The following is a 144,179-nucleotide window of genomic DNA, read 5'->3' as shown; positions in this document are numbered from 1 at the left end:
CGCCACTTGTCCATAGCGCGAGTGGGATCCTGTCTGACATCGATAGTTTGCTTAAATGCCACATGCTGTTTTTTTTGTCATGCTTTTCAAAGTTTGGATGGCTGAAATTCTTTGACCCTACGCGCTGCTCTTATCAGCGATATTGGGATTCTCACGGCACATTTTGTACCGCATTTCCGTGCGAGCATCATTTGCTTCTAGCCATGGTACCTCCTTCAGCCACTTTTCAGCAAAAGTCCTTTTTTTCGGTAGCTCCGGTGACGTCTCTGTCGTCTGTCTGTCTTTTGACGGGGGTGGGGGAACACGGAAATAATTACTCAGTGGGGCCTGCCTCTTCGACATTTTGAGAAGTTATTTTCTCATGTCCGCCGCAAATACAGTGGTCAGCCATCGGTACGCAAAAGCCTATGGAAGCCATTGAGGGCCAGCGCGTTTGTCTATGTCCAGTACGCATGCGCGCATGCGGACCACTTATGTGCACCCCTGGATATTACTTATAACATAGCATTTTCATTCAAAAAAATAAATACATAAAACTTTACAATGGCAACAGATTGAAATTATGACCATAGTTTTTTGACAGTAAGGTGTATGTGACTATAAGCCGCACCCATCGATTTTGAAGATTAAACCGTATTTGTTTATATACTGTGTAAACCGCATTGGACTCTAAGCTGCAGGTGTCTACATTGTATTACAAGATATTTAAAAGGCTGGGAAAAAAAACATAAGTCACACTGGACTATAAACAACAGGGTTCAAAGTAGTGCTGCAATGATTAATTGATTAACTCCAGTAATTCGATTACAAAAAGATTCAAATTAAATTTTGCTGCTTCAAGTATTCGTTTAATGAAAGTGGCGTTATGATGGTTACACTGCCCTCTAGTGACAACAGTGAATATAACATAACTCATTTCACATGACTGAATCCAGCTGCTCCCAGTTAGGACCAACATAAGCTAAGTTTTTGTTTGAGCTGAAGGTTTTTTTTTTTTTTTTAAATGCCTTCGTAATTTAGTTTATAATTTAGTTCATGGGTATATTTAGCCTTTTTTGTGGGAAAATTTGTGTTTGAACCATTTGTTAAGAGCACTGGAAAAAAAAAAAAAAAAACTAGCATTTAATACCATATAAGCTAGCGGACTTTTGCGATGTAAGCTAGCCAATTGTTCTTTTGTTGTACTTAAATCCTCATTTATTTTTATTTTTTATACTGTTTGAGGCTCAGCTGAGGTATTTTGTTTTTTTTTTATGTTCCTTATCCGATTACTCAATTATTCAAACTAACTAGTTCATCGAGTAATCGACGACTAAAATAATCGATAGCTGCAGCCCTAGTTCAAGGCAGCCTGAAAAATACTTTATTTTCATTTTCAATTCTTGTGTTGGTCAGAAGTTGATTGGATTGGACCCTTACAGTTCCACAGTACCATATGCAATTTCCTTAAAGAGCATACGACAGGAGAAAAAATGTCTTAAATAGAATTATTATGTGAATCAGAATCATATTTTGAGACGATTCGACTATATACAACAATTTAGCAAAGCGCAGATGATGAGAAATTAGTCTTTTAATCTGCCGGTTAGCCACGCCTACCATTATAGGGCTCTAGCGTCCCAACAGGTGGATGACATCAGCGGGAGACTGGGCTCATCGGTTTTACTATTCAGCCCATTGAGGGGGAATTATTCAGAACGAGGAAAACGCGACGAAGAGAGCCGCAAAATGTCATTGTTTCAGCCTCTCTACTCCAATATTTTTACAGGATATTCTTTTTATCCAAGTATTTTCCCCAATTGCTAAATAAATGGCATGGTCATGACAAATAACAGTCTTGTGCTAAATGGAATAGGAAATTATAAAAATGCACTCATTCAGGACGACATGGCAAAATTACTCCATAATGGTCAAAACTGTCGACTTCACCTTTACTGTCGCACCTCCCGAACGATATTCTATGACACCTGAATCGGATATATGTCATTTCCCTTCCCCGGCTTTGGAGAATGTAAACAAACCAAGAGGCGTGACAGCTAGCCGACATGCTAACCCGAGCCGAGTGATTTTTCAAAGTCTTCGAAACGCAAAATCACACATAACTAGCCCGGATTATTTGACATGACGACTTGGTTGTCGATTGTCTTTGCGGATCGGCAAACCGCCCGGCGGAGAGCAATTTACAGCTCGTTCCCCGGAGGAGGGCGGCTGCAGTTGTTGTGCAGCTAACGTGCAGCTAATGTGCATGAGGAGAACTTTTTACCTGCCTATCAATGATCAAACGTAAGTAGTCCTCTATTTAAAGAAAGTTTGTAGTGTTTACTTTGTAATCCCTGTATTCGTATTTGACATAATACAAAACAATATGTTTACTCACTTCCTCGTAAGTCCAATGGTCCCACAGTAGTAGGGCTTGTTTTGGCCAATATCCACGGTGAATGGGAACCTTTTGAAACTCCAAAAAGGCGCACACGCCTCTCCCTCATGCAGCAAGATTTTTCTGCAGCCGTTTGGCTGGCGTGATGCGAAAAATAAACGTAATAATGCGCAAAATCAGATGAATCCTTAGTCCTCATACACAACAGTGCGGCCGTATAGTGAAGAGGACGACTTCATCCGTACACGTTACAGCGCCCTCCTTCTGAATGCAAGACCGAAGCCGGAAGTCACTCATTTTCATGGCGCGGGATTCAAAAAACTAAATAAATATAGGGATCGCTTCCACACACATCCAAGCGGTCCATATCATTCAGGAGCATAAAATACCGCGTGTATTATAAAATAAACATGCTTTTTCATGCCACATGCACTTTAATGTACTCTCATAAAGACCATCATTAAACGACTAGTCAGCAAAGATGTAATTGTTAGCAACGTCGTCTTTGTGGGGATCTTATTGTTAGCAACGTCATCTTTGTGTATGTTTGTGTGTGACAGCTGTTTCATTATGGCTTAATGTTTTTATCATTGTGCGCGTTTGATAATTGTCCATTGTTGACAGGCCTTTCATATTTCATTTTCAAAGGGATGACAGTAATAGTTGGCTTGATAGCAGTAATCTGCTATTGTTCCATGGTAATATCCATGACTTAATGTAGCTCACACACAGGGAGGAGGGGCGGTTGTGTATGATTGATCCAGTGATCCGTTCACTTGTCATGCCAGCTCTCGGATGAATCGGCGGGCACGTTATATAGTGTAGCGGCAATTGTGGTGAATCACATTTCTTGCAAAATGTGCTCTCACTTCCAGTAAAGATCCAGAATTATGCTCCCGCCTCTTCCCAGTGCCGATGACGCTTCCCAACAAGGAGTTAACTGCTGGATATAGCGGATGAATGATAGGGAAGGATGGTTTAGCCAGTAGTTGGGATCTGTATTTCATAAGCGTAAAAAGAAGGGGGTGGAGGGGGCAGGAGTGGTGACAGAAAAGAGTGCTGAGCTCAAGGTTGAGGAATCAGGAACTGTTCTTTACTCCCCGCCCCATGACGCCCACGGCAACATCGCCGCCGCAAAACAACCACCCACACCTCCACCCATGCACGCTCCATGCCTGCTCGACCTTCTGCTCGCTCCAACCGGAATGCTGACTTTCCAGGCCCACCCACTTCTAGGCTTATTCGTCCTTCCGATAAAGGGGAAGCCGTAGCAAACACAGAAAAAAAAATCAACTCCACCAGACTGGCTTCTTCCTTAGACAACTTGTGAGGAAGTGCCACTGTCGTAATAAAAATATCTCTCCATGTCTGCAGTATAGGGAAGTCTGGTTTCACGCCAGACTCCACTAACAAGCTGGAATCTCCTCTCTACTAAAAATATTCACACATTGTCTCATGAGCAATTTGTATTTTTTTTTTTTCCATGGAACTAAAAAAGACATTCTGACTGCTTTAAACCTCAGATGAGCAATGGATCGTCACAAGTTGCTGGGAAAAACGCGTGCATCACATGGGAAAATATATCAAGACACATTTATAAAATATGAGCATGGGAGTATCTGTATTTTCCCTCACCTTGACCATTAAAGTTGCTCTAAAGACAGTTTCCAATATTTTTAATTGTTTCATGCTTAAGATTGGTTGAAATTAGAGTGTGCCCCAGTTTAAGTTTGCTATCTCATTAGCTAGGCATATGCCGGTATGATATTCTGACGGTATGATAACCTTAAACCAAAATATCACGGTACTGCAATTACATCTCTTTCTTTCTCAATTTTTTTTCATTGAACAGGATTTTTATTTTTCAAAATATATTAGGAAATTAGGACATAAGTATAATGTTAAGTTAAAATTAAAAAATATATATTCTAGATAAAACTAAAATAATTGCAGTCCTTTAGGTGAGCCTAAACCCACAGCCACAGCTCAACATTATTACAAATAACATATAACACTACTACGGTATCACATGTCAAATCCGATGTAATCAGAATGTTAAAATTTTCCATTGTTAACTGTATGTATGTGTATGGGTGTGCTGTTTGACTGGGCCCCTACTAAAAGCTTTAAATAGCTTTTTCGGAGTGTCCCTTTCATGCATCTTATCAGATGAACTGCTTGTATATATGACCATGTTCCTGTGTGTACCATGATACGATGTACTTGCATATCCACTCAGTGGGTGGCAGTGGCGCTCTCATTTTCAAAGTGCACGCAGTATTTTTTAAGTGAGCAAGAGCACACGGAAGAGACTCATGAGGAGCTGGAGTCTGCTGTGCGCCGTTTTCGAAAGCCGTTTTCCGGCCGGACTCGCAGCGACCCACTGTCTTCTCCAGTTCTCACGTGTCCGCCCGAGAAGTGCCATTTTCGGCTTGGGATCGTAATGCGCTTTTTGCGGGCCGTTTGCCTTTTGGCTTTGACATTTAATACAGTGGTAGATGAGGAAAGACCACTGTTTACTGTGTCCAAAAATTATAGCGGACAGCCGGAAGCCAAATCAATTAAGACGCCACTTAAAGACATGAGACCCCAATCTCATTGATAAACCGCTTGGTTGTTTTTCAGCGAAAACGTGCCGAATATTGCCAACAATCGTCCCGCTTTGTTAGTGTTATATCAGTAAACCAGTGAGCACTGTTAGCATGCTCAGTGCAAAATAACCCCATACTATTGCAAACTGGAGGTGATACTGTGAGCAGCGAGCAGCGAAAATAAAAACCATCCTTCTGTCCAAAGACACTCTTTTTTTTTCTTTCTTCTATTCAGTTTTGTTTTTTCGGTCAAATTTTTGGGCATATTGTCCTCATGAGTTAATGTTTCTAATCAATTTGAATTTGTTATTATTTACTGATTTTATTTTTCAGTATCCAATGGTCAAAAATGTACCATGAGTGTATTTATACAGTTTGGATGTGACTTTTTTTTTTTTTTTTTAAATTCAGGCAAATTGATGCGCGTTAAGTCTTTTCTGTTACAAACAAAACAATGTTAATAAAGTTATATTTTATAAGTTGATCTCTGTTATTTTCTCTAATATAAAAAAAAAAAGGATACAATGTAAGACAGAGGCATACTTATAATAGTAATATTATAGACAAATGATACTATTTACAGTGGCGGTAGAGTTTGGGGGGGCGCGAAACATTTACGTGTTCCTTGGGGGGGTAACAGAAAATAACTGAGAAGCACTGCATTATACACGCACTCTCTTTCTCAACACAGACAGTTCCCCAATAGCAGGCAACTGAGTGCTGGACCCGGTCTCAGCTCGCCAGATCCGCATAGCAATAACGCCCGCTTAACGTCAGTGCCCCAGATTTTGCCCGGATCAGCACTATGACAGTCCAAATGATAGGCTACGCACTGTTCCAGGGCGGACTGTGCAGACCAGACGCGCTCAAAATCTGAAATTTAACGGTCGACGTGTGACGTCACTGTCAGCGCTCAGCTTAAAGGCAACTCAACAGAAGAGCACGCAGGAGTCACGACACATCAGCTGACGGCAAATTTGTATGGTAAGTGCTTTATTCAAAGTCATAATCGCGTTTTGAAGTAACTGCTTGACTGTTAAAAAAGTTATTTAACCGAGTGTTATTAAAGTGGCCGTTGTATTCAAGTGATCTGCCATGTCTGCAATTTAAGTAATTCAAAATTTGTTGCATAACAACATAAGAAGGTAGAAGGCATTTACTCCATGTTGATGTAAATGTTTCAATGTTTGAATACTATTATTCAAAGTGAGCCCATCCTCCTTGTTTTTGTGTATTTGTGTCACTGCCTTGATTGCACAGATGGGTGAGCCAGGGACCAGGTGCCGCCGATCATCGTCAGCAGCTTACTTAAACCGGTCCTTGGCCTCACATCATCGCCAGATCAACAACAGACCGACGTGATTTTCAGCAAACAAAGAATCTTGTAATCCTGATACTCTCACATTGGCCAGCCATAAGTGTCGCTGCAGTAGATGTGGGAAAACCCCTTCATGAAATCTTCGTTCGCGAAGCCAAGCCGAGATAGATTGTGAAATAGTGAAGCTTTGTGTAATTTTAAAGAAAATTGTAGTCCGCGTTTTCTTGATGTCACCACACACATTGCTAATGACCACGAGCTTCCCACCAACATGCACACCCACTCCACCGATGGCCAATCAGAGCAAAGAGTATGCACATTAGCTCTAGTAAACTAAATATTAATGAGACACAGGATTTTTCAGTGGGGCTCAGAAAAGGACCAACTAAAATGGCTTATAAAATGATTGTGCACTTTCAATGCAAAATATGCTAACTTAGTAAAATGGTGTTACATCAACAAAGACAAAATGTATAAAATACACAAATTGGCAAAATGTCCGATTTTGGTGGAATGTGAGACAGTCCCCCAAGTTCTTCCATTGTTGACATTCAATTAGAGACTTTGCATGGCCTTATCATTATTGCTTTGAATGACTCATATTGGTGCAGATGTTTGTTCATTAGAGATAAAAAGCTAGCGTGATAACAGATGTAATGTTGACGCAGTTGGAACTGTTGGAACAATTCTTGGAAGCTTAATTAAGATTGAACTCAGGAATCCAAGCCAAGCCTCAGTGATAAATTGATTGTTCCACAACATAATTCACTCAGACAAAATCTAAATAAATGTGCCAACTGGTCTCAAGTATTTGAAGCTTGTAGTGCATTGATATCCTCAATGACTATCATATCTAAACTGATTTCCCCATATATCAGATTTTCTCTTACAGCACAAAACAACAACAACAATGTAATGGCTCATAAGTCAACAACTCATACATATGGACACTTTTAAGGAAAGCTTCTATAGTGGGGTCTGTGGGTCTGCCAGGACATTTGTCATAGAGCTCCGGAGTAAATAGTGAGGAAACAAACTGCCATCTGGGCCAATTGATTTTTGTGTAAAAAGGCAAATACACCATTTCTGTTTGCCTTCCCGCTTAGTCGGCCTACTCACCAGGGGGTTTACCTTCGGACATCGCGTTGCTGTGATAACCTCTAACAGGAATAAAGGTCCAGCTTTCCTTTCGTTGCCTTTTTCAGACTTAAAAGACACCAGGACAGCATTGCTGAGGGCCTGGAAATGAAGGCTGAGCTACTCTTGTCCTTGTTTTTGTTTGTTTGTTTGTTTGGGTTTTTTTTCTCCCCTTTTTATGGAGTTGTCACTTTGAAAAATGGTGAAACATAACATACAACTAAAATAATAGTAACAAGTCCATTTTAGTGTGCAACAATGCAGAAATGCATTGTAAAAAGTTCTCTACAATACTTTCATTACTTCTGTCACGTTCTGCTGCTGGTTAGATTGTGTTTTGTTGCAGAGCTGATTGTGGGGGCGTTCCCGACGTCGCACCTGCAGCCGATGCAGGCTCATCAACACCACATTTAAGCACGGGAGATCTCAAAGACAGCTGCCGAGATATTTGCTTTGCTGATCGCTATTTGACATCTCGCGCTATAGTCTCTTGTCTTTATATTACGTATCCGCTGCCTAAGATTTTTGTTCGTCTGCTGCCTCCTTTTGAATCTCTACCTTGTGCAGGTATTCGAGTATTGTATTTTTTGCCTTTTTCGGCTCCGTACCTAATGTCTTAGTTTACCCTCGAGTTTGTATTTGAGCCTCGTCGACCTACCGTCACGGACCCTTTTTGTTTTTTCTACCGTTCCGCGATCGCGTGTTGTTTTTCGTTGTGCCTAATCAACCTTTGTACTAGTGATGTACGATAATACATTTTTCAACCGATATCAATAACCGATAATTTCCTGCCCCTTCCACCCGATAACCGATAATGTCACGCCGTTAATTCTATTCAAATATGTATGTAAAATTTTAAAGTATACAAAGATCAAATGTTACTGTGCAAAAATGTAATTTAGTGCTATTTTTTTCCACATCAAATGTGAACAAGTAGTAAATTCCAACATCTAAACAATGGCAATGAAATTGTGTAATGGTACGCTTTTGGCAACAATTACTTAGAGAGTAAACACCCAAGTTGCACAAAAATGCCTTTAAAAGTCAGCAATTCCTAACATATATCACATTACTAAACTGCAAAAACACCTCTTTGAAACTACCAGAATTGGACAAAACTGTTGATTGCGCACATTTGGAGGCTAAATCAAGTATATAATTATCGGATTGCATTATCGGTTGAATTTCGTTTTATATGGATTATCTGTGTGACGTCATAATTGCCATTATCGGCCGATAATTATCGGTGACCGATATTATCGCGCATCTCTACTTTGTACGCCATCCCCGCTTTTTGTCTGCTGCATGGTCCAACCTTACTTCCGCATTTGCGGACCTAACAACTTCAACGTTAATGGATTTACTGCCATGTCGATCATCTGAATTAACCCAGGCAATGGTTGCTAGGCAGGATGATCGTTTTTGCGCCCATGAAAAAAAACAAAAAAATCACACCCACTGGGATATATGAACAGCATTTATGCTCTGACGCAGAAAAAAAAAACAACAACAAGCACAATAGCTACATTGCACTTGAATATATTTCAAAGTGGTATCACTGTTATTTAGGCAAAATATTTTGGATATAAAAGTTGTAAATACTACTGGTCAAATTCTAGGTGTGTACTGCTTTTTCAAAAATAATGTTAACTGGGCACTGCTGCAAAACCAATGAAATTCCTCCGTAACTAATGACAATGAATGCATTCCAAAATGGAGTTACCTCTTTATTGACTTTAAAATGCATACTGTATTTGAAAAAAGGGGGAAAAGCACCCACGTAAGTGAAATTTCTCCAGTAAACACCACAAAAAACAAGACATCATAGCCATATACTGTAGTTCACAAGTGAACAAAGCTCTGTATTAAGTATAAATTCAACACACGAAAGTAGGGGAAAACCGTGCCATCTGGTGGGCCGCTGTCCCTAATGCAAAGTCTTCACCGGGTGGGAGAGAGCGCGAGCATCAGCTTTAATATCTCGTGTCACCGCCACCTGCCTCCTCTTATGAAATCTCTTCATGTTCCACCCACAGAGCTTCCAATGCTGCACTGTGCCCTTGAACACACTCGAATTCAACTAGCCAGTCTAATCCCAAATGTGAAGACTTGTAAATGTTTAGCATGAAAAGCAGTGAGGTATTCAGTGATTAGTTCTGAGGCTTGTAATAGCTTTTGATGACATCTGGCTAGGTAAAGTAAAGGTTCGTGGGAATGTAAGCTAACAAAGGGCGTTGAGTGCAGAGGCCTCTCTTGTTTGGCTTTGATCACTGTGGCATTTGGTCGCAGACACTTTTCCATATACACATGATGCAACCAAAATGTCATCCACTTTTTTTGCAGTCGCAACACAGGCGGGGGCTTTTCATTTACAATTGGAAACTGAATCACCTTTTTATAAGCAATCATGCCACGTTACACTGCAGAATTATGCATTTCATCTTCTAAGAAAGCAAATCGTAACAAGGTCCTCTGGGCTTTATAATGTCATATGACACAAGTGGTTTTTTTTCCCAGGGTTCACAAAAATAAGTTTATGCTACATTATACAGTGGGGCAAATAAGTATTTAGTCAACCACCAATTGTGCAAGTTCTCCTACTTGAAAAGATTAGAGAGGCCTGTAATTGTCAACATTGGTAAACCTCAACCATGAGAAATGGAATGTGGAAAAAAAAAACAGAAAATCACATTGTTTGATTTTTAAATAATTTATTTCCAAATTAGAGTGGAAAATAAGTATTTGGTCACTTCAAACAAGCAAGATTTCTGGCTGTTAAAGAGGTCTAACTTCTTCTAACGAGGTCTAATGAGGTCAAGGCTCCACTCGTTACCTATATTAATAGCACCTGTTTTAACTCATTATCGGTATAAAATACACATGTCCACAATCTCAGTCAGTCACACTCCAAACTCCATTATGGCCTCCATTATATAAAATGGAAGACATACAAGACCACTGATAATCTCCCTCGATCTGGGGCTCCATGCAAGATCTCACTCCGTGGCGTCAAAATGATAACAAGAACGGTGAGCAAAAATCCCAGAACCACACGGGGGGACCTAGTGAATGACCTACAGAGAGCTGGGACCACAGTAACAAAGGCTACTATCAGTAACACAATGCGCCACCAGAGACTCAAATCCTGCACTGCCAGATGTGTCCCCCTGCTGAAGAAAGTACACGTCCATGCCAGTCTGCGGTTCGCTAGAGAGCATTTGGATGATCCAGAAGACGACTGGGAGAATGTGTTATGGTCAGATGAAACCAAAATAGAACTTTTTGGTAGAAACACAGGTTCTCGTGTTTGGAGGAAAAAGAATACTAAATTGCATCCGAAGAACACCATACCCAAAGTGAAGCATGGGGGTGGAAACATCATGCTTTGGGGCTCTTTTTCTGCAAAGGGACCAGGACGACTGATCTGTGTAAAGGAAAGAATACATGGGGCCATGTCTCCTTCCATCAGCAAGGGCATTGAATATGAGACGTGGCTGGGTCTTTCAGCATGACAATGATCCCAAACACACAGCCAGGGCAACAAAGCAGTGGCTTCGTAAGAAGCATTTCAAGGTCCTGGAGAGGCCTAGCCAGTCTCCAGATCTTAACCCCATAGAAAATTTGTGGAGGGAGTTGAAAGTCCGTGTTGCCCAATGACAGCCCCAAAACATCACTGCTCTAGAGGAGATCTGCATGGAGGTATGGGCCAAAATACCAGCAACAGTGTGTGAAAAGCTTGTGAAGAGTTACAGAAAACGTTTGGCCTCCGTTATTGCCAACAAAGGGTACATAGCAAAGTATTGAGATGAACTTTTGGTATTGACCAAATACTTCTTTTCCACCATGATTTGCAAATAAATTCTTTAAAAATCAATCAATGTGATTTTCAGGTTGGTTTTTTTTCACATTTTGTCTCTCATGGTTGAAGTTTACCCATGTTGACAATTACAGGCGTCTCTAATATTTTCAAGCGGGAGAACTTGCTCACTTAGTGGTTGACTAAATACTTATTTGCCCCACTGTATCTACACTATGGTGTGTACAAAAGGTTAAAAGGTTAAATTAACAATTTTAGGGTAAAATAAAATGGGCAGACATGGATTATGTCATGAAGCATTCCACCAAAAGCAGACGCTTCTTACACAATGGATAGTAAAAATGTGGTATAAAATATGACACCCTCTATATGAAATGTGCATATTTAATGGGAACAACGGACAGAGAGACTTGTAGTTCTTAAAATATAAATGTAAGTATGATTTATAATAATTTGATTATTCAAACCCCTCTCAATGTTTTTGTTTTCATAAAATTTGAAAAATTAGATTAACTAGAAGGTCGCCATTGTTGTGGACGACGCAATGCCCTCCTGGCGATGACTGTACAGTGTCACTCGTTACCTACATAAAGATGTCGTCGGTTCTGCCCTTCCAATTTGAACCCGAGCAGAAAAGTGATGAGCAGGGCAGCACTGTCGATATTTCACAAATTGAGCAGCACAACCAATTAAATCAGTGCTTCTCAATTATTTTCTGTTACGCCCCCCAAGGAAGACGTAAATTTTTCGCGCCCCCCCAAACTCTGCCGCCACTGTAAATAGTATCATTTGTCTATAATATTACTATTATAAGTACGCCTCTGCCTCACATTGTTTCCTTTTTTTCTATTAGAGAAAATAACAGAGATCAACTTATAAAGTATAACTTTATTAACATTGTTTTGTTTGTAACAAAAAAGACTTAACGCGCATCATTTTGCCTGAATTAAAAAAAAAAGTCACATCCAAACTGTAAAAATACACTCAAGGTACATTTTTTACCATTTGATTCTGAAAAATAAAATCAGTAAATAATAACAAATTCAAATTGATTGGAAACATTAACTCATGAGGACAATATGCCAAAAAATTTGACCGAAAAAACAAAACTGAATAGAAGAAAAACTAGTGTCTTTGGACAGAAGGACAGTTTTTATTTTCGCTGCTCGCTGCTCACAAGATCACCTCCAGTTTGCAATGGTATGGGGTTATTTTGCACTGAGCATGCTAACAGTGCTCACTGGTTTACTGATATAACACTGACAAAGCGGGACGATTGTTAGCAATATTCGGCACGTTTTCGCTGAAAAACAACCAAGCTTCTTATCAATGAGATTGGGGTCTAATGTCTTTAAATGGCGTCTTAATTTATTTGGCTTCCGGCTGTCCGCTATAATCATTTTTAGACACAGTAAACAGTGGTCTTTCCTCATCTACCACTGTATTAAATGTCAAAGCCAGAAGGCAAATGGCCCGAAAAAAGCGCATTCCCGGCGGCCGAGGGAGAACCGCTGGTGAGGGCGGTCGTCGTGACGATCCCAAGCCGAAAATGGCACTTCTCGAGCAGACACGTGAGAACCGGAGAACAGTGGGTCGCTGCGTGAGTCCGGCCGGAAAACGGCTTTCGAAAACAGCACACAGCTCTCCAGCTCTTCATGAGTCTATCCCGTGTGCTCTTGCTTACTTCAAAAATACTGCGCGCACTTTGAAACTGAGAGCGCCACTGCCACCCACTGAGTGGATGTGCAAGTAAACTTTATTCTAGTACGGCAAAAAAAAAAAAAAGCATGTTCCCCGAGGTCACACGCGCCACCCCTGGCATCGCTCTGCGCCCCCCACTATATAAGAAGTACTGAATTAAATGAAGGTCTACAGCGAGATTCGAACCCATGTTTCCCATGCGACGGATGAGTGCCTAGAACACAGGACTATACTTCCACATGACATTGAAGTTGCTGAAACCCAGATGCGTTGTCTGGAAAAATAGTGCGCTTGGCTTGACCATGGAATTAGAAAATGCTGCTCACTTCAGACAGCAAGCAGACAACCATAACAGAAGGAATGCGTAAAAGGGTTTATTGAACACGCAAAAAAGCACGCGGTCGCTGAAAGGGAGTCACAATAAGGGTCAGTGACAGTAGGTCAGGATCAATAAAATAAAAAATAAAAAACATAAGGAAAACCATGGTGAGAGGCAGACAAAGAAAAAAACAAGGAAATGATGCAACTAGCAACGAAGGGATATTCGAACTGTCAAAAAGCACCAAGTAAATATCTCGGCAAGCCGCCTAGGATCGGTTTAAAGACACTGCTGATGAGCTGGAATTGGATGCAGGTACGACAGTGGGAATTCATCCCACAGCTCCGTAACCAAAAAAATCTGACCAGCAGCAGAATGTGACAAAATCATGCAGTCGTCATACTAGCTTCCCTTGATAGCTAGCACAGCTATTCTCCCAGTACAGGCCAATTGCGTCATCACTCCCAGAGTGCATTGCTTGCATAAAATATGGCGCCCTCCATAGGTCAAAACCTGCACTAAATATTATAGATTTTTAAATCAATGGCAATAATATTTGTTCCTAATAACATATTTTAGTAAAAGAGAACAATTGTGGCTAATTAGAGCCACTACAGAATTTAAGTGTGAGGTTCCCCTTAATAAAATAGTTATTTTGCAAACAAACCCTCACCTCAGAAACATTTACTTTGAGGTTTCCTTGTTTGAGCATACTTATGCATGCAGACCTATGACAAGCATTGAGGAAAAAAAAGCTTTTAAAAAAAAAATAAATAAATAAATAAATAAAATAAAAAAGAAAACAACTGTTTCGGAGAAGCTTTTACCATCATACAGATATTACCTGCTAAATGCAATACCCTGGTTACCAAAGCAGTGGCACCAATTTCCCATAAATTATCAAAATGAGCATCATCAAATTATTTTAATAAAATATGGTTAAAGTACTTCTGAAAGGCATCTGACCATTTTCTCACTTTTTAGGAAAGTGAATTTCCTCAAATTAAAAAAAAAAAAGAAAATTTGATTACTTTGCGCATTTGTCAGATTTCTAATAGCTTTGGAAAAACAGGAATTATATTGAGTTTGAATGGACACACAGGATTTAAATTGTGTGAATGTAAATAGACACTTGTTACATTACGTGTGCCTAAACAGGTTTCAGACTATTAGTGTCTGTGAATGGATAGGCAGGTGTTAGATTAGTGTATGTGTGTATTTGAGTTGACAGACAAGGATGAAATCATGCGCGTACACAAAGGCAGAGATGTTGAAAAAGCTCTTTATAATAAAAGTGGAACTTAGGTGGGGGCTTGCGTTTACAATTGGAAACAGCCTCGCCTTTTATCGGTGATGCCACAATTTTACACTGTGGAATTTTGCATTCAACCCTCATAAAGAATGACAAAACCAAACGAGCTCCTCCGGGTTTTTGTAATGTCACGTGACGCAAACAGGTGTTCATTTTTCAGTGTTGACACACGAGGAACAGCCATGCCTGCATAAACGCAATATATCACGTCAGACACACTCACGCCTTCGTCATTAGATAAAATCGCACAAAATTGTCATCGGCATGTTGTTTGTGCTGCCCTCCCTCATACATAAAAACCGGCCTGCACCAATATTTCAATGACAAGTTATGAAGCGCAGATGTCCTTGTACAGTTTTTATTGTCTCATATTACATTATGGGTATAGAATACTTGATGTGAAAGTACAGACATATTTTCATCCTGTTTTTCTTAAAAATAAACAAGGTTGGCATTATTTATGTGAATCTCACACATACTGTAGATGTTTACAGTAAGTGGATGGGAATTGCATTTTTTTCATGTGTGTTTGTGTTTGGAGGTACAAAGGCATGTAGCATCTAAATCAGTGGTTCGTAAACTTGGTTCGATCGAACCCCAGGGGTTCGGTAAGTTAGTCTACGGCAGGGGTCCCCAAACTTTTTCCTGTGAGGGCCACATAACTTTTCCCTTTTCTGATGAGGGGCCGGGTCAGTTTGTAACAGAAAAAGTGTGACGATTGCAGGAGTGCCTAAATGTAAAAATGTATTGTTTTTTAGAAAGCCACAATGAAATAACCCTTTCTGGATTCTTCACGGAACAAAAGTAAATAATATAATATAATATAACATAATATAATAATAAATAAATATAACGCTATTAATTAAATAAATAATACCCAAATATCCCTCTCTGGGTTCTTCACAGAAAAAAGCCAGGAAATATTGAAATAAACAAAAAGAAAAAAAATGTTCAGGGGGCCGGACCAAATGTGGAGGCAGGCCGTATCCGACCCGCGGGCCGTAGTTTGGGAAGCCCTGGTCTAAGGCATTTGGTGAAGATTAAGACACGCAGGTTCCTATTTTTGGACGCTGGCTAAATTCAAGCAAAGTGGCGTTTTAGACCAGGTTTTGGGCTGGTTAGTCCCCCATTTACACGCTTTATTCCAATTCTTTCAACTGCTAGTCCTGTAGAAACTGGCTTGCTCAGTGGAAGGTTGACTCACTTGGAAGTACAACAGACTGCATTTCCAACAAAAAAATCAACAACATTTACGTCACATTTTACGCCATGAAAATAGTATCTGAGGCAAGGATGTGATAGAATGAGAATCTCGACGTGAAAAAAAAAAAAAACAGTGTGAAATGAATCGAGTTTCATTTTCCAATGTGAAAAGCAAATCAAAAAGCAAAGATATTTGTTGTTAAATCAGACTGTTTATTGATTTGTGAGAGGATTTATGTTTTTTTTTTTTTTTTTTTTAACATAATGACATTGTTTACAAATTTGGCAGTCATTTTGTGCAGGGTTTTTCATTTAATTTGATATCATTTGAGATATAAACAAGACAGAAACTGCACAGTCAAGGTTAATGCAACCACCCAGGTTTAAACTGCCTGCAACAGCATAGAAAAAGTCTTTAATAGCGTTATAATGTGAATTACAATCATATTTTTAGAAGATTCAACTATATACAATTTGGCAAAGCGCGGGTGACAAGAAATTATTCTTTTAATCTGCCGTTTACCCCCTAATGTCGTCATAGCGCTCTAGCGTCCCCAGCTGGATGATGTCAGCAGGGTAGTGAGTTCATCTGATTTAGAATTCAGCCCACTGAGGGGGAAGATTCAGAACGAGGAAAATGGCACAGAGAGTAGTAAAATGTCATGATTGTTTCAATCTCTCTACTCCAATATTTTTACAGGATATTCTTTTTATCAAAGTATTTTCCCCAATTGCTAAATAAATTGTATGGTTATGACAAATAACAGTCTTGTGCTAAATTGAATATGAAAAATTAAAAATGCATCTATTCAGTACAACAGGGCAAAATTACTGCATAATGGTAAAAACTGCTGCCTTCTTCCTCTCCCCAACGCTATCTTATGCCACCGGAGTTAGTCCGGCTTTTGTTATTTCCCTGCCCGGCTTCGGAGATGGAGGCAAGAGCATAAAAAAAACAAGAGGCGTGAAAGCTAGCCAACATGCTAAACCGAACCGAGCAGCTTTTCCAAGTCTTATTCTCGCCTTTCGAAAACGAAAAATCACACAAAACTACCCCGACTCATGTCACACACGGCGCTGGGGTTGATTGTCTTCACCAATCGCCGAAGTTACAGCTCGTCATTCTGCTGCGGCTCCGGCAGGCAGGCAGACGGGGGGAGAGGGGAATGAACACCGAAAATAGCACATTCTCGGTGGACAAACCAGCCGACGTCGGAGCGAGAGGCTGCCCAAGCCTAGGATAGTAGTCTATTGGAGACCCCCATGAAAAGGACTGAGGAGGTGGAAGTGACCATGGTGTGTGACAAGCCGTAGGTCGTCGTCCGAGTGGCCTTCTCAGTGGACAGGGAGCATTGTCACCCACAAAATGCAAGCCACCGTCTTATTAAAACATGTAGCTTACTCACTTCCTCATCGGTCCAGTGGTCCCACAGTTGTCGGACTTGTTTTGGCCATTATCCGCGGTGATACGGAATTTTAGAAACCCCGAAATGCTCACACGCCTCTCCCTGGTGCAGCAACAAAAGCCTGCAGCACATTGGGATGGCGTGATGCGAAAAATAAACGAAATAATCCGCAAAATCAGCTGAATCCGGAGTCGTTCTGCATACTTTGGTATTGTCTGTATACTGAAGACTATTAGCCCGCTGACGTCACATTCGCATTCTACGTCAATCCAGGAAGTAATTAATTTTCATGGCGTGGGATTAAAAATATTGAATAAATATACCGATCGCTTCAACATACATTTAAGCGGTCCATTTCATTCAGGAGCATAAAATACCGCGTGAAATATGAAATGAACATGCTTTTTGTTGTCACAGGCACTTTAATGTTGAACAATATAAGATAGATTCCTCCAAAGATATGGTTTAGTGGTCTTATGATGCTGCAAGCAGTAAAGATAAAAACATTTTGGCATGTTTAAAAATATGCTGTCTAAATGAGAGGAAATTTGAATGGAAATACACTTGGGTTTTAGCTTGCTAGCTTAGATATATCAATTTTAAATTGAAAAGATTTTTCTAATTCCATAGGGTTCATTTAATGCACGTGTGAAACTCATGGGGTTCGGCACCTTTAGCAAGTTTAAGAACCGCTGATACATGTCTTCAAATTGCAATTTCTAATCAGATTTTAATTAACTGCAGTTTTGGAAAATGCATCAAAAGCTTAATAAGCAAAACAAACAAAAATTAATTTAGCTATTTTTTAACCAAGTGCCATAAGTAATCATGTTAATTTTTGACTTATTCAAATAAGATCATCATGATTTGGACAAATTTCTTTCCCACAAATATTTACTGTTAATCAGTCCCCGCGTGCTTACAAATTATAACGAATATAACGTTTTAAAAATTGTGTGCGGCACTTGACAATAGAACGTTAATGTCTCAATAACTGTAGCATTTTTGGGGGTCCCTAAGAAGTAATGATTTTGGAGTTGCAAGGTTTCCACCCGGCACCAGTGATATCTACTTTAAAAGCATCACCTCCCAGAAAGCAAACAAAAAAATAACGTCCAACACCCTAGAGTTTGACATCTCCTCTCCTCTCCATTAGTGCCCCCATCACTGCCTCTCGCAGACCCCACTGCTCCTCCCACTCTTCCCTCTTTGTGCATTCCTCTGTGAGTGGGTGGAAAGTTCAATGGGGATGTGGGAAACCCTGAAGGGCAGGGGTGGGTTGTCGGGGGAGATGGTTACCTCTTCCAAGAACAAGAGTATGTGTGAAAATCAAGGGGCCTCTTATGAGTCAGTCTCTCCCTGCATAGTTGCGACGTTGCATTCAAATGTGACCAAAATTTTAAATACAGCTGAAAGACTGCTCCTCCTCACTATTTTTTTTTTTTTTTTTTTTTTTTTTTTTTTTTTTTTTTTTGAGCATAGTTTCCCCCAGCTCAAATCCTTCCCACTTCAATGAAGGCTTCATAAAGAAGTAACATTTGGTGAGAGAAGGACCTCTGCTGGTAGTATTCTGCTTGTGCATACTTTTTGTTCTTGAGTCGGAGTCAGCAATTAAATGGAACTTGAACTTTGAAATATCCTCAAGAAAAGACAACGTGCATAAATGCAAATACACACTCTTGTACTGCCATAGTTTCTATAATCAAAAGCTCAATTGCATGTCTCAAACTCACTTCATAGTAGGCACATCATATATTTAAAAAATAATAGGGCTGTCAAACGATTACCATTTTTAATCGAGTTAATTACAGCTTAAAAATTAATTAATCGTAATTAATCGCAATTCAAACCATCTATAAAATATTTTTCTGTAAATTATTGTTGGAATGGAAAGATAAGACACAAGTCGAATATATACATTCAACATACGGTACATGAGTACTGTATTTGTTTATATAACAATAAATCTACAAGACATGGCATTAACATTATTAACATTCTGTTAAAGCGATCCATGGATAGAAATACTTGTAGTTCTAAAAAAAAAATGTTAGTACAAATTATGTAAATTTTATTTTAAAACCCCTCTTAATGTTTTCGTTTTTATAAAATGTGTACATTTTTCAATCAAAAAATAAACTAGTAGCTCGCCATTGTTGATGTCAATAATTACACAATGCTCATGTGGTGCTGAAACCCATAAAATCAGTCGCACCCAAGTGCCAGCAGAGGGCGAAAAAACACCAAAACACACAAGTAACAAGTGGACATTACACTGTGCTGTCATTTTAATCTGTTTGAGCGGGGCATGTGCGTCAAATGTGTCAAATATTTTAACGCGATAATTTTGACAGCCCTAAAAAATACTAAATATCAAGTGCAGTTTGTCAAGAAAACCATCTTCTCAATCATTTCTGATAGCAGTTCAGACCATTACTGGTTCTTCAGAACATGAACACAATACCAAGACGTATTTTCCTTCCACCAAGTGTCAAAGGTCAATATGGTTTACTTGTTGACAAATTTTTCACCCGCTTGTGTTACACTACACCATGGACATAGTATTGGTCTCAACATTGGTAGGGACGCTAAAACAGCATAACATGCATGTATACAGATTGGGTACATTTCTCAAAAATAGCTGATTCCTACGTAAAAATGAAATGAAAGTTACAGTGGTTGTGTTTTTTCTGTTTTTTTTGGGGGGGTGGGGGGTAAAAAAAATGTGCATTGGCTACAAATAAAAATATATTTTTTTAATGATGTAGAAAATACATACAATTAGGGAATAAATGCACAAAATGCACAGATGAGTCAAAGTTAACCATAGAAAAAGTACAGGAAGACTCGTCTCTAAGCAGCTTTCTACTCGAGTTTTTCAGGTTGGCAAGTTCACACAGTTTAATGTTATGCTAACTCTGATGCAGGTCTGACTTTCAGTTGCAAAATTAGTGGTGTGTTCCCCACCTTCGCAACTTTGACATCTTTTTACATTACTTAAAGTGGCTGCTGCTGGCCGGAAAAAAAACTTCTAATATCCCTCCTCTTCAAAGGGGGCGGAGGAGGCGGCATGCTGACATGTATTTCTGTCAGGATTGTGTGAATGTGGGGGTTTTATTCATCAGCCAATCAAACGTGCGTTTGAAGGGGAAAAAAAGGACCAGCACATTCAGCAAGTGAAAAGGGGTAAATGTAAGTCTGAACATAATGTAGGGTCAATTCTATCCTCACAACGTATGGGAAGACAATCTAAATGACCAAACCCGGCGGCATGGGCGGGCATTAGGGGGCCAGGCCCGCCCTGAGAGACTACTGTGCCCGCCCTTGCTCGATTAGACTGTACTGTGTAATTTTTTTTTTTTTTTTTTATCGTCCACAAAATACACACACACACACAGACACACACGGAGAGGATGAACCCTCTATTCATCCTATCTTGATCTGTCGTCATTTAATTCAACCAATGTGAGCTGCGAATAAAGGGAATTTTTAGCCAATCACAGATAAGGGGGGGCGGGCCGAGTAGCCGGCCATTGGGTGCTCATGTTTATCAGTGCATATATTATGTTTACGCTGAAGCACTTTAGTTGCATAAATGCACACAGAAATGCACCATTGTTTTTCGCATACCTGTCAAGTTGTATGGTTTCGGCGTAATTTGTACAAGTGAGCACTGGTTTTTAAATGTGTACACCGTACGTTCAATTCGAATATTGTCACCGTTTCGGCAACGAGACAATGTGTGTTACGATGCGTTACTACGTCAGTTGAATGACGCGAGAAAACTCAGAGACACTGAGAGTGACGCTGTAGTAAATGCGATGCTAGGCTAGGTGGCTCCAATATTTCCTGACTGTAGCCGACAGCCTACAATCTACGCCTAGGTATCAAATGCTTATAGAACTACATGCGAAATGACAGACGGTGGCGTTAATAAACAGCCGCCATTTTGAAGCAGTAGACTTCTCAGATAGGCTCTGCTGTCGTGAACCTTCCAAGCGAATTTAAGTAACTTTTTTATCTAAAATACTCCTAAATCGGCAAAATCTTGACTTTAAACTATATCTTTAAACATGAAAGGTAACACCAGTTACTTTGCCAAGTAACTAATTACTCTTACCTTCAGGTAACTGAGTTACTAACTCAGTTACTTTTTTGGGAGAAGTCATTTGTAACTAATTAATTACTTTTTAAAAGTAAGATTAACAACACTGGTCATAAAGATGAAGTCTGCAGAATGAAAAGCGACGAAAGCGGAGATTTCATTCTGCCAATCCGTTGCCGAACACAAAACTTGGACACACTAACGAACTACCTTCAAGTCAAACTGAATTGCGAGCTGAAGTGCCATGAAGTGCAGCCATCAAGACATGATAAAAATTGACAAAAGTGCTACATACAATTACAACAAAAGTCACTATTAAATTTTTGTAATCATGATGTAGCAGAAGATATTGATTGTTCTTTGATTGCACCAGGTTATGTTACAATATTACCAATAAATTCATATTATTATAAAAATTGAGTTTTATTTTTGTTTGAAATTGCACGCTATATATAACGTTGTAAGATTAGTCACCAATTTTTAAGAGCATACGTCACTACTTGTAAGATTGCCAACCGCCTCGGGTTGACAGGTATGCATTCAGCAAGTGAAAAGGGGTAAATGTAAGTCTGAACATAATGTAGGGTCAATTCTATCCTCATAACTTATGGGAAGACAATCTAAATGACCCATATAACTGAACTCATTATATAATGCAAATAAGGTTGCTTAAAAGCAGTGTTGTTAATAACGGCGTTACAATATAACGGCGTTACTAACGGCGTTATTTTTTTCAGTAGTGGGTAATCTAATTAATTACTTTTCTCATCTTGGCAACGCCGTTACCGTTACTGAGGACGGAAAGGCATGCGTTACTATGCGTTGCTATATTGGTCGAAAAGTCTGAGGGAGACGGACTCACCGAGACGACAGAGCAGAGCAGGAGTAGGGAGGAGGCAATAAAGTTGTGACGCCGAGCAAACGCGATGCTAGGTAGCTCCAATAATACATGTTGTAGCCGATAGCTAGTACAAACTACGCCCACATGTTATGGTAGATATGGTAGACATGGTAGATATCACATGTACTGTACATAGATATAACTAGATGCTAAATGACAGACATGGCACTAAATGAGTTAGTAAACAGCCGCCATCTTAAAGCAGTAGACTTTTTAGGACGGCTCTGTTGTAGAGAACCTTCCTAGCGAACCTAAGTAACTTTTTATCTAAAATACTTCTAAATCGGCAAAATCTTGACTTGAATCTATCTTTAAATGATGAAACAGTTTTAAAAGTTTCATATGTCGAAAGTAGAGAGAAGGGAACTAATGCAATAATGGGAGCAATTTTAACAACTTTTAACAGTTGATTCAGGGTAAAGGGTAAATTAGGGTAAAGAATTGGGCTCGGGCCAATTGTACCAAAAACCTTCACAAAAAACTTCACATAGTGTGGCCAATGTTTTGTTTTGTTTTTTTTTGAGGAAAAAAAAAAAAAAAGTAATTATCACCAATTACTTTGCCAAGTAACTAATTACTCTTACATTCAGGTAATTGAGTTACTAACGCAATTACTTTTTGGGAGAAGTAATTTGTAACTATAATTAATTACTTTTTTTCAGTAAGATTAACAACACTGCTTAAAAGTTGGTGGGGACAATTTGAGCATCCTTAAAAGTTGGTGGTGTTATGTCCCTATTGTCCCTATGCAAACCTACACCCTTGCACTACACCAGTGGTTTTCTTCATGTGTTTCTTGAGTGAAAATAACAAAAAAATTAAATACATACAAAGCATGTTTATGCACCCGTTATTATAAATATCACAGATTTGATGTCATGAGTCTGATATTTTCTCTATTGTGATTTTTTTTTTTTTATTGGTGCTGTATGACCCGCACCTGCACACTTGGCAGGTATAAAGATGGGCAGGGCCATGTGGGCAGCTCCGACAATAACATCACACTGTAAATTCAGCAAGTCCTTTTTTATTGATGCAGCTTGAAACCTTTTGTTTGCACTCTCTTAACTTCTTTTTTGTTTTGTTGTTAAGTAATCGCACAAGTTTTTTTTTCGACCATAGTTGGTGGGCTTGCAAGTGTGGGAGACATGCAGGAAGTGGTGGGCGACCAGTAAACTGTATTTCCCCTTCCTGTCTGTGTCTTTCTGTATGCCCTTTGGCTACTAATGCAGCTCAAATCTACCCACTACACACCCACGTGGTCACTGGGAGATGATGTACCCTTGCTTGGAATTTCAGGACAAGCAGTTTAAATAGAGGATTACTTTTCTAAACAAAAAGCCAGTGAAGTGTGTTTGGACCACAAGGGCAACATGAGTGTTATCTTACTCTTTTAATCTATGCTGGTAGGGCTGAGTTGCACAGTATTACTTGAACTCATCGTTAGCATGTGACTCTACATCAACTGATTTTGAGGATCTGCCGATACTGAGTTCTGATCCCATACCTTGGGAATGTATTAAGGATGATTAAAAAAAACATATAATTTAATTTTTTTTTAACAAAAATAAATAAATAACATAATATATAAGGATTAATGCAGCAGTAGTTAAGACTAGGGCTGAACGATATTGGAAAAAACTGACATTGTGATTTTTGGGGGGTTTACGATATATTGCGAGAATAAAACCAGAATTTTCCCCAGACTTGAATAGCTCTGTTTGGGAAGACTTTGGTAGACTCAGTATGACTCAGCATTGTATTCGGGTGAAAAAGATCGGGTTTTTAATTTTAAAATATATTTCTTATTTCTGCTTCATGCTTGTACAGCCTCTCACCCTCCCTCCTGAAAAGCAGTGCGACCAAACTGTTTTTCTTGGTCACCAGTGCAGCTGGCGTTTGATACGTAAAGTTAACGATGATTGACAGGTTTATAGCTTTGATCTGGCCAGAGATGCCTTGGTAGCTCTACGATCAAAGGCAAAAATGTGGTAATCATCGTTAAGCTTTGTACACAGTCTGAAGTGTGCTGTGGCAACTCATTTACTGTATATGCGTGAGGCTGTTCTCAGCAACGTGAACGTCAAAGCAAAACAAAAAAAAAACTTTTTTCGGTATCAGATCGGCAGATTCTCAGGTGACTTGGACTCGAGTGCAAAAATATGGCATACTCTTTGTGCCTATGACATCAAAAAGCATGTTCATATCATATTTCATGCAGTATTTTATGCTGCTAAATGAACAGAACCTGCTGGATGTGTGTGGAGGCGATCGATTTATGTATTCAATTTTTTGAATCAAAAAATGAGTGACTTCCTGGATTGAGGACGAATGCTAATGTGACGTCACCCGGGTCAGCATCTCACAATACAGCATTGCTTTCTCGCATGCAGATGGACTGCGGATTCAGCTGATTTTGCGGATTAATTCGTTTATTTTTTGCATCACAGGGTTTTGTTGCTGCACCAGGGAGAGGCGGGTGTGTCTTTCTGTGTTTCAAAACTTCCAGTTCACCGTGAAGATTGGCTAAAACAAGGATTGGAACAACATTGGAAAAAAGTGAGTATTATTTCGTGTTCTGTATTATTTCAAATACTGGGATCATGGCACACGTTTTAATACAGTGGTGGCTTGCATTTTGTGGGTGACAATGCTTCCTTGTCCACCGAAAAGGCCACTCGGCCGACGAACGTCAGCTTGTCGCACACCCCCCTCGGTCCTCTTCGTGTGCCCGCTGGGAGAGCGCTATACTCGGCTCCGTATCGTCCAGACTTCCATCCCCCTCTGCCCTATTCCTGTGCTCGCTATCTTCGGGTTGGGCTCAGGCAGCTACGCGCTCCTCTGACGTCGGCCGGTTTGTCCGGCGGTCATTCTCCAGCTGCTTCCCCGGCAAACGAGCTCTCCTGCCCTCAGCAGGGGAACGACGAGCTGCAACTTGCTTGCCGCCGGGGGAGTTGCCGATCGGTGAAGACAATCGACAACCCCGCCACCGTGTGAGATGTTCCGGGGTAGTTTTGTGTGATTTTTCGATTCGAAAGGCGAGAATAAGACTTGAAAATGCCGATCGTTTTGGGTTGGCATGTTGCCTAGCTGTCATGCCTCCTGGTTTGTTTACGCTCTCCAAAGCCGGGGCAGGGAAATGACAAAAGACGGACTAACTCCGGTGGCATAAGATATCGTTCGGGAGGTGCAAGAAGTGGACAATTTGATCACTAGGAGTAATTTTGCCATGCCGTACTAAATAAATGCTTTTTTCATATTTCATATTCCATTTAGCACAAGACTTTTATTTGTAATGACCATGCCATTTATTTAGCAATTGAGGAAATACTTAAAAAGAATATCCTGTAAAAATATTGGAGTAGAGGGATTGAAACAATGACATTTTGCTGCTCTCTTTGTCGCATTTTCCTTGTTCTGAATAAATTCCCCCACAATGGTCTGAAATCTAAATCAGATGAAATTGTGACCATGCAAACGTCATCTTCCAGCTGGGGATACTAGAGCTCTATAAGGACAGGTAGGGCTAAACGGCAGATTAAAAGACTAATTTCTCGTCATCCGCGCTTTGCCAAATTGTTGTATATGGTGAAATCGTCTCAAAATATGATTCTAATTCACATAATAATGCTATTTAAAAATTTTTTTATGCTGTCACGGGGACTTTAAAGGTCTGTGCAGAGTGATCATCACACACAAAATTTAACTCGTAGCGTTAGCATAAGATAATCGTTAGCATTGGGCTAATGCTAATGGCAAGTGTCCTCTTTAACTCTCGGACAACTTTTTTTACATACAGTTCGTGGCGTCCAGGTAGGTATAATTAATTGAATAGAATGTACTGTTTACCGGCCAGACTGCTTTCCCTGTATTTTTCAAACACCGGGAGAACAGTCTGGGACCCAGCTCCTCATCGGCTTCTCGAGCCCGAAAGAAAGTAACCGTGCAATCAGATTCGTTTATTTGCGTGACGTGTTCTTAGCGAGCAGCGTGACTCTTGCGCGTCGGAAGTCGTGTCCACAACAACACAGATGGCGAACAGGAGAGCCAAGAATATGTTCCAATACGCGGTAAATTCTGTTTTAAATGTGCTTCAAAATGTGCTCGTCTGTCTTGATTCGAAATATTTGGAAACCTTTATTTATTTATTTATTGGAGTATTTTTTTTTTTGTTTCACAGATGAAAACATTTTGAGTAAATGTCGAATAAAACTAGACTGAATTAGTCTTGATTTTTTTGTCAACAAAAAACAGATGACGAGAAACACTTTTTGAGATGACTAAAATATGACTAAGACTAATAAGTATAATAGTCCAAAAGACTAACACTAAAACGAAAATTAAAAGGGCTGCCAAAAACAACACTAAACGCCAGCCATCCAAGTTAAAATGGATTTGATGTCTGTTGCTGTCAATAGCAGTAAATGAGTTACAATTTGATACAAAATAAAAGTGGGGGTAAACGTTATTAGGCATTTGGAGTATTAGTTATTTTTTTATTGTTTCATAAAAAATCTAACAGGAATTCTGATATGAACAGGCAAAAACTGCATCTTTTGCACCATTTGGAACATTACAAACATTATAAACACACACTCACACACTAGAGTGATCATGTTCCCATGGCAATTTCTTACAAAGGAGTGAAAATTATACAAGTTGCATTGAATAGTGAAGAAAAACAGTTCTCAATATTGAACAAAGACAAATCTGCACACGCACAGTGACACACTGTGATGTACCCTTGCTGTTAGCTTTGACTATTCATGTGATATTCCTTCCTCTTTCAAGTAGCGGCTTGCTATGTCTATTTCTAAAAGTGAGCTGACAAATGTGGCACTTTGTCATGAGTCAGTACTCCATCGTTTCCTTTCTTTGTCCAATGTACCATTCGTACACGTGGCACATCCTTCACACACACACATGCCCGTGATCCATGTTCCCTTTGCTGTTGGCCCCTCACCCCCCCACACTCTTTGGTCATTCAGTTCATCAGTGCAAAAGAACAGAGAGAACACACAGTGAATCACAGTAATTCACGGGACCAGACGAGAGGTGTTGCGTTAACGTTCTATTTCTGATGTCCTGAGTGTGCACCTTCTCATTATAGGACGAAGAGGAGGCTGACAATAGACACACAGTAATGACTCCTTTTAAATGTCACAAGCAATGTATCCTCTCATCCACGTTTGGCATTTAGGCAGGGGGGGTTAGCGCTAATGGATGATGACAGTAACACTCACACTTGCTCACCTGACTGACTGTTAACTCATTGGCTGCCATTGAAAGCAATAGACATCTAATCTATTTGAATAGACAGTGATGGCTGACAGTGAATTATTACTACCAATCCTCCCAGTTAAGTTGGATTAGACATTTACACTATTGGCCAAAAGTATTGTCACCCATGCAATTCTGTCAGATAATGCTCAATTTCTCCCAGAAAATTATTGCAATTTCAAATGCTTTGGTAGTAATATCTTCATTTATTTTGTTTGAAATGAAAAACATAAAAAGGAATATAAAGAAAATTAAATCATTATCATTTTACACAAAACTCCAAAAATGGGCCAGACAAAAGTATTGGCACCCTCAGCCTATGCTTGGTAGCACAACCTTTAGACAAAATAACTGCGAACAACCGCTTCTGGTATCCATCAATGAGTTTCTGAGAATGCTCTGCTGGAATTGTAAACCATTCTTCTTTGGCCAACTACTCCAGGTCTCTGACATTTGATGGGTGCCTTCTCCAAACTGCTATTTTAAGATCTCTCCGCAGGTGTTTTATGGGATTCAGGTCTGGACTCATTGCTGGCCACTTTTGAAGTCTCCAGTGCTTTCTCCCAAACCATTTTCTAGTGATTTTTGAAGTGTTTTGGGTCATTGTCCTGCTGGAAGACCCATGACCACTGGGGGAGACCCAGCTTTCTCACATTGAGCCCTACATTATAATGCAAAATTTGTCGGTAGTCTTCAGACTTCATAATGCCATGCACACGGTCAAGCAGTCCAGCGCCAGAGGCAGCAGAGCAACCCCAAAACATCAGGGAACCTCCGCCATGTTTGACTGTGAGGACCGTGTTCTTTTCTTTGAAGGCCTCGTTTTTTTTTTTTTTCCTGTACACTATATGTTGATACCTTATTCCAAAAAGCTTTAATTTTCGTTTCATCTGACCAGAGAACATTCTTCCAAAACATTTTTGGCTTTTTCAGGTAAGTTTTGGCAAACTCCAGCCTGGCTTCATTTATCCCTCTGGGTCAGAAGTGGGGTCTTCCTGGGTATCATACCAGAGAGTCCCTTTTCGTTCGGACGCCGACAGATAGTACGGGTTGACACAGTTGTACCCTTGCTGCAGGATAGGACTTATTTGGATGTTAGTCGAGGTTCTTTATCCACCATCCGCACAATCTGAAACCTCTCGTCAATTTTTCTTTTCCGTCCACATCTAGGGAGGTTAGCCACAGTGCCATGGGCTTTACACTTATTGATGATACTATGCAGGGTAGACGCAGGAACATTCAGGTCTTTGGAGATGGACTTGTAGCCTTGAGATTGCCCATGCTTCCTCACAATTTTGCTTCTCAAGTCCTCAGACAGTTCTTTAGTCTTCTGTTTTTCTCCATGCTCAATGTGGTACACACAAGGACACAGTACAGATGATGAGTCAACTTTAATCCATTTTAACTGGCTGATATGGTGATTTAGTTCTTGCCACCACTTGTTATGTGCCACAGGTAAGTAACAGGTGCGGTTAATTACACAAATTAGAGAAGATTTTTCAAAGGGTGCCAATACTTTTGTACGGCCCATTTTTGGAGTTTTGTGTAAAATGAGTAATGATTGATAATTTAAAAAAAATATTTTGCATTATCTTTTGTGTTTTTTCATTGAAAGCAAAATAAATGAAGATATTACTATCAAAGCATTTGTAATTGCAATCATTTTCTGGGAGAAATTGAGCATTATCTGACAGAATTGCAGGGGTGCCGATTATTTTGGCCAGCAGTGTGTCATCGTCAATGGCAGGCAATGTTTTAACAATTCATCGATATTGTGGGGGAAAAAATGTGAGGCTTGAGTTGTGTATTTACTGTTTCATATGTAAAATTCTATATCCATGCCATTTATTACAGTATTTACCGTATTTTTTGGACTATAAGTCGCAGTTTTTTTCATAGTTTGGCTCGGGGTGCGACTTATACTCAGGAGCGACTTATGTGTGAAATTATTATCACATTATGATATCATTTCACATGTTATTTTGGTGTTTTGGAGTGACACTGGTGGTTTGGTAAACTTGTTAGCATGTTCTTTATGCTATAGTTATCTGAATAACTCTTAATAGCTATGGCCACGTTCGCGTTCTGCCTTTGGCAATATGTGTTCAAATATTGAAATTAGGGGTGTCAAATGATTGAAATTTTTAATCGAGTAAATAACAGCTTAAAAATTAATTAATCGTAATTAATTGCAATTCATCGCAATTCAAACCATCTAAAAAACATGCCATCTTTTTCTGTAAATTATTGTTGGAATGGAAAGATGAGACACAAGATGGATATATACATTCAACATACGGTACATAAGTACTGTATTTGTTTATTATAACAATAAATCAACAAGATGGCATTACCATTATTAACATTCTGTTAAAGCGATCCATGGATAGAAAGACTTGTAGTTCTTAAAAGATAAATGTTAGTACAAGTTATAGAAATTTTATATTAAAATCCCTCTTCATGTTTTCGTTTTAATAAAATTTGTAAAATTTTCAGTCAAAAAATAAATTAGTAGCCCACTATTGTTGATGCCAAATATTACTTACACAATGCTCATGGGTGCTGAAGCCTATAAAATCAGTCGCACCCAAGCGCCAGCAGAGGGCGACAAAACTCCGAAAAACACAACAAGTACACATTTCACTGTGCTGTCATTTTATTGTTTGAGCGGGGCATGTGCGTTAATTGCGTCAAATATTTTAACGTGATTAATTTTAAAAATTAATTACCGCCAGTTAACGCGATAATTTTGACAGCCCTAATTGAAATGCATGCTTTTAGTTTGTGGCGCTTTCACGCCCATGTGGGGGCTCGCTCGCACTTGTTTTCGCAAAAAATAGCGCTCCCGCGCCAGAAGAAGACCTACAGCTACACAGCTTTGAGTGAGTGGGCAAGTTAGCAAGAGAGAAACATGGCTGTGATCCTGTTTTCATTGTTTATGCTTGTAAAATATTTCTACAGAGGCAACGCCTGTGTGTATCATCATTTCTGTTGTTCTTGTGTGTTTTCCACCCGCAATCGGACACTTAGAGCCAGTTGTGTGGTTGTTTGAACGATGTGCCAATGCTAGCGAACGCATGGTAACCGTTTCTGTCATTGCTGTAATAGCACCTAATTATCATTTATTTACGTTGATGCGAACCTGTTTGTTATCGAGGACGAAACTGATTCAGCAAATTATACGGACGTCCAGCATCGTCTTTTGGGAGTTTAGCTCGCTGAATAGCCAGGACTGAGCCGTAGTGTCCTGGTGAGGACAGTATATTCACATTTTGTTGTTCATGCACTGTACACTTGTTCAGCATGTTGTTCACTATTGTATTTTTATATTAAATTGCCTTTCAAGATGACATATTTGTACCATGTGTTGGATTTTATCAAGTAAATTTCCCTAAAAAATGCGACTTATACTCCGGTGCAGCTCATATATGTTTTTTTCCTCTTCATTGGGCATTATATGGCTGGTGCGACTTATACTCAGGTGCGATTTGTAGTCCGAAAAATACGGTAATTAAAAGGGGAAATAGGGAATATAATAGCAAGAACCTGGGCAGGACAAATGATTTTGATGAAAAAAAAAAGGCTGTTTTTTGTGGTGATGGATGGATGGAAAATGGTAGGTATGCAGGATGGAGGGGTTGGTAGCCCAAAAAACTCTGAAACTTGTATGGGAACGTGGGCTTGTTGTGTTGGACAGACAGATACTCCAGATGGGTGGGTGGCCAGACAGGCATGACTGACAGATGAGAAAGTGGGTTCGTTGGCTAGGATAGATGCACAGGAAGACATTTCTATACTGCCCGTCTATGTAGGAGTAGGAGAAGGGAATGATTCACTGAGCCTCTATTTTCATGTGTTAGGTGTTCTCTCTCCTCAGTCCGCCTTTCAATCTTCCCAATTAGCTTCAATCACAACCCACAGCGTAAATAGAGTGGCAGAGGTACTTCGCTCTGCATCTTCGAGTACCCTTAATGAATTGATTTGAGGTGCTGTGTTTTGTAATTTGAAAAATAAAACAAGCAAAAATAAATGTTGAGACCTCAGCATTAGAACGACAAGGCGAACACTCCGTGGGCTTGACATGCGAGAGGGATAGGCGGCTGCAGCTGCTCTCCTCACATAATGACACACATTATTGGCTCCTTAATTGGCGGCTTAGTAGCCCTCCAGTGTGGAGCCCGCACAACATAACATTCTCCGAGAAACACAGCCCAACGGGATCAATGTCCGACTCCTTGAGCCGAGGCCTTAAAATATGCGGAGGACGTCCTGGATGCTCTTGGAGCTCCCTCGCTTGCTCTCCTCTCTCCGATCCATACTGGCCTCTAGAGACTCATAGGAGGAGACTCGTACAAACACACACACAACACACACCTTCTCCCTCCCCCACAACCACTATCTGTCCACCTCCACAGTCAGCTTGTGGACAAAGCCAGAGTAACAATGTGCTGCTCTTAAAGGCGTATCTCTGCACAGCACAAAACACATGCACCTATCTTACAGTACATATACTGTAGCAGTCATACACATTACACAACCGCACTATGTACTGTATGTCTGAGGTCAACTGACAGCTCACTCTGTCCGTAATTAATGTGCATTACAAATTATATAGGTCAGCATGTGTACTGTATCATGATATACAGTACATATTGGAAATTCTTGTTATTGGAGTTGGGTAACAGTTTTCAATGACTCATCATTACGGTTCGTGTACTTTGACTCATTTACTACCACCCAGAAAATGAAATTCTAAGAAGTGTGCTTAAATATTCAGGCAAAATGTCTCTAAATTTTAGATAAAAATGCCATTATATCTGAACATAAATTCAATGTTCTGTTTGGGAAAAACAACTAAATATCGTTTTTCTTAAAATACAGTAAATTACATAAACCTTAAAATATATTAACATTTAAGGGGGAAAAAATTAAGAAAAAATAGCAGTTTCATGGCATATTAAGCCCCCAAACTATTTTTAATTTGTCTGTTTTATCCTGGAGACCCCTGTTTACAGACACCACGCAACCGCTTTTGTTTCAATCCAGCCATAAAAAGTAAAAAAAAGTAAGTAATTATATTTATTACTTGAAATGTCTATCATTTTTAGCTCAGAATCATTCATTGATGTCTAACATTTAGTTTAAAAAAAAAAAAAAAAAAAAGACTTTGAAAACTTTTTCCCTCGCATATTTTAAACTTTTAAACAAATTAGCCTACGTCACAATGAAAATAATAGTGTCTGTAAATAGGTCACGAATATCTACCTCATATCGATCACTTAATTGTTTTTTTTGTTTTTGTTTTTTTTAAAAGAGATTTTACACTTTCCAATGATAAATCACACATGCATATAGGACAATTTTGAAACTTGGCCAATTTGGGGGTCTCAGAGCGGAACTTCAAGGAACCTGAGTGTTTTCCACCGTATATATGTGTATACATATATATATATATATATATATATATATATATATATATATATATATATATATATATATATATAATATTTTCCTTCAATTTCCCCCCATCTCTCCTGGTAGGATGTGTGGCTGTTCATCTCAAGATCAGGTCCTGCACAGTATTTTCCTAGAACTGCGCTCTTCTTGACTAAGATGTCTTATTATTTTCCAGGTATCTCCTATACCCACTTCTCAAATAAATGTATGGTGGAAAACACTCAGGTGACTTCTTCTCCGAGTTCTTCTCCAAGACCCCCAATTTGGCCAAATTTCAAAATTGTCCTATTTGCATGTGTGATACACCATTGGAAAGCTTAAAATCTTTCTTTCTTTTCTTTTTGACACCCATTCTAGTACATAATTAACGAACACGTCAAGATGATCCCCCTTTGTCTACTAAGTCTGATCATCAATATGCATGCACTAAGACATGTGGGTGGATGTACAATAATAAAGGAAATTGGTGTGTGAGTAAATGTAGTTTTAATTTAGCCTTGTGTTTTGTTTTATAAATAAACATGACTAAACAGGGAGTTAGCTGTATATGTAATGATAACTTTACTACATACAGTTTTTGATTTGGCTTGAATTTAATCTGTGCAGAGAAAAAAACATTTCCAGGAGAATTTTAGGGGTGTGGTGACCACTACCTTTTGACAGAATTCACCTTGGGAACGTACAGTATGTGGGGCATGTTGTGTTCCGGGGAGAAACTATATTTTGCCGTGCGCGTTTCCGGCACAGACACTGAAGAGCCGTGCGCGTTCCGGCTGAGTTAGCATAGTCACGAGTGGTCGAGCACGACACGAACGTCCACTCAACGACCAATTTAGAGACTCACAACATTCATCCGCTACAGGGGTTAAATTCCAATACCATAATCTTCAAATTTTTGCAGTGGGCTTTTAAAATATTTTTTCAATTATGATTAAAGATTGTGAATGCGAGATACTGAGAATAAAAGGCTCCATAGGCATAAAGGGAACATGTAAATGTGAGTACATAACACTATTTATTGTATTTAGCCTTGAAGCCTAGGACCTCGGCTTTATGATTTAAGCTTCTAATGTATCTAATACATCAATAGCATCCCATAATAAGCAATCAAAACGGCAACAAGGGTCGAAAAGATAATGGACAGCATTCTAGTCAGTTACCCTGCAGTGTCCATAATTCTCGCTCTAGCGTTCGACTGCAATGCATGTTTTTTGTTGGCTTTCCGGTAACTCAAGGTGAGAGCATGAGAGAGCATAATTAAAGACACTATGATTTTAAAGAGATATTATCGCGTACTTACCTTGTTTCGATCCAAAAACTCACATGTAACATGTAACCCCGTGTGTCAAGACACAGCTGTGAATGGCCACAGCTGGACTGTGGCAATTTTATGGGTGAAACATGGTAATATAACAAGTGTCGCGATGCAGAAGTCACAGACAACAAGGAGTGGTTAAGATTTTCTTTTTCAAATATTTACCCTATTAAACTTTTTGTTTGTTTGTTTGTTTTTCAATTTTCTTTGTTTGTATCGATTATTTTTTATCTAAAAATTATATCTAAAATGAATGCAACAGTAATAAAAAAAAATACAATTAAGCGAAAGCTATGAGGTAGACACCCGTGACCTATTCACAGACACTATTTTTTTTATTGGTTTTATTTTTTTTTTGTTATTTGTTTAAAATTTTAAAATATGCAAGTCAATAATTTGTTTAAGTAGTTTTTTTTAACTAAATATTAGACATCAATAAATGATTCTAAGCTAAAAATGATAGACATTCCAAATAATATAACTACCTTCTTTTTATGGCAAGGTTAAAACAAAAGCGGTTGCGCAGTGTCTGTAAACCGGGGTCTCCAGGGTAAAATTTGAAATAGTTCGGGGGCATAATGTGCCATGAAACTGCTATGACAGCATGTAGACATAATGTTCTATCAAACACACTTCTTTTGGCTTAAAATACAGCAGTTTATTTTAAAGAGGGCCGCAAGAGCAGAAACTGCTTTTTCAGTCTTGTGTGTTTTTCGGCGTATATTTATGTATACACTAGAGGTGCAACAATTAATCGATTATTCGAAAACTAATCGATTATTAAATTAATCGACAACTGTTTGAAAACCAATTATCCGTTTAGGACCTTCTTCTGTTGACATCCTAAATAACCATACACGTAAATATTCACATAATGATGACACCTAATATACTTAAATAAAACAGTAGAAATATTTTAACATAATTAAGTTGGGGAAAATATATATATTTATATATAGCTATAAATACCAATCATGTACAATTTTCTATTTGGTTTAATTTCAGAAATACGTGTAAATATTCAAATTTATATTAAAACCATACACTGAATAATGTTTAGAAAAATCAAAACTAATACATCGTAAATGTTGCTTTAAATATTACCACGTCGGGTAACAATTTGTAGACTTTGCATCCATATTCTAAAATAAAGATTACAATCCACGGATGTAATGTGAAACCTTTAAAATAAAACCATAGACATCATCATTATTGACGGGTCAGCTCGGCTATCCACTGCGCAACTCCTTCAAGCAGAGGGCCGCCCACATCAAGAGGAGCTCTTCACAAACGCACGCAGCGAATTAACGGTGGATTTCGATTTTAAAAATTCGAAAGCTGTTCCACGTACAAACAGGAAGGATTGTCTAGGAGTGATTTGTTCGAGGATTCAAGGAAATTATTATATTTTTGTACCATGCATGCGTTTTGAAACGTGAAAAAAATGGAGAAATTAGACGCTAAGGCATTGGCATCATAGTTCGCAATATTTAAGCAAAATAACTGCTACCTGCACGTTTTTTTTTTTTGCTTTTAACCACGAATCGAGACTGTTTACATTCATATCTATAAAAAATTCAGGGATTTAAGCATTTATTCACAAGAATTTCCACGTAAAAAGCTCTTTGTTGTGGTAAGGTGGCGCCACAGTGAACTTAAAGACGAGCCGCACATTTGACATATTTTTACGTAAAATAAATGCTACCTGCATGGTTTTTGCTTTTAATCAAGAATTGAGACTGTTTTACGTCCATATCTATAAAGAATTCAGGGATTTAAGCATTTATTCACAAGAATTTTCAACAAAAAAAGCTCTTTGTCTGTGATTCCACTCGGTCAGCTTTTGCTTTTAACCAAGAATCGAGACTGTTTTACGTCCATATCTATAAAGAATTCAGGGATTCAAGCATTTATTCAAAAGAATTTCAACGTAAAAAGGCTCTTTGTCTGCGATTCCACTCAGTCAGCTTTGACGGCCTCACCAACAATGCAGGCCCCCTATTTATCGGCCCCGTGCCCCGCGTCCCGTCAATTGCATAACGAAGTCTATGATAAAACATTCTAATATGACAGCTGTGTTTGTGACATTTATTCTTTTTACCTTTTTAAGTTTTAAATTTCAAAATTTCAAGCACAAAATGCCCAATTGTTATGTACCATCATTGATGTCTGGATTACAGCATTAAAGAAGTGGGAGGGTGGCAGGTGTCATTATTGTTAGTATTGTATTGTATGGCTTGATTGCATATATATAAACAGTACACATCTACACGCTATCTCTGTACACGGCCATATCTCTGACCAATGGGCTGCATGACAACAGCAAGCCTCTCTGCAAAGCTGCGGCTGCAGAATAACAATCAGCACATCACACGCACACACATTCACACATATACACTCAATGAACCTGACAGAAGGCTACCTTGCATGATAAAGGTTTTTTGTTTGCTTACAGTGCCCCCTTGCGTCGGAATCCGCTTCACTGCAATTCAAGAAAACCTGAACAAAAATGATCATGACAAAATACCAACCTTGATAATGTTGGCTTCATGTTGTATTTGTCTGATAAAAACGAGCATATCGTTTTTGTTGTTGTCAAAGTCCATTTATTAGTTAGTGGCTATTGTGCTGCAGCTTCTCACCTGCTTTACAGGCCAGGGTTAACCACAATGGAAAAGTAGAGCGCTACTGCAGGAAGTGCTGAGGGCGCGTGGGAGGCGCAAGTGTCGAGAAAAGAAGGCCAGTTCACACGTGAGGGCTTCTATTTTTAAATACCAGCCCTTTTGTTAAGTCTGTCGTCTCTTTGATCAAGTAACCGGTTCCTGCAAACCTCCACCATGGCCAAACAATCCTCTATTCGTGATGGGTCGATGAGCCATCATGTACCGCTTTGACACTTTGCAAAAAGTATCGATACTGTGTCAATACCAGGGGCGTAACCGGGGGACGGGGGGGGGGCAGTGCCCACCCAAAGAAAACTGGATGTAGTACTAACGGCCAGTGGCGGACTTAGCAATTTTGGGGCCAAATGCGAACATATCCAGGGGCCCTCTTCATGGGTCAGGGGTTAAAAAGGTGAGGAGGTTGTGGAGGAAATATGTTACAGTGCACTAGGGCTGTCCTAAACGATATATTTTCTCCTGATTAGTCAGCCGACTAGTTTTACGATTAGTCGACTAATCTAATAATTTTCTTTTTTTTTTTTTTTACTCATTTAGCAATGACATTTTTGTTGACGCTTATTAATTTACAAAACCATTTTGGAACACTTAAAATCTTTATTAAAGCACAAATAATCATGTAAATAACAATAATCACATATAAACAATGAGGTTAAATGCTGATAGCATTTACTAGTGCAAAAGAATGGGAAGTAAACAGATTCAGAACACTCACTTTGCCTTTCCAACATTATTCAAAAGAATTCTTAAAAAAAAAGATCTAGCATTATTATTATTATAGTATACTACTATATATAATAGTAGTATAATACTTATAACAATTATTCATTGCCAATCATATTTGTTATAAAGAGTGTCATTTGAAAGCTATTCTTAGTGTAGAATCTGTATTCTGTAGTATTTACTCTACATATTATAATATTAATTCTGAAGTATGTGGGATTTCCTCCAGAAATCTTTGATTATATAATGAACATGACGTGCTTTTATTTTGAAATGTTCAAGCTTTACACTCCGTAAAAAAGCATTCTTCGTCATTGCTTGTGGTGTCACTAATAGATTTTTTTTTTTTTTCGTTAGCAAATGCTGTTAACCAGCTGTTGAGTGATATTGTATGACTGAATGGAACTGTACTGCATTGTTTCGCCACAGGGTGTGCTGTCGTGTATTTTATGTTCAGTGTGAAGAAGAAGAAAGTTAAAAAGAGGCATTAGCGGCCTGTTCTCAACGTCTCCCTCACTGCACTTTGGCTCTCATGGAGAGCACATTCGCTCATGTGTTCGATATAAACGATAGCCGACATGCAAAGTAGCAAGTGAGCTGTAAAAATAATGAGCTTAGTGGCGTGAAAAACGCGGGAGAGCTAAGTGAAGCTAACGAACAGCTAAGCGGAGCTAAGCGATGTTAAACGGAGCTAAGCTAAGCTAAACGGCGCTAAATGAAGCTAAGCGACTGATACTCAGTCCGTTGTCGTGGAATAGTACATTGTAGTGCGTGTGTGTGGTGGAGAGATAATATAAATGCAGCATTCAAATGGCTTTCTTTTTTGTTTTGTTATTTGTTTGGTATGCTGACATAATTATACATGACGAATAGTTGGGGGTGCTGGTGGCTCCGGTGGCTCAAGCCCTTGCTCGTTGGGGCAAGGGCAGCGGGTTGGGGGCCCCTACTGGTTGGGGGCCTAAGGCGATCACCTACTTCGCCTGAATAGTAGATCCGCCTATGTTAACGGCAGTCTGAGCACCGCGCATGGTATCTCATTCATATAGTACTGATGCGTTCTAAGTTTTAACCTTTGCATTGTTACCTCCTCTTTCACCTTATAAAAAAAATGGAATGCAATGAAATGTTGATTTGTTTTGTTCCTAGGGGGCGCTACACACATTTACGCATATTTTGATTTTTTTTTTTTTTTTTTTTTTCATTTTCTCAAACTTTTCACCAGTGTTCGTTTGGCTGTTGAGTTTGGTGAGTTTTGAGCATTCTGAAGGGGTCAAAGTAGGGCTCTAAGCGTCGGCGGGACAAAGAATGACAGCTAGGGGTGCTACATTGGCTACGTTCATACTACAGGTCTTAATGCACGAATCCGATTTTTTCATGTTTTACGACTCGAGTGAGGCATTAACGTGACGGTCTGAAAGTGACAAGTCGCATAGAAGTGGACCATTTCAAATCCGATCTGTGTCACTTTCGTATGTGGTTTAAATCCGATCTGGGCCACATTTTTTCAGAACGTGACTGGTGGTCTGAACTGTTAAGACTCCCAAATCGGAATTCAGGCAGTAATTACCTCAGCAAAGCGCAAGAGGCACGTAGGACGGCAGCGATGTAGGCATTAGCGCCTAGCTTGAACTCAGCTTTTAAGCACGAATCCGGCTTGACCACAGTCATGAAAAAATAAAATGAAGAAAAGGATAAGCCTTACAATTTTCGGGACAAACTGACGCACCTACGTCATTTAACGCACACATGTCAAGGCTCATGTGTGCGTGTATGCGTTCTATCAGTCCATATAAACTTTGAATATAAGACTAAACGGGGATTATTAATGTCTGTTATTTCTGTCCTCTTTTTGGAAATCAAAATATGATCACCCTGGAATGACATACAGCTAGCATGTGTAATCTTTTTTATGCTTCTGCGCATGCGGGTCTCTTTGCTGAGTGCATCTCGGACTGCGAATTAGTTGCGCATGCGTGATACTTGAAAGGTCTCAATGGACAACAGGCCCGGATTTAGGTTTACCCACCAGAGTGGGCACTAAGAAATCTTGAGGGGGCACCCCCAATGCAGGCTTTTTTTTACCCTCTGCATTTCTCCGGGCTTGGGACCGGCGCAAGTAGGACAGTGGCTTTTGTCCCATTGAGGCTGCATTAATTTTGGTGAGTTTATTTGGTTGTTTTTTTTTTTTTTTTGGGGTCATTAATCTATCTACTTATACTCGCAGTCGGCGTGACGTCACGATGATGTAATCTCGCATAGCAATGTGTCGCTATTTTGAGATGGGGGCACGCACAGGTAAACATCCGTAGACAAACGTCTGAGATTCATATATTTCAGCTGTGTTTTGCGTCTTTTTTTCATAAAAATGTCTTAAACATGACTTATTATTATCACGAGTCACTGCCGACAGACGCGAGGAGGCGATACAACTTAAAATTAGCGTGTAATGGCCTGCAAATCTGCCCATACAAAGTCGCAGCTGATAGCTGGATAAACAATCCAAATGAATTGCCTGCAGTGGAGTTTGGAAACATCTACAACTACCTCATAAAGTAACCCAGTAAATTGACCTTTATCAATTACGTGGAATATGTACTGTGTGGAACTAAGAAAACTGGTAGTACATATGGAGTGATTATTTCTGCCGTAACCGGTAATTCACCTCCAAGCGTTAGTTAGCCATGAACACGTCACGGCAAAATAACCAATTCCCACCAGGCCAATAATATACCGATTGACCGATCAGAGCAGTTCACGGCAAAAGAGAATTAACGCTTTGCGAGTTGTCGGTTAAGGTAATAATAACCACTGCCTAGTCTATTGAATCCTAGCAGCAAATTGGGGCAAAGGAAATCGATAAAAGTTTACTCACCAGTAATAAAATATCGGCTGCAAACGTAAATGTAAACGTAAATGTGCCTGGATTTAGGTTCCCACTGGCGAGAATGGTCCACGGAACCATCTTCTTTTACTGTTCCTTGATTGATTGCCTTCAGACATTTGCTTGTCCTTTTCTTCTCACGAGGAAGAATGAAGAACTTCAAATGCGGCTCCGAACTCTTCCTTGTGTTACAACCCGCAACACGGCAAGTTTCAGTCATTCCGACGGAAAAAAAGACCGCAAATAGGACAAAAGTTCAACGCGTTTGTACTACAATGCACGAAAGAGCAACTGCTTGTGACTCGTGTTTTGCCCCCATTTCAATATGGCGACGCTTTGTTGTGGCTAGTGACGTCATTAATGCCCGGATGTCCGACTACGAGAATGTGTCTGGAGGAGAGAGAGGAAGCGCGCGGATAACAAACGAGGTTGGAAAACCGGCTTGTTTTGATGATTGCTTTTTCGGCGTGGTTGCGGCCAACAGTAACCGTTAATCCTGCAATAAAAAAGTAGGTGAGACCAACTCTCTGTGCGTTCTCTATATCCAGTGCGACGCTACAATAGATATTCGCGACATTTTGATTGGGTGGGCACGACACACATCTGGGTGGGCCGTGCCCACCCCGGCCACCCCATACATCCGACCCCGATGGACAAAGGCAGTCTGAACTGGCACGCCAAAAAAACAGATATGGCAAAAATACGGATTTGTGCATTAAGTAGTATGAACCTAGCCATAGTGTATTTGGAATTTCTCTTTACACTGTATCAAAGATTGCACCTGTCTTGACTTGCCTGCCGATTTAGGTGCATTTTGAAGCATTCTAAGGAGGTCAAATTGAGCTCAAAGGGGTTGCGGAACAAAGAATAGCTATAATAATAATAATAATAAAACCGAGGAACCAAAATAGGTTACCTAAAAAAACATTGTCACCTGCATGTCCATACTGTACAGTTATGGATGTGATATAAGTCAAATAAAATCAAATCAACTTATATTTGTTTAGACCAAATCACAACAACAGTTATCTCAGAAAACAAAACATGTTTTAAGGTGCAGTAGCCCTACGCTGGATTGAGCATTGTAGCTTTTTTTCCCCATACAGGTAACCTGGCTGACTTCACTTACAGTAATAATTCCGTGATCAATAATATATTTTAGGCCATTTCAATTACTCATTTATCAATCAATGCAAGATGATTCATTTAAATGTACTGTATAGTGTATATCGTTTCAATATATAATCACTAAATAATGTGACTTTATTCTCAGAATCCTCACTTCGGAATCATGACTTCTATCTTCGATCAATCAATCTATCGATCAATCAATCTCATCAGTCCATCTCAAGATACATCATCTCTTAACTATGGCAGCATTAACATATTTGTCCACCAGATGGGAGTGTCGCCTTTGCTGTCACGTCCAACAGGGCAAGCGAGTTTATTATTTTATCAGGTTAATTAGTTTTACTGTTAACTCATTGGCTGCCATTGACGGTGATTTACGTCCAATCCATTTGGACTCAGTTCAAGTGAATTGGACGTCTTTTGCTATCAGTGACAGTCTTCCTATTTGCAGCGACCTGAAATTACATCAGAAAAGCAAATATTGTACATTATCAGATGGTATTTCTACCGTTTCATATGATCTGTCTGATTTCCTTTCAACACAATCCTCTGTTAAACTGTTCTTGTTTTTGTTCGGTCGTTTGGTCAAATATTGTACATAAAATAGAAGCTTTTAGAACTCTCAAGAAAAAAACTGGACAGTAAAGTTGATCTAAGATTTCAAAATATCTTTATATGCTTTTTTATTGGCACAATGTTTAAAAACAGAGTTAACCTGGTTGAGGCAGACAGCAGCCCCTTCACCTTAAAAGACCCATAAAAAACAGTATAGTATTATTATGTACTTTGCAGATGCTTATTATTCAGGGATGAGCATGAACAGATCTCACTATACAAAACTTGAGTTATGGGGAAGATTTTTATGTAATTATTTCTTATAAATTCCATTAAATATATTGTACTTATACATAAAATATTGATGAGAAAATATAATTCCATTAAATGCATGAAGGCGCGCTTTAAAATAACTTCTGGCATCTTAAATATGAGGGAGACATAGTACTTACAGTGGTATGAAAAAGTATCTGAACCTTTTGGAATTTTACATTTCTGCATAAAATCACCATCAAATGTGATCTGATCTTTGTCAAAATCACACAGATGTAAAAACAGTGTGTGCTGTAACTAAAACCACCCAAACATTTATAGATTTTCATATTTTAATGAGGATAGCATGCAAACAATGACAGAAGGGGAGAAAATAAGTAAGTGAACCCTCTGTCTAAGGAGACTTAAAGAGCAATTGAAACCAATTTTTAACAAACAATTTAAGTTGGGTGTTTGGCCAATAACTGATGAGTGGTTTAAAGCTGCCCTGCTCATTATAAAACACACACCTGGTAAGAATTGTCTTGATGAGAAACATTTTCTGATGTGCATCATGGCTCGGTCAAAACAGCTGTCTGAAGACCTGCGATCAAGGATTGTTGATTTGTATAAAGCTGGGAAAGGATACAAAACCATCTCTAAAAGTCTGGATGTTCATCAATCGACAGTCAGAGAAGTTGTCTACAAATGGAGAGAGTTTGGCACTGTTGCTTCTCTCCCAAGGAATGGCCTTCCACCAAAGATGACGCCAAAATTTCAGCGCAGAATACTCAGAGAGATAAAAAGAACCCTACAGTGTCTGCTAAAGACTTCCAGAAATCACTGTCACAGTCCAATATCTTTGTGCACACATCAACTATATGTAAAACTATAGCCAAGAATGCTGTTCATGGGAGGAGGAAGCCACTGCTGTCTTAAAAAAAATATAGATTTGTTGCTCGTTTAACATTAGCAAAAAGACACTCGGACACCCCACAGAAGTTTTGGTAAAATATTTTGTAGACTGATGAAACCAGATTTGAATTGTTTGGGAGTAGCACACAACGTCATGTGAGGTGGAAAATGGAACAGCTCACCAACATCAACACCTCATCCCCACCGTGAAGCATGGTGGCGGGAGCATCATGAATTGGGGATGTTTTGCTGCGCCAGGTCCTGTACAACTTGCAATCATTAATGGAAGAATGAATTCAAATGATTGTCAGGATGTTTTGCTGGAAAACCCGAGGCCGTCTGTCAGACAGTTAAAGCTAAAAAGAGAATGAATGCTGCAACAAGACAATGATCCAAAACAGACGTAAATCAACTTCAGAATGGTTTCAGAAGAACAAAATACACATTCTGGAGTGTCAAAGTCCAGACCTGAACCCCATTGAGATGCTGTGGCATGACCTAAAGGCAACAATTCATGCCAGACATTCCAGGAATCTGACTGATATACAGCAGTTTTGTAGCGAAAAATGGGCCACAATTAGTGCTGATCGATGTGCCAGACTGATCTGCAGCTACAGGAAGTGTCTGGTATAAGTTATTGCTGTCAAAGGGGGGTCCACAAAAATGTGATATGATGGTTCACTTACTTATTTCCCCCCTTCTGTCATTGTTTGCATACAATCCTCATTAAAATATGAAAACCTAGAAATGTTTTGGGTGGTTTTAGTTAAAGCAGACACTTTTTTCATCTGTGTGATTTTGACAAAGATCAGATCACATTTGATGGTGAGTTTATGCAGAAATGTGAGAAATTCAAAAAGGTTCAGATACTTTTTCAAACCACTGTATTCTCATATAAAAGAAAGAATTTTGATGTGAACAGCATCTGTTTGTCATCCAAACAAGTCGAATCCATATAAAGAATAACTCATAATTCATTCATAATTAAAATAAGAAGACACTCAGGCATACTCCGTACCAAAAAGACAGTTGTAACCACACAAGAATTGACAAGAAAAGACATGTCAAATTCATGTCAACATTGCCACACAGACTTTACTGGGAGTCATTTCTGTGATTCAGAATAAAATAAATAGTTGAATAAAATTGAGACGCAGTTAGTCTGATTTTAGGGTTTACCTTCAAACATTGTCTATCACTTTATTTTATACCTGGTGAACAATCTTATGCTTTTTGCGTCATTTAACAATTTCAGTGTTTTTAATTTATTTTAAGTTGTGATTACCTCATCACAGCTACAATCTACTGACACATTTGCTGCTTGGATGAGGAATGCAACATTTTTCAGTACAATTGCCAATTTTCACTGTCCGTGTTTTCTTTTAGCAGCCAACTTGGAGCACACCATTTTCATATAATACTGTAAAGTCTCCAACAGCAGGCAAAATGTCAAAAATATGCCGTTAAGACTTGAGTTGCAGCGATGAACGCTTAGTGACCCGGTAATAGATGGTGGGGTGAATTATAGTCTGCCTAAAGCAAAGCTTTTCTAAAAAGTATAATACATTTGTCTTGCAGTATTAAAACTCCTTTCTAGGAATGGCAACTTTATTTGTGGAAAATTTTGATGCAAGTTTGTGTAAGAAGAAATTAAAAATAATAATAACATTACCGTATTTTTCAGACTATAAGTCAGTTTTTTTCATAGTTTGGCTGGGGGTGCGACTTACCAGTATATATGTTTTTTTCCTCTTCGTTGGGTTTTTTATGGCTGGTGCGATTTATACTCAGGTGAGACTTATAGTCCGAAAAATACGGTAAATTAACAATAAAATTGTATCATTTTAAAATAGATGTTTTCTTATTAAATCTCATGTTTCTCCCAAAGAATGTGACTTTATTCATCTGACATAATTGTATTATGTTAAGATTACAACAGTGCTCTCTAATGTAATACGTAATAAACTTTATTTTTCTAATATTACATCACTATTAATGTAAGACCTCTACAATATGATCCATCTCTTGATATTACACTAATTTTCTGCAACCCTTTGTTCTCAAGTATTTAGCACCTGATAGTTCCAATGAAGCCATGAAACCAATTACTATTTACTCCTTTTCACATACCATATTTCCTCAAACGCAACCTCACGTCATTACACATGCTGTGCCTATAATAGATGATTTAACGGAATGGATTTTACTATTTTCTTTTTTTACTAGACCACATTTGACTGTTACAAGGTCCAACACTTAGAACGTAAATGAGAACACGTGTAATGAACTGTGGTATAATTTGCAGGAAATGAAAGACATATTTTCAAGACCTCTCGCGCTACATTGTCATAATGTACGATATTATCACGTTGTAAAGGCGCTTCATTTGACTGAGAGCTGACCCGATCGAGCATTGCGGTTCAGTAAATAGGCCACTGCATTATACAGTAACATGAAAGTGAAATATTCCAAACATAGGGGGATTAAGTCCACTTTTTTTATGAGTAGTGGGTAATTGTGATGGAAAAAAAAAATCTTCATGGCTTGACTTTTCCATTTTGGCATAAATGAGGGAAAGTTTTACTTTTGGGGATAAAGTTCCTTATTTTGAAACACAAATTTTGGTCTTGAAATAATGACTAGAGAATCTTTTGGAAGTAGGTGATCAATTTTCTAGAGGGTTTGTCTTTGTGAGAGGCAAATGGGAACGTACGTTGAGGAGGAGGTGGGGGCGTGAAAGGAGGTGAGCTCCAGGAGTGCAGGGCAGTAATGGGAATCACAGGGCAAGGCAACGTTCTACTGAGCCTGGCAGAATGGGTCCCTTGACTATTTGTGAATACAGTATGCGGATTTGAAATTTAAAAGTGAAATACTCATTCATTTTATTTGAATCAATAATTATTGCTTGTTTTAGTTGAAATTTCAATTGAAAAATCTGTCAAGTATAAGTTGAAATAACTCCATACTCAAAAAAAAAAACAAAAGCAGGAGCCTTTTTAACTTCCCCTTGCACACACTCAACAAACAAACTTAATGTTCCTCAGGCAATCACAGATAGCATGCCATGTAAATGGTCTCTTAGCACGGAGGCTCAGTGGGCGACCTGAGACTCCCCCCCGGCCTGGCTGCCAAACAGAAGCACTTCCTGTTCGCACAAAGAACACGGCGAGTCTGGATTCCGAGACCGTAGCTCAGCGTCTGTGATGGCCACGCGTCATCTCCTTCGGGTGGAACGGGAGAACATTTCCCAGACTAAAGACAGCGAGTGGGCAGCTAGGGAACACGTGAACATATACGGACAACTGCTAAACAGCAGTCTCTCATTAGCCCAATAATGTGATGCTAAATGGCACCTGACCCAATTTTCAGGCATTGCTGTGTTGACCTTAATTTTTTTGTTCATGTGGGGTTAACACTGCCTGCTGTTTCGTTAGACTAAATGGTGTTTATTTAATTACCAACCGTGTTTAATGATTCATAGACAGCACATCAGTTTTCACAATGCTGCAGTTTTCCACATTTAATGTCATGGCCTTTTGTCAAATTGACCAATTTTTTTCCCCCCAAAAAAATGTCTGCTCACAACATCCCACCATTAAAATGTTAATTCATTTATTCATGGTTTTAAATTTATTTTAATTAAGATTTTTATTTAATCCAATGTACAGTGGGGCAAATAAGAATTTAGTCAACCACTAATTGTGCAAGTTCTCCCACTTGAAAATATTAGAGAGGCCTGTAATTGTCAACATGGGTAAAACTAATAATAACGGAGGCCAAACGTTTTCAGAAACTCTACACAAGCTTTTCACACACTGTTGTTGGTATTTTTGCCCATTCCTCCATGCAGATCTCCTCTAGAGCAGTGATGTTTTGGGGCTGTCGTTGGGCAACACTTTCAACTCCCTCCACAGATTTTCTATGGGGTTGAGATCTGGAGACTGGCTAGGCCACTCCAGGGCCTTGAAATGCTTCTTACGAAGCCACTCCTTTGTTGCCCTGGCTGTGTTTGGGACTATTGTCATGCTGAAAGACCCAGCCATGTCTCATCTTCAATGCCTTTGCTAAATGAGGGAGATTTTCACTTAAAATCTCTCGATACATGGCCCCATTCATTCTTTCCTTCACACAGATCAGTCGTCCTGGTCCCTTTGCAGAAAAACAGCCCCAAAGCATGATGTTTCCACCCCCATGCTTCACAGTGGGTATGGTGTTCTTCGCATGCATTTCAGTATTCTTTCTCCTCCAAACACGAGAACCTGTGTTTCTACCAAAAAGTTCTATTTTGGTTTCATCTGACCATAACACATTCTCCCAGTCCTCTTCTGGATCATCCAAATGCTCTCTAGCGAACAGCAGACGGGCCTGGACGTGTACTTTCTTCAGCAGGGGGACACGTCTGGCAGTGCAGGATTTGAGTCCCTGGCGGCGCATTGTGTTACTGATAGTAGCCTTTGTTACTGTGGTCCCAGCTCTCTGTAGGTCATTCACTCGGTCCCCCCATGTGGTTCTGGGATTTTTGCCAGGGATTTTTGTTATCATTTTGACGCCACGGGGTGAGATCTTGCATGGAGCCCCAGATCGAGGGAGATTATCAGTGGTCTTGTATGTCTTCCATTTTCTAATAATTGCTCTCGCAGTTGATTTCTTTACACCAAGTGTTTTACCTATTGCAGATTCAGTCTTCCCAGCTTGGTGCAGGTCTAAAATTTTGTCTCTGTTGTCCTTCGACAGCTCTTTGGTCTTGGTCATTGTGGAGTTTGATTGACTGAGGTTGTGGATAGGTGTCTTTTATTAGGGAACAACTTTGAATTATTTTAAGCCGCTGCTCACGGAGACTCATACATGCCTAGGGGTTGTGCCTGTTTTGGTTTTAGGTCGCTAGTGAATTTAGTTTTGAAAATATAAAAATTTTTAGAACGTCCCCCCGCTCCGTTTCCCGTCAACTGATAATGAAGTCTTTGCCGTCTCTCATCTTTACACTATGTGAGAAGCGCCTGGTTTCAGTGGAACGTCTCACAAATACAGTGCCACCACACATTTGGCACTCCTGTCTTTGCTAATTTGGAAGCATGCTAACTTCTGGTCACCAGCACAACACACATTGATTACAACAAGAGACCGTAATCTAGAAATGCAGAGACTTACCATAAGTGACGTACTACCTTTATAATTGCTACCTTCATCCCCAGTATCGACGAGATAAAAGGATCTAGATCTTCTTTAATGAGCCATACGCAGTTTTCCTGTACATGTAAGGTCGATGAGTACTTAGACTTGCATGGATTAATCTCTGATATACACAACTTCGGGTATCGAGGACTTTTAAACAATCGACTGTAATTGTTTCCATAAAGATTTCTTTGATTCAAAGTAGTCGTTATTAAGTGAATTCATGTGCTTAAAAACATAAAAATGCTGCATCTATTGTGATCGGAAGTCTGTAATAATAGAAACTTCTTGGCTAGTAAGGAAAATGATGCAGTCAGTCCTAGTGAAGCGGAACCATTTTTATCAAAGGTCTGAACATCTGTTAATCCTGACACTAAATGTGCGTGATTTAAGATTAATGTTCTTATCAATTATGAGGCCACGCAGCTGGAAAATTAATGGATATATTTGAATAATATAATAAACATATATATGTCGAGCCGCTACTCCTCCGCATTGAGAGGAGCCAGTTGAGGTGGCTCGGGCATCTGGTTCGGATGCCTCCTGGACGCCTCCCTGGAGAGGTGTTCCGGGCATGTCCCACCGGCAGGAGGCCCCGGGGTCGACCCAGGACACGCTGGAGAGACTATGTCGCTCGGCTGGCCTGGGAACGCCTTGGAATCCCGCCAGAGGAGCTGGCTGAAGTGGCTGGGGAGAGGGAAGTCTGGGCTTCCCTGCTAAAACTGCTGCCCCCGCGACCCGACCCCGGACTAAGCGGAAGATAATGGATGGATGGATGGATAATATATACATATATATATATATATATATATATATATATATATATATATATATATATATATATCTTAAGCCAGGGGTCCCCAAACTTTTTCCTGTGAGGGCCACATAACTTTTCCCTTCTCTGATGAGGGGCCAGGTCAGTTTGTAACAGAAAAAGTGTGACGATTGCAGGAGTGCCTAAATGTAAAAATTTATTGTTTTTCAGAAAGCCACAATCAAATAACCCTTTCTGGATTGTTCACGGAACAAAAGTAAATAAAATGAAAATAATATATTATAATTTCTGTAATATAATATAGTATAATATAATAATAACACTATTAATTAAATAGATAATAACTAGGGCTGTCAAACGATTAATTTTTTTAATCCAGTTAATCACAGTTTAAAAATTAATTAATCGTAATTAATCTCAATTCAAACCATCTCTTAAATATGCCATATTTTTCTGTAAATTATTGTTGGAATGGAAAGATAAGACAAGACGGATATATACATTCAACATACTGTACATAAGTACTGTATTTGTTTATTATAACAATAAATCCACAAGATGGCATTAACATTATTAACATTCTTTCTGTGAAAGGGATCCTCGGATAGAAAGACTTGTAACTCTTAAAGGATAAATGTGAGTTTGTATATTGTGACTAAATATTGCATTCTAGTGTATTTGTTGAGCTTTCAGTAAATGATACTGTAGCAACTTAACTGTTCTGCCCAAATGCATGATAGGAAGTGGAGCAACCATGACTGTGTGTGGTGGCTGCGTTGGGAGCAATACAAGGTGTTAAGAAAAAGTTCAACTCCTGTCAGTCTTCCCCACGTCACTTCCCACTATATTTATAGTTGTTGTGGGAGAGATGTCAAAGCTTTTGCCACTTAAAAGCACGGCCCCAATGAATGCTTGTAACACACCATTTACCATTTACTCCACTCACTTGACGCTGCCTCTTAGCTCTGTTTATAAGTAAACGGCGCCATTGCAGGCTGTTTGCAGCAATGCGTGAGTGGGTCGGTTTGCGCATGCGTTAATTGCGTTAAATATTTTGACGTGATAAATTTTTAAAAATAATTACCGCCCGTTAACGCGATAAATATGACAGCCCTAATAATAACCAAATAACCCTCTCTGGGTTCTTCACAGAAAAAAAAGCCAGGAAATAAATAACACTATTGGAAAAAAAAAATTGTTCAGGGGACCGCACCAAATGTGGAGGCGGGCCGTATCCGGCCCGCGGGCCGTAGTTTTGGTACTGAAGTCTTAAGCACTAATAATCTTCATAATATGTTTTAGCCACTTTGCTGAATTTGATGTAACAGATTTGGCAAAGCCCTGCCAGCATTCACTTCTAGAAGCCATAAAACATTTTCCACATGCAACCGGCGACACGGACCGTAACAAACTTGTATCTTTATTCCTATTCCGATTTTGACAAGACGACTTGGACCAACGCGGGGTTTTTGCGGCGAGGCGCAAAAAAACTGACGCGATCAGCGCTGACAATTTAATTGGTGGAGGAGAAGGCGCGAGGGCACATCTGCGCTTTCTTTTGGCCTCACGTGTAAAATGCGAACCTTATCGTCTCTGCTGCCAAAAAGTGACGGTTTGAAACAAACCATGTTTAGATGCTGACCACCATTTTCCATAACAGGTCGCTTGAAAAAGTTGCGCTGATACAAAATCATTCCTTTGTTGTTGAGGTTTTTTTTTTTTTTTTCAAAGGTTCCCGTTGCCATATTTTCACATCTGGAAAAGTGAGGCCGCTCAAATAGCGCTGGCTCTCGATGCTTGCAGAAATTGTGTATGCAGAGTGAACACATTCTCAGGTGCACCTGTGATTGCAATAAAACATGTCTGCTCCAAGTAAGGCCATAGACCGCGTAGACCAATTTAAGCTTGAATTTGTGCTTACTCTTTTCCAGTGACCTTCTACACACTTTGCATTGCGTACCTTGGCAAGAGACCAACAACGCGTCTTTTTCCTTCACATATAGTGAACCTGTCATTTATGGATTCGTCAGACGAAAGCTTAGACATGGCAAGTCAATATCCAGACTTTGAACCTATAGAGCATGGATTTTACTTGCTACAGTGGAGACTTAAGAACAAATTGCATGGACAGACAGACAAATGCATGAATATGATCAGGGGCACTGGAAGTCACTCACAACAGGGGGTGCTGGGGATCCTTTTTAGTTTTACCCATCCAAAAACAGCCTTTCGCTCCTAATTTGTCATGCTCGTGAGTTTTCTTCATACAAGGTGTGCACAATGGCAGCACACACGGTCTAAGTACTACTGCTAGGCTACTACAAAGACAGCATTCTATTTCAAGTACAGCGTGTTTTGGATTTTTTGTTTTGGAAATAAAAGCGCTAGACGGTGCAATGACACACGAACACATTTGAAAATGAAAAGGTCCAATAAGCCTTGGTTTAACACCCCCTTTTCACAACACTAAATTTCCACACGAACATCCAACAGCGTTCTGCATGGCGGCAGCCCAATAGCAACAACAAATAATATTTGGCTACAATAAAAGCATGTCTTACCTATGTGAAGACACCAAAAGTATATTTCTTTTGTGGACTCCACGGTCTAAATCTACAGCTAACTTTTCCTCGCTGGGCACTATTATAGAACTATCATCATAACCATCTTCATTTTCGACCTCGAATTGAATTTTAGAAAATTTCACTGTTTTTGTAAGGAAAAAAATCGCTAATTTGTTTTTGCGCCATGTTAACGTCTCCTCTGTCAACAGTTATATTTACTGTTCCAGTAGCACCTCAGTCAACGTGACCTGGTAGCAAGCAAGGTGTCAGGTGGTGACCATGTTATTCACCCAAAAATCTTTTTCAACATATATACTGTATCTATAATCCCCACAGTTAAATAAGCTATTGTTTCAATACGTTTTATATTTTTGTTTTGAACAAAACCAAATAAACAAACAAACAAAAGGAATGAAAAAAGAATCAACCAGCACTCCATGTCCCGCGCAACTGAATATGGGCAAGGGCATAAGTTTGCATAGGGACGGTAGGCAGAGGCGTAGCAAGGGTCCCCGGGGGCCCCAGGCAACAAGTAACATGGGGCCCTTTGAGCGTGTGCAAGTAAGGGAGACAGTTGGACTTGGAGCAACAGCATATTAAATAAAAGTATAATAACGCCTCGATCTCATAGAGCACTTATTAGGACACTCAAAGTGCCCGGCTTCTACTACATTAGGACATAAAACTACGGTAACATAGTACACTCACCGCTGTCTTGCTTCCTTTTATCCTCATCTGCTTTTTTCTTCTTTCTTTTGTCGCTTCCAGAAGGATAACTTCTCATCATTTTGGATATACGCCAATTAAAAAAAAGCAAAATCGCCGCTCAATCTCACTCCGAATCAAGTAAGGGGGTTGAGTGGAGAGCGAGTGAAGGGGCCCCTTCAGGAAACTCAGACACAAGGCTTTCACTGACACTGTCGCACTTGTCGCTGCGACAGTGCAGTAAAGCTGCATGTGCTAAATCTGTAGGCCCCTGCTGGCTGGGGGCCCTAGACAATTGCCTGGTTTGCCTAATGGGACGCGACGCCTCTGACGGTAGGGACATAACACTACCAACTTTTCAGGATGCTCAAATTGTCCCCACCAACTTTTAAGCAACCTTATTTGCATTACATAATGACTTCAGTTAAATAGGTCATTTAGGCTAGGTTCATACTGCAGGTCTTAATGCACAATTCCGATTTTTTTGTCATATCTATTTTTTTGGCGTGCCGAGTCAGACTGCCTTTGTCCATTGAGCCCGTTCAAGTATTACGCATGTGCACTAATTCGCAGTCTGAAATGTGCTGAGGAAACTGACCCGCATGCGCTAAAGCATCAAAACAAATAACTGTGTGTGCTGTTGCGTGCCGCTTCCGCTCTTTGCTGACGTAATTGCTGCATTTATTCCGATTTGGGAGACTTGACAGTTCAGACCGCCGCCACATTCTGGAAAAATACAAATGTGGCCCAGATCGAATTTGAAATGGTCGTCTTCTATGCAACTTGTCCCTTCCAGACCGTCAAGTTAATGCCTTACTGGAGTCGGAAATACACGAAAAATTTGGATTCGTGCATTGTGACCTGCAGTATGAACCTAGCCTAGGATAGGTCTGACCCTACCATTATTAAGTCAATTACAGTACTTTTATTATGTCCAGACTTACATTGACCCCTTTTCACTTGCTGAATGTGCCAGTCCATTTTCCCCCCTCAAACACACGTTTGATTGGCTGATGACTTGAACCCACACACACACACACCCCACACCCCTACACACACGCATTCTTAGCCCAGACAGAAATACAACATGCCGCCTCCTCTGCCCCCACAAGGGATATTAGAAGTTTTTTTCCCGCCAGCAGCAGGCACTGTAAAATGGCCAAGTCAGCGTAAAAAGACATCAGTGTTGTGAAGGTGGGGAACAAACCACTAATTTTGCTACTGAAAGTCCGACCTGCATCAGAGTTAGCATAACATCAATCTTTGTGAATTTCTCGAAATTTAGGAGGAAGCTGCTTTGAGAGAAATATCCTCCTGTATGTTTTGTACTGTTAATGATAATTAAACTGTAAGAAATGTAGTGAACCAAGGTTTACCCTCTCCCTCTCAGCTTTCATTTTTATATTCATTTATGTGGTCTAGAAGCAGCCCAAAGGAGCTTTCGTTTTTGGTTGAGTTTGGCTGTGCTTGTTGACAAAAGCAGTAGTGTTTTACCTGAAGGTAGGCTCCATTTTTATTTATTTATTTTTCACTTTTTTATTCACTTATTTGATAACTCTTTTGCAATCCACTTAAACCAAAGTGAAGTTTTTTTGTTTTCTTCTTTTCTTCTTGTTTAACTCTTTCGGTCCCCACAATAAGAAGGCCTGTCAACCAGAATCCAAACGTTCAGTTCCAATTACGGCATGCTAGTCAACTACCTTGTTTTAATAATTTCCTGCCATTGACAGTGATAGATGTCACATCCATTTTAATGCAAGAATTCTGTAGTTTCACCCGGTCCTATTGTTGGTACAGTTATAAAAGGATAAAGTCTCAGGCTGAGAATGAGAAGGACAATAATTGCCTAAAAGTAACAAAAATATCTGAGGTCGAACGAAATTAGACACATTGTTCAAACCTACTGCTGTTTTATTTCAAATCACACAACATTGACTAAATGAAAATGTTATGTCTGACAGCAAGCATCATATTAATAAAATGGATGCTTTCCTCAAGTAACAGAGCTAGAAAAATAATTTGAGCCTTGCACTACATAAATTAGCTCCACTCGTGTTTTTCTATCCCGCTCAATCCAAAAAACATATGCGTGTCTATCCGTTTTAGACATGGGATTCATTTTTGGGGATGTATCACGTTGAAACTGCCATAATAACATGCTGAAGGAGTGTTTTTCTTTCCCTGACAAAAAAAAAAAATTTTAGTGCGAAACGTGACACGAGCAACTAAAGGTTTCGCTCTTCAGCAGAAATATCAAGGGGGAATACGAAACAGAATAGAAGTAGCAAGACTTGCATGGTGGTCTACTTTAAGATGCAGTTGTCTATACACAACCTCAAAATTGATTGAAGATGTACAATTTTCATCAAATTGCTAAGGATCTCCACTGTAGTCCCCATGAAGCCAGTGGACAAAGTAGGATTTCGCTTGGAGACCCCACTAACCAGGCCATTAAAATTATTGTGTGTGCGTGCGTATCGAACATAACAGACAATGCAGTGATCAAGTAAAGGTTTGATGTGTTTCAAACTGATGTTTTTGTTGTTGTTGTTGTTGTTTTTTAATTTTTTGATCATCTCTGAGTGCTGTGGACATAGATGAAGCGTCCCTGGTTTTTGTAGCCAGAATATAAAGCAATACAAGAAAGTAAAGAGTCAAGGATAGAGAGGAGTAAAACTGCATATTACACAAGTGGCCATGCAACCTGCTTTGTTATCACTCAACTACGGTCAAGTATTTGTTTTGTGTGTTAAGATAACATTTATCAACGCCACACTGAAGATATTTTCAAAAACTATGGCCCGTACGGGGATCGAACCCGCGACCTTGGCGTTATTAGCACCACGCTCTAACCAACTGAGCTAACCGGCCACACTATGCAAGTAATTGAAAAGAGCAGAGTAATTCAAGGACAGTCTTCATGGTCGTGCAATACAATTGGTACTAAGATCGCGGTTCATTTATCACTGCCAATGCCAGTGCATGTAGAACTCTTTGAAAACAAGACCCAGTCAGAATTGCCAAACTAAGTGAGGCTCAAGTGACTAGCAAGCTCATCCACAGCTACCTTATTTTCACGTGGAGTTGTTTTAAAATTCCAACAGTTGAAAGTCAAGCGACGTCATAGAACAGATGGCATTCATTTTTGCACCTTCTGCAGTATTTTTCATCAAAACTGACCATTATTAGGTTTGTAAACACTGATACAAGTGCTTACTGGTTTGGTTTTGTTTTTTTTTGTTTTTTTTGTTAACCTCATTTTATTTCAAAGAGTATTTCCTCTGACTAAACAAATGGCTATGCAATAGCTTTTCCCTGTCTGTAAAGTCGCCATTGATTTATAACGTCTGCTTTACACCCACACATTTAACACTATCTGATTTAACAGCCTGTTTTGCTACTGTGGCCAAATGACACAGTAAAGAACCTTTTGTACACTCACATTTATCGACATAAGTTGTTATTGCCCCCTTTTTTTTTATTATTACTAGGAATGAATCTTCCCATTGCCCAATTCCCCCTGTTATTCACTCTATTGATTGCTCACTCCAGATTGAAAAAGCACAACTGGTATCTGTGGTATTTGGCAAGTGGGAAAAGCAGATATTTGAAGGATGGGTCAGACACAATAGAGAGTGTGTCTTTAAGTGACCCAAATAAAGATGGAGGAAAACTCAGACGCTCTGCAGTTGCCATTAATGAGTTTTTCAAGTGGGAAAACAGATGAGTGCTGATTCACGGATCGTTCCCGACAACGCCGATTACACATAAGGGAGCTGAGTGTTTTTATGTGAGGGTATTTTGGGACATCAAAGGTCTGTACATCAGTATATTTACATTAGTTTGCTGTATATTCGACACGCTAGCAACACTAATTTCTACTAAATCATTCATTATATAATAGAGAAATGTACTTTTTGAAAACTTGTAAACACAAGAAAACCATTCAATTCTTTTAACTGTTATTTTTGGTCAAAGAAGTCAAATTATGATTAGGGCTGTCAAAATTGTCGCGTTAACGGGCGGTAATTAATTTTTTAAAATTAATCACGTTAAAATATTTGAAGCAATTAACGCACATGCCCCGCTCAAACAGATTAAAACGACAGCACAGGGTCATATGCACTTGTTACTTGTGTTTTTGGGAGTTTTGTCGCCCTCTGCTGGCCCTTGGGTGCGACTGATTTTATGGGTTCAGCACCATGAGAATTGTGTAATTATTGACATCAACAATGGTGAGCTACTAGTTTATTTTTTGATTCAAAATTTTACAAATTGTATCAAAACCAAAACATTAAGAGGGGTTTTATTATAAAATTTCTATAACTTGTAGTAACATTTATCTTTTAAGAACTACAAGTCTGTCTATCCATGGATCGCTTTAACAGAATGTTAATGTTAATGCCATCTTGTTAATTTATTGTTATAATAAACAAATACAGTACTTATGTACAGTATGTTGAATGTATATATCCGTCTTGTGTCTTATCTTTCCATTCCAACAATAATTTACAGAAAAATATGGCATATTTTATAGATGGTTTGAATTGCGATTAATTACGATTAATTAATTTTTAAGCTGTAATTAACTCGATTAAAAATTTTAATCGTTTGACAGCCCTAATTATGATAAAAATGTTGTGTCTAATATTTTGTCAAACAAAAAATAGAATAACAAACATATACGATCTTCACTTCATCATACTCCGCGGGGTCGCCATTTTGTCCAAGTAGGCCCTCTACTGTCAACTGAAATTGACAACATAACATTCCTCAATCATGCGTGCAAATGTTTCGTGACCAAATCTGTGGTATGGATTTACCATCAACTTAATGGCATGATGGCTTGAACCCAAAATCAGCTAATTTTTTTCAAACGATCATGCCAGTAACCCATACTGAAAATGCGTTTTCTGGGCTTGGTCACGTGACATTTACATGCGTGCTATGTGGGCTGTTGTGACATTTATTTTGGTCTATAAGACAAAATGGCAACAAGCTGAGATAGGTGGATTGTTAAAAAAATTATGATTTCTGAGTAATATGTACTTTTTAAAACGCTAAAGGAATGCAACAATTATTACTGTAGGCTTCATCGTCATCATTTTAGACAAAGCCTTTGCAGTGGAACTGCATAGATTCTACAAACAGAGACTCTTAAAGCCTGTATTTTCTCTATCCTGGCCTGATGTCACCCACATTGTCAGACAATTTTTTCATCCCCCTCCTGCTGCTGACTGACCTGGCCCTGACTCTATCTGGCTGCTTAAAACAAACCAAAAAAAGCCATTGCAGCCATTTTGCCGTGAGGACACAAGGAAAGACGAGGGTGTCACTGCGAGGGAGCTTGAGAAGTCAATGAAGTGTAGCCTTCAGCTCAAGAAAAAAGATGATGGGGATGGCATTCCCATCAGTTCCCCATTGCGCACAAACTAAACTCATGTTATACAGTACGCATGAAAGCAAATAAACACACTTGGGGAGCGATGGTAGCTGTTGAAGTTAAAGTGTGTATACTTCAAGGAGGAGCTTTCAAGACGCATCGGTGACTACCATAACAAAAATTACTGTTTGAGATTTTAATTGTCCAAGAATCATCGGTGAAAATAAGTATATTAAATTAAGTGCAGTGATCCCTCGCTACTTTGCGCTTCAAACTCCGCGCCCTCAGTCCATCGCAGATTAAAAAAAAAAAAAAAAAAAAAAAAACATAAAGTAGGGCTGTCAAACGATTAAAATTTTTAATTGAGTTAATCACAGCTTAAAAATTAATTAATCGCAATTAATCGCAATTCAAACCATCAATAAAATATGCCATATTTTTCTGTAAATTATTGTTGGAATGGAAAGATAAGACAAGACGGATATATACATTCAACATACTGTACATAAGTATTGTATTTGTTTATTATAACAATAAATCAACAAGATGGCATTAACATTAACATTCTGTTAAAGCGATCCATGGATAGACAGACTTTTAGTTCTTAAAAGATAAATGTTAGCACAAGTTATAGAAATTATACATTAAAACCCCTCTTAATGTTTCGGTTTTAATAAAATTTGTAAAATTTTCAATCAAAAAATAAAGTACTAGCTCGCCATTTTTGATCTCAATAATTACACAATGCTCATGGTGCTGAAACCCTTAAAATCAGTCGCACCAAAGCGCCAGCAGAGGGCGAAAAAACTCCCAAAAACACAAGTAACAAGTGCATATGACCCAGTGCTGTCGTTTTAATCTGTTTGAGCGGGGCATGTGCGTTAATTAAGTCAAATATTGTAACGTGATTAATTTAAAAAATAATTACCGCCTGTTAACCCGATAATTTTGACAGCCCTTAAATAAATACAGATGAGCTGTCCGAGCCAATCTCGTATACTCACGCTCCCTCCCTCTCTTTTCCTGCTCTTTGTTGGTCAGGCAGTGCTCTGGAGTTGCTTATTAAAGTTAACGATGATTGACAGACACTTCAAAGCACAGCATGCGCCAGTCATCGTTTAACTTGTTAAACAATTGCTGTGGCAGCTCATTATGTAAAAGTGAGCAGCTTGAGCGGATTTGAGTGGACTCACTCAATGAAGCATTTAATAAAGCCAAGCATTTTTTAAAAAACTTTATTCTTGTTTAAAAATAATTTGGTGTTTATTAAATTATATTTAAAATATATTAGTGTGTATATATATGTATATATATGTTAAAAAAAAATATATATATACAGTATTTATATATATACACAGTATATGTATAATATATATGTGTGTGTGTGTACATATATGTATATATATATGTATATATATATATATGTATATATATATATATATGTGTATGTATATATATATATATGTATATATATATATGTATATGTATATATGTATATGTATATATATGTATATGTATATGTATATATGTATATGTATATATATGTATATGTATATATATGTATATATGTATATGTATATGTATATATATATATGTATATGTATATATGTATATATATATATATATATATATATATACAGTATAGGGTGTTGTTGTTTTTTTGACTCCACAATCCATCGAGCCAATCACCTAACTGACTCTGTCTTATGTATTTGATTGACAGCACATGCTTCTTTGTGCTGGAAAACGACATTATGGATTAAAAAGGCCACTGTGGAAAAAGACATAAATAAATAACTGTGAAAAATGCTTTCTACCTTGTAAAAGTGTGTCCTTGCGCTGAAAAATTACATTATGAAATAAAAAGACGACTATGGAAAAAGGGATTATGAGAAAAAATATACTTTGTGGAAACACTTTTTATTTTGTAAAATCTTTTTCATAATATTATTACTAGGGATGGGAATCGAAATCCGATTCCAATCCAGAACCGGTTCCTTGTGTTTCGAGGCCTCGACATCACTATGAAAAAGCCTGAACGATCCCTTTAACGATTCCTAAAGACACATATTGCGTTGTGACGTGTCTTGTTGTCCAGACGCATCAAACTAGCATGGCTCCAAGAACCACCCGATCCAAATTTTGGCTACATTTCACCAGGAAAGAGGGTGAAAATGAAAGGTTACGATGGTTTAGCACGAGCATTGCAGCCGTAAACATAACAATGACAGTACGTAGGTTCAAACGCTCGAAAGTGTGTCTTTACTTCACGAGGAAAAATTACAACAAAACGACTTGCAGTCTTGCAAGGTGGAGATAACTGCATCGGGAGGGAAGGTGGAGATAACTGCATCGGGAGGGAATAACACTGCATTGTCCTCACAGAGACGCTAAGGCTTAGTCCCGGCTATACAGCTAGCTAAACTCCCAAATGAAGATACAGAAGACGTTGGTATAATTTGCTGACTTTATTCAACCATCACTTGAAGAGTGAAACTAAAAATAGAAATGAAACAAATCAATTTCGTCCCCAATAACAAACAGGTTTGCATCAACGTAAATCAGCGATGATTAGCTGCTAATACGGTTAGCATGCGTTCGCTAGCATTAGCACATCGTTCAATCTACTACACAACTGGATTTAAGTGTCCGATCGCGAGTGGAAGCACACAACAACAACACAAAAGACGATACATACAGGTGTTGCCTCTGTAGATATTTTACAAACATTAAAAAAGAACATAGGCTCGTAGCAGTGTTTCCCCTCTCTCACTAACTCGCCCACTCGCTTGGATGCGGCATTTCTTCTTTGCGTGTAAGCGCGCTCTTCTTCACGTGAGGAAGCGCAAGGACACCCCCACTTGAGCGTGAAAGCGCCATAAAAACTAATGCATTTCAATATACTGGAAAAACACTTTAACAGGGGTCCCAAAACTACGGCCCGCGGGCCGGATGCGGCCCGCCCCCACATTTGGTCCGGCCCCTGAACAATACCAGAGAGCATTTTGAATTTTTTTTTTTTTTTTTTCGTAATAGTGTTATTTATTTTCTGGCCTTTTTCTGTGAAGAACTCAAATAGATAATAACCAAATAACCCTCTCTGATTAATAGTGTTATTATTATTTATTATTGTTATTATTATATTATATTATTATTTTTATTTTATTTACTTTTGTTCTGTAAAGAATCCAGAGAGGGTTATTTGATTGTGGCTTTCTGAAAAGCAATATTTTTTTACATTTCGGCACTCCTGCAATCGTCACACTTTTTCTGTGTTCTGTTCAAACTGACCCGGCCCCTCATCAGTTAAAAGTTATGTGGCCCTCACAGGAAAAAGGACCCCTGCTTTAACACATATTGCCAACGGCAGAACAACGACCTATATGCCAATATTCATTCATTCATTCATTTTCATATTTTTTATTTCTATTAGAAAAATGTTTCAGTAAAATGTTACACATTCTTGTGCATTTGCCACTTATTGCCACAGTTAATATTGAGGCTTTGGGCCTCTTTTGACCTCGTTGAGAGTTTGTAAGGTTGTGACTTCTGATTAAACTCGATGCCAATCAAAACAGTTGTTCTTCTTTTTCCCCAAATTAGAATCGATAAGAGAATCGATAAAGAATCGAATCGTTAAGCAATATCGATAATGGAATCGGAATCGTAAAAATCCTATCAATTCCCATCCCTAATTATTACCTTATTTTACAATTTACGGGCCATATTACACAATTTCTGTGATTCATCAAAGGGTATTTATTTCAAAATGTTATTTTTATTATTTATTTAATTTTGACCCTTTTGGGGTTCTATAGAGAAGTGGATTGCAGCACTATACTTTTTAAAAGCTCTGAAAAACGGATGCAACGGATGTGTTTGTTGTTACTGAGAAAACGCAGATCTTTCTTTAAAATCTTCCCGTTCTGTGGCCGCGCTGAAACCTGACACTACATTGTCTAGTGACGTCTAGGCTCGTTTACATACTAACAGTGATTAGATGTTTACTGGGGGCTGTGCACGCTCAACTGTGCGTGCGCGCTGACAATCCTGTAAATGCACACACATAGAAGGGAAAGAGAGATGAGAGAGAACTGATACTTTATCGTCTTCATATCCCCTTTTTGGCAGATTTTTTTCCACTACTGCTGATTTTTCTGTCAAATGTAATGTACTAATTTTGTGAGTATATTAAAATGTGATTTTCTCAAGACATTTATTTGAGGGAGCACTCCCCCCTCTTGCCCCTGCGTAGAGCCGGCGTCGAGCTGTCGTGAGGTTAATTGTTTTGCTGAGACCTGGCTCGTGTTTGGATCCCAACGCTAATGATGTCTAATCAACCAACTAAGACCTTCATTTTGCTTAACCATTCAAATTCTAAAGAGATGATTCATCTAATGACTTTAATGTACCATCGCTCATACAGGTAATGCACACCGCTCCATTAGTAAGTGTGCATTACTGAGAGCAACTTGACCAGCTTTAAGTACCATCATAGGTTCTCTTGGAAAAAACTGTTTTTGCACTGAACCACATGCTGAACTAAGCTCTGTCCTCACCACAATGATTCACGACACAAATGTCTCATGCAGGCTGCCCTTGACATTTTTGTCAAGGTTACACAGTAGTCATCGAATTACAGGTGACCTGGAAAATCACGTTGAGAAATAAAGCATCGGGTCAAATGCAAAAACTGTCATCTCAGAATCATAAATGAAAATGAAATGATTCATTTGTTATTCATAATTGTCCCAGTGATCGGGTTTCCCGTCTTACAAATGTGACATTATAGTGCTGTTATAACCTTTTGGAATACTGAAAGGAGAAAAGGCGAATTTAATGCCGTCGTAATATATTATGGCCCTGGTCAAATGACCTGTGGAAAAATAGAATATTCAGTTGTGGGGGTGGGGTTCAGTACAAAAAGAAAAGGTAATAGTACCTTTTTACAATTTAAGACATCCGCCCAATTCACACTGTAGGAAGTTGAAATATCTATTATACAACTTTATTACTGTCATTTAATTGAAGTTTATAATTGGAGCATACATTTTGGGTAGGCATCTACAGTAAGCATGGTGTTCGGTATATGTTCCGTAAAAACAGTTAACTGAAAATCAGGGTTCAGAGTGTAGACCAACTTAAGTCTTATGTCAGCTGGGATATGTCCCATCTCCCTGTAACACTGGACAAACGGATGATACAGTAGATGACTGGATATACAGTATGTTTTAGAGTAATAGGTTTATTCACTCAGAATGAGAAAGTTTGGTAGGTGTTCCAGCCACTGGGACAGTCAACAAACCAAGTGTTACCTCCGAATTGGAATTACAAGGAGAATCACATCCTTTAATTATAATGCATTCTTTCTTGGATTTTCATGGATGATGCGTGTTCAAGAAGCAGACTTGCAGAGATCACCTTCCCCTCACTTTTCCGACTTCCCTGGACAATTACTGGACCCACTTCCCCCTCCGGCCTGAGCCTGGAAAGACACGCCGCACCTCGTTAGCAGTCGAACTGTGGCTCCATTGCTGCTGACCTCGTGATTCGAAAGAAAGTCGGGAATGACACTGAGGATACCCTGAAGTATGCGCACCAGCTAGTTAGCATCAAGTGGGAGCTATCAAAGTTGGAAGTAGCAGACAAAACTTCCCAAGATGCAACACGACGTAGATGTCTACAGCAGATGACTGTTCTGATCTATTCTGTTAGTATTTGTGTCTCGTCACTGGACCGAAGTGGACACTTTCTATCGTTTGTGACTTCAATTTATATTAAAGTTCCAACCATCATCTCAGATTGTACTTTACTGAATTAGATAGATTTGACTTCATCTAGCCACAATCAAAAGTGTTTTTGTTATATGTTTTGTTCTTTTTACAAAGAATCCCAATCCGCAATTTTATTCTCAAACCATTGGCCAACGCGTGCGCAATTACCCAGAAGTAACGCCAGTTAAAGACACATTCTTTACTTCCAATATGCTTCCAATGGATTTTGGCCATTATTTCAACATTGTATAAATGAGTAAGTAAGTCATTTGGTATTTTGTGTTCGGCTTAGCCTCATTAGCAGGCTAAAGCTTCCATTGAAATACAGTGGTAACTCTACAAACGAAATTAATTTGTTTCAGGAGCTTGCAGCCCCACTCCATCCATCACATTCATATTGACTTTGCGTGGCCTTTCGAAAATCGAATGTTTCTGGTTGCTATCGATACCCATAGTAAGTAGCCAGAGGTAGCTATCATGAAATCAACCACATCAGAAAAGACAATTGAGATGTTAGGAGAGATGTTTAGCTGTTTCGGAGCCCCTGCACAACTCGTGTCAGACAACGGGCCCCAATTTGTGTCAAAAGAAATGGTTGAATTCCTGGAAGCCAATGTCGAGCAGGATTTTCCCATAGGAATACATTATAATTCCATAAATTCATTCTACAGCCCGAAAACATACACTAAATCCTTAATAAATACTGCTGGTACCATTACAAATGGCAATTGCACATAGCAAAACAAATAAATTATAAATAAAAATCGAGATAATAATTTAATAATAATAATAATTCCTGTAATAATGTAACGAATCGGGTTTTAGTGTGGCGGATGTGTTTTGCGTGCTGTACTTGAACGCACTGCGTGGCTGACGTGATAGTGAGATAGGTGTGGTAGAGATCTTACTTTCCCTTTTAATGTCCTGTTGTTGGTGTCAATTGCAACGGATATTAGGTGTGTTGTGTGGCAAAAGTTCTGAAATAAATGATTAAAAACCTGACGAAGAAACCTGGCGATGTTACCAAGATAATAATTGTCACCTTAATTTCTAAAGACTGGCGAACGGAGGTCGAAGGATGACCGTCGAGATCGTAGACATTCTATCGGGTTAACGAGCGGTAATTAGTTTTTTTAATTAATCACGTTACAATATTTGACGCAATTAACGCACATGTCCCGCTCAGACAGTATTCTGCCTTTTGGTAAGTTTTACAGCAAGGCTTTTTGTGCTGTCTAACAGCGAACTCTTGTGGTCGCTTTGCGACATGGTTTATTGTTTTCTTGCCAGTTTAATACGGCTGCACGACGTCTCGGGCTGACGCCTACGTTGGAATGTTGTGCTTATATGATCCTTGGACAAGATTTGTCCGTAAGTATGGTTGTTGTAAAGAATGTACATATTATGTTAGTAAGCGAAATGTTATATTTTTTGTATGAGACGCTTTTTGTTTATATTTAGTGAACCTGTATAGCGTGCTAAGCTAACGTTGTTGCTAATGTAATGCTTGTGTACTATTTTTTTGTAGTTTTACTACGGTCTAAAGAGGACAATGGTTTGAGGCCATTTTATTAATAAATCAGATGAAAAAGGAAGAAGTCTGATTATTAAGGCGTCGTTCACTAGCTGTCTAGCTTTGGAAAAAGTAGACGCTTCGGAGTGAGGACAGCATAGACAGATTTAAATGACAGTAGAGTGAAATGCCCACTACAGTCCTTATGTACCGTATGTTGAATGTATACATCCATCTTGTGTCTTATCTTTCCATTCCAACAATTTATTTTACAGAATATATATGTATTTTACAGAAAAATATGGCATATTTTATAGATGGTTTGAATTGTGATTAATTGCGATTAATTACGATTAATTCATTTTTAAGCTGTAATTAACTCGATTAAAAATTGTAATCGTTTGACAGCCCTAGTTTTAATACACAATTTCATAAATTATGGATCTTTGTCAGTCTTTTCTCTTTGAATATCGTTCAACAAGATTCAGTTGTTTGAATCGTGTGAAAAATGTTGACAGCGGAACTGGGAACTGAAAAAAAGGCCCAGTGTCTCTGAATCAGGATCAAACACATGATGCAAAATAAAGTTTTTTCTTTGCTTTACCAATGGACACAAATGACCTGAAGTACTGCTTTCACACTATTCACACTGTATGCTTTCTCTAGTCCAAGTCAAATGATGGCTTTTTAAATTACAGCATTATGTTTACATGGCACACAAACGGTCGAAGTGCTGCAAAGTGGTCAAACCGCTAAACTAATGAAGCAGCCAAATGGCTGTGCACACATGCTGCGTAGATGATGGAGGTGGCTGGCACCGAGGAAAAAATACAGAGTGGAAAGAGAAAGAGAGAAGGGCAGCTGCATTCATTCTTTCCACAATAGGACCTGGCAGTTATTTAGAATGTTTGTATGCGCTAAGTCCAGTAAAACCATTTTCACAAAACAGCCTGTGATTCCCATTGGTCGTATTTAAGCAGCCAAACTTATACATGTCTATGATTGACAACACTGATAACACTCGGACTGATATCTGACAGAAGCACAATAATAAAAGCTCTACAAAATATGTGTTAGACCCAAGTGAACCCCAAATCATTCGCTTTCCCAGACGGATGGATCCCCTCATTCCCATTAAGTCCCACACTGAGACGGCCTGGCTGGAGGGGCTGTGATGTGGTTGGACGCGGTGAGCCAGCGCAGATTCCATCTCTGCTTTCATGGAGTATCGTGTGTTCCTTTATAGACATGGCCTCTCTTCGCTCAAGTCCTTAAATTCAACGGGTCAAGCTCAAGCAAAAGTTATAATGAATAATGATGCCGAATGACGATTTCAACCTGAAATGCCACGGTCCCCTCGAGCGGAAATGTCACACAAGCTTGTAGCCTCCAAGGTATCGCCAATATTATTACCTGAGTCTAATAATAAAAAAAAGGACATGCCCAGATGAAATTTTTGTTTACCATGTCAGAAAGCCTCGGCTTTCTCGTGCCCTAGACTTTAATATTCTCTCATATTATGGATGGCCTTCCTTTGATACCAGAGCTCAGGAAGTACAGTTAAGAGCGCTGCTGTGGGAAAAATGCAGATTAGAAAGGCTTGAGGTATCTAAATAAGATTTACTGTAAACCAAGGATTGAAGCAGCAAAAAATCATTTTGCGTCGGCTCCTTTTGTGTTTCATCTACAGATAATCTCCTTTATTTCCAGAGCTTTAATTGAATTGATTTTGTAACGCTTGAATCACGTAAGCTGCATCTTTGGGTTGTTCTCTCTGCAGTAGATTTGTGTCTATGTGTTACGCACCGTCTTCACTTTATCCGGCCAAATTGCAAAATGTCACGCTCTGCTCGCAACAACATGATTAGTTGCATCACTGATGATGATGATTTACATGCCGGGATTGAAGTATTTCAAGGACTCTTCTTGTATTGCATGCTAGGTCTCCCTACATCTGTTAATATGCATGCAGCTTTTCCCAAAAATCATGACATTATGAATTTCAAAGCTATTTGTTCAAATCAGCCAATTTTCCTACTGCAATTTGGCAACAATGGTTCTCTAGAGGTTTACTAGGCTAATTGATCGATTGATTCGATGAAAATATCAACGCATTACAAAATATGAAAACAAAAATTGAAAGAAAGAAAACAATAATGAACATATGGCGTGTTTCAGTGCAATTTACATGTTCAAAGGAGTAGGATGAACAAGAACTAGACCTAGTCCAATCCCATATTACTCATGTTAACACTAGAAGGTTATTCATATTTAATAATCTATCAAAAGATAATGTTTACACAGATAATTTTAAGTATTAGCATAACTTGCAAGCAGGCGTGAAAGTGGCTAGAATTTCTTGCCGGAACTCCCTAACATAAAGTTCGCCAAAGAGCCCTTTTTTTTTTTTTTTTTTTTTTTTGTGTGTGCGTGGGGGGGGGGCTTAAACCTCCTAAAACCACCAAAATGCAAGAACTTTTGGCACAGTTATAAATATAACACACAATAAAACACAACAGGTTTCACAGTGGTTACCACGTTCCCCTCACAGTTCTGATACCAAGGGTTCAATCCCGGGCTCCGGCCTTCCAGTGTGGAGTTTGCATGTTCTCACCATGCCTGCGTTGGTTTTCTCCTGGTGTGTGTGAAAGCAGGACTATAAACATGGCAAGCTGGAAATGGCTAAATTAAACTGAAAACATAACGAAATTAAAATGTCAGTCATTACGTTCGGGTCGGGGTTCTCGCAAAATGTTTAAAATAAATATATATTTATATACGTATGCCAAAACGATGTATGGATGTTAAACAAAGGAATATTTATCAAATAAATAATTTGGATAAAAAATCTTTCTCCTCTGCGATGCAAAACCGCATCTGTCTATTTACATTTTACAAACTTCATTGTGCAAATGCATTTAAAATGATCATAAAAATATGTAGACTATTTAACCATTAAGAAAAGTTGCGTTTTTTTTCTGCCAAGTGAGAATTCGTTACAAAAGACAGGCTTTAATGCGCAGGCATTGTCACCAAATGTGATCACGCAAAACGCAACCAGTCCGTTTTTCCAAGCAGCAAGCAGTGATCTGTCCAGGTCTGACTGGAGCATCCCTTCGCTCTTCTCCTCATAAATAATACATAGAATTTTGGGGGGGGTTTCTCAGGCTTGGGCCTACAAATAAAATATAAAATTTCGGGGGGGGTTTTCCTGGCTCGGGCCTACAAATAAAACATAACATTTTGTTTTTTTGGGGGGGCCTGCAAATCAAGTTAATTGATCGGGCTCGGGCGGGTCGGGCATTAATACCAGCGGACCCGGGTCGGGTCGGGTCGGGCCGGGCTGGATTTTTTTTAGGCCCGATCTTACCTCTTGATGACCTTAAATTGGTTGCAGTTACACGTCGGGGAACGCTCCCTCCGGAACAAAACACGACAGGATTTGACCGACATTGTGACAATGCTGACCAAAAATGACGTAATGTCCAGGTTATAAAATCGCCCAGCAGCCTTCCACGCACAGAGAGTGCCAGTGGGCAACACAGGTCAAGTCTGTGAAAGCGTTCAACCGGCTTCATTCTTGGAATCTTTTCATGCACGAAAGCAATGACGAGAGTAAATCCTGCGTTACCTTATACGGGACATTCCCTGGTAATATGTGTGAAAAGGGCTACAGGCAATGCGACTTGTCAGATAGAGAGAAACGCTGGGGAGAACTACGTAGAATAAATGAATAATAAAAATCAGTGAAAACGGATTACGCTAAGCAAGCTCTTTATTAGGCTTGTATTGTTAACACTTGTGTATGTAAATCTGACATTAGTAGATTATTCTTGGAGATGCGTGTGTGGCAGCGTGGCAGGTTTTTTTATTTATTTATTTTTAAACATTGGGTTTTGACAGTTGCCGTCATATTTTCGGGATCAAAGCACCGTATGCCAGAACGGCGTTCCGCCATCGTATTTCTTGGCGGAACGCCGGCCCACTTTCACCCCTGACTTTAATATATTTAAAGTGTGCCCCCTCACTCTGGATGGGAAAATGCAGTTTGAAAATTAAAAAATTAAAAAAAAATAATAATAATAATGACTAAAATATAATATATATATATGAGACAGTCATGAAATTAGAATATTGTGTATTCTAATTTCCTGAGACAGTCCTGTATATATACACAGGACTGTCTCAAAAAATTAGAATATTGTGTATTCTAATTTCCTGAGACAGTCCAGTATAATGCAGACCCATGGAAATGTAGTCCAGTCAATACACATACACACAGTAGGCTATGTGCCAACTAAACATTTTTATAAATTACTATCACGACAGATGTCCTTGACAAATTGTTATTCCCATTCAATTGATATTCTCATTCAATGTTCTAGATTGCACACAAATAATAACTGAAGTAAACTGACAAACTATTCAACCAGCATGTTTCCAAACGTAGCAGTTCAAAACAACGTTTCCCATCATGTCTAGCATGGTTTAGCTCACTATTAGCTAGCTGAGGCAAAAATCAAACTTTGCTAAAAAAGTTTACAATCATCGGCAGCGCAACGATGCGACACCAAATGGGATTTTACAGTCAAAGCTCCGACAGAAGTCAACAGTTGCCATTATTTATGTATTTATCGTTAAAAACTTAACAACTGGGCAGGCGTTGTGGCCAAATTGTCAACCCAGTAGATGGCGGTAATGCCTCATGATAGGGGTAAACTGCCAACAAAAACAAGAAGAACTACTCCTTCCCTCCCTTCTAGTAGGAGCCATGTCAACTGCTGCCACCCAGCGGCCGGAGGGATTCTCTTCAAATTGGTCCCGTGAAAAATCATAAAAAAACGGACATTTTTATGAATTTATAAAACCCGCCCGGACGACGAGGGCACTACGTGAAAATAGGACTTGTCCGGGCAACAGAGGACGTTTGGTCACCCTATGCTAAATAGTCTTTGGTTGGTTGAGCTTCATCTGTGCTCCAAATATTAATTTAATATTTAAGGTCAAACTTTTAAATAATTGTGAGGATAGGTCGTTGTTTTCTAGAAACAAGCCGAAAAAGGATTTAGTTAACACTTTCAGATAGCAACAAGAACTAGCAATCCACCACAAGTATTTGGCGCGAAAGACGAAAGATTTTATCAGTTTTAAAAAAAAGTAGTGTTGTGGATGTTGTATTTAATGTCAATTTTTTACGATCATATCATGTTTTTTTCTTATAATGATTGGATACAGCTAAATTGTAGTGTAGATATTTTCAGATAATGTTGTCCAGGAAGATAAATAGTTTAAGAGTTTTGCTTGCTTTCCTAGCTTTAATCGTATTATGTGTAACGCAGCAATATGGCCCTTAGCACAATGGCCCATGACTAAAATGCAGAACCAGCTACTGGAATTTGTAGTTGGTTAATTTCAGTTTACACAGCGCTAATCCCATTTGATTACATCAGCAACATGGAAAAGAGTCATCCTGGATTCCACACTGAAAGGAAGTTTCTTTTCGCTTAATTTTTCATTGGCTATTTTCATCATTGGCCAAGTTTTTTTTTTTTTTTAATTCCATCGTTAAATGAGACTCTGAGACATGCGGTATGCCAATTTACTCACATCGTTAATGGATCATTCCAGGCTTCCTTTCAACTGTCTTCTTGTCGAAATTTTCAGATGTTGAGCTCCTGTGTGTGAGGAACAAGATGTATCGTGCTTGTGGACACAATCACAAAGAGGAATGTACTGCATGTAGCATCTGATGTCTATTGCAGACACAAATGTGGTGCAAGTTGCAGGCAAACGCCACCGGGACAATTTTATGTGTTTCCCGCTCAAATATTCAGTGGTTTAAGATGCGTGCAAGTCCAGTCAGCTGTACTTCACTCAGCAACACTACTTGGAAAATACATATGAATTTTGCACCCTGTATTGTCGTCTCATTGTGTGAGTAAAATACCCTCAAATTGGGCTGAACTACAAAACTCCAGTTGTATGACATTTCCAGATTGTTGCGGCCTTTCAACACGAATCTCTGCAGATCAGAAGTGGTAAGGATTGTTAAAATAGGGGAGAAAAAGACCGATATATGCTGACAAGTTGATTGGGCTGACTTGATGAAAAGGAAATGTAGAAGTGGATGTTTTTTGTAATGTTTGAAGGCAGGAATCCACACCATCTTCATCTCTTGTGGCTGACATATTTAGGTCACTGCAATCATCACATTCAAAATTACTCATCTTAGTACATTTTTGTAAGATGTCAGTGTAAGAAAATGTTTTTGCAAGGAAGTTGTTCATATAGTTGCCCTATTTTGATGTAATAATAAAGCATTCTTTGTATAATAGTGACATCACAAAGTTTTTCCTCTAGTGACTTGTAAGGAGCCTGACAACAAAGAACCAAAAAATATAAATTTCAAGTCAACCTATTTCAATGCATTTGCAATTTTTAATAATAAACATGAAAATGCAATTTATTGCCAAAAGCTCAAAATGTTGAAGGGATCCAAGGATAGAAACACTTGTAGTTCTAAAAAGATAAACATTATTATGAGTTAAAATAATTTGATATTAAAACCCCTCTTGATGTTTTCGTTTATACACAATTTGTAAAATTAGTTTAACTAGTAGGTCGCCATTGCGGTTGATGTCGCAGGGCGATGAGGTCACTGGGTTACGCTGCGGACTTCCAGAGTATGACTCAAGCAACATAAAAAAAATGTCATCTGTTCAACCCTGACAGCACTGTCAATATTTCACAAAACGAGCAGCAAAAGAAAAATGAACAGGAAAGACGGGATGAGACGAGACGAGAGTAGGGAAAAAAATGGTGTTCTGCCAAACTATGCTACACCTGCGAAACGTCTACAAGATGCAAATTTCACACCCAAAATACCACCATGTACTTTTAGCTTGTTTTGTTTAGATGCATACAGAGAAGATACTAAAGATGCCTTAAGAAAATACTTCAACGCAGTAATGTCAAATGAGGGTGATTTAAATATGCTATGAGGTCAACAGATCAACAATCTGCTTTATAGCTACCACAAGAAAACACACTGCTTAAAAGTATGAGAGGGAAGCACATGCAAAAAGTATTTTGAGGCAATGAAAATCTAATATAAGACTCAATAAAAACACAAATAGTAAGTACTTGCTGGTTTTAACTGATGTGTGCATGTGTTGGACGTCTCGCCGCGTAGAAGCAATTGCAGAACACCGGTAGTGTTCATCTAGTGACAGTGACAAACTACGTCATCACCCCGGGCATTCATTGTGCGCATAAAACATGGCGCCCTCCGTAGGTCAAAACATGTACTAAATATTATAGAGTTTTAAATCAATGGCAATATTTTATGTGTTTCTGATAACATATTTTAGTAAAAGCGAACAATTGTGGCTTATTGGAGCCTAAAGGTCTTTAGGTCCGAGCTTCCCTTTAAGTGAGAAGGTCTTGTGGTAAGTGGAGCTTAAAATTTTAAGTCAACAGAACTTAAGTACATACAAAGGTAAAACAAGTGGGATTCAAACTTACGCAATGCATAGTGAAGTGAGCTACAATGCCTAATTCATTAAGTTAATGCTAGCGCACTCTTTTAAAGGCATTATGAGTGAGATTCGGGCCAAATAAGTGCAATTTAAAATTTCAAGTTAGCAGTTTACTGTAAAGTTCTTTTTCCTTCAGAAGAACTTTTGTCCTAAAACTTCATCATTCAAGTAAACCCAACTGACTTTATGAAGTTATTTGGGAATACTCACAATAACAAGTTACTTACAAAACTTGACTTGTACTTACTTAACCCCTTCAGACCTGAACATGCTGCTGAAGGACATGACGTGTTCGCGTTTTTACATCAATAAATACACAGAATTTGGTTGGGTAACACTTTATAATACTTATCTATAATAACTAGTTAATTGATCATTAGTAAACTGTTAATAAATTATTTATTGTTGATTTGTGAAGTGTTTGTTAACAGTTTGTTAAGCATTTATAATGATGCCTTATAGATAGTTAATATGCCATAAATAAACTGATGGTTAATGAGTAATAAATGACTTGTAAGCCGTATGTCAATGATTTATACTTAAACCTTATAAATTAGTAATATACCATTAACAAGCTATTAGCAGCTTACTAACTAATGACTTATTAAGTATCAGTTCAGTATCAGTTAAGTATCAGTTCATAGTTTATTTATGTTATTGGGACATTATTCTTAATGTCATAAGTTACAATCTCAATTGTTAGTGAATGAAGAATAAATCCTACTTTATAATAAAATCCCAATAACATACGTAATCTTATAAGTATACTTTACAGATCAGTTGTTAATCGTTTGCTGACCATCTACTAAACTTTAAAGAACAGCAAATAGATTAAACAAGTTCAAAGTTAATACATTTCCTATAATATGTAAAATATCAAATTTTTGTACCTCAAGATTGTTCCACCCATAGGCCTTTCTCTGTGCTGTTCTTTACCAAACACCAAGATGAAATGTTGAACATTTTATATAAAGCATAGAAACACACACACTGACGTGGCAGAACAACAAAATACTAGTACAAACCCATGGGTTTGTGACACTTTTTGTGCTAAACACAGTATAAACTTATGAGGGGCATTTAACGTCCATACATCACAGCAAATTGTTAACAAACACTTACCAAGTCAACTATAAATCATTTATTAACAGTTTTGTAATGATGTAATAACTAGTTATAACAGATAGTTATTATAAAGTGTTACCTTTAGTTGCTATTGCCACTTCTGGGAGATGATTGGACGAAACTTTACCCATCAAAATCAAATCATGAGGTTCAGCATTCCCTCTTTGCTATTTTTGACTCTGAAAATGGCTGAGACAAAACGCAACTTAAAAAACGCAAACGTTAAGTGCTCATTTCTCATCAACATTACCATTAAAAATAACCAATAAAAGTATGAAATATCCCTGACAAAAAATTGCCCTTTGTTTTGGTATTTGAGAAGGGTAAAAATCAGCGAAGATTTTTTTTTTTGCCCAGCAGAAAAAAATGCGGGTCTGAAGGGGTTAAAAACTTAAGTTAGCACAACTTCTTGGAAGTTTTTTTTTTTTTAACGGTGTATAAACAAGCACATGCTCTTCTCTTTCTTTCTATCATTTGACCTTTTCAACTTTCCAAAGAAGCTTTCTAAAGGAATTTGATATTTGCTCATTTTCTTGAGCTTATGGGCTTATATTTTATACATTATATCATCAAGACCAGTGGTTTGCTCTAGGTAGATGTCCTGGGTTTTCAAAACATAAAACTGCTGTCAAACACTGATAGTCAATAAATATTGTTTCTTCAGACTCTCTGCGACTGCTGCACATAAAGTTACATGGTGCAGTCATGACGATAGAAACTAAAACTTAGAGAACAAAGAAGCTCACAGTGGGAATAAAAGTTCTTTTATTGCTCTGGGTTGCAGTATTAATAGATTTGATGTGACTTGAACTGTGTTCTTAAAAGTATACTGGACATAGTATACTGCCTTTTTTGCTACATCTTAGAAAATAACATTTTCTGATGATAACACATGATACTTTAGATTCCCTGTTTTAATTTCAATTGTTTGATATTGTTCTATATGTTTTAATAATGTTTCTTTCCCTTTAACTTTTTCACTGCCATTGACGGCAAAAGGCGTCCAATCGATTTGTGGATGTGTATGGACTAAACTATCTCTATCAATGGCAGTGGATGACCAGATCAGTCAAGCTTACAGTAACTAAGTGAAAGCCAATTAGCAGGAAAAAGCCTGGTCAACGTCCTATTAAGTACTAACCTTCCAAAACCTGGGATGCAATTTGGAGCTGCAGAAGACATTCTCATGTTTCACCAATTCCTCTTTACCCGAGTAACTTTTTTTGTTTGAGAGGGGAAAAAAGGAAAAGGAAACCTTTAGTTCAAGTCGGCTGCCACCAAAGCTTTAATATTGCGGCTGTGTGATGTTGTGAGCCGTCCTTGTCTACTGGAGTGTTTGATGGCTGCCGCTTGTGATCATTTCATAGGCAGAAAATGATTGCAAAGAGAACACACTTCTTACTATTTAATAGTGTTTTCTGACCTCTCTATGTGTAACGAACGCAAAAGATAAGACACCTAAGGACTTCTTGTTAATGAGGCACAGTATATATCTATGTTTTCAACTTTTGTCCTTTCACTTTTGTGGCTATCATCAATTGGCTTTTACATGAAACCTTTTTAGAGTGGTAATGGAAGAAGTAATTTTAGGCTTCTTTTGTTTTTTTTCTCAAGTTCCCGATGTACCAGTGGTTTAGCCCAAGCAAGTATCAAGTATACTCGCTGGTTTAGTCTGTGTGATGTGTATATATGCCCTATACTCGCCTGATATTTTTTCCCCCTATACATCCACTTGATGTGCGAGCACAAAACACATTGTTTTGTGACAGCTTTCACACATTGATTATTGCATACAATTAACCTTGACTGTTCACATGATTTTTGGAACTCTCCCCCTGATCTGTTGCCTCTGACAACAACAGCAACACATTTATTTACATTTACATAATGTTATATACAGTGGGGCAAATAAGTATTTAGTCAAACACCAATTGTGCAAGTTCTCCTACTTGAAAAGATAAGAGAGGCCCGTAATTGTCAACATGGGTAAACCTCAACCATGAGAGACAGAATGATCTAACTTCTTCTAACGAGGTCTAACGAGACTCCGCTCGTTACCTGTATTAATGGCACCTGTTATAACTCATTATCGGTATAAAAGACACCTGTGCACAACCTCAGTCAGTCACACTCCTCTCCTACAGAGAGCTGGGACCACAGTAACAAAGGCTACTATCAGTAACACAATGCGCCGCCAGGGACTCAAATCCTGCACTGTCAGACGTGTCCCCCTGCTGAAGAAAGTACACGTCCAGGCCCGTCTGCGGTTCGCTAAAGAGCATTTGGATGATCCAGAAGAGGACTGGGAGGATGTGTTATGGTCAGATGAAACCAAAATAGAACTTTTTGGTAGAAACACAGGTTCTCGTGTTTGGAGGAGAAAGAATACTGAATTGCATCCGAAGAACACCATACCCACTGTGAAGCATGGGGTTGGAAACATCATGCTTTGGGGCTGTTTTTCTGCAAAGGGACCAGGACGACTGATCTGTGTGAAGGAAAGAATGAATGGGGCCATGTATCGAGAGATTTTGGTTGAAAATCTCCTTCCATCAGCAAGGGCATTGAAGATGAGACGTGGCTGGGTCTTTCAGCATGCCAATGATCCCAAACACACAGCCAGGGCACAAAGCAGTGGCTTCGTAAGAAGCATTTCAAGGTCCTGGAGTGGTCGATCCAGTCTCCAGATCTCAACCCCATAGAAAATCAGTGGAGGGAGTTAAAAGTCCGTGTTGCCCAATGACAGCCCCAAAACATCACTGCGCTAGGGGAGATCTGCATGGAGGAATGGGCCAAAATACCAGCAACAGTGTGTGAAAAGCTTGTGAAGAGTTACAGAAAACGTTTGGCCTCCGTTATTGCCAACAAAGGGTACATAACAAAGTACAGTGATACCTCAGCTCACGAACATAATTGGTTCCCAGAAAGTGTGTGTAAGGCGAAAAGTTCATCTTCCGAACATTTATTTCCCATAAGAAACCATTAAAATGAGAATAATCCGTTCCCAGGTCCCCATAAAACATAATTTTCTACTAAATAAGCCTTAAAACTACACAAAAATATACCTTATTTTATGTATAATAAATGTGCTATTGTATTATAATTAAAGAAATAAACTGTACTGTATAATAAAGTCGTTTTATTTACCTTTGTGATGGTAGTTGATGGCTTGATGGAATGGAGTGGGAGGAGGAGGGAGGGAGGGAGTTACTGTTTGGAAGGAGAGTGTTACCGGCAAAGTGCGCAGTTAGCGTAGACTCCACTGCTGTGCCCCCCACATGCTTTTGGTTGTTAATAAAAGTGCCCACAAAAAGCCATCCGACGCCTCTGGGTGTTTGTATGCACGCCGCCTCCTTTCTGGAGAGGAAATCGGGCGAACCGAAGACAACCGACGACAACGAGCCAACGTGACTCGCCGGTCCACTTCTCACTACGGTGGGAAGCTGAAAGCACCGCCAATTACCAGTCGAGGGCGAATTGGTAACACGAGTCACCTTCCATAAGGACTGTAGGTAACTTTTTCGGTCCCATAATAGCAAAAGTACACTCAATATGGTCCAAAATGTCTATCAAACACAAACCATGTCCACACTCAACGAAAGTGAGGGGACGAACAGGGACGCCGTGAGCGTACGTCAGCTTCTCGTGGCGCTTTTCGACCGCGTGAATTGGTTCGTCCGCCGAAAACTAGTTCGTCAACAGAGACTATATGCTCGCGAATTTAATGTTCTTGAGGCGAAAAGTTCGTGAGCTTAAGCGTTCGTGAGCTGAGGTATCACTGTATTGAGATGAACTTTGGGTATTGACCAAATACTTATTTTCCACCATGATTTGCAAATAAATTCTTTAAAAATCAAACAATGTAATTTTGTGTTTTTTTTTTTTTTCCACATTCTAGATTGTTGTGGTTTCTGTGTCACTGAATTTTAAGAGCACTTCTGTGCATCCATGTGTCAATAGTAACAAAGAAAATTGTGTCAACACATCACATCCAATAGTTGTGCCCTCGATGTTTGCTTTGATTACTGCGATTAGCTTTAAAATACTCCGTTGACTTGCATGTCTAAGAACATCACTCAGTAGGCTAAAAAATAAAGACCGGTCTCCGCATGCGCCAACAATGCTACACATTTTGGGAAATGAAGTTCATAAGTATTTAGCATCTTCCTTGTAAGCAGTGTTGTTTTTAGCACCCCTTTTAACTTTCGTTTTAGTCTTTTGGATGAAAATACTTTTTAGTTTTAGACATATTTTAGTAATTTGTGTTTGTCTTACTCTAGTTTCGGTTAACGAAAACAAATTTTGTCTAGTTTTAATTGAGACTTATTCAGAATGTTTTCGTCTGTAAAATTCAAAAGTTTTAGTCAGAAAATAAATATGTGAATAAATAAAGGTTTCCAACTATTTGGAATGAACATTGACAGATGAGCACAAAATTGTAGAGTCTACAAAGACATCACCTCCTTCGTGATCGTAATATATCAACAGGAAAACACTACATTATTTTCAATTAATTAAACCTACCTGGACACCACGAACTGTATGTATAAAAAAAAAAAAAAAAAAGTTGTCCAAGACTTTGAGACGACACTCCCCACACTAAATGCTAGAGGTGTGCATCGGCAATGCCCTCACGATTCGATTTGATTACGATTCAGAGGGCCACGATTCGATTCGTTTCAGAGGGTCACGATTCGATTCGGTTCGATTCGGCAATGCATCGCGATGCATTAAAGCCTAGGATGCATTAAAATTCTAAAGCAAATCATATTTTTCCAGCCCGACCCGACATGGCCCGCCGGTATTGAAGGCCGATCAATTAACTAGATTTGCAGGCCCAGCCCGAAAAACCCGAATTTTTTTTTTTTTTTTTTTTGGAGTGACGCAGGGAAAAAAAACGCAGCAACAACAATTTATTTTCATTTCTTCGAGTTGGCAGAAAAAACGCAAGTTTTCTTAATGATTAAATAGTCTACATATTTTTATGAGCATTATAAAATCATTTACACAACGAAATAATGCTGGGAAAGTTTAATATAACAACAACAACAAAAACTTGGGTTTTGCAGACACACAGAGGAGAAGATTCAAAAGGATCACATTTCTGTTGCCTTTGTGTGCATAAATAAAAGTGTCCTTCGTAACAAATTCTCAGCTGACAGAAAAAAAATGCAAGTTTTCTTAATGTTTAAATAGTCTACATATTGTTATGATCATTATCAAAGCATTTACACAACCAAATAACGCCGGGAAAGTTTAATATTAGGAAAAAAAAAAAAAAACATGCGATTTTGCAGACACACAGAGAAGATTCAAAAGGATCACATTTGTGTTGCCTTTGTGTGCATAAATAAAAGTGTCTTTCGTAACGGATTCTCAGTTGGCAGAAAAAAACGCAAGTTTTCTTAATGTTTAAATAGTCTACTTATTTTTTTTGTTTTGTTTGTTTGTTTTTTTTTGTTTTTTTTTTGATAAATAATTTATTAGTCCGGCACGGCGGCCGGACCCGACCCGAACGTGAATGCTTAACGGGTCAGGTCGGGCCCAAAATGTTAATCGGGTTCAGCAACAAGATTTAACCTCTAAGAGATAGGACATAACGTAACAATGGCTGAAGCGGAGAAAGAGGGAGCAAGAAAGATTATTGATGCACCTAAGACATTGAAAGCAGACATCTGGAGACATTTTGGCTTCTACGAGGTTGGTGGGAAACTTGACCAGAGTTATGCGGTGTGTTAAAAATGAAACATGAGAATAATAATACAAATGGGGAAACCAAATCCGTTACATCACCGGAATTGCGCAGGGAAGATTTTTGAACATACTTATATATTTTAAAATGCGCTGAATCGATTCGTCCATGCCCCGCATCGGCATGCATCGCCTCATCGATAATTGTTGACACCACTACTAAATGCTAATGGTAACGCGAACGCTATACTAATGCTACAAGTTACATTTAGTGTGTGATGATCACTCAGCACAGACTTTTAAAGGCTAAAGCAAGATGGTATAGTCTCTCTAGCCAAAACAAGAAAAAAATATATTACCATGTGTTTTCAAAACAAGCAAGTCTGATGCCTGGCGAGGACACCGATGAGTAAATGTGTGTGGGTAGGGTAACCACGACCCACATGTGACACGACCAAACACTGCTACCATGCCAGCTAACTACACATATTATAATAAAATGTCATGCATTTAGCACTTATGACGGAAACTATGGCGCATTTTCATCTCATTCTAACCTGATCAGATGAAAATTGGCATTCGTATCATTATGTTTTAGTCTCCCAAGACACGTTTTTAGCTCATCATCTTCACGTCATTGTCATGAAAAAATTGTTCATTATTATATTTTCGTTATCGTCATTGACGAAAACAGCACTGTAACAAATGAAAAACATTAAATATGATACCGGAATAAATCAATACTATCTGCATCGTATTTGCATGGGCAATACTGCTGTTGTAGTCACTTGGACAAGATGAATGCCAAAATATGCGTACGCTTTATTATCCATGGTTGGTGTGTGTGTATGTGCATGAATCCTGCCTCCAGCAGAGAGCTAGTTTGCTTACAGAAGAAGAGAAAGCGAGAACAAGTCAGCGCCGATGAATGTTGATTTCATGTAATTTATTGCGCCCTGAAAAACATAATCATTGGCCATTTCATACGATACGTCAGACAATATGTCAATACATTAAAACATACGATGGTTTTTATTATCGGACAGTAAGTCGACAGTATAGTTACTGTGACAGGCATTAGGAGAGTTACAGTATATACGGTATACCCACAGCAAAAGAAAAAAAGATTACACCGTGGCGTTGTACAGTGGACTGTGACTCGTTAAATAGAAATATTTGAGGTGTTCCTAAAGGTTATTTTAATTCCTATATTAATAATTTAAATTAAAATTCCTGCACAAACTATGACCCTAAAACACTTAAACAGCATTTCAAAGACTTCATTTGGGAATTGAGCTCCTCAAATGGCCCATGCTAAGTGAGTTAGCAGGCTCCTGAGTGCGGTTGCCGGGTTGTTGTCAACAAAGTGATGAAATCAGGCGCAATTAACTGCCTAATATGTTATCATTGTAAAGTAAATGGCTTGTCTACAACTGCTATTACCGCAAATAGTTGTGCAGCATTCCAGTGATTATTCCGGGATGTCCTCAATATCATGTTGTAGTGTTATTCCCATCCAGCCTGTGTTTATTCATTTTTTCCATAACACCGTCATCACTCAGACTTTTATTCTAGTTTAATTGTATTTGTTTATTGTCTGAATACTCATTTAATTTAGCGCCCAACAGCTTTGCTAGTTGTCAAAGACCAACAAAGCGGTTTTCCCTTTTGTCTCGGTTCTCTTCGATGAAATCCAACATGTAATTCTTGGCCACATGTATGAAAATAAACACGTCTGGTGCTTTTCCAAATTGAGCAGGATTCTACAACACCGAAGCCAACCTGTGCACATGTTTTTCATTGTTTGCTAGAGGTTTTTGTTTTTTTTCAAGGCTTACTGCAGAAATGCGGTATGTCGCAGTGATTTGTGTCTCAATCTTCAAAATATGACTCAGGGATATTTCACTCTACTTCACCGGAAAAACGAGATGAAAATGTCAAACGCCCACACTCGCAAGACTCAAAAAGATTCATAAACACCAAAATGCACCACAGAATGAGAGCCAAAAATCCAGCTCATGGACTAAGAAAAAAAAGAAATTAAAGAAAAAGAATAAAATTTTGTTCCTGGCTTGTAATCATTTGATTTGTATTGCTTGGGTCCAAACTAAATGAAAAAGGGCCACTAAAATGGTAAAAGTTTGGTTTTGTTAAAATTAGAGGTTATATTCAAAATTTCCAATTTTACGCCCAAGTTACTCAAAAAATATTTGATAAATCACATTTCTTTGTGTTTCAGGTCAAACTAAGTCTATAAGGAGGAAAATGTACATATGTACTGTATACATAGGTATTAGAAAGTACAACAGTAAAGAAAAGTGAAAAACAAAAACAGAATTTCAAAGACGTGACCACAAACCCAAACTTATTGGAAACAGAAGTGTTTTTATATGTCAATGCGACGAAACAAACTAGGAAATACCACTTGGAACCGAGGAATAAAATTTGTTTTTCATGCTCTTATTTAATGTGCCATTTTTACTGTTTTGTTGTATCTGTTAATTATATTCATCTTTATAGTTTTGCATTTATTTTGCCTGTGCTAAATTAAAATGCATTAAATTCTCATACGTTTGTATTTTAATTGATTCATTGTTAATAATCAGGCAAGATAAAAACAGTAATGCAAATAAATTTTACATGTATATTTAAAGTGCCTATGATTGCAAAAAAGTATGTTTATTTCATATTTCACGCGGTATTTTATGCTCCTGAATTAAATGGACCGCTTGGATGCGTGTGTAAGCAATCGTTTTATTTATTAATTTCTTTTAATCCCGCGCCATAAAAATGAGTGACTTCCGGCTCCAGTCTTGGGTTGAGGACGAATGCAAAGGTGACGTCACCCGGGTCAGCATCTCACTATACAGCATTGCTTTATAGCAAGCAGATGGACTGCTGATTCAGCTGATTTTGCGGCTTAATTCGTTTATTTTTCAAATCAACCAAGTGTGCTGCAGGCTTTTGTTGCTGCACCAGGGAGAGGCATGTAAGTCTTTTTGGGTTTCAAAAAGTTCCCGTTCACCCCGAGATTGGCCAAAACAAGTCCGACAACCTTGGGACCATTGGACTAAAATACAGTCGACAGTTTTGACCATTATGGAGTAATTTTGCCATGTCGTCCTGAATAAATGCATTTTTAATATTTCATAGCAACATAGCAACTGGGGAAAAATACTTCCATAAAAAGAATATTCTGTAAAAATATTGGAGTAGAGAGATTGAAACAATGACATTTTGCTGCTCGCTTCGTTGCATTTTCCTCGTTCTGAATCTTCCCCCTCAAAGGGCTGAATTCTAAATCAGATGAAATTGTGACCTCCTGATGTCATCCTCCAGCTGGGGATGCTAGAGCGCTATAATGACAGGCGGGGCTAAACGGCATATTAAAAGACAAATTTTTCGTCATCTGCGCTTTGCCAAATTGTTGTATATAGCGGAATCGTCTCAAATATTATTCTAATTCACATAATAACTCTAAGATTTTTTTATGCTGTTACAGGCACTTTCTACATTTATGTATTTTAATAAATGATTTGATTAGTTCACCGATTATATTTTAATTTAATATATATCAGAACTAGAAGAAAAGCATTTCAAGTAGTCAATATTTAAAAAGTACATTTTATTCATTAAAGGGTGACTATTTTCTATTATTATTTAAATAAAGTTAGGAATGTTAAAATTTGAGTTTTTTTATGTTATCGGGTTATTTGAAATTATCGGGTCAGATAAAATGATATTGGATAATATCGACATCGCTTTTTCATTATCTGTTTTGGGCCAATATGCATATTGCCTTCAAAGTGAATGTAGAAGCCTTTTGCCTTTGTACAAAGGCTGGTCACAGCTTAGCACAGCAGTTATGGTTATTGACCATTAGATGTCTGCAAACTAAGATGCTTGAAAAATATGGATGAAAACCTTGAAGTATTTATCATTTATAAGCATCCAGTGGGGCATCACAATGCAATTAGGTATAATGTGTTAAGTCCACGACTGCATATATCGGTATCGGTTTGATATCGGTATCGGATTTTTGGAGTTGGACAATATCTGGATATTGGTTTTAAGTCATTATTGGACAACTCTAGTTAAAATGTATATTTAGACATTTACGTAATAAACGTGTTGTGGAAAAGTCTATTTGTGCCAAGAAATGGGAAGATTTGTTGGCAAATTTGAATAAATCAGATTCCAGGCTTTGAAGCCTGCACTGGATGCAGTATAGTAGTAAAAAAATACATATTAATCTATAGTATGGTGTTTTTTAATATCCAGCTCCAAATACATTACGAACAAAATGCTAGTCTCACTGTTCCTCCATCAGCACAAAAATCTTAACTATTTCAAACAACTACACTTTTACTTAGTGGCACTCTAGTTGTATTATTCCTTTCCTTGCCTTTACCGTATTAGCCCGAATATAAGACAGCCCTGATTATAAGGTGACCCCCTCTTTTTCAAGACTCAAGTTTGAAAAAAGACTTTTTGAACAACAAATTAATTTTTATACAGAAAATAATTACAGTACACCAGAAACAATTGATTATAACAATATATTTGGGAGAAAAAGCATGTTATTTTGCCTCGTTCAAATCTTAATATCTGAACATTTAAATATGTAAACTAAAGTGCAATGACATTCGTAAATGAATGGCTTCTGGTTTTTGAAATGTAAATATACCAATATATTGTGATAAAACAACAAAACTGCAATAACTGCATTAACCATCAAAGTGAAGTCTAACTAACTGTATTCTTGAAACAAATCTGAATAAGGAAAAACATAATGCAATAAAATAATGCAAAACTGGTTCAACTAAAAAGAGTAGCTGAGATCTGTCATGACAGAACATCGCTTGCTTCAATGATATCTGGCGCCATCTAGCGTCGTGAATGGGGAGAGTAGCTGAGATATGTCATGACAGAACATCGCTTCAATGATATCTGGCGCCATCTAGCGTCGTGAATGGGTATAATGTCTAGACCGCAAGTATAAGACAACCCCCTTTTTCAGTGTTATTTCAATGCAAAAAACATCGTCTTAAATTTGGGCCAATACGGTATTTGATATTGCTATTAGTCATTCCACTCTATGTGACTGGTTGACCACGTGAAGACGGTATTTAGAATTTGACAGTCCTCAAAGCTGCACAGGTTGCGTTCTTGCAGTCCAAACAAGCTGTCTCTGCTACGCATCAGTCTTCTGACAGCCGCCTTGGCAAAAACGGATGGGCCTGCACAGCCACCAACACCAAACACAATTGTGGTGAAGAAAACAGTAAAAAATGATTCATAACCATTTATTTTGACCTTGAATGCACAAGATTTGTTGCATGAGCAGGAAGATTAGTGGCTGATTTTATCTTTCACGACTCATTTAGTTTAATAGTCTGCATCTTCCTGAGGTTAGTTTTGATCTCTTGGGTCAAGTATTAGTCGGAAAAAAACATTTTCACAGTCAAAGAACACATTTGACAGTGAGGCGCAACAGAAATGTCGGCTGAGACACAGAGCTCCAAAACAGCTTGTGATGTTAAGCTGCACTGTGGAAAGTTAAACCCCCTCAAAAACAGATCTGCCATCAAGTGAACAATAACGAGCTTTATGTTTGTATCTCCACAATTACATTTTGAATAACTAATGTGCCCACTTTTACCTCACTTTTTGGCTTTCAGGTTTTCAGTTCATCTGAGCAGGCCAAGCCTTTCCGTGTCACAGACTGACCTGTGCCAAGCAACAGGAAAGGGTCTGCATGTGTCTAATAATGCAAGATGTGCACTCATGAGCAGCAGCAGGCTCAGCATTTGGCTTGTGACCGGTGGCGGGCGTGCGAAGGACCGCACGAGTGCTTGTTTTGGCTGATGTTTGCTTTGATTTCTGCACCAGCTGTTTCCCAAAGTGCTGCAGTCAGGGAGTCTGTATCTATTGATCATTACCTCCATCGAGGAGGTCAAGTCTGGCCACGTTACTTGGATTTCTCACTAAATGAATGGTTATGACAAAATTATTACGTGCATATGTGGAGACCTGCATTGGTACGGCCTTGGGGAAGGTCTGTGTTCCAACTGTAGACCATTGCAGTTCATTTGATAACTCCACCAACAAATTGTTATTTTTGATGAACCATGGCCTTGGATTTGGAGGTGCTGATCGTCATCCTGCTCATTTCACACGGGGCTGCAAACCATCCCAGTGTTCACCGAAAGCCCCGGCTTGTTGGAGTGAAAAGACTATAATCATCTACATACAGCAGAGAATGATATCCTGTGGTCCTCAAACCAGATCCCCTCTGACCTCTGGCTGCGCTTAGACATTCTGTCCACAGAAGGAATTAACAGAACTGGTGACAAAGGGCAGTCTTGGCGGAAGCCAATGTACTCTGGGAACTGGTCAGACTTACTGCTGACAATGCGAACCAAGCTCCTGCTCCTTCATGCAGGGAAACAACAGCCCTTAGCAAAGGGCCCAGGACCGCGTACTCCTGCAGCAACCCCAGAGGACACGATGAGGGACAGGGTCAAATGCCTTCTATAGGTCTATAAAACATATATGTGAACTGGTTGGGCGAACTCCCATTAACCCTTAAGCCCCCAGTAGAGGGTGCAGAGCAGCTCCATATTTTCACAATTTTGTAATGGTCTTTGTCTCATTTTTCTCTTTCTTGTCTTGCGCTCAACTGGCAAAAGTCATCATTCTCTGTGAGTTCTATGTACTAGTATGGTCTTGTGCACAAAGCTATTTGTATTGTTTTTAGTATTTGTTTTTATTTGTGTGAAACTGGTTCGTGGTGTGCAGTATTTCTCACTAACGTTATTGTAATCAGATTACTTTCTTTCAGTAGCGAGCAATCTAACGCGTTCATTTTTCCAAACCAGTAATCTGAATAAAGTTTATTGTCTGTGTGTTGCTGTTTTGTTCTTGCCTCATAATGTACTGTATGTAGAATGAAGAACATTGTAGACATGTACGAAGAGCATTTTGAACAGAAAATGTTAGAAAGGTTTCCACTACGCATTCGTTTCCATGGTAACTGCTCATAGTTACTTCCTGTTTTGGTCTCGAGTTACATGCGCTAAGTGTTTTGGGACTGAGAAAGGCGTGTAGAGCGCTGTTGCACATTCAAGCTGAGTTCAGCCACCTGTTGAGATGTGCTAGAGAATGTTGATCTGTGTGCATGCATGAATTAACGTAATTTTCCTTCATTCTGGAGGGTTCCAGCGATAGGTTGGAGCTGCCACAAACGTTGCCGTTTCGTAGCTTTACCGTTGCAACGGCGGGTCGTTGGCGAGCATTGTTGACATCAGGGGTTCCCAAACCGGCCCGCCTCCACATTTGGTCCAGCACCCTGAACAAAACCAGAGAGCATTTAGATTATTATTTTTTTTTTCAATAGTGTTATTTATTTCCTGGCTCTTTTCTGTGAAGAACCCAGAGAGGGTTATTTGGTTATTATCTATTTAATTAATAGCGTTAATATTATATTATATTATTATTTTATTTACTTTTGTTCCGTGAAGAATCCAGGAAGTGTTTTTTGATTGTGGTTTTCTGAAAAACAATAAATTTTTACATTTAAGCACTCCTGCAATCATCACACTTTTTCTGTTACAATTTGACCCCGGCCCTCATCAGAGAAGGGAAAAGTTATGTGGCCCTCACAGGAAAAAGTTTCGGGACCCCTGGTTTACATCATATTCGTGTTGCACATTTATGCCGTGAGGTGATGTGTTCGTTTAGCATCTTTGGGATATGTTGTAAGTCGTATTGAGTGTAAAGTGCTTAGTTGCCACCACATTTTGTGGCCAAATTGACAACGTGTGTGTACGGCGTACTTCCGGGTTGTGCGTGTCCATTTGTGCCGCCCCAACCTTTGTGTTTATTGCACTGTGCAATTCATTTGTGTGTTGTTGATTATTGTGCAGTCAATTTGCATTGTTTTACGTTGGCCTGATATGCTGTAAAGCCTAACCTTAACATTTTTTACATTAGGCTTAATCTTTGCGTTAGCGGGGGTTTAATTAGTCGGTAGAGTTGATTTCAACAAATTTCATGCAGTTTGTCAGTCTTTTGTTAGTTTCAGGGCCCTTGGGTGGCTAAGCAAGCAGGAGTCAATGGTGGTTGAAATCAACTCAATTGACTAATTAAACCCCTGCTAACTCGAAGATTAACCGTTATGTGAAAAATTCTGATCTTCCCCTTTAAATTCAATTATCGGAAAGTCAATTACATGCGATGACATTTTTCTGTTGTGATTCTTATGTTGAGGCAGCAAAGGGAGAAAAATTGGTAAAAAGTAATTGATAAATTACTTTTAAAGTAATCGGTAAAGTAACTAGATTACTTTTTAAAGGCATAATCAGTAATTAAATTACTTTTTCATGTAATCTGAGACAATAGTGGTGGTGTAAAAAATAGAATGAAGACTGCACTGTACTGTACTGTACTGTACTGTATTGTACTGTATTGTATTGTTCTGTACTGTACTGTACTTTACTGTACTGTGCTAACATAAAACTGCAATGACGCTAACACATTAATGTCAACCATCAAAAATCTAAATTAATTCTTGGCTCCCATTGAAAATGCAAGCCGTCCAATTCATTTCAACTGATAGGGTGGCATGGAATGAATATTTATTCGCTGCCTTCCCAGTTCAAATGGATTGGACATTCACTGGTAATAAACTAATATAAATTAACATTAGAAGAATGAAAAGAGCCACGTGGTTGGACGTCTATCACCATTATTGACAGCCAATGAGTTAATACAACTATAAAATTAACTAAATTTATGGACAGGAAATATCAGACGAGCACTGTTCGCGTGCACGCGCGTTTAAGTGAAATCCTGGTGTGTGATACTCGGCCTCAAAACATGGATTGCGTGCCCAACGAAATAGGACAAATGGAAGGGGAAATATAAATAATTGTGACGTCTTAACATTCGGGAAGCAAGTGAATTCGTTCTTAAATGGCCTCATCCCCCGGAGAGGGAGACAAGGGGAGCGTCGCGTGGAGACACCTCGGCACAGCCTCGGAGCTTTCCGCCAGGAAATGCCGACTCGTGTACTCCTCCGTCGGCCGGAAGTCGGACGTGTGCCTCTTCTTCGTCAAGGGCGAGTTCTTCGCCATGGATGCCCGATGTCCACACTCCGGTAAAAGCTATTTTAATGAAACAACACAGAGGTTACGGCAAGCAAGCCATGCTATCATTTCCGCCTCCCCGGATTTCAAAATAAAAGAACGTTTTGTTGTGGAATGGCTTAACGCACGCATGCTATTTTTAGACCGTAACGTCGCATCGTAAAGCGGAAGTAAAGTAGAAGTGGGACATTATTATTGCCGGGTAAATATCATATTCGTAAATCTAAATTTCAAAACGTAAATCCGAACTTTAAAATATTTTTAGTTGAGATTGACTCGTATTTCACATCACTTAATATGACACAGAATGAAAAACGCAAGTCTGTTCTAGAATCTTATGCAAAATTGTATGGTATATAAAATGCCTTTTTATATATAATTTGTTGTTTATTTTTGTATGTCTTACTAAATAAGAGGAAATATTGTTGATCAGGGTTTTTTCTAGGCGAGCTGGTTTTTCTGTATTACTGTTGTTGGATATGTATGTTTATATTAGGGCTGTCAAACGATTAAAATTTTTAATCGAGTTAATTACAGCTTAAAAATTAATCGTAATTAAACGTAATTAATCGCAATTCAAACCATCTATAAAATATGCCATATTTTTCTGTAAATTACTGTTGGAATGGGAAGATAAGACACAAGATGGATATATACATTCAACATACGGTACATAGGGACTGTATTTGTTTATTATAACAATAAATCAACAAGATGGCATTAACATAATCAACATTCTGTTAAAGTGATCCATGGATAGAAAGACTTGTAGTTTTTAAAAGATAAATGTTAAGTACAAGTTATAGAAATTTTATTTTAAAACCCCTCTTAATGTTTTCGTTTTAATAAAATTTGTAAAAATTTCAATCAAAAAATAAACTAGTAGCCCGCCATTGTTGATGTCAATAATTACTTACACAATGCTCATGGGTGCTGAAGCCTATAAAATCAGTCGCACCTAAGCGCCAGCAGAGGGCGGCAAAACTCCATAAAACACAATTAACATGTGGGCATTTCACTATACTGTCATTTAAATCTGTCTGAGCGGGCCATGTGCATTAATTGCGTCAAATATTTTAACGTGATTAATTAAAAAAAATAATTACCGCCCATTAACGCGATAATTTTGACAGCCGTAGTTTATATGTATGTCTGTATGTATGTTTGTTGTTCAATATTATTATTATTTTTTTTAATCAATAAATTAAAAAAAAAAAAAAAAAAAGTAGGACATTATAGACCCGCCCTCGCATAGAAACAATGTTAATTCTGCTACTTTTCTCCGGCAATCTTTCAAAAAACAAACATGCTGATCACGCATTGCTTTTTTGGAACTTGTAGAAACAACTCTAGACATTACGACATATGAAGGATGTTTTCTTCATACGTTTCACGAAACGAAAAACTCGGAGGAAAAATTGTGAAGAATGAATCAACTTGCGCGGACGTTTTAACGCCAGCTAAGTGAAGTCACGTTGAAGCCATTCACATTTCATTTGCAGTAAACATTTTGTTGGGTTGGCATGCTCCTTCAGAGGACAAAGAGGCAAGCCAGTTTGAAATTTTGAACTTATTTTTTATCGTGACGTTGTGCCGTGCTGCTTCTGTCTGACAATGAATGACCTAAAAAGAATTAAAATGGTATTTGACTGCCAGTTACCTTTTCTGTTGTAAAAAAAAAAAACAACTTTTGTAAGGGGGAAGTGTAAATAAATTATAGAATTAAGATTTGTTATCAATGAAAAAAATTTAATGTGTTCGTTGGCTGTCACTGAGTAGCATTTGCGATTAGTACACAAAACTAACTAAATTACCCCCAAGAACGGTCAGATACGTAGGACGACCAGAGGATATAATATATATGAAAGACAGGGCTGGTGATAAAGGATAGCTTGTTGAAACAGGAAAATGTCATTGTCAGTCCCGTCGATAAAAAAGCTAAGGCTATGCTTAGGTCGGCTCGTTTTTTTCGTCTTTTTCAGCCTTCGACACTCAAGCCATCTCTTTAACTGAACATTTTTATGTTCTTCCACATCTTTGCCAGTGAATTTGGCACCAGGGACATAATTTTCGGAGAGAATTGGTAGGTTTAGCTCTGTAAACATCTCCTTCGTACACGATTTCCATTCATTTCCTATTAGGAACAAACGGTCGCGTGTCCCCCCTTAGCAACAGTAGCTAATGTCATGAATATTAATGAGCGGAAGTGACGTGTTGCTTGCGGTACGCCATTCCACTCGATGTCGTGGCAAGCGACTACTTTTGGTAATTTAGTCAAAAATAAAAGCATCAAAAGGATTTTGGGTTATGTCGGCTTCCCACAATATTCAAAATTGTGGCCTGCCCTACATGACCCAGAATTTGCTGTTCATATATGTGGTAGCCAGGTCTCAATTGTAATTGTTAATTGTTGTATTATTACTAAACTTTTTTTCTGATGATTAAATTGTTTTTCATAAATAATAAATTGATAAAATGTTAATAAAACAAAATAAATACAATTCAAATAATTTAAACAGAATTACATTCTGGTTATGGGCCTCAGTATTAAAAGTTGATTTATTCCCCCCCCCCCCCCCCCCCCCAATACAGGTAGTCCTCGTTGGGTTATGAACGGGTTCTGTTGCTACGTTGGTGACGTAACCTGAATTTCCGCGTAAATTGGAATTAACCCTTAAAGTGCCCCTAAATACTCCCCAAATCTCCAAATGACTATCGAAAAACATGTATTATATGTCATTGCACCGTCCTCGCCAAGAGGTTGGAGCTAAAAGCTGATTTATGCTTCTGCGTTGCGGTGATGGCATAGCAACAGCGTAGACCCTACGTACTCAATGAGCATTCGAAGTTCTGCGTCAAGGTAACGCGTTACTGTGTCATTCACCGCTAAGTCACTAGAGGGGTGTGGCGTTGTGTTTGTACGGTTTTGGGGGACTCTTGTCGAATTCCTTAAGTTTTCCTCCAGTCATCGACAGCAATGGTAACGGAGAAGGAAAGTGTGTACAGTGGTACCTCTACATACAAAGTTAATTCATTCCAGGACCTTGTTTGTAAGTCGAAATTGTCATATGTCGAGCAGGATTTTCTCATAAGAATACATTATAATTCCATGAATTCGTTCCACAGCCCAAAAATCTACACTAAATCCTTAATAAATGCTGCTGGTACGATTGCAAATAGCAATTACACAGGGCAAAACAAATGAATTATGAATAAAATCAGAATAATAATATAATAATAGTAGTAATAATAATAAAATAATACCTGTAAAAATGTAACGAATCGGGTTCTAATATGACAAATGTGTTTTGCGTGGTGTACATGAATGCACCGTGTGACTGACATAACAGAGTGAGAGAGGGACTTTTTACTTTCACTTTGTTCAGCTGCGGCGGACAGTAGGCATGTTGTGTTGCACAAGTTCTGAAATAAAATATTAAGAACCTGATGAAGCTGGCGATTTTTTGGCGGTTACCACAATAATAATTGTCACCTTAACTTATAAAGACTGGCAAACGGAGGTCGGAGGAGAACCGTCGAGATCATAGACATTCTACGGCCGTATTGTCCAGCCAGTTCACGGATGCGCGCACCATGCTCATATTTTCTGTAATTTCCACACTTGCAGAATGAACCCAAAATAAAAATGAAATTAAATCTGTTTCATCATTATTAACAGCAATTCAAATTTTCGTATATAACTAGCTGCTGATACAGCAATAACAATCCACACAAACCATTAGCATGTATCAGTTAGCGTCCACACATCACCAAAAACTCACAGAAACTCGACCCAAGTGTTCGACCACAATTGAAAACGCACAATAAATAGTACATAAGCGTTACCGTATTGGCCAGAATAAGAAAAAGACTGTGTTTTTTGCTTTGAAATAACACTGATAAAGTGGGGCTCATCTTATATTCGCGGTCTAGATATTATACCCATTCACGACGCTAGATGGCGCCAGATATCATTGAAGCGATGTTCTGTCATGACAGATCTCGGCTACTTTTTTTAGTTTAACCAGTTTGCATTATTTTATTTCAATGTTTTTCCTTATTCAGATTTGATTCAAGACTACAGTTACAGTTAGACCTCACTTTGATGGTTAATGCAGTTATTGCAATTTTGTTGTTTTATCACAATAGATTGGTTTATTTACATTTCAAAAACCAGAAGCCATTCATTTACAAATGTGATTGCATTTTAGTTTACTGTACAAATTTACATGTTTAGATATTAAGATTCGAATGAGGCAAAATAACATGCTTTTTCTCTCAAATATATTGTTTTAATCATTCGTTTCAGATGTACTGTAATTATTTTCTGTATACAGTAAAAATTGATTTGGTGTTCAACAAGTCTTTTTTCAAACTTGAGTCTCGAAAAAGAGGGGTTCGTCTTATATTCGGGCCAGTACGGTGTATACAGGTGTTGCCTCCATGGATGTTTCATAAGCAACAAATGTGTGCGCAGGCTTGCAGGCTTTCCTCTTTCTCTCTCACTCGGCTGTGCAAATTCTTCATTGGAACAAATGCGGTCTTTCCCGTGTGTGCGCGTGCCTGTGCGCTCTTCTTCGTGTGCGCAAATACGTTCTTGGCTTATAATCGTGTGCCATTAGTACTACCTACTGTACGCATCCTGCACCAAGATAAAAGCATGCATCTCAAAACAAAAGTCAACATTTAAGAAAAGAAAGAAAAACGAGACACCAGCATCGTTAAGTTGAAATCATGTAAGTTGAGTGCGTCGTAACCCGGGACTACTTGTAGTGTTTAACTCATTGCCAGCCATTCACAGTGCTAAATGTCAAATTCATTTAAACTGGGAGAACTGGCTGGCTGTTTCAGTGCCATTGATGCCGCTAGACGTCCAATCCATTTTCACTGGGGGGGTTGGCGGCAATCATTTGACATGTAAATTGCCTATTTCCATTACATAACCTACGTTTTGTAGGTTGATAGATATCATTAAAATATAGGTCATGAAACCCGAATTATCTGTTGGTCTGGAATGAGTTTAACTAACTCTACGAGGGATTTCTGTCGGAATGTAGAAAGCATTGTTGTTTCCTGGGGAACATCTTATCTGTCTTCCAGGAGGTCCACTCTGCGAGGGGGACATCGAGGAGGCTGATGGGATCCTGCGGGTCTTTTGTCCGTGGCACGACTACGACTTTGACCTCCGGACCGGGAAATCTGGGACCTCTTTGAAGGTTTGGCTTTAAAGCAAGATACACGTAGAAGAATTTTACTCAACATATAAGCAATGAGCCCTGCAATGTTGGATGCACTAAATGAGTATAGATGTCACACAAAAAAAAAAAAAATGTTTCGATGCACCTGCCTTAGGACAACTGTCAAGTCACATTGATCGTCTTTCATGTTTCCACTGGTTTAGCAACAAGTGCACGAAGTCAAGGTGGAGGATGGTGACGTTTACATCAAGCACGCAAGTTTTCTCTCCCTGCAGCCGTTTCCTGCCCATCACAAGAGCTGAGCTTCAACCTTCCATCCGCTAGGCTGCAACGCCAAGTTACTGATTACGCCACATCTTGCCGGTAGCGAGCACATTCAAGGTTATTTATAAGACTTTTTTCCTCTCAAAGTCCAGCCATCTGAAAGCATTCCTAAGCCTTATCTGTCAGTTTCTCAGACTTTGTACTTTGAGAGTGAAGTCACACCATGATGATATCAGGCAATTGTCTAAAGGAGACATCAGGACATTGCTTGATGTAGACAGACAAAGCTTTTGGGGGGACTTCAACAAAAATTGGAACTCTATGCAGAACAAAAATATTTCACTGTTCCGGACTACCAAAAACTACATTGTATTCAAAATTATTTTATACTTTGATGATAATGTGTTTTTACTCCAAACCTGCCTTCATAAAGGGTTTGAGTGATACAGGAAAATTATGTCACAATATTTCAAGGAAATGTACTATATTATTATTTATGACAATATGGAAAAAAAATACTGAACAATATGGACATTGTTGCTTTCGAACAACAGCATTTTTATTGTACACAATATTAAACCACCCTTGTTTTTAACTGCAATTTACATAGTGCAAATCTAATGCAATGGATAATGCAAAGGACTCATCTTGAAATAGAAAAAAGAATTAGACTTAAGTGATGTGCATGTGACAATCAATTGATCAATCAATCAATGGAAGTGATAACCACATAACCATAAAAGATGCGATATGCGTGCACTTATACATGCACACTTTTTAAAGTTTTCTGTTTCTTTTGTAAAATTAAAATGACGTGAAATAAAGAAGATTTCGTCAGTCTGAACTTAGTTTTGTGGGTAAAGACCTTAGTTAGGAATGAAAAGATTGACTGAGGAGAGTACACCCATAGATGATATTGTCACCTCAGTGGAAATCCTATGTAACCAATTGCGTAAGAATGGAAGCTGCACGCTTGTTTATAATTAAAACAAAAAAAAAAAAAAACTGTTAGCGGAAGCTAGCATACTAATTCAAGTACAAAAACTTTACCCTTTAAAAGAAATGTGCGAATTTTAAAGGACGGCCCACACCAACTCTGTCCAGACATTTCACCCCATTTTTCTTAAACCTGAAAGTTTAAGAAAAATGGATAAAATAAGAAAGAAAAAAAACTTGTGGCAAGCAGGACATTATTGCCCAGTAAATTTTCCTGGTCACTCACTGGTCAGTACAACACACTGCACATGTAAAGTTCCACAAACGCTTATGTTTTAGAAAAAAACTGTTGGGTAGCTGAAGATAGTTTGCAGTTTTCTCATCTCCATTTTCAATAGTGTTTTGTTAAATCTTAAACAGTATGGGCAAATATCTACATTTTGAGTCAGCTCTTTTTTGCTGGCAACCGAACCCTACCAGTAGTGTGAAACCCTACTTCATAAATTTAAATCAAGTTTCAAACACTAACTCTAGTGTGAAACCCTAATTTAGAACTCTAAACCTACTTTGAAATTCTACTTTGGACCCCTAATCCTAATGTGAAACCCGACTTTGGAACCCTAACTCTAATTTGAAACCCTAATTGTAAACCCAAACTGGTGTTAGAAAATCAATTCGAAGTCCTAAAACTAGTTTGAAACTGTACTTTGGAACCTATACCTAGTTTGAAACCCTAATTCCAAACCATAACCCTAGTATTAAACACTACTTTAAAACCCCTAAACCAAGATTAAAACCCGAATTTGAAAACCTAACTGTGGTATGATACCCTAATTGGAAATCCCTACCCCACTTTGAAACCCCACCTTGAAACCCTAATTTAAAACCCTAATCCTACTTTGGAACCCAACCCCTTTTTTGAAACCCTACTTTGGAACCCTAACCATTGTTCGAAACCCTACTTTTGAATCCTGCCCCGAGTTTGAAATCCTAATCCTGGTTTGAAACCATAAATTGGTACCCTCACCTTAGTTTGAAACCCTATTTTTATACATTTTTTTACTTTTATACATGTTTTTATGATGGATGGATGGATGGATGGATGGATGGATGGATGGATGGATGGATGGATGGATGGATGGATGGATGGATGGATGGATGGATGGATGGATGGATGGATGGATGGATGGATGGATGGATGGATGGATGGATGGATGGATGGATGGATGGATGGATGGATGGATGGATGGATGGATGGATGGATGGATGGATGGATGGATGGATGGATGGATGGATGGATGGATGGATGGATGGATGGATGGATGGATGGATGGATGGATGGATGGATGGATGGATGGATGGATGGATGGATGGATGGATGGATGGATGGATGGATGGATGGATGGATGGATGGATGGATGGATGGATGGATGGATGGATGGATGGATGGATGGATGGATGGATGGATGGATGGATGGATGGATGGATGGATGGATGGATGGATGGATGGATGGATGGATGGATGGATGGATGGATGGATGGATGGATGGATGGATGGATGGATGGATGGATGGATGGATGGATGGATGGATGGATGGATGGATGGATGGATGGATGGATGGATGGATGGATGGATGGATGGATGGATGGATGGATGGATGGATGGATGGATGGATGGATGGATGGATGGATGGATGGATGGATGGATGGATGGATGGATGGATGGATGGATGGATGGATGGATGGATGGATGGATGGATGGATGGATGGATGGATGGATGGATGGATGGATGGATGGATGGATGGATGGATGGATGGATGGATGGATGGATGGATGGATGGATGGATGGATGGATGGATGGATGGATGGATGGATGGATGGATGGATGGATGGATGGATGGATGGATGGATGGATGGATGGATGGATGGATGGATGGATGGATGGATGGATGGATGGATGGATGGATGGATGGATGGATGGATGGATGGATGGATGGATGGATGGATGGATGGATGGATGGATGGATGGATGGATGGATGGATGGATGGATGGATGGATGGATGGATGGATGGATGGATGGATGGATGGATGGATGGATGGATGGATGGATGGATGGATGGATGGATGGATGGATGGATGGATGGATGGATGGATGGATGGATGGATGGATGGATGGATGGATGGATGGATGGATGGATGGATGGATGGATGGATGGATGGATGGATGGATGGATGGATGGATGGATGGATGGATGGATGGATGGATGGATGGATGGATGGATGGATGGATGGATGGATGGATGGATGGATGGATGGATGGATGGATGGATGGATGGATGGATGGATGGATGGATGGATGGATGGATGGATGGATGGATGGATGGAAACCCTAGTTTAGAATCCCGACCCCAGTTTGAAACCGTACTTTGAGGCCCTCCCCTTTCTTTGAAATTTACCTTTGAAACCCTAACTTCTTTTTGAAAACCTGCTTTAGAACCCCTTAAGAGTTTCAAAGTAGGGTTTGAAATTAATATAGTCTTTGTGTTGACTTTGACAGCTATTGTTGGAATCAATCATTGATCCATCAATGAACCCATCGTGCCGGTAACTTGTTCGTTGGGTCGTGATGGCGAAGGTCTCAGATGGCAGCAGAGACGGACAGACACCCAGCTGGTCAGTTTTAGGCGTACCCTGTCGGTGCACCTGTGTGGCGAGCACATCGGGACGCAGCAGTTCGGGTGCAGCCAGCGATGAAGAATGGCATGGCCAACAACAGCCACTTTTTGTCCAAAGGCATCCACTTCCTGTTCGGTTCCCAATAACAGCAGCTAGAATAAACTCAAACGCAACACTTGTGAGGCTTGTAGGTGTGACGTTGTTGAACCCGTAAACTGATTGGCTACCATTGACGATGCTAGACATCCAATCCTTTTGGAGTGGGAGGGCCGACAGTGATTGAATTAATGTGATAATATTCATAATTGAAAGACTTAAATGCTAATTTTCACATTTTTAACATGATGAGTGTCACGTTTTACCATGTTTCATGTTGAAACATTTTCACAGTGTAATTTTCATATTTGAAATGTGATACCTTTTAAATAACTTGATACATTTAATCAATAATTTTCAAGTTTATGTCAGTTTGTTTGTTTCATATTTTAGTGTCAAATGTTTGATGGTTTATGTTGAAAATTTCTACACTTAAGCCGAGATGGGTACTAACGCGTTACATGTACTCCGTTACATTTACTTAACTTTTTGACGCGTTACATGTACTCCGTTACAGTTACTTTTTGAGAAAAATGCACTACTAAGAGTAGTTTTACGAAGCCATACTTTTTACTTTTACTTGAGTAGATTTGTGAAGAAAAAACGCTACTCTTACTCCGCTACTTTGGGCTACACAAGAATCTTTACATTTTTCATCTTTATTCTACATATTTGATTTATTATTATTATTTTTGGCAGCGATGCCATTGAGAATAGCATTACTAATTTCACCAATGCGACTCGCAACAATAATCACAAAACTCCTTTAAACCAATCAGACGCAAGCTTGCCGTTCTATGATCACGCCAGCCTATTCAATCACATGTCGTCTTTAAAGTCGGGCTGTCAAACCATTAAAATTTTTAATCGAGTTAATTACAGCTTAAAAATTAATTAATCGTAATTAATCGCAATTCAAACCCTCTATAAAATATGCCATATTTTTCTGTAAATTATTGTTGGAACGGAAAGATAAGACACAAGACGGATATATATATTCAATATTCGGTACATAAGTACTGTATTTGTTTATTATAACAATTAATCAACAAGATGGCATTAACATTATTAACATTCAGTTAAAGCTATCCATGGATAGGAAGACTTGTAGTTCTTAAAAGATAAATGTTAGTACAAGTTATAGAACTTTTATATTAAAATCCCTCTTAATGTTTTCGTTTTAATAAAATTTGTAAAATTTTCAATCAAAAATAAACTAGTAGCTCGCCATTGTTGATGTCAATAATTACATAATGCTCGTTCATAGTGCTGAAAGCCACAGTCGCACCCAAGCGCCAGCAGAGGGTGAAAAAACGCCCAAAAACACAAGTAACAAGTGCACATTACACTGTTCTGTCATTTTAATCTGTTTGAGCGGGGCATGTGCGTTAATTGCGTCAAATATTTTAACATGATTAATTAAAAAAATTATTTAACGCCCGTTAACGCGATAATTTTGACAGCCCTACTTTAAAGCACTGTAAAAAATGAAGTATTTGACATACTGTAGAGCGCTGCCGTCGACGTGACTCAAAAGTGCAGATTAAAACCTCTCTCCCAGTTTTTATTTGGCACCGATTCAACACGAAAAACCGGAGATATGATCCTTTTCATTTCCTAATAGTATCTATGAAGAAAATACAGTTCAGTATTCACTATTCAAACTAGGAACAATTTTCTTCACTAGAGGGCATTCATTCTATTTTTTTCTCTTGCCAGAATTCAATGATTTATTTATTTATTTATTTTTTTAAATTATTTCTTTGATTATGTACTGAGTAATTACCAGTGTTGTCAAACTTACTTCAAAAAAGTAATTAATGACAGTTGCAAATTACTTCTCCCAAAAGTACTTGAGTTAGTAACTCAGTTAACTGAATGTAAGAGTAATTAGTTACTTGGCAAAGTAACTGGTGTTACGTTTCATGTTTTTTTTTTTTTTTTAATTCCCCCCCAAAAAAAAAAACGTTTGGAAGTCATTTAATGTTTTGAATCAACCGTTAATGTTGTTAAAATTCCAGTTGTTATTACATTAGTTCCCTTCTGTCTACTTTCGACATGTGAAAGTTTTAAAACTTTCATCATTTAAAGATAGATTCAAGTCAAGATTGTGTCGATTTAGGAGTATTTTAGATAAAAAGTTACTTAGGTTCGTTAGGAAGGTTCTCTACAACAGAGCCTTCCTGAGAAGTCTACTGCTTTAAGATGGCGGCTGTTTACTAATGCCAGTGAGTCTATCATTTTGCATCAAGTTCTCTATAAACGTGCTAACGCTGCCGTGTCTGTCATTTCGCATCTAACTCTATATACATGTGAAATCTACCGCAGCATCATGTGGGGGTAGTTTGTAGGCTATCGGCTACAGTCAGGTATTATTAGAGCCACCTAGCCTAGCATCACATTTGCGACAGCGTCACAACTCCCTTCCCTCCTGCCGACTCCCGCTCTGCTCTCTCGTCTCCGTAAGTCCATGTCTCTCAGACTTATTTTGCGTCACCAACGTAGTGACGCGTAGTAACGCGCGCCTTTACATCCTCAGTAATGGTAACGGCGTTGCCAAGATGACAAAAGTAACTAATTAGATTACTCGCTAGTAAAAAATAAAATAAAATAACGCCGTTATACTCTAACGCCGTTATTAACAACACTAGTAATAACCCAGTACAGTATATTATAACAACAGTTCCTATAAATATGTTTGTGCTGAGAGAAAAAAAATACCATTGTTTAAAACAAACAAACAAAAATAAGCAGTTACTCACAATGTTACTCATTACTTGAGTATTATTTTCACTTGATACTTTTTTACTTGTATTTGACTACATTTTTTTGGATGACTACTTTTACCTGAGTAATATTATTTTGAAGTAACGCTACTCTGGCTTGATTAAAAGTTTTGGCTACTCTACCCACCTCTGCAATTCAGTATGTGCATCTCGTGAGGGTTGAGTACACAAAACCTAAATCCCTGCTTTAGGGAGACCACTGGACTATATTGCATACAGACTTTTTGAGAGCAGCAGCACTCTACCAAAAAAATGTATATGGCGGAAAACACTCAAGTGATTTGAAGTTTCGCTCTGAGACACCCAGTTTGGCCAAATTTCAAAATGGTCCTATACACATTTGTGATACATCATTGGAAAGCTTAAAATCTCAATTTTCTTGGGTAAAAATTTTGAACAGGAGAGTATTTATTTATTTATTTTTTTTTTTTTTTAACAGCAAAACCCTAACTGGAGGTGAGAGCACGCAAGAGAATTAAAGACGCCATGATTTTAACGAGATATTAACGCGTACTTACCTCTTTTCGATCCAAAAACTCCATGTAGCATAGATCACCGAGTGTCAAGACACAGCTGTAAATGGCCACAGCTGGATTTTGGGGGGATTTTATGGGTGAAACATGGTAATATAACAAGGGTTGCGATCCAGAAATCGCAGACATCAAGGAGTGGTCGAGATTTTTATTTCCATATATTAACCCTTTTAAATGTTGTTTTTCTTTGTTTGGATCGATTATCATCTAACATATCGGGGAAAATGCGACAGTAACAAAAGAAATACAGTTAAGCGATAGTTATGAGGTAGATATCTGTGACATATTTACTTAATTTGTTTAAAAGTTTAAAATATGCGCGTGTGTAAGTTTTTAAAGATTTTTTTTTAATTTATGTTGTTTTTTTTTTAAACAAAATATTTGACATTGATTAATAATTCTAAGCTAAAATGGACAGAAATATGGAATAAAAATATAATTGCTTACCTTTTTATATGGCTGGGTTGAAACAAAAGCAGTTGTGCGACGTCTGTAAGCGGGTGTTTCCAGGGTAAAACAGACAAATCAAAACTAGTTCGGGGGCTTAATGCGCCATGAATCTGCTATGGCAACATATAGACATATTGTTCTATCAAACACAACAGTTCTTTTGGCTTAAAATACAGCAGTTTATTTGAAAGAGGGGTGACAAAGCAGAAACTGCTTTTTCAGCCTTATCTGTGTTTACCGCCATCTATATATTTTTTAATTATTATCAGAAAGTTAGCACAATGCTACTACTTCTAGTAGCCTACATGGTCCAAATGGTGCAGACAGCAAATCTCTGACGCATGATTTGTCATGCTAACATTTTACGACTCTCCGCCAAGTGAAAATGTTATTACAATGAAAGCTCTTCCCACTGAGATCAACATTTTCTTTCCACCCAGAATAAATCTTGTTTTCGTGTGCTTTCTCTGTTGGAAGGGGCCTTAAACTCGCATCATTTCATCCCCGAAACGCTTCAAATGTTTTGCCTCTTAAGTGTCCTTTGATGTTCCAAGTAACAGTTTGAGCAACGTGCTTGACTTTCCCATGCGAGGCCTTGGCCGGGCTATTATTATTGCTATGTTGTCGCTCAAACTCCCCCTGATAGCTTCTCCTGAATAAGCCTCTGCTGCTGTCAAAGCATACTTGCAGCCGGCATGTGCAACCACTTGTCAAGCCTCTTGCTATAGCCTGCGAAGACCCCAATTACTTCACGTTTTCCTCCTTGACCAAACATTTCATCCGTCACTAGCGCTTCTTTGTACCAAGATGTTTGACGTCACGATCGCTCCTGCTTTCAATTACTGTCTGCCGTACAACTTGGATGCTACATCTGTTACAGGGTGACATGGCTTTCCAGTTCAGAGAGTGTTTGTGGTCAGTGTGTGCAGGTATGTTTGTTATCATACTAGATTTTTTTAATGACACCATTTAAATTATTGGCTGTTATTGACGACGCTAGATGTCCTAGATGTCGCTGGCAGTGATCATTCCCTGCCAACCTCTCCCATTCAAAATTGATTGGACATCTACCGCCGTCAAATGCACTGAAATATGATGATTAAAAGTAGGGATGAGAATTGAGAACTTGTTCTTATAGAGAACCAGTTCCGTGTGTTCCGATTCCATGGAATCGTTTGGCAAATTATCTAATGGTTCTCTTATCGATTCCAACCAGCACGATTTATGTTCCGAAATTTATGTATGGTACACATGTTCGATTCAGTAAGCACGGCTACATAATTCCTCATCGAGAGACTTCTCATCAAGTGTAACCTGGCAAGAGTCGTTGCCGAGTGAATTTGCATTGACTCTCACAGGCCAGGATTCATGAGACTACTTAAAGAAAATGTAATTTTTTTTTTTCCCAAAAAGTATATTAATGGGTCTATCTTATTCCTCGTTGAATAATACTCTATAAAAAAAATATAACATATTTTCATCTAAAATAATCCTAAACGATATTATTAGCCATTTTAATACTCCTGTTAGAAAGATTCCATGGATATGCGTTTGTTCCCATACCAACCAGTCAGTTACTTTGGATGCGCATTTCGAGCAGAGGGCAGCCACCTTTTAGAGGAAGTATTAAGCTGTGTGCGTCCATGTAGTTCCTCTTCATGCAATAGAGTTCTTATGATAAATTAGAGCCATTATCACCGCCACCGTTTCGTGTTTTTACTGTTTCGCCGGCTGGTTGCTCCCGCGCATTCTCACTGCTCGTTCTCGAGCGTTGTTTACATTATATTTGCGTTGCACATTTGTGTGTTTAGCATCTTAAGATGATGTTGTACATCCGTATGAGTGTAAAGTGCTTAGTTTTCCCCACTTTTATGGCCAAGATGATCGCACGTGCACGCAGTGTGCTTCCGGGTTGTGCGCGCGCACTCGCGCCCCCCCAACTTTGTGTCATTATAATGTGCGAGTCATGTATGTGTGTTAATGACTGCTTTACAGTCAATTTGCATTGTTAATTGCATCCGCACTAATATGATGTAATTTTCTTTCCTTTCAAGAACCATACATATACCCTCACATTCCAGTCTTCTTCCACACACATACAAATACATCAACATCTTTCCACGCATGCTCTCATCTGCTCATTGAGTGATTGTCATACCAAGTGCCATTGCCTGTATATAGTTGTGCCTGTTGCCAAGTCGGATTGAAAGTGCCAAAGACCAACTCCACTCTATGCTCCTCGTGTTCTAACCGAAACCCCGAGGCGAATGAACCCTGTGTATCATATTGCCTCTGCAAAGCCCTTTGAGACAACCTTGTTGTGATTTAGGGCTATACAAATGAAATGGAATTGAATTGAATTAAAACATATTGAACCCAGAACCTCATACAGTCCATTAGTCCAAATTAGAATCGATAAGCGAATCGATAAAGAATGGAATCGTTAAGCAATATCGATAATGGAATTGGAATTGTAAAAATCTTATCAATTTCCATCCCTAATTAAAAGCCAGTCTTCCCAGTTTAAATGAGCTGGATGTCCATCATTGTCAATAAAGTAGAAAAATGCACGTCTTTATTAAATGCTTCATTGAGTGAGTCCACTCAAATCCGCTCAAGCTGCTCACTTACAACGAGTTGCCACAGCAACTGTTTAACAAGGTAAATGATGACTGATGCATGTGGCGCTTTGAAGTAAGCATCTCTGGCAAGATCAAACCTTAACCGTCTGTGAATCAATGTTAACTTTAATAAGCAACTCCAGTGCACTGCATGACCAAGAAAAGCGTCAGGAGCGAGAGTGACAGACTACGTGATCGGATCGGGACAGCTCTATTAAATTACCGCCTTTATATATTTATTTAATTATTTATTCATCTAATTGAAAAAAATGGACTGAGGGCACGAAGTTTGAAACGATGCATTCTGATTCTGACGAGGGTTGCAAGTAACTGGAGCCTAAATCGGGTAACTTTGGACTGGTCGCCAGTCAATTATGTTCACCTGACCTACCATTAGACAGTTAGCAAGTACTGATTTGATTTTTAACCTCAGGAATGTGACAAAGTTTGTTCTCTAAACCATAAATCTTTCACATTTACTGCACACCGAATGAAAGGCCGGTGACATAGTGATGATAATGGATTTAATCTGTTTGCCTAAATTTCTTTTTTGTCTCATAAAATTGAGCGTGTTTGACTGTTAATGAGCGTCTGGGTCATATCGCTCTAATGGCCCCCCAAGGAATGCACAGTTTATTTTCTAATTAACTGCACAAGTGTGTTTACGTCTTAGCCCCTCCTGGGTTCCCCATGGACCGGCGTTGCTCTTGGCTGGTTTTCAGATTAGTTCAGCTCGGAAAGTTTGTTATTATTGGGAATGAAAATGTTCCTTTTGCTGATAAAAACCTTTGAAAGTGTTAGGTTATGACATTAATTAAAGGAGTACTTAGGATACTGCAGGCTGAGTTATAAGAACATGTTAAACTATTGTTGTTTTTGTTTGTATGAATCATGCTGAAGGTGTGTCTAAGTGTGGTTGACTGGTAAGTACAAACGAAGTAATAATACAATAAATTCAATATAAATTCAAAAAGAATTAGCAGGGACATTGATATATAGTACCTGTGGAGCCTTACAGCAACTAGTAAACTAGTTTCCTACACCATATTAAGGATTTGTAATTATTTAGTAAACAGTCTTGTCACTAACGCGTTACTAAGCAACGTGTTATTGTAATCAGATTACTTTTATTTTAGTAACGAGCAATCTAAAGCGTTCATTTTTCCAAACCTGTAATCTGATTAAAGTTAGTTTCCTTAGTGTTTTTGCGTTACTATTTTCTTATATCCTCGTAATGTATAATGAAGAATACTGTAATCATGTACGAAGAGTATTTTGAATAGAAAATGTTGCTCTTGAGTTTGGGAGTGACATCTCATGTCACCAGGGGTTAATTTGTGCCAGATCCTGCCGGAACAAGATCCGGTTCCTCTTGATTTTGGCCTCCCTGTGTTGCTGGACTTATTTGGGCAGATCCGGCACCTCTCGTGTATACTGGACTGTCTCAGAAAATTAGAATACACAATATTCTAATTTTTTGAGACAGTATTATAATATATTCTAATTTCCTGACTGTCTCAGGAAATTAGAATATTGTGTATTCTAATTTCCTGAGACAGTCCTGTATATATACACAGGACTGTCTCAAAAAATTAGAATATTGTGTATTCTAATTTCCTGAGACAGTCCAGTAGAAAATAATAATAATATGAAAACGTTTTTAAAAAATGTATACAATAATAATATGCATAAATTCATTTACAGAACAAATTCCAAGAATTGCATGTTGTTTATATAAATTTAATGTCATTAGAAAGAGTCGGAGATTTGTTGATGCAATGAAAAGCTGGACCAACAAATCACGCCCCTGACGTGAAACACTTTTGTTTAGCACTGCATATCCATAACTGTCTATATATTTCAATCTACTTGCTTTCTATTCCTCTTGTACTTATCTCCATTGCTGATTTTAATTATTATTAGTAGGAGTAGTTTTTGTTTTATTTTTATTCATTTTTATTCTATTTGTTATTAAATGCGATTTTTATGTATAATTTTATTTCCGATTTTGATTGTCTTGGTTTTTACGTTGTATTGATTTAAATGTGATTTTTATGATCTTCATGTGAGTAAAGCACTTTGAATTGCCTTGTGTTGAATTGTGCTATATAAATAAATTTGCCTTGCCTTTGGAAATTTGCGGCATTTGGGGAGCAAGCAGCCAGGATCAAACGATATTTCAACATGCCAAAAAGACAGTTGAATTTACGGGGGGGTTTTTTCCCAAAAAGAAGGAAGATGGTTCAAAATGAGTCAGAAAAGCAACAACCGGCGATGACGGCAGCTGCAGCGATCATGCCAACGGGCTGGACCGGGTGCAGCTGGAGGCTAGCGCCGCAACAGCTAGCCAGGTTCACGGACAACCAGCCAAGCCGGGGCAGGAGGCTGCTACCGTGGCAGCAGCTGGTCAGGTTCAGCGCCACCCGGGATGGGGGCCAGCTACAGCGCCAGCATTCAGCCAGGTGGACCACAAACAGCCGGAGCAACAGGCCAGTACTCTTATGGGAAATTCGAGTTTGGGCTGCACAATTTTGGGGGGCCAGAGAACACAGGGGGGATGAAACTCGCAAAAGAATGGGTTTGTGTTATTTATTGTAATCTCTGATGTTTTTTTCTATGTTTTACAAGTTAGACCTGTGCCTAAATAATTGTAAATTGTTGTCATAACATTTATACCATGGATATTATCTGAAATTGAGGCTTGTAAGTCCCGCAGCATGGCAAGTGGGCATTTGCGTGTTATTTTCAGCACCATTTTCTGCGTAAGTTCTGGGACCTGTACCCGTCTCATCATCCCTGCGCTGTCATACGTACTTTGTGTTCCGGCACCCTATGATTTACAAATTAAGCACTCCCTGTCACGTTTTCTCATCGGAGGACAGAAAACATGTATTACCATGCTGTGTGAGCGCTAAGAGTCTGCGGCCTAAACAACATATAGCCTGGCTACTTTGTCAGGACACGAACAATGAAAGAGGCAGGAGAGATACCAAAAACGGCTGCATTTGCTCACTTGGAATACAGCCATTACTTTACATTTTTGTCCGGTAAAAATGACAAAAATATATCCGTGCGTTGCAAAGTTTGCGCTGGCTCAAAAACTGCTAAAAACTCCACATCCAATTCAAGGAACCACTTGGAATTACAGCACCACGCGACACAACTCCAATCAAAGCCCATAGTTAACGAGACAGCCAGCACTTCTACAGTTTGTAACCAGCCTTTACGTACATTTTATAGTTACAGTTTGTAACCATGACATTGACTTTTGTGGGAGGTAAAACATGTTGATTGTGAAACGCAGTGTCAGCAATAAAATGATTATATATATATAGTATATTATTTATTTATTTATTTATTTTTTTGACACTGTTCATGTTCAAGCTCAGTTGTTGTTAAAGCTTTTGAAAGCTAAGGTTTGAAGAAATTCTAAATATCCATCTTGCCTCCTCAGGTGTAGTTTTGGCTAGGCAAAGCAAAGGACCATCTCTAAGGTGCTAGTCACATGATCCGAAAAATAATTTTGACCCATTATGAAATACTTTGTAGGATTCTTGTTCATTTCATTCATTTTTTTTGTTGCTTTTTTTATTGCTTTACAACTTTTTTAGACAACACTTCAACAGCTAGGTCTTTATTTTACAGGGGAAGTTCAGAATTTTTGCCATTAGGCTTACAGTAATCTTCGAGGTAGCAGGGGTTTAATTAGTTGGTGGAGTTGATTTCAACAAATTCCATGCAGTTTGTCAGTTATTTGTTAGTTTCAGGGCTCTGGAGTGGCTAAGCTAGCGCGAGTCAATGGTGGTTGAAATCAACTCCATCGACTAATTGAACCCCTGCTAACTTGAAGATTAGGCCTTATGTGAAAAATTCTGATCTCCCCCTTAAAATTCAATGATCTGAAAGTCAATTACATGCGATGGCATTTTTCTGTTGTAATTCTTATGTTGAGGTAGGTAATCAATAAAGTAACTACATTAGTAGTAGATTAGTATTACTAGAAGTAATTTGTGACAAAACTGTAAGTGACAGACTCTAGTAGACTCTGACATGTGACTCGCCGCAGTGTTGTGCGCGTTGTTGATGATTTGTTTAATATTTTTCAATTTTTTTAACAATTAATGGTCTATTCCTTTATACACAACTCCTTACAAATGCAAAATTAAAACCTGAAAAAAATGTGCAATTAAAAAAAAAAAAAAAGTGCCTAGAAATACAAGATATTGTTCTCATTGCACATCTCAATGACAAACACAACACAGCTGATTAAAAAAAAAAAAAATATTTGACCAAAAGGAATTACAAAAAGGCACACAATTATACTCTTGGAAAATGCCCGTTTTGTATGGACAAATGTATTGCTGAATCTCAGCCGACAAAGTGGTGTATCCATGCGCAACATTGAAGAAAATGTCTGAAAACGTCCTCTGGTAGCGGTATAGTCGGTCTCTTTTGATTCTCTCCTTTTGAAGAGAAAGGGCTCAGTGTCTGCAACTTTTAGAGACGTTCACTGGAAAGCAATTTTTTCATGATTGGGTGCCACCACCATAAACAGGTTGCTTTTGATTCAATTGCTGCAAATTAAAAAAAAAAAAATCATAAAAGAAAACACACCACTGAATACCAAAAATTAGACCTATAAAATGTACATTCTCAAAAGTCAAATAGGACTTTCAGGCATAAAATGTGACCAGAGCCCTTTAGATACATGCCAGGTACTGCTTTCATATAAACACAAAATGTATGTCTCTCAGGAGGGAGGCGGGAAAAACTAATAATAGCAAACCCTTCAAGTCAGTATATGATTATTGGATATCTTCAGCCAGGCTCAAGACTTTGCTCTTTGTGTAAATTTGGTGAATTCCACAGCGGAGAGAAAGTTCCTTCATCAGAATGTCAGCCTTTACTTCCAAAACAGGAGTGGCCTTGAGTGAAGGTCTAGAAATGACATTAAAAAAAGTTTCAGTTACTCTGATTACTTCTGATCAGTGTTGGGCACGTTACTTTAAAAAAGTAATTAGTTATAGTTACTCACTACTTCCTCCAAAAAGTAAGTAAGTAGTTAGTAATTGAATTACTCTATAGTAAAGGTAACTAGTTACGAGGGAAAGTAACTATTTCCGTTACTTTAAAAAGAAGTTGTTGTATGTCAAAGAATTTGAAATTTTCTGAGCAGTATTCGAGTCAGTTGAATAGAGCAGAACAGACAAGTAGTTGTGTTATAGAACCATGTATATTTATTGCACCTCACCAGCAACAGATTTATCCTACACTTGAAGTGCAACAAAAATAAACAGATTTGAATTGCTTACCACAGATGTCGACAAAAGCTTTGCCCCGAACATAAATTACACTTTACATACACGTTCTTTCCTTTAATTTCGACCAAATTTTCCTCTGAATGCTCTGCCATCATATCCCACTGCATCTGTTTTGCGTGTGTGTGTTTGCCGCACGCGCTGTTCCGGTTTGTGTGTGAAAACACTGGCTCTGAAGTACAGTACGTGCGCTATTAGGCTCGAGCGTTCACGTCACAGAATGGTGGCTCACGTGAGATCTGACAACAACGCAGCCATATTGGAAGCAGGTCTGGCTCGCGGGACATTAAACTTTAACTCGCCAGTTCGATAAAGAGACAAACTTGTTACTAAGGCAAAGAACAGATATGTGATTAAACTTAAGGATGTGAACAATGTTGACCCATACGAGCAAGCCGAGACAAATGGAGTAAAGACGTCGACGGGCTTCACAATTAAGCGAAATGGACATTCTGCTGTATTTATTGTTTGGTGTATGTTACTAAACTCATCTGCGATTCCGAAATTACAAATCGCTACAAAGCTACGAACAGTTTTGCTGCGGATGGGTGCAGGACCTGCACATTATGACCGTATCAAACAGCAACTCCATCGTTCTTGCAAAGGTAGGCTATGTGTGTTTCATTTATTCATTGCCATGAACCTGAACGCACCCCAACTCTTGGATGACAAATAAACAGAGCAGAGTAGACGCGCTACGGCTGGTAGTTTCTTCAATTTATTCAAAGTAAGTAACGTACCGCTTTTGACCATCAGTAACGGTAACGGCGGAAAAATAATTAGTTAGATTAACCCGTTACTGAAAAAATAATGCCATTATGTAACGGCGTTATTCCCAACACTGCTTCTGATGAAACATTTAATTTGACAGGTGTCAACCTCACAGCCCACAAAAGTAAATCATGTGCTTTAACTTCATAATTTTCGATAAATTACAGTGAAAAAAGTCATTGATGAAAGATCAACGACTACTAACGTTTTTATCATAAAAGTTTTTTTTTCAATGTCAGGCAATGGCAAGGAAAGCATAATTACAGTGTGGCCTGTGACTGAGATGAGTTTGACGCTTGTTGTATTTAAAAAAAATAAATAAATAAATTAAAAAAACCTACCTCTTGTCTCTATCATTAGCGTTGTTGTGTGCGCATAACCGTCCTCCTCCTGCTTGTAGTGACAACCCTTCGACCTTGGGTCCTGCCCTGTTGTTCGGAGGGATAGGCCACCACTCGAGTGGATGACCTCTGCACCTGCAGGCCTTCCATCTCCCTCATGTCCCTCGCCATCTGTGACAGTGTCAATCCCGGGTTGGTCTGCAGTCGCTGGAAGAGGCTTTCTCTGTTGATTTTCTTCTCTGGGCAGCTGAAGGTCAAAGCAACTCCTGAATCTGACTTCATCTCTCTAGAGAAACCGTCCGAGGTGCCATCAAAGCAGCGGCCGATGGCGATTTCTTTAGCAAGCCTTGGATTCTGGTCTGTGACTGTGTATATGCCATAATTGTGTCCCAGAGGATCCACGGGTGCTAGCATGTTAAAGGCATGGGAGTCGTTGTTTTGCGCAACTGGAGGGTGTTTGATGAGGTACTCCTGCAGAAGGCTGTTGGTTGCGATTCTGCGACAATTCCCTTGTGGAAGGATCGAGATGAGGGATCTATCCACCTCAGCTTGGTCAAACAACATGCCGCTGCATTTGAACTCGACACAAGCTGCTGAAGTGTTGGCCTCTCGCATGTCTCTAGTGCTGCGTATATCTCGGATGCCATAAAGTTTGCCCCTCGTCTCTGGGTGTGACCCTCCGAGGTTTCTCGATCTGACCATTACTTCTTTTTGTCCATGGACCTTAACTTTGATGAAGCACGCTCTAAACTCTTGAGGGTTAGGCCACCATGAGAGGTAGTCCCCTATCCAAGTTGTCAGATCAGTCTCCTCAAAAGGTACAACGTTGTATTCGTATTTGTCTTTCTCCACCCTAAAAAATCTGAAGTGATTCGCATCAACTGGAGCATTTTCACAGGCTATTAAATTTTGATAAGGATATATGGGCCCATTGGTCTCATCAAGATTATTTTGGTTGGGCTTTGCTAAATTGATTTTGAAAGCTGTTTTCTTCAGAGCTGGATCCTCGTGGTCTGAGCGCTGGTAGTCTATTTTATCCAGATAAGGCTGGGACACTCCGATGATGTTTGGATTCATCTTTGGGGAGGATGGTGCTGCCTCCAGTTCCTCACCACCCATCATTGCCGTTACATAAGCTGTATAAGCGTCGGCCCTCTGGGCATCACAAAAGGCTGGTAAGCAGGCCCCATTGTGGCCGGTTATGACACTGTCAAAGCGGCCCCACGCCCTCGGGTTGGAGGAATATCCAGGCTTGGGTTCAAGGTTGATCAAGCTGATCACAACGCCTTCCAACTGCTCAACAGGAAGGAACTTGTCACTCATGTACGCACGAACTTTGACGTAGCAACGTCTATTTTCGGGCACGTCCAAATTAAAGAGTCTTCGTTCTCTTATCTCCATGTTGCCAATGAGGAAGGTACGCTCCTCACGCTTGCTTCGTCCATGGCCTCCTGTAGTTGTCGTGGTAGAGAAGTCGCCTTCCTCCTCCCAGACTCCAGTATCAGGATTTAAAGACCATAGTTTCATTTTGGGAATATGCTCTTGCATTTTTACGTGCTGTGTGTCAAGAAGGACCTGAACCGCTCCAGCCCCGAGTACTTCTTTGTTGCTGTCGTCACGGAAGTCAACAGAGAACATGCCATAAGTCCTCAGAGGGAGCATGTCACCCTCAGTGTCCACAAAATTGAGGTCACCGGGGGTTGCGGAAGCTGTAGTGATATTTCTTGGGTCTATGAATGTGACGCTTGCTTTTACGGTTCCCTCATAAATTTCTCCATTATCTTTGTGGAAGGAATTGGCTGGAATGACTAACTGGCCAATCGGGTCTTCACCTGTCATTTCTCCTAGGTTAATAGCATTGGTCTCTCCAGCGTCGATATCAATGGGAGCCTGCTTCCTCATCACCTTCACGTCGTGGTAGATGGATCCACTTTTTTTGTCCAAAATGAACACCTTGGGAGTGTCAATAAATTTCTCAGTGGGGTCAACAAAATTCACCACCAATCTCTGAGTGTCAGGAGTAACTTGAATGGTGAAACCACCCTGGTATCCAGTAGTGCCTGCTCTGTCTTTGCCAATGTATATGTGACCGAATCGCAGTGGCTCACCATCATCAGCAGTGACCACTCTCCCTCGCACAAGTACAGTTGGCTGCACACACTTCTGACAGCTGCACTGGGATACAGATCGTATTGGAAGGCTGTAGCTCCCACAGTCAATGGTCCGAGTTTCCATCGTTTGGACACCGCAACAAAAAGCGGTTCCATCTCTGCAGCGCATATCAAAGTCTAGAGAGCCAGCGCATTTGTTATGAGGGCAGCGGCCTGCGTTGTAAAACTTGGAGTTCGTCCCGGGTTGTACGCAATCCAGCGGCAGTCTGATCAGATGTGCCTCAGGAGTGGAATTGCACGCTGGAGCGCCTTTTGCTGTGAAATTGCGATAAACCAGAGTAAGTTATTTTGAAACGACATATAAAAATGATCAATTGGCCAAACATTAAACATTACTACTTGTTCTCAGTACACACACAAATATTGCTGCACAAAAACATCTGAAACTGTGTTTTGCAAAACTGCTATGCAGGGCGTACCTTGGTCTGCAATGTTTTGATGGTTTCAATATTTCAAGAAGTAAGCCGCATTTGTTTTCATAGTTTGCAATTTATATTCAGGTGTGACTTGTATATAGATTTTTTTTCACGCCGACATCCGCGAGAAGGGCACTCTAGGTGTGTGCTGAGCCTATTGCTGTCTGAATAACTGTTAATATTTTATGTTAATGCCTAGTTAGCCTGTTGTTCCCAATTTTATAGTTGCTATTATGATGTACTATAATGCAACTTATTCCAGTGCGATTTACAGTGATCCCTCGCTACTTCGCGCTTCAAACTTTGTGCCCTGAGTCCATTGCGGAGTGTTTTTTTTTCTCGATTAAAATCAATAATACAGTATTTTATAGAGATGTTCCAATCCAATCACGTACAGCCTCTCACCTCTTCCTCCTGCTGCTTTTCTTGCTCACCAAGCACTTGCTTGTTAAAGTTAACGATGAGTGACAGCTCTGAAGCTGTGATCTTGCCAGAGAAGCTTGGGAGCGCCTACCTTGAAAGGCGCCGAATGTACGAGCTCGTTGACCTTGTTAAACACTAGCTGTAGTGTGCTTTGGCGACTCAATGTGTATGTGTAAGTGACCAGTGTGCGCGGATTTGAGTGGACTCACTCAATGAAGCATTTAATAAAGACATGCATTGTGCCACGTTATTCTTGTTTAAAAATAATTCGGTGGGTCGGTAACATGTTTAAACTTTTTTTTTTTTTTTTTTTTTTTTTAGACAATACTTTGGGGGGGGGGGGGGGGGTATGTCTTATATGTATCTTTCCAATACTAATTCTTAATAATACACTGAACACACCTAAAAGAAAGAAAAAAAGGCTATTTAAAAATATATATATATTTTATTGTTTTTTAATAAGCTCCGCCCGACTTATATTTTTTCCTATTGATTAAGCATTTTTTGGCTGGTGCAGTTCATTCATATTTTTAATCATTATTTTGATCTCCAATAATACTTGATAAATGGTGCTAAATCTGAAAGGTAAAGGTGATTATAAGTTCAACAATACACATAATATAAAATGATAACTTGCTAGCGTTTTCGTACTATATGCCAATTTTGAATCAGTGTTTCAAGGCTTTATTGCAAGTGTGTCAAACCATCGGTCCAAGGGCCAGATGCAGCCTGCCACATCAATTTGTGTGGCCGATGAAAGTAAAGTTAAAAACTTAATTTTTTGTAAAATTTCGAGAATTCAGAAATCAGACAATCAATATTTTTTCCCCTGTATCTAAGAACGTTTTTTTTTTTTTTAAATATATATATATATAAATATATATATTTATTTAAATTAAATCCCAGAAATGAAATTGAATCCCAGAAATGAAAATAAGAAAATTTTCATTGATTCCTCACCTTTTTTTCTGATTATAAATTGTAAATAAATAAAAGTTTTTTTTTTCAAATGAAAAAATATAAAATAAAAATTTAAATGTATGTGGCGGAAAACACAGACATTGCTGAAAAGGCAGATTCTGCTCTTGCACCCCTCTTTACAATAAACTGCTATATTTTAAGCCAAAAGAACTGTTGTGTTTGATAAAACAATATGTTTATATGCTGCCATAACAGTTTCATGGCGCATTAAGCCCCCAAACTACTTTTAATCTGTCCGTTTTACCCAGGAGACCCCCGTTTACAGACCCTGCGCAACCGCTTTTGTTTCAACCCAGCCATAAAAAGAAGGTACGTAATTATATTTATTATTCTAAATGTCTATCATTTTTAGCTTAGAATCATTAATTGGTGTCTAATATTTAGTTTTAAAGAAAAAAAACGACTTTAAAATTACATCACAATGAAAACAATAGTGTCTGTAAATAGGTCACGGATATCTACCTCATAACTATCACTTAATTGTATATTTTTTGTTACTGCCCGCATTTTCCCACGACATTTTAATTGATAAATAATTGATCCAAATAAAAAAAAAAGACAAAAAAAAAAAAAAAAACGTTTAAAAAGGTAAATATTTAAAAAAGAAAATCTCGACCACACCTTGATGTCTACGATTTCTGCAATTTGCGACCGTTGTTATATTACTGTGTTTCACCCATAAAATCCCCAAAAAGTCTGGCTGTGGCCTTTCACAGCTGTTCCTTGACATTCGGTGAGATATGCTACACTGAGTTTTTAGGTTGAAACAAGGTAAGTACACGGTATTATCTCGTTAAAATCATGGAGTCTTTAATTATGCTCTGTCATGCTCTCACCTCGAGTTAGGGTTTAGGGGTTTAATGCCCTCCAGTTCAAAATTTTTCTTCCGCCAGAAAATTGAGATTTTAAGCTTTCCAATGATGTATCGCACATGCATATAGGACAATTTTAAAATTTGGCCAAATTGGGGATCTCAGAGCAGAACTTGAAGTCACTTCCCACTTTTTATAGGGAAAGTAAAAAAATGGGGAGAAAAAAATAATAAATGTGTTTTAAAGAGGCTTAAAGGATTTGGACAATCATGAGTTAAGCAATGTCTCTAAATCAGGGGTCCCCAACGACCGGGCCGCGGACCCGTACCGGTCCGTGGCGCATTTGGTACCGGGCCGCGCAAAAACAATAAATAATTTATTAGAGACTGTATTCTGGCCGATTGACTTTGGCCTGTGCCGCTTAACACACCAATATCCCTGTCTACTCTAGATATACAACTACAGGATAGGAGGTCGTCATAGAAATGCATTGATTGGACTGTTAGCAGTACATCTTGTTTTGTATATCAATGTGCGCTTGGCCTCGATAATAACGTATGAGGTAGGTCGTCGCCCATACATTTGTTCCCGAAAATAATTACCCCCCCCCCCCAAAATGACTGAAAAACAGACGTCTTTGGGCAGGTTTTTTACGGGGAAAAAGGAACCTGACGAGCCAGAAGATGAGCCTACAACCTCGAAGAAAACAAAATCCATTCTACTTTCCAATCACTAAAGACCCACAAACTGCGAAGGAGTGGATTCGTGACCCGTATGTGAATGAACCGAGTGATTCGAGCATGTCTGTGCAACAGGAATATCAGCTTGTAGAGATCGCAAATGACGGCGACCTTAAACGTACAGTGTAGAGAACAAGTATTTGATACACTGCCAATTGGAACACCCATTGGCAGTGTATCAAATACTTGTTCTCCCCACTGTACATTTGAGACAACAACTCTACTGAGGTTCTGGATTAAAGTCATTCGGAATATCCTGACATCGCTAAGAGACAAATTTGGCAAATTTTGCATGCGTGTAATGTTAAAAATGACTACGAATGTAGTGATTCCAAAGTACACACTACAAACTTTCTTTAAAGAAAGGCATATTAACTTACGTTTGTCATGTTAGCTGCACACAAAAACTGCACGCAGCTCTCTCACTTAATGACTTCGCCGTGTCGTTAAGCATTAATTTACGCCATTTTCGTGTTGCATATGTATGTTTATGATGTAAATAGTTTTTTAGCACCGTTGGATAACATTGAGAGTGTGGTGGTCCTTGCCCACACTCCTCTCTGCTGGCTTTTATCGGTATAACACTTCCTGTTTTTGATGTCTGGAATCACTCCAATCTTGGATCACCTGAGAGTGCACCTGCAGCTCACCATCAATCAACACTGCTCATAAGGCTCGGCCTGGACAGCAAGCAGGTGCCAGATGATTCTGCCAGTCACCATTGGTACATCGGCCAACTAAGCTTGTAGTTTGTGACTCTTGTCTTTAAACTTTTAACTAATTCTGTTTTTTGCCATCAGGACACCCACCCATCAAAGCCCTCACAGCCACAGCCACAGCCATTGCTCATTCAACCCACCAGCCGCTCAACACTTTGTCCTTGTACAATAAATGCCACTTCACACTTCATCTGTTTCCGGCTCACATCTTGGTCCAAATCAACTTTGCCTACCTTGCCCTAACAGAGAGTCCAACTGAATATAAAAGAGGCCTTTTTTCACCGCCACAAAAGCTTTGGGAGCAAAATTTTATTAGGGTGCAAAATTTTACAGAACACCGGTCCGTGAAAAAAAGACCCAAATCACACTGGTCCGTGGTGCAAAAAAAGGTTGGGGACCCCTGCTCTAAATGATTTATCACAATTTATCACAATTCATTTGCTAATTGATTAGTCAATTAATCAAGGAAGCCCTAGTTAACCTGCCATTGACAGCGCTAGACTTTCAATCCATTTTGACTGGGAGGGGCTGACTGTGATCATTGGATCGCTGCCAGCACCTCCTGCTCAATGGCAGCCAAATGAATTAAAAAAATAATAAATGAGCACGCATGTTGGTCATGATGCAGTATTTGAGAATCATTGATCTGAACTAAGACACACCTAGAAAATGCAGCATTTCTTTTGTGACTCTCAACAGAGGTAGTAATTCATTGTCATATTAGAGTTCATCTCACCGTTTGTGAGATTTTTTTTTTTTTTTTACCAAATGCTTTTTAAAATAGTCAATACAATGAAAAAAATCGTCTTGAATTACAGCCATACTCTGTGATTGTTTTCCCTTTATCCCCCCCGCCTCCAAAAGAAATAGTCCGTTAAATGTTTCCCCCCTCACTTGCTTTCTCAGACGTCTGTGTTTTTTATCCACTTAATGCATGGACACAACTCACAGATGAGGTCTAAAGTTTGAGGTCACTTCCTCTTAAACTGTAATATTCCGTCTCTAAAGACTTGGAATGAATTGTGCTTTTGCTTGATCTTGTGATGGATTTAGAGGACATTTGTGGAGTCAGACAGATCGTCAAGTTTATCGTACCACTGTGCATTGACTAAAAAGAGAGTATTATCTGTTGGATGCTGGTTTTGGCTGGGTTTATGTGTTGGGAAAAGAAACACACGGTAGTTCAGGGGTGATAGATATCCAAGACTTACCTATGACAGTAAGGGATGCTGGGGAGGACTTAATGCTGCCTGCAGAGCTGCTGGTTTTGCAATAATACTGCCCAGCTTGCTCTAGCTTCAGGTCTTTCAGTACAAGTTCTTCTTGGTACTTGTACACTTTTCTGTCTAGCAGAGTGCCGTTGTGGTACCTTGACCATACATAATTGCAAAAGGAAGGGCAAAAAATCAATTAAATGCTATGGAAAAAGTGACTGAAATGTGTCAACGAATGTGATATGTTGCCTGTTTGAGCCGAGGCAAAGAAAATAGCACTTGTATTCATCTCACCAGTAGTATTTGTCAGGCATTGGTGATCCTGTTGCCTTGCAACACAGCAGCACACGGCCACCTTCGTAACGCACTTTGTCCTCGGGGTGCTTCACAATGTAGGGCTTCTCTGTGGGAAAGCAGCAAAGCCTGAAAGACTGCTTTGAGAGCTTGTAACATTCACTTATATTACCTATGATTCACACATTTGGCCCGTTTGCTTTTGGAGAGTGATTACTTGGGGGAATTTGGGCTTTAAAAGCAGCACAATAAGGTTGCTTTTTATTTTGCTTTTTAGTTGTTCCCATGCAACCAAATAAGTGCTGCTGTGAAGTCTTAAAAACTGAGAAATTGTACTTGATGTGTTAATCAGTTTCGTTATGAGAGCTCTTAAACTATTGTGGAGAAACAATGGTATTCAAGAAAACAAATGATGGATGGATGAACTATACAACTATAAGTGGTGTTTTAAGTGGCAATACTGGCCAGAATCAGTTGAAGTGGGTTCGCACCATTTCTGGTGACTTTAGTCAACTGACCGAAGCACAAACTCACCTGCGACCTTAATGTGGATAAGCACTATAGAAATGGATGGATACATTCCTATCCTACTTACTAGTAGGGGTGCAAAAAAACAATTTCATAACGTTACAATATGATATCAATTCTCAGTTACAAAGCATACAAAGCAATTTTGAATTTTTCCATAATTTTGTTGCTGAAATATTTCGTCTATTAGAATGAAAACTTTCTTTGAACAAAACTTGTTGGCGATATTGATCACTGTATTGGGTTGATTATATTGTTGCTTAATCGATCTATCAATTCAGATCGCTATACAGTGATCCCTCGCCACTTTGCACTTCCAACTTTGCGCCCTCAGTCTATCATGGATAGTTTTTTCAATTAAAAAAAATAATAATAATAATAAATGCAGTATTTTATAGAGCTGTCCCGATTCGATCGCGTAGTTTTTTACTCTTGCTCCTGCCGCTTTTCTTGGTCGGGCAGTGCACTGGAGTTGCTTATTAAAGTTAACGATGATTGACAGACGTTAAGGTTTGATCTTGCCAAAGACACTTGTAAGCCGAAACTTCAAGTGCCGTATGTGTCAATCATTGTTTAACTTGCTAAACAGTTGCTGGGGCAACTAATTGTGTGTAAGTGAGCAGTTTGAGCGGATTTGAGTGGATTCATGCAATAAAGCATTTATTAAAGACAAGCATTTTTCTACTTTATTCTTGTTTTTTTTTGTTGTTTTTTTTAAAGCGTATTTTTTAATGAAACTTTTAATAAAGACAAGCATTTTTCTACTTTATTCTTGTTTTAGAATAATTTGGTGGGACAGTAACATGTTTAACACGTATCTAACGTATCGTAATTGTTACATTTGAAGTGCTTAAAAATATATACAGTACTGTGCAAAAGTTTTAGGCAGGACACCTGCCTAAAACTTTTGCACAGTACTGTATATATATTTTTGTAATTATTAAATTTATTAGGATCATGGAAGCTTCGACTTGGGGAAAATATATACATACATTATATCCTGTATATACATAATATAATAAAAATATACAGTATGTATATATATACATACATATATATATATATATTCGTATATACATATAGGGGTGCACATAAGTGGTCCGCATGCGCACAAGCGTACTGGACATAGACAAACGCGCTGGCCCTCAACGGCTTCCATACGCTTTTGCGTATCGATGGCTGACCACTGTATTTGCGGCGGACACGAGAAAATCACTTCTCAAAATGTCAAAGCGGCAGGCCCCACTGAGTAATTATTTCCGTGTTCCCCCACCCCCGTCAAAAGACAGACAGACAGACAGATGACAGAGACGTCACCGGAGCTATCGAAAAAAAGGACTTTTACTGAAAAGTGGCTGCAGGAGGTACCATGGCTAGAAGCAAATGATGTTCGCACGGAAATGTGGTGCAAAATTTGTCGTGAGAATCCCAATGTCGCTGATAAGAGCAGCGCATTTTACATAGGGTCAAATAATTTCAGCCATCCAAACTTTGAAAAGCACGAAAATTACAGAGCATGTGGCAATGTGGCGTTGTTAGACAGGACCCCACTCGCCCTATGGACAAGTGGTGGAATAAAGTTAATATAGAACAGCGCCATGCACTGACAAACGTGTTTAATGCATGCACGTTTAATGAGCTCTTATGAGGAGGACATCCCACTTTTACAAAGGCTTGGAGTTAATGTGGGAGCCGCATAATGCCCTTTATTTTGAATTAGTGCTTTTATGTTTATTTCTTTACATTTCACTTCAAAGTAATGGCAATTTTGTTGTGCCAGTTGATGTTAATCAATCGTTAATTGTTAATATAATTAATTAAAGGTAATTGGCTCTAAGTAAAGCTTGTCATAATTTTATTGCATCAGGCGGGTCGGCTCTCAAGCTCAATGAGGACCAAGTCACATCTCCAGGTCCTCATCTGAGAACCTGGGCAAAAAAAAATATGTGCACCCATGTATATATACTGTATATATATTATACTTTGGGAAAAAAGTGAAAAAAACATGTAGCTCTTTCCAATGCTAAATTTGAATAAATACATTGAGCGCACAAAAAAAAACAAATATGGGAGGGGGAGCTACTTCGCTGTTTTTCACGTTTCGCGGTGGGTTCTGATCCCCATTAACCATGAAAATCGAGGGACCACTGTATCATCAAAACGATACATATAAAAACAATGTGTGTAAAGTGATTTTGATTCTTTGGACAACAATACGATATTTGCTGATATTACATAGTCAGCCACAAGTGGGTTCAATTTCCTGACAATTTGGTACGTTGTTGATTTTATTGAAGAACGATATTAGATTTGCTGATATTACAAAGTCTGGCATGGTTCGATTTGACATAAAGGCATTCGATCAATGTCTCGTTCCAGATCAATATATAGCCCTACTCACCAGCTGATCTGAGGACAGCAGACACCCAGGATAGGCCTGTGCTGTTACTGGTAGAAGAGACAGTGACAGGAGAAAACTTCTCCTTCCTGATGATGAGTAACGTGACGTTAGACGAACAGGTTCCATGCAGCCTAAAGTGACCTTTGGCATCCGTCCGGGCACGTATGACTTTGGGGTGGTCGGCAAATGCCACCAGGGCCCCCGCCACAGGGACTCCCGTCACACTGTGAACATCCCCATGCAAAACGTGGCCATCGCACACGCAACGGCTGCAATCTTCGTCAGGGTGGCCCTCGGTGCACACGCGTTGACATTTGACTGTCAAGACAATAAGATGAGGTTAAAGATGCAGGCTATGAATTTTAACATTGTTATCGTACATCATTCTACATACCAGGACATGGATTCTTGCCACATTTTTGAGTTTCAGCAGGGCGTCCAATGCACTGTACTGTCTCCGAGGTCCTCACGCAAGTCCTCCTTCGGATCCTCCGACCGCCCCCGCATGTGGCAGAGCAAGACCCCCAGCGACCCCAAGGACCCCACTTGGCTAACCACACACAACCAAAAGAGAAATTAACTAACATGAAGAAAATTTAGGAGATGGTCCCAATTAATTTTACTAAAGTAAAGGTTACAATAACCTGTACATGGAGGGGTGGAGCACTCCCTTCTCTCTGAATGGTGGCCCTGGCAGGCCGGAACCAAGAGTAGAGGCATTGGCTGTGTGCTCATGCATTTCCTCTGCCTGACCTGGACACCCACATCGTTACAAACGGTTGTCGTGCATGGACCCCACTCGCTCCATTCGGTCCAGTAACTCTGCTCTGAGCACCAAGAAAGAAGTAGATCAGTGACAAAGCAGACAAGATGTTGTTGTACTTTGACCTATAAATTCAATAGCCATAAAGTGGTTTTCGAATGTGTATCGTATGTTGGGACAATCTGATAATCACAAGAACTATAATTTTGAATGTATTGAAACTTGAATACTCAGGTGCAGTTTACATGGTGACTCTTCGAGAAGACGAAAAATTTTATGTTTGCATCTATATGGTTCCATCTCCATTCGAACAATGTCAAAATTCCGCATGAAAACGGTGTAGTATTCATGCCAGGCCCTAGGGGGCACTGCAGATTTACAAGGCGACAGCAAATGATGCATTTTGACCTGCTCAGCCCGGAAGACAACATACCCGCCCACTCCAAGCAATGGCATTTTCTTTTGTTCATAAAGGCACAAAAATGGAAACATTCAACATATTTAAATTAAAAATATTATAAAAACAGTAAATTAAAGCCAACGTTCCGCCATATTTGCTGTTTTTAATTTTTAGAAGCACCGCTGTGCACGCCCTATGTGACGTGTACGAGTGCTGACGTTATCTGCGCCATCCCGCGCCGCAGGAGTTTTTGATATGCATGCGTAGAAAGCCCCCCCTCAACCCCCGGCAATCGAATTCTTCCACTTTGGAGGTAGGATTCCAAGGTTTGCGTCTTTGCCTTCCGTCTTCGCCGACAACACAATCATTGCGTCTTTGTGTCACAGAGTCGCCATGTAAACTGCTCCTAATATTAAAAGGAGACCTGTTACGGCACTAAAATGCTGGTATCGGTATCAGCGAGTACTCATAAATAACGCATGGAGGCCACATGGTATGTACTCTTTAAGATTTAGGGGCCGTTTATATGGTGACGCTGCAACACCAAGATTGTGTTTGGGAATGGCCTCGTCTTTACACGGTGATGGCGAAAACGGAAGGCAAAGACGCAAACTTTTGATTCCGGCCTACGAAGCGGAAAAATCCGATTGAGGGGCTTGCTCTGCAACCATATGAATGGAACGGTCTCGCTCCGATGACGTCAGCACTGGCACACGTCACTTTGGGCCTACGCAGTCGCTGCTAGTTGGCTTTAATTTACTCTTTTTATAATATTTTTAATTGAAATAATATTTTATGTTCACGTTTTTTGTGCCTTTTGAAACAAAATTTAAAAATGCGTGCACGGCATTGCTTGGAGTGGGCGGGTATGTTGTCTTTCGGGCTGAGGCGGCTGTTATCAAGGAAGTGGATCATTGGCTGTCGCAGCATAAAATGCACTGCCTCCTAGAGCCTGGCATGACTACTACATCGTTTTCACGCGTAATTGCGACATCGTTCAAATGGAGACGGAACCAAGACATGTGCTGTAAATGCAAACATGAAATGTGTCGTATTCTCGGAGTGTCACAATGTAAACGGCCCCTCAGTTTCTAACTGCCATCAAACCACAGAAGAAGAAGGAGACAAAGAAGACTTAGGCTTAAGAAGACTTAAGACGTAGGGTTATTATTAAAACACAGTGCAAATTGGTTACTGTTTCCGACCTAATTGATCGTAACATGACCAAATAAAAGTGAACACGTGGTGCCTGAATTCAGTGCCTATTGCAGCTGCTATTCTTAGATGATCTGATAGCAGAAGTGAGACAATCAAGTGAAAGGAAAGTAATCAGGAGTTTGGGTAACATATAAGGACCATGATAGCAGCTTTTTCCCATCAGGTAAGTAATTTATGCAAGCCACAAAAAAGTTATTTTGTGGATGTTTTTCAATCAACATTGGTTTCGGTATAGTATCGGAAAGCCAACAGTGCGCAACTGATAATGAAATAACACTAGCTGTAACTCAAATTTTGGCTCATGGCACAGAACACAGAAGTGACAGCCTCAATCTCAAATGTTAGGAGATTCATAAATCAATGTGTCCTTGTTTTAATAACTACTGCTCCTGGACTATTACCTGGTGGGCACTGAAAGCGGACGTGGTAGTTGGAGCAAGTACGTCCATAAGGTTGCTCCTTGTTGACGCACCAAAACCCCTTATCTAGACTTGAGTGGACCACTTCTCCCGTATCTGCTGCCGCCACCCAGTCCGTAGTGCGAACTTCCATTGCCGTGGGCCTCGTGCAAACTCTCTCCCGGTAGTAGAAGCGGATGGCCTCCAGCCGCTCGTAGTCCCCATTTCCCCCAGGATGGTCAATGTTAAACCAAGATGTCCACTCTGTCAAACCTGCAGGAAGTCAAAAGGATTCTAGGAATAAGGCTTACAAGAACTGGAGTCACTGCATACGTGCGTCAAAAGCAAAGATGGATATCCGACTTCATATCAGAAAAGATCTGTTCATCTCATTTAAGCCAAATACACCTCAGGGAGTCACTGTAAAGCAGATGAGGATCTTTCCTTGTCAGCCCTCCTAGTTGAAATGGATTGATTCACACATGATCTAATAGCTTAAAGGCTATTGTTGCTGTTCTCAAAGTACTGTATAGTTCGAGTACCACCAGGGTACCATGCTTCTTCTGAAGGTACATGAAACGGAATTAAATCTTCAAATTATCCGTTTATGATCCATTACGGTACATTTAGCTTAACTACAAAATGTTCACATTAAATGTTTTAGAACTGTTTCAGTTCAAAGAAATTAGGAACAATGTGTGTAACGTGTAACACCTTTTAACTCAATACATACATGCACTACCTGAAATCTGAGTGGTGACACCGAGGCTCTTAAAAACCTCTGGATTTTTTTTTTTGTAACATTTTGTACTACTGTATTTTAATGTTGGCCATGGTGGTGGGCAGAGGTGGGTTGGTAGTAACGCGGAACATGTACTGTGTTACATTTACTTAGTAACTTTTTGAGAACAATGTACTCCTAAGAGTAGTTTCACTAAGCCATACTTTTTACTTTTACTTGAGAAGATTTGTGAAGAAAAAAAATGCTCCTCTAACTCCGCTACTTTGGGCTACACAAGTCGTTACATTTTTCCTCTTTATTCAACATATTAGATTTTTTTTTTTTGGCCAGCAATGCCGTGTAGCTCTACCAATTTCACCAGTGAGACGTCGCAACAATAATCACATGACTCCATTATACCAATCATACGCAAGCTTGCCGTTCTGTGATCATGCTACCCTATTCAATCACATGGCGTTTTTAAAGCACCGTAAAAAATGAAGTATTTGACATAAAGCGCTGCCCTCAGTATGACTCGAAGGTGCGGATTTTAACCTCTCTCTGTTTTTATTTGGCACCGATTGACCACAGAAAACCGGAGATATGATCTTTTTAATTTCATAATAGTAAATATGAAAGAACTAATCACTATTCCAACTAGGAACTATTTTCTCAACTAGAGGGCACTCATGCTCTTTGGACGAATAATTCTTCATTTCTGTTTCTGTTTTTTTTTCACTCGCCGGAATTCCATTTTTTTTGTATTTTGTATTTGTATTTGTTTGGCTCATTGTGGTTATGTAATATGTTATTGTATAGTATCATAATAACAACAGTTTATATAGATAACTGTGCTGGAAAAATACCATTGTTTAAAACCAAACAGAAATGTAAGCAATTACTCACAATGTTACTCATTACTTTAGTATTCTTTTCACCAAATACTTTTTTACTTGTACTTGAGTACATTTTTTGGATGACAACTTTTACAAGAGTAATATTACTTTGAAGTAATGTTGCTCTTGAGTAAAATTTTTGGTTACCCAGCTCTGGTGGTGGGATGGTGGTTACTCTAAAATGTTTATGAACCACTGGCTTAAAATTCACATTTTATTTTAATAATAAAACAATCTAGGTCCCAGTAATAAATCCACGTTATGACATAGTTAAAATAGAAGACAACTGTGACATTCCTGATTAAAAATGCACATAAGAGTTACAGCAAAAATATTTGTTTTCACCTTGTAATCGATTGATATTTTCATTTCCATAGTCAGCTTCAGTAATTTATATACTACCTGTCGTTCCTTTGTCTGTAAAACTGTTTGATGTCGCTCTTCTTCTCTTGATTGATAAACTCTCTCTTCTAAACCCTGTAAACAGAAAGAAAGTAGTACAGTTTAGAACACAACCTACTTGTTAATTCAAAGGTGAACATAAGGCATGAGAGTATGAAAAAGAAGTTAGTTTTTTTTTTCATTTGCAGCCTCCATTTGGACCAGGGAGCAAACTGAAATGTCAATGCCCAGAACAGTTAAATGAAGGCACTTAATTGGTATGTATGTGAGTTTTATTTCCAAATGTGAGGTGTCAGCACTGGCGACCAAAGGACATTCTGACCTCAATGGGCCAATATGCATCTACTGATGAAAGCGTTGATTCTGCACTGGTCGCGGCTAGCAACAACAAACATTATAAATTACAGGTCATTAGCACAGAATAAGCAAGTGACTCGCTTAGAAAGTAATGCTTTTTAACGATATCTGTGTTGATCAGCACAATTTAGTGCCTTTGAACATACAGCGGTCGGACAAAATAATGGAAACACCTTTAAGAAATCAACAAAAACTAATTTAATATGGTGTAGGTCTGGCTTTTTCGGCAATTACAGCATCAGTTCTCCCAGGTATTGATTTATACAACTTTTGAATTGTTTCCAAAGGAATTTTAAGCCATTCTTCAGTTAGAATACCCTCCAACTCTATTAACGACAATGGCGGCGGAAATCGACGTTTTAATTGAATCTCTAAAACAGACTATAAATTAGGGTGACCAAACGTCCTCTTGCCCGGACATGTCCACTTTTCACCTCATGTCCGTGGCGTCCGGCCGGGTTTATAAATTCATGAAAATGTCCGGTTTTCGTTACTTTTCGCAGGACCGATTAGCGTGTGTTGAAATTGACGGGCACTTTGCACAGAATACTATGGTACTGTGCTGCCTGTGACGTGTTCCCAGACAGCCTGCCCAGTTGTTAAGAGTTTTTTACGATCAATACGTATATAATCAAATGCTCATGTACCCAAAAGAGTAATTAATTTGAAAATACCTTTATTCTACTTTGGATACAAATTTGTGCATGAGTGCACAGTCAGACTGGCTTTATCATGGTGTTAACTGTCAATTCTCATTTACAAACAAACCTTCGTCACAACAGGAGCTCACAGGCTACAGGTACACTTGCTAAACTTACTTTTTGGCAACTGTTGACTTATGTCAGAGCTTTATACTGGCGTTATCTGTAAAATCCCGTTTGTTGTCGTATCGTTGCACTGCCAATGATTTTACAGCAATATTTGATTTTGCCTCGGCTACCGGTGCTTGCTAATCGGGTAGCTATCAGTGAGCTAAGTCGCGCTAGGCATTACGGGAGATGTAGTTTTGAACTGCTGCATTTGAAACGTGCTGGTTGAATAGTTTGTCAATTTATTTAGGTTATTATTTGCGTGCAATCAAGAACATTGAATGAGAATAATAATAGAGTGGGAATAATAATTTGTCAACGACAATTGTCATGATAGTAATTTATAAAAATGCTTACTTGGCACATACCCTACTGTGTGTGTGTGTATTGACTGGACTACATTTCCATTTTTTATCATCATTTCATTCGTTTTTATTCTTGTTTGTTTGTTTGTTTTTTTGCATTTTTATCGTTTGATTATTTTTATAGGAAGGATAAAGCCTGTTGAGGAACCTCTGAGAATATGAATTGTTATTTGATTACTTGAATTGTTGAAATGTTCTCTTTACTATATGGCTATATATACAGTATACATATATATATATGCATATATATATATATATATATATTTTTTATTTTTTTTATAAAAATGATTTTTTACTATCCAGTAAACATATGTTAGTGATATACGAACCTTTGAGTGAACCTCAAGTAAAATTCAAGTAACTCGAGGCCGGGCCGAATCAAAATATGGTCACCCTACCATAAATGCTCAATAATGTTGAGGTCTGGGGATTGTGCCGGCCATACGAGATGCTCAACTTCATTAGAATGTTGCTAATGCCAACAATTATTTTCAATGATTACGAAGCCAAAATGTTAGGTGTTTGCATGATTTTGTCCAACCCCTGTTCAATACATGTAATTGATGAAGGAATTTTGCAGTGGCTACCATTTATCCCAAAGGAAGAAATCTGACCTTCTAGCCAGACTGCCGGAATCGCGCCAGCCGAACCAACGACCAACATCTGACGACCCGGCCGGCGAGACCCCGACAATCCGGCCAGAAGGCCAAACTCTGCGTGTTCACCTTAGTCTTAATCCTTTGTACTGACTCCATTTTGAAAAGTTTAAAGAAGGTCCACCGAGAACAAGTTGACAATTTATTCGGGTCGACAGCGATCAAACAGAAAGGCAAAACAGACTCAGGTGTGGAGGCAAACTCGTTCCAAGGTCACCATATGACACGTCAACTAAAGGTTCTGTAGAAAAATGACAACGCTTTTGAAGGCTCTCGCGAGGCGGGCCGTGGGCGGGAAGAAGGGTGTGTTTGGGATTAATGTCTGTTTGTGGATTGGACAGAAGGATTTGGGAGTTACTGTTGTCAGGGCAGTGAGGGTTGTGGATTTTGCCACCTCAGCGTCAAAGGGGCTCTTGGAGTCTTATCAATCGTGTTATCCATTGGATATTGGGCGCTCTCTGGTCTTCCTTGTGTTGGGACAGGGCGTCCCACCATTTGTTCTGGACTGTCCGGGAGAACTGATTGCGAGAGTTGGTGGTGCAGACGTGGGCTTGTCAGCGTCAGTCTTGCTCATGAAGCACACGTTGGGCTTCCGTGATAAGAAGGTGTCGTGTATCGTTTACGCCCTATATTCTGCTTGTTTTCCTTAAACTTTGGTATAAGTGCTATTTATTATATATTGGTGTGTTAGAGTAATACAAACAGTCAAACATTAAATACGAGAAACGCTACTATACCCTGATTGAGTATATTAAGTGTGTTAGAATAATGCGAACAGTTAAACGGTGCCTACGGGAAAAGGCAGTATTTCCTTCAAACCATACAAGAAGGCACCCAGCCTGACATTTTTATCCCCATTGGATTGTGCTTTATAATGGCCTCGTTGGTTTGCAATGTAAAAAAAAGTCAGTCTGTACGAGGTGACCATCCCACAATAAAATTTGTTGGAGATTAGGGACTGTACTACAGTTTACAACAAAGTTTAATCAAATTCAAGCTTTGTGTGTTAGTCCAAAAATGTGACTAATTAAAAAAAGAAAACATCTTATTTGTGTGCACGGATTTCCCCTGCTTATTATTTGAAGATGTTTTCTGACAGACCAAAAGCTAGTTAATTTCTAAGAGTTTTATAAAGTTCCTAATTGTTTTAGTAATGTTAAAAGTAGGGCTGTCAAAATTATCGCTTAAATGGATAGTAATTAATTTTTTAAATTAATCACGTTAAAATATTTGACGCATTTAACGCTCATGCCCCGCTCAAACAGATTAAAATGACAGCACAGTGTAATGTCCACTTGTTACTTGTTGGTTTTTTTTGTGTTTTGTCACCCTCTGCTGGTGCTTGGGTGCAACTGATTTTATGGGTTTCAGCACCACATGAGCATTGTGTAATTATTGACATCAACAATGGCGAGCTACTAGTTTATTTTGTGGATTGAAATTTTTACAAATGTTATTAAAACGAAAACATTAAGAGGGGTTTTAATATAAAATTTCTATAATTTGTACTGACATTTATCTTTTAAGAACTACAATTCTTTCTAGCCATGGATCGCTTTAACAGAATGTTAATAATGTTAATGCCATCTTGTTGATTTATTGTCATAATACTAGTACTTATGTACCGTATGTTGAATGTATATATCCGTCTTGTGTCTTATCTTTCCATTCCAACAATAATTTACAGAAAAATACAGCATATTTTATAGATGGTTTGAATTGCGATTAATTACGATTAATTAATTTTTCAAGCTGTAATTAACTGGATTAAAAATTTTAATCGTTTGACAGCCCTACTTAAAAGCGGAAATTCAGATTAGCGAACAGCCTAATGTTTTGCGATAGTGACCTCAGCATTTAAAAGCTTTTCTTGTGTTTTGAAGTAATATGTGAACACGTTATGGAGTTTTTCGCATGTATTACGTCACGTGACGTGACCTCACTAAGCTATAACACAAACCAACACGAGCAATGATTTCCTACTCGTACGTAGCCTTCTTTTGTACTTAAACCGCTCACGTGCGCTATTTCCATCTGCTTTTACGCTTTTCACACTCGTGAAGTTTAACCTTCAACCCGGACATTTCCACCAACTTGTCACGTGTTGAAACAGAGCGTAGGCCAACCCCCTCAGTGACCTCTCGTAAAATCGGAATGATGATGTGGATACCGGGGCCTGGTTAGCAACCCTGTTCCACTTATAGCGACACCTGCGTGCCACGCGAGCTACCGCATTACGATTCTTTTAACATCTTAACCCGTGACAACTGCAGCTCTTATTTTAGAGGTTTTACCGCTTGCATTAACGACACGGCGGCTCTTTGTGACGCACCTCCTCGCCTGCTACATACATCACGCTGCCAATAAATTAAAAGGGTAACATGCGGAAAAGGCCTTGGTAGGACTGTACCAGATGGATGCTGTATAGAAGTCTGGAGCTTGTTTATTACACATATATTGTGGGACGTATCCCCCCTTCCCATGTTGCGTAACTTGTTGGATTAGGCAATGAAGGGTGCAGTGTTGTATAGTAAAAGTTGATGCAGACTGACAGTCTGTCTGTTTGCTTGAGAGTGCGGGCAACTCTGACGTGTATGTGAGTGTGTGTGTGTGGGATGATGTGTTTGCCATGTCATATGGAAGCTGTTTTTGCATCTGGCTGGCTTCTTTGTCGAAATGTGCGTCGTCTTTTTCCTTTCCTTCAAATGTCCAATTTCGGATTCCTAAAGCATCTGCGGCTCATTAAGACGAGCAATTTTGCTCCTGACATTAGCTAATGATGCGCATCAGCCGCTTGATTTCAAGTTTTTTGGTTCTAATACTGTACAATAAAATATTTGCAGTGCAAAGCTTTCATCCCTGATAGCATTCAAACATGATTAGGAGCGTTAAAACTATCTCGATGTCCTTGCTTGAACTGCTGCACAAGAGCCCAAAATTGCCCACAGCACAAAGGATCCCATTAGAAATAAATTGCTCCCACATATGTCCTTGTATGTAAACAAAAAAATTACATAAGGCGTTATTGGAAAATCATAACTTAGTCAGAAAAATATGCACCAGAAATGTTGTCCAGTGGTAGGATGTGAATCTTCTGGAATTTTTTTTCGACTTCTGCATAAATTGTGTCTTCATCAAAATCAAGAGAATAAATAAATAAATTCTTCTACTACGCAAAACCGCTATGCAAAAAAAAAAACATTTTATTGAAAATAACTAGGGCTGTCAAAATTATCGCGTTAATAGGCGGTAATTAATTTTTTTAATTAACTCATTCACTCCCAGCCATTTTCACCACAGCAAGGCCTTTCGCTCCAAGCCGTTTTTCTGGATTTTGACTGATTTTGCAAGGCCCACAGAAAATTCTTTTCTATTGCTATATAAACATGGAACCCACCAAAAGAAAGATTAGACACTCCTCTTTCAGCAGAAAAAAGTAAGTTCATATCTTTTTCCATTCTTTAGAAATCAGCATTAGAAAATAGCTTAGTTTGAGCGATTTTCCAATTTCTGATGAAAAAAATGGAGAAAATGAGCTTTTTGTAAACGCATACATTTCAAACATAACCTTGACTTTAACACAGCTATGTTTTACATTAGTTACATCCCAAACCTCTGAATAATGTTTTCCTTTTAAAAAATATCGTAACTAACAAGACAAATAGAGCTTTTGATAGCAAAGTAACAATTTGTTTACACATGACTACTGAGAGATGACGCCTGTTGTCGCAGAGATGATGCCGTTGTCGCCGCGTCTGCCATGTAAAATTTTCCCTCATTGTTGTCAGTCTCACAAAGATGGATTATTTTTGAATCTCTGCGGGGTCTGCTTGGCGAGCCCACTGCACGGTGTCTCAGTCGTTTTGCTCCGTCGTCTAGCGCCTGGCATTCCAGGCGTCCTCTCGGTTGTTTTGTTCGGTCGTCCGCCGCCTGGCATACTGCCGCCAGCGCTCCGACCGTGCTGCCCGGCCTTTCATTGCTGTTGAATCGGGTTGCAGGTCTTTACAAAATGCGCTACTGCCCTCCAGTGGCCAGTTTTATTGCTTTAAAATGGGTTTGGAGGCTTGTTTTTTGTTTCTCAGATAGATCGCAAGCTAAAGATTCTTCTTGTAAAAAAAAAAAAAAAAAAAAAACGCAAAAGACTTATAAATACGTTTTTTGGACAATGAAGCTTTTAAAAATAGAACGTATTTATACGTTTCTGGGAGCGAATGAGTTAATCACGTTAAAATATTTGACGCATTTAACGCACATGCCCCGCTCAAACAGATTAAAATGACAGCACAGTGTAATGTCCACTTGTTACTTGTGTTTTTTGGTGTTTTTTCGCCCTCTGCTGGCGCTTGGGTGAGACTGATTTTATGGGTTTCAGCACCCATGAGCATTGTGTAATTATTGACATCAACAATGGCGAGCTAGTAGTTTATTTTTTGATTGAAAATTTTACAAATTTTATTGAAACGAAAACATTAAGAGGCGTTTTAATATAACATTTCTATAACTTGTACTAACATTTATCTTTTAAGAACTACAAGTCTTTCTATCCATGGATCGCTTTAACAGAATGTTAAGAATGTTAATGCCATCTTGCTGATTTATTGTTATAATAAGCAAGTACGATACTTATGTACCGTATGTTGAATGTATATATCCGTCTTGTGTCTTATCTTTCCATTCCAACAACAATTTACAGAAAAATATGGCATATTTTATAGATGGTTTGAATTGCGATTAATTACAATTAATTAATTTTTAAGCTGTAATTAACTCGATTAAAAAATTTAATCATTTGACAGCCTTAAAAATAACGTAAACATTCATGACAGCAAAGAAAACATGAACCTTGGATTTAAAAACTGACCACACACTGGCAATGCTAATCTCAACCAAATGTTTCCTGTAGTTGCAGATGAAAGGAGTGAGACAATCAAGATGCATTTTGAGCCATCCCTCTTTAAGTTGAACAAGCTTGCTGCAATGTTTGGTGTGAATAGCTCTCAAGTTCATGCGATCGCATCTCAAACAGGCACAATCAAAGGTTCAATACTTTTTTTGTCCGTGTCCTGTGATCGTTTGTGTTATTTTCTAAGTAAATATGAAATGATTGTGTGAAAGATCTGTTTATTTCTTGTAGTTTGATCATGATAAGACCACATTTTCAAACCAATTTAAATGTATGAATTCCAAAGGGTTCACATACTTTGGATTTCTTGTGCAAGGAGTCCTTCCTTGCTTTTTTTACAACTTGATTCTGTTCCCATGGTGAATATGGAACACCAATGTTTGGATTGCGTTATCGTTTATCAATCACTTGTACAAAAATGCTTCCAAAAAGTCTAAAACAATGAAAACAAGCCATCAAACTTTACTCATATAGCCCCTTTCACAAAAGAGAATGACTTGATTTGAAGAGGCTTGTGTTGTTCTAGAATTTTCAGGCTCACTAGGCTTACCGGAAATACTTCCTGTTGCTTACGTCTTCTTTTGAAAAAAAAAATAGGCTGCTATCTTGTGGTTGACAGTTGGCACCAAATACCGTACTTGCAAACAGAAGGGAGAACAAAAGCCTAACAACCTACAAACAACAACAAAAACAAATGAACACATTAACAAAGACGATTCACCAGGGCTGTCAACAGACTTGCAGGGGCCCTGGGACAAGAGCCCATTATAGGATCCTCCCTCTATTGTCCCATGTAGGCTACAATACAATACACCTGAGAGTGCTATGCCTGCCTGCTAAGCAACAAAACAGTATAACTAAACATCCTGTGCCTGCCCCCTCCACATCCCTGGGGATATCAAGTACTCAAACAGTGATGCGCATAGATTTTTTGAGAGCAAAGTCATTTCTAACATCAGTGAAATCCAGTTTCCAGCCGGACCCGAGTCTGTTCAGCCTCGCGCACCTGCTCCCCACAGACTTAACATATATCCCTGATCTCCCATCAGCTTTTCTCTCCTTGCAGCTCAATAGGCTACAAACGGCCAGTGACAGACTCGAATCGGGCTTTGGTCACGGTGATCGCGAATGTAAACGTTCAGTCTTAGCGGCTGTTGTTTACTTACGGACATCACCGTCCACAGCCAACTCAAGCCCTAATTCTCGCGTTTTGCACAAAAAAGGAAAAAATATATATTTGAAATATTTAATATGTTAAAGTTTTTAAGTACTGTGTATATCGAGTAGAACATAATATTTAATCAGACAATGATTTGAATAAAAAAGAAATATGTGAATGTAAAATGAAATAAATTAAGGGTCATTCAGGGCCCCTATGGTCCTGAGGCCCGGGACAACATACCCGGTATACCCCCCCGTCGACGGGCTTGCAATTAACACATAGACTTCACTATCAGTTGATGGGAAACGGGGTGCGGGGCCGCGTCGTAGGGGACCTATTTTCAAAAACTTAAAATTCAAATATTTTCAAAACAAAAGCCGCTAGCAACCTAAAACTGAAACAAACACCTCACTTAGGCATATATGAGTCTCCGTGAGCAGCGGCATAAAAAAATTCAAAGTCGTTCCCTAATAAAATCCCGATTAATATTTTTTTAATACAAGTACAGTGTATAGCAAAACTTAAAATGGCTATAAAATTCTCAGATTTTACGATGGATGCGTAAAATCACCAAATCCAGAGATAAACACCTATATTTTCAGGCTCAATAGCAATATTTAACTTATCATATAAATTTTTGCCCGAAATAGTGACTTTTATAGATATATATATAATATACCACAATTTTTTTCAGCAGTTAATAAATCACTCGATTTTCAAATCAGAAACGTAATACTTGAGGAAAGCATGCAGAATCATCTTAATTTTACTCAACAAAAACAAATTTTGCATTTTTCTATATACAATCACAACTTACTGTATTTATGTAGGTTCCTTACAGCGTCTTGCCTGCTATCTGTCCCTTGTCGTTTTTAGATTGAAACGGTACGTAAAATATAACACGTAAAAGCCGAATTTTTTTATTTTTTTTTGGTACAGACGCAGAATTTTTTTTGCCAAAATTATAAAAAAATACGCTATTGTGTATGGATACAAAATCCAACATGGCGGCCATCACAAAACAAAGAGCTTTTTAAATTGGAAATTCTTGCAAATAAATGTGTAAATCCCGGAATTTCTACAACTATGAACATAAAACAGTCTAAATTCATGGTTAAAAGCAAAAAAAAAAAAAAACGGGCGGTTGTCATTCATTTTACGTAAATATTTCATTCTAAAGTTAAGCTAATTTTTTTCTATTCATTTAATTTTCTTCACAACATTTCAAAGTGCATGCAAGGTGCTATTCTATATAATAGTTGCCTTGAGTCCTTGACCAAATCACTCTTGAGACACTCCTGCCTGCTTGCATGCACCAAAACTTTCAAACTGTTTCCCTTTAAATCCGGCGTTAGAACGCAGCGTATGTTTGAGTTTATCGTAGTGAAAGCTGCCAGGACGCTCTGCGGGGTCTGGCCTCCTACCGGAAGCCGTGGCGCAATGTTTGTAGGAGCTGTCTCGTCAACTGATACTGAAGTCTGTGATTAACAAAAAATAATTAATCACATGGCGGGATCACGATCGCTTACAACATGTCCTCAGGAAGAAGACTGCAATGGATTAATGCCATTTTAATGCTGAAAATACAATTATTTTGAGTTACTACCTTGGCCATGGAACAAATTAAAATTGTAGGCCACGATTAGGGCGGTCAAAATTATCGCGTTAACGGGCTTTAATGAATTTTTTAAATTAATCACGTTAAAATATTTGACGCATTTAACGCACATTCCCCGCTCAAACAGATTAAAATGACATCACAGTGTCATCTCCACTTGTTACTTGTGTTTTTTGGTGTTTTGTCGCCCTCTGCTGGCGCTTGGGTTGACTGATTTTATGGGTTTCAGCATGCTCTGCTGACGTGATTGTATGTCGATGCTAACTCATACCAATACAGTGCTATACAGACCAGCTAACGTCCGCATCCAGTATTCAGTGGAAGTTCTCGCTGTTTCATCACACTGGTTGTCTCTTATACATGCATCGCCTGTGAGTTGTGTTCTTTCTTTGTATATATTCATGAGCATTGTGTAATTATTGGTGATGTACATTTCATTTTGTTTGCATATATGGTGCAATGTAGTTACATTATTTGTTGCTTGTGAGCTAATTGGCTAGTGCTACTGTTCAAATGGAAACGTGTGTGTATACTTAGTGTTATTTTGTGACTTGTGCAAGTTATTGACACAATGTTTATTATTTTCAGTTTTACAATAATCAGAAACGTGCCCCTGTCAAGAGAATTGATGACTACAGTAAAGCCCATTCAACTTTGCCCCAACGTCTGATTCCCTTTGGAGCTTCTGTTGTTCGCTAGCTGTCAATTTGTGTACTCACACACATTGAAGATAGAATACAGAGCAAAAATAATATTCCTATCTCTCAAAAAAATAATGTTCACAAAAAGAAAAGCGCTTATATCTGTATTAATGATGATCAGACTTTGGACAAACTATTCAAACATTTCGTTTAGCTCTCGTTTAGTTCAACAAATACACTAGATGGCAATATTCAGTCACAAAATACAAGCGATCAGAGGTCTCGTACGTTGTGAATCCAGCACTCAAATGTTGTACAATGGATGGACAAGTACACAGGGAACTACGGCGTTGGTCGAGGGACAAAACACACTCATTGGCTTGATTTCAAGTAATTTCAAACTCGCCATTGACACCTTGTGATATGTTTTAATCACTACCATACGTAGTTAAAGACACTGGAAAAACAGCAGGAAGCCCATGTGATGTCACTGCTCCGCGACATCAACAATGGCGAGCTACCAGTTTATTTTTTGATTGAAAATTTTACAAGTTTTATTAAAACGAAAACATTAAGAGGGGTTTTAATATAAAATTTCTATAACTTGTACTAACATTTATCTTTTAAGAACTACAAGTCTTTCTATCCATGGATCGCTTTAACAGAATGTTAATAATGTTAATGCCATCTTGTTGATTTATTGTTATAATAAACAAATACAGTACTTATGTACAGTATGTTGAATGTATATATCCGTCTTATGTCTTATCTTTCCATTCCAACAATAATTTACAGAAAAATGGGGCATATTTTACAGACGGTTTGAATTGCGATTAATTACGATTAATTAATTTTTAAGCTGTGATTAACTCGATTAAAAATTTTTAATCGTTTGACAGCCCTAACGATACAACTTTAGATTTTTCAGTGCTTCATGTAAGAGTCTTGAAAACTACGCGCCACCTTCAACATCCCTAATGTGTTGGTTGACCCAGGGCTGGCCCAGCTTATACGCAGACTATGCAGCTGCTTAGGGCCCCTGACCACTAGGGGGCCCCCAATCTGGCAATTGTTTAATTTATATTCTATTTTGTTTACTGCAGTTTGCTTTATTTGACTTTTGTGAGTTTTGATACTTACTTACAAGCTTAAAAAATAAAAGTTCTTCCTTAACTTCTTTCTTTCCTCTTTTAGAAAAAGGTTTGGCGGTGTCTACTGTAAGTACTGACAATCATTTGGGGTGAGAAGTTTGAAGTATGCAGTGCAACAAAATCTGATTAATATACAAAATATGGACGTATGGGTTGGATCGCATGTATGGGTTTCACAGTACACTGTGACGAAATGGTGGGCCAAAAATATGGGCCCCTTTGCATTTTTTTGCTAAGGGGCCCCCAAATGGCCAGGGCCGGCCCTGGGTTGACCCCAAATAAAAGTCAATACAGTTGAGCACAACGATCAAATATAACAATACACTTGCCACACAAACAAATTGACTAAGCTGCATGAGAGAAAAAGTAATAAAGTAAAAATAATAATAAAAAATAAATGACTTGTTTTTGTTCATGCTGTGGCGCCAGCTTTATAATAAGTCCCCTCTTTTTTTGTAGGAAGCCAACATGTACTGTAGATATACGGCTCCCAACTCCCAGCTGGCTGTCACCCTTCATCTTCAGTAGCGTCTAATTGCCAGACCATTAGGGCGAGTTGGCTCTGGAGAGTGTTGAAAAGTAAAGTAGCAAAGTGATGCCACAGCATTAGCTGTGCAGAACAAGTAGCTGGCTACTTTCAAATAGCCAAATTAGTCGCAAACAGCCGCACTTCAAGACAACTACGAAAAGCCATCAAAAGAAAGAACGTGACGGTGCACAACGTGGATCTTTCCATTTACTCTCTACCTGTCCTTTATAAGCCATTCTCTTATTTTACCAGACTGAGCCAGCAGGTCAGAGAACGGGCCTCAGTTTATGATCACAGGAGGCGCTACTGCCATGTTGCAAAAGTGAACTACTGACAAATGAAGCAAACTTTACGGCAATTTTAATGTGAATTTCCTGTTAAGATGCCAATGCAGTTTGAAGTTTGGCAGGACATTACATTTTAGTGAGCAAGTACCTCCAAATCACTTTTATTTTTCTTTTTGGTGTACATTCATTTATGGACTTTGTAATAAGTTTACTGCCACTCCAAAGACGCCTATTAAGGGCATAGCTGGACTTACATCAGTGACATTTTTATACATGAAAACTTTAATATATACTGCTAAAACTTAAAGTACCAAGTATACAGTATACAGTACTCCCCCTTATGTGTGAGAATTTTCTAAAAAAAAAAAAATAAATAAATAAATAAAATAGAGCTGTCAAACGATTAAAATTTTTAATCGAGTTAATTACATTTTAAAAATTAATCTTAACTAATCGTAATTAATCGCAATTTAAACCATCTATAAAATATGCCATATTTTTCTGTAAATTATTGTTGAAATGGAAAGATAAGACACAAGATGGACATATACATTCAACATACGGTACATGAGTACTGTATTTGTTGATTATAACAATAAATCAACAAGATAGCGTTAACATTATTAACATTCTGTTAAAGCGATCCATGGATAGGAAGACTTAGTAGTAGTAGTTCTTAAAAGATAAATGTTAGTACAAGTTATAGAAATTTTATATTAAAACCCCTCTTAACATTTTCGTTTTAATAAAATTTGTAAAATTTTCAATCAAAAAATAAACTAGTAGCCCGCGATTGTTGATTTCAATAATTACACAATGCTCATGGGTGCTTAAACCCATAAAATCAGTCGCACCCAAACGCAAGCAGAGGGCGACAAAACTCTAAAAAACACAAGTAACAAGTTGGCATTGCACTGTGCTGTGAATTTAATCTGTTTGAGCGGGGCATGTGCGTTAATTGCGTCAAATATTTTAACGTGATTAATTTAAAAAATTAATTACCGCCTGTTAACGCAATAATTTCGACAGTCCTAAAATAAAACCTTGTGATTGTGGAATTAAATGTGAGCCTTTAGTAGAATTATTTACCGTACTATGACTATAAGCCGCCACGCACCAAATTTGACACGAAAAGGACATTTGTTCATAGATAAGCCGCACTGGCCTACAAGCTGCAGCTTTCCTCAGTGTATTATGGGATATTTACACCAAAAGATATTAACCGGTAACAGTTTATTTGACAGCGGCATCATACGACTGTCATAAGACCAAATGAACCAGCATGAAGCTTTGAACCAATTGGCTGCAAAGCTTCATTGATTCAAGAAGCTTCATTTGGCCATCACTGCTCCTTTGGGGGAGACAGTCAACCTCTGCTGCCACCTGCTGTCAACACTGTTGTTGTCCAACATGCCTCCTAGCATCCATTGCAGCGCTACAGGTGTAAATAACAATCAAAATTCATGTTCTCTGCTAATTTTTTCTTCAGTTACTGTTCCAGTTGTTTTATTAATTGCTAGTTATGTTATTTGGTAACACTTTATTCAACAGTGGCACCATAACACTGTCAGTAGACAATCATAATTATGATATGACACTGTCACGAGCATTAATGAATGCTAATAAGAGATGTCATTTAGTGTTATCCGGCAAATTATCTCACTTTTGAATGGATGTAAAAGAGCCGAGCTGGACATAAATCGAGTTAGTGACCTAATTTGCCGGATGCTCTTCATGACATCCGTCAAAACCATTCAGTAATGCCCATGATGGCGTCAAATAAAGTGTTACCTAGCAACCCAAATAAATCAACAAATAAACCACAGGATTAAAAAAGTAGCAGTTTAGTCCGAAATTACGGTAAATTAGATCAAACTGGACTTAAAATGAACTTTTTTTTTAAAAATTGTTACATAAGATTGCCTTTAAAATTCAGTAGGGATTAGATGTCAAGTGAATTCAACATTTCATTTGAGGTCAAGGTGCCAACAGAAGTTAAATGATTTCCGATATGAATATTTCAAGTTGTAAATGGATGAGAATAGTAGTTTTTTAACCGTGTGACCCAACAGGTACTGACATGATTAAAAAAAAAAAAAACTGGTAATGTTTGTTGCGTTAATATAGCCTTTTCAGGACAATAGAATTAATGCATTTTGTATTTATTTCGGTAGATAAGTAAATGGACAATTTATCTACGGCGGAAAACAAAGACACGGCTGAAATAGCGGTTTCTGTGCTTGCACCCCTCTATAAAATAAACTGCTGTATTTTAAGCCACAAGAACTGTTGTTTGATAGAACAATATGTCTATATGCTGCCATAGCAGTTTCATGGCGCATTAAGCCCTCAAACTATTTTTAACTTGTCTGCTTTACCCTGGAGACCCCCGTTTACAGACACCGCGCAACCGCTTTTGTTTCAACGCAGCCATAAAAAGAAGTTAAGTAATTATATTTATTACTTGAAATGTCTATCATTTTTAGTTTGGAATCATTAATTGATGTCTAATATTTAGTTGGGAAAAAAAAAAAAAAACGACTTTAAAAATTATTCACGCCCATAATTGAAACTTTTAACGTCACAATGAAAAAAATAGTATCTGTAAATAGGTCACGGTTGTCTAGCTCATAACTATCGCTATATAGTATTTTTTTGTTACTGTCGTATTTTCCCCGATATTTTTTGGGATGATAAATAATCGATCCAAACAAAGAAAAATTGGGGGGAAAAAAATAATCGCTTAAAGTGGTAAATATTTGAACAGGAAAATCTCGAACACTCCTTGATGTCTGCTATATTACCGTGTGTCCCCCATAAAATCCCCAAAAAGTCCGACTGTGGTCATTCACAGCTGTGTCTTGACACTCGGTGAGACATGCTACAGGGAGTTTTTGGATCGAAACAAGGTAAGTACGCGATAATATCTCGTTGAAATCATGGTGTCTTTAATTATGCTCTTTCTATGGCTCTCTCATGCTCTCACATCGAGTTAGGGTTTAGGGGCTTATAATTTTTTTTTTTTTTAATGCCCTTTTTTTTTTTAAATGCCCTCTTGTTCAAACTTTTTCTTCCCCAGAATATTGAGATTTTAAGCTTTCCAATGTTGTATCACACATGCATATCGTACAGTTTTGAAATTTGGCCAAACTGGGGGTCTCAGAGCAGAACTGCAGGTCACCTGAGTGTTTTCCGCCCAACTTAAAGAAGAAAGTCAATAAAACTCACAAACTAAATCTTTAAGTGACATATTCGCAACAAATGACATGGCCCATCTGTTCATTTTCAAAATCAAATACAATACAGCGGTAAACGATCTGCCACTGGTCATCCAAGCCTTCAATTCAACTTAGCACGTCATATCCATTTCTTCTAGCATTTTCCACGATGCGGGTCTGCTAGTCTTACTAATGCACAAAGATGAAGGTCTGCTACTTTTATTCGTGGACAAAGCACAAAGTTAAAATACGGGTAAGACTGCAAACTAGCGTCTTCCTCGACACATATATTCCACTTGTCTTACGCTTACATTGTACCCTCGAGCGCTCCTGGCGGGCGTTAGAAAAATTGATAAATTGGCCGCATCATTGCATACGCCGCAGGATTCAAAATGAGGGTAAAAAGTAGCGGCTTGTAGTCCGGAAATTACGGTATATTATTTATACGTTATTTAGTGTATGTTATTTATATTAATATTTTATATACTGGACTGTCTCAGGAAATTAGAATATTGTGTATTCTAATTTCCTGAGACAGTCCTGTATATATACACAGGACTGTCTCAAAAAATTAGAATATTGTGTATTCTAATTTTCTGAGACAGTCCAGTACATGTTTCAAACTATGCTTTAATGTTCTAATGATAACATACGCATTTATAGGGTTTTATATACACTTATTGATATTATATACACATAAAAAATGTTTATAATGGGGGCGGGGTGACACTTCTTCACTGTTTTTTCATTTCACGCGGTTGGTTCTGGTCCCCATTAACAGCGATAAGTGAGTGATCACCGTACGGCCCTTGAAGTTTGCACACACCCCTATACTAGAGAAAAATGTTGCACAATATAAAATGAGTTATAGTTAAAGCTTTCAAGTATGTAATGTGTAATATCATCTGAGCTAAATGAATCAAGTCGGAGGAAAAAATATGTCTCCTTTGTTAAAGTACATTTAAACTCCAATTGAAATATTTTGATTGTATAAATTTTGCACATTCCATTTATTTCTGAAGAAATTGTAGAGATTATGAGAAGAAAAAAAAAACTAAGTCCCATAATGGTGAGCATTACTGTGTAAAGTAGAGAGTATTGTGCCAAATAGACATCATGTGGTGTAGTACATTAAAGCAGTTGATCAAGTTAATGAATGTAGGCAATGATGATGAAAATGCGACTTATACAGTGAGGTAATAATCAGAGCTAAAAGTTTTGAAAAATGAAGCTAACCAAGTGTCTTTGGGGGGAGCTCTGCTCTTACTGATCCCCTGCACTGCTATCACCACATGTTGTGGATTAGTCTGTCAGTTGAACGTGCTGGTGACATCATATTGGATCACACGAGCTGCAGCGGTGGTCCTTTACAGTACCACACATGCACACGTGCCTAAGATCTCACCACCAAAGCTACCTTGACAGTGTTCTTTCATGATGGTAACTTACCTTGACTTAGAGTCACGATAGCCAGGAAAGAGATCAAGACGGCCACCGTTTTTAATCCCGTCATTGTGCCACTCTGTCACCCGCTCAGGTGCGCGAGATGCTGAGAGGTGTCGTCGCCGCTCAGGCAGAAAGTTGTCCAGTCGGAAGATGGAGGCCGGTGGTTTTTAAAAAGATGGAGCAATGTGGGCGCTCGCCAATCCGGCCCCTCACTGCTCACTATTGGTCAGTCTGAAGCAACATCTGGGTCCCCCGTAAGGTATGAAGGAGGGGATGAGGGCCGGCCAGACGAGACACTCTAGAAGGGGCAGTGGGTGCTGAATTTAAAAATTGTTTTTAAACTGTGGGGGGGCAGTAATTTAACTCATTAGTGATTGTGACAGACAACCAAACCAGTTGGACAGAGAGGCCTGGCATTAATCATTTACTTGCAAAAAAAGACAATTAACTTTCCTTAATATAATATCCGCAGGGTTCCACCGCTTAGTTTTTGAAACACAAATTCGTCGTTCACATCCAGCATGATGGCTCCAACATACCAAAGTCCATCTGTGTAAGCAGACCCAAGCTATGATGAAGTTTTTTTTTCTCCCCAGAACCAGAATTTTGTAAATAAACCCGCTCATCCCTGCGCCCTCAAGCTATGTGGATAGTAGATGATTTGTTTACATCTTGTTGATGCAATGTGAGGTCATGTTTACAATGACCAATTACGGTCTTAATTTTCTGGTTTCTTGCACTAATTTGGCCTTATTAACAAAAGACACGGTTGTTGTCGAATT

General features: G+C 38.8%; 2 protein-coding genes and 1 non-coding gene across 4 annotated transcripts; 1 reads left to right on the top strand and 2 right to left on the bottom strand.

The window, feature by feature from the left end:
- Window positions 1–55,390: 55,390 nt before the first annotated feature.
- Window positions 55,391–55,464, bottom strand: trnai-aau (transfer RNA isoleucine (anticodon AAU)). Its single transcript has one exon. It is a non-coding gene; the product is annotated as a tRNA-Ile (tRNA).
- A 32,961-nt stretch (window positions 55,465–88,425) lies between these two features.
- Window positions 88,426–99,988, top strand: si:ch211-212d10.2 (uncharacterized protein LOC557710 homolog). Of its 2 annotated transcripts, XR_009063736.1 has the most exons (4): window positions 88,426–88,777; window positions 93,867–93,982; window positions 94,168–94,345; window positions 97,724–99,988. XR_009063736.1 is itself a non-coding variant. In XM_057840063.1 (3 exons), exons 1-3 carry the CDS (start codon window positions 88,594–88,596, stop codon window positions 94,264–94,266), a joined length of 399 nt encoding a protein of 132 aa, XP_057696046.1. In that variant the 5' UTR covers window positions 88,426–88,593; the 3' UTR covers window positions 94,267–96,260. The 2 variants fall into 2 exon arrangements, 1 of the variants encoding a protein (XP_057696046.1); XM_057840063.1 differs by lacking the exon at window positions 97,724–99,988 and having other exon boundaries at window positions 94,168–96,260.
- An 8,470-nt stretch (window positions 99,989–108,458) lies between these two features.
- Window positions 108,459–143,535, bottom strand: cilp2 (cartilage intermediate layer protein 2). The gene is made up of 10 exons (XM_057840214.1): window positions 143,401–143,535; window positions 126,256–126,330; window positions 124,240–124,509; window positions 122,102–122,284; window positions 121,852–122,007; window positions 121,458–121,775; window positions 118,529–118,637; window positions 118,232–118,389; window positions 110,759–113,184; window positions 108,459–109,266 (listed from the first exon to the last, which is right to left on the bottom strand). Exons 1-9 carry the CDS (start codon window positions 143,462–143,464, stop codon window positions 110,774–110,776), a joined length of 3,744 nt encoding a protein of 1,247 aa, XP_057696197.1. The 5' UTR covers window positions 143,465–143,535; the 3' UTR covers window positions 108,459–109,266; window positions 110,759–110,773.
- Between the last annotated feature and the right edge of the window lie 644 nt (window positions 143,536–144,179).

The sequence above is a fragment of the Corythoichthys intestinalis genome, chromosome 7, assembly GCF_030265065.1.
Source record: "Corythoichthys intestinalis isolate RoL2023-P3 chromosome 7, ASM3026506v1, whole genome shotgun sequence".
Lineage (NCBI taxonomy): Eukaryota > Metazoa > Chordata > Actinopteri > Syngnathiformes > Syngnathidae > Corythoichthys > Corythoichthys intestinalis.
Note: the sequence above shows the minus strand (reverse complement) of the source record. Positions and strands in the feature narration are given on the sequence as shown.

What these genes read in the sequence shown, in the direction of transcription:
- si:ch211-212d10.2 (XM_057840063.1), top strand. Translation starts at nt 88,594, where the DNA reads ATGGCCTCATCCCCCGGAGAGGGAGACAAGGGGAGCGTCGCGTGGAGA. An exon ending in TGCCCGATGTCCACACTCCG is followed by an intron (nt 88,778 to 93,866) that starts GTAAAAGCTATT and finishes TCTGTCTTCCAG; the next exon opens with GAGGTCCACTCTGCGAGGGG. An exon ending in AATCTGGGACCTCTTTGAAG is followed by an intron (nt 93,983 to 94,167) that starts GTTTGGCTTTAA and finishes CCACTGGTTTAG; the next exon opens with CAACAAGTGCACGAAGTCAA.
- cilp2 (XM_057840214.1), bottom strand. Translation starts at nt 143,464, where the DNA reads ATGACGGGATTAAAAACGGTGGCCGTCTTGATCTCTTTCCTGGCTATC. An exon ending in CCGCTTTCAGTGCCCACCAG is followed by an intron (nt 122,285 to 124,239) that starts GTAATAGTCCAG and finishes CTTGGTGCTCAG; the next exon opens with AGCAGAGTTACTGGACCGAA. An exon ending in CTCCACCCCTCCATGTACAG is followed by an intron (nt 122,008 to 122,101) that starts GTTATTGTAACC and finishes GTGTGTGGTTAG; the next exon opens with CCAAGTGGGGTCCTTGGGGT.